At 36.5% G+C, this 142,976-nt stretch overlaps 13 protein-coding genes and 1 long non-coding RNA gene across 25 annotated transcripts; 5 read left to right on the top strand and 9 right to left on the bottom strand.

Annotated features, from left to right (window-relative positions):
- Nucleotides 1-1,206: 1,206 nt before the first annotated feature.
- On the bottom strand, nucleotides 1,207-25,299 carry ccdc71 (coiled-coil domain containing 71). The gene is made up of 2 exons (XM_051910021.1): nucleotides 25,175-25,299; nucleotides 1,207-3,892 (listed from the first exon to the last, which is right to left on the bottom strand). Exon 2 carries the CDS (start codon nucleotides 3,849-3,851, stop codon nucleotides 2,814-2,816), a length of 1,038 nt encoding a protein of 345 aa, XP_051765981.1. The 5' UTR covers nucleotides 3,852-3,892; nucleotides 25,175-25,299; the 3' UTR covers nucleotides 1,207-2,813.
- Nucleotides 25,300-31,416: 6,117 nt separating this feature from the next.
- Nucleotides 31,417-36,942, bottom strand: kctd6a (potassium channel tetramerization domain containing 6a). Its single transcript, XM_051909971.1, is given in 4 exon segments — nucleotides 31,417-33,355; nucleotides 33,358-33,595; nucleotides 36,170-36,282; nucleotides 36,631-36,942. Coding segments are annotated over 3 exon segments (711 nt in total). The 5' UTR covers nucleotides 36,197-36,282; nucleotides 36,631-36,942; the 3' UTR covers nucleotides 31,417-32,909.
- Nucleotides 36,943-37,173: 231 nt separating this feature from the next.
- pdhb (pyruvate dehydrogenase E1 subunit beta) lies at nucleotides 37,174-43,979 on the bottom strand. The gene is made up of 10 exons (XM_051909970.1): nucleotides 43,871-43,979; nucleotides 43,724-43,783; nucleotides 42,347-42,454; nucleotides 41,717-41,779; nucleotides 41,592-41,627; nucleotides 41,227-41,512; nucleotides 41,041-41,151; nucleotides 38,390-38,481; nucleotides 37,931-38,072; nucleotides 37,174-37,645 (listed from the first exon to the last, which is right to left on the bottom strand). Exons 1-10 carry the CDS (start codon nucleotides 43,904-43,906, stop codon nucleotides 37,500-37,502), a joined length of 1,080 nt encoding a protein of 359 aa, XP_051765930.1. The 5' UTR covers nucleotides 43,907-43,979; the 3' UTR covers nucleotides 37,174-37,499.
- An 869-nt stretch (nucleotides 43,980-44,848) lies between these two features.
- pxk (PX domain containing serine/threonine kinase) lies at nucleotides 44,849-63,808 on the bottom strand. Of its 5 annotated transcripts, none has more exons than XM_051908506.1 (19): nucleotides 63,516-63,808; nucleotides 61,990-62,040; nucleotides 61,850-61,897; nucleotides 61,527-61,713; nucleotides 61,367-61,444; nucleotides 60,389-60,462; nucleotides 60,014-60,088; nucleotides 55,548-55,652; nucleotides 55,353-55,454; nucleotides 54,832-54,993; nucleotides 54,488-54,605; nucleotides 52,707-52,785; nucleotides 51,940-51,988; nucleotides 51,776-51,853; nucleotides 51,447-51,533; nucleotides 51,301-51,364; nucleotides 49,667-49,720; nucleotides 49,180-49,207; nucleotides 46,179-46,407 (listed from the first exon to the last, which is right to left on the bottom strand). In XM_051908506.1, exons 1-18 carry the CDS (start codon nucleotides 63,627-63,629, stop codon nucleotides 49,191-49,193), a joined length of 1,542 nt encoding a protein of 513 aa, XP_051764466.1. In that variant the 5' UTR covers nucleotides 63,630-63,808; the 3' UTR covers nucleotides 46,179-46,407; nucleotides 49,180-49,190. The 5 variants fall into 5 exon arrangements, with proteins under 5 accessions (XP_051764465.1, XP_051764462.1, XP_051764461.1 ...); XM_051908504.1 differs by having other exon boundaries at nucleotides 49,667-49,723; nucleotides 63,516-63,805; XM_051908505.1 differs by having other exon boundaries at nucleotides 44,849-49,207.
- Nucleotides 63,809-64,791: 983 nt separating this feature from the next.
- LOC127519875 (hydroxyacyl-thioester dehydratase type 2, mitochondrial-like) lies at nucleotides 64,792-65,454 on the bottom strand. Its single transcript, XM_051907545.1, has one exon. The coding sequence runs from the start codon at nucleotides 65,452-65,454 to the stop codon at nucleotides 64,972-64,974; it is 483 nt and encodes a 160-aa protein (XP_051763505.1). The 3' UTR covers nucleotides 64,792-64,971.
- Nucleotides 65,455-65,466: 12 nt separating this feature from the next.
- On the bottom strand, nucleotides 65,467-67,707 carry rpp14 (ribonuclease P/MRP 14 subunit). The gene is made up of 6 exons (XM_051907552.1): nucleotides 67,609-67,707; nucleotides 67,078-67,190; nucleotides 66,885-66,969; nucleotides 66,241-66,317; nucleotides 65,878-65,956; nucleotides 65,467-65,556 (listed from the first exon to the last, which is right to left on the bottom strand). The coding sequence occupies exons 2-6, from the start codon at nucleotides 67,149-67,151 to the stop codon at nucleotides 65,485-65,487; spliced, it is 387 nt and encodes a 128-aa protein (XP_051763512.1). The 5' UTR covers nucleotides 67,152-67,190; nucleotides 67,609-67,707; the 3' UTR covers nucleotides 65,467-65,484.
- A 327-nt stretch (nucleotides 67,708-68,034) lies between these two features.
- On the top strand, nucleotides 68,035-77,564 carry rbck1 (RanBP-type and C3HC4-type zinc finger containing 1). The gene is made up of 13 exons (XM_051907296.1): nucleotides 68,035-68,225; nucleotides 69,247-69,299; nucleotides 69,388-69,532; nucleotides 69,630-69,726; nucleotides 69,806-70,004; nucleotides 70,985-71,076; nucleotides 71,463-71,636; nucleotides 73,344-73,504; nucleotides 74,299-74,410; nucleotides 74,496-74,675; nucleotides 74,764-74,862; nucleotides 76,551-76,694; nucleotides 76,779-77,564. Exons 2-13 carry the CDS (start codon nucleotides 69,263-69,265, stop codon nucleotides 76,857-76,859), a joined length of 1,521 nt encoding a protein of 506 aa, XP_051763256.1. The 5' UTR covers nucleotides 68,035-68,225; nucleotides 69,247-69,262; the 3' UTR covers nucleotides 76,860-77,564.
- Nucleotides 77,417-85,699, bottom strand: tbc1d20 (TBC1 domain family, member 20). The gene is made up of 8 exons (XM_051907352.1): nucleotides 85,277-85,699; nucleotides 84,439-84,624; nucleotides 84,283-84,363; nucleotides 84,007-84,193; nucleotides 82,525-82,626; nucleotides 82,188-82,329; nucleotides 80,460-80,632; nucleotides 77,417-80,385 (listed from the first exon to the last, which is right to left on the bottom strand). Exons 1-8 carry the CDS (start codon nucleotides 85,338-85,340, stop codon nucleotides 80,124-80,126), a joined length of 1,197 nt encoding a protein of 398 aa, XP_051763312.1. The 5' UTR covers nucleotides 85,341-85,699; the 3' UTR covers nucleotides 77,417-80,123.
- A 372-nt stretch (nucleotides 85,700-86,071) lies between these two features.
- On the top strand, nucleotides 86,072-89,142 carry bloc1s1 (biogenesis of lysosomal organelles complex-1, subunit 1). The gene is made up of 4 exons (XM_051907553.1): nucleotides 86,072-86,276; nucleotides 87,009-87,081; nucleotides 88,575-88,707; nucleotides 88,816-89,142. The coding sequence occupies exons 1-4, from the start codon at nucleotides 86,216-86,218 to the stop codon at nucleotides 88,924-88,926; spliced, it is 378 nt and encodes a 125-aa protein (XP_051763513.1). The 5' UTR covers nucleotides 86,072-86,215; the 3' UTR covers nucleotides 88,927-89,142.
- Nucleotides 89,143-89,292: 150 nt separating this feature from the next.
- On the top strand, nucleotides 89,293-94,919 carry rdh5 (retinol dehydrogenase 5 (11-cis/9-cis)). Its single transcript, XM_051907391.1, has 5 exons — nucleotides 89,293-91,538; nucleotides 91,643-91,968; nucleotides 92,041-92,299; nucleotides 94,044-94,207; nucleotides 94,287-94,919. Exons 1-5 carry the CDS (start codon nucleotides 91,522-91,524, stop codon nucleotides 94,505-94,507), a joined length of 987 nt encoding a protein of 328 aa, XP_051763351.1. The 5' UTR covers nucleotides 89,293-91,521; the 3' UTR covers nucleotides 94,508-94,919.
- Nucleotides 94,920-95,195: 276 nt separating this feature from the next.
- On the top strand, nucleotides 95,196-106,359 carry gls2b (glutaminase 2b (liver, mitochondrial)). 6 transcript variants are annotated; one of them, XM_051907251.1, is made up of 18 exons: nucleotides 95,339-95,864; nucleotides 95,988-96,087; nucleotides 96,578-96,699; nucleotides 96,810-96,939; nucleotides 97,013-97,092; nucleotides 97,167-97,330; nucleotides 100,239-100,297; nucleotides 100,720-100,752; nucleotides 100,937-100,995; nucleotides 101,079-101,145; nucleotides 101,238-101,288; nucleotides 101,380-101,556; nucleotides 104,750-104,881; nucleotides 104,980-105,072; nucleotides 105,216-105,277; nucleotides 105,370-105,446; nucleotides 105,540-105,603; nucleotides 105,684-106,359. In XM_051907251.1, exons 1-18 carry the CDS (start codon nucleotides 95,398-95,400, stop codon nucleotides 105,865-105,867), a joined length of 2,121 nt encoding a protein of 706 aa, XP_051763211.1. In that variant the 5' UTR covers nucleotides 95,339-95,397; the 3' UTR covers nucleotides 105,868-106,359. The 6 variants fall into 6 exon arrangements, 5 of the variants coding, with proteins under 5 accessions (XP_051763211.1, XP_051763210.1, XP_051763213.1 ...); XM_051907250.1 differs by having other exon boundaries at nucleotides 95,343-95,864; nucleotides 95,985-96,087; XM_051907253.1 differs by having other exon boundaries at nucleotides 95,349-95,864; nucleotides 95,988-96,323.
- A 2,196-nt stretch (nucleotides 106,360-108,555) lies between these two features.
- LOC127519851 (SLAM family member 5-like) lies at nucleotides 108,556-118,123 on the top strand. Its single transcript, XM_051907514.1, has 4 exons — nucleotides 108,556-108,613; nucleotides 109,292-109,618; nucleotides 117,283-117,594; nucleotides 117,762-118,123. The coding sequence occupies exons 1-4, from the start codon at nucleotides 108,568-108,570 to the stop codon at nucleotides 117,902-117,904; spliced, it is 828 nt and encodes a 275-aa protein (XP_051763474.1). The 5' UTR covers nucleotides 108,556-108,567; the 3' UTR covers nucleotides 117,905-118,123.
- Nucleotides 118,124-123,735: 5,612 nt separating this feature from the next.
- On the bottom strand, nucleotides 123,736-127,034 carry LOC127519807 (CD48 antigen-like). Of its 3 annotated transcripts, none has more exons than XM_051907412.1 (6): nucleotides 126,764-127,034; nucleotides 126,226-126,552; nucleotides 125,081-125,380; nucleotides 124,841-124,954; nucleotides 124,627-124,739; nucleotides 123,736-124,113 (listed from the first exon to the last, which is right to left on the bottom strand). In XM_051907412.1, the coding sequence occupies exons 1-6, from the start codon at nucleotides 126,822-126,824 to the stop codon at nucleotides 124,066-124,068; spliced, it is 963 nt and encodes a 320-aa protein (XP_051763372.1). In that variant the 5' UTR covers nucleotides 126,825-127,034; the 3' UTR covers nucleotides 123,736-124,065. The 3 variants fall into 3 exon arrangements, with proteins under 3 accessions (XP_051763372.1, XP_051763371.1, XP_051763373.1); XM_051907411.1 differs by having other exon boundaries at nucleotides 126,758-127,033; XM_051907413.1 differs by having other exon boundaries at nucleotides 124,627-124,727; nucleotides 126,758-127,030.
- A 12,328-nt stretch (nucleotides 127,035-139,362) lies between these two features.
- Nucleotides 139,363-141,256, bottom strand: LOC127519900 (uncharacterized). Its single transcript, XR_007931949.1, has 3 exons — nucleotides 140,540-141,256; nucleotides 140,058-140,384; nucleotides 139,363-139,839 (listed from the first exon to the last, which is right to left on the bottom strand). It is a non-coding gene; the product is annotated as an uncharacterized LOC127519900 (long non-coding RNA).
- Nucleotides 141,257-142,976: the final 1,720 nt, after the last annotated feature.

The following is a 142,976-nucleotide window of genomic DNA, read 5'->3' as shown; positions in this document are numbered from 1 at the left end:
AACAATAAATCAAGAGAAACTGCTAATTTTGCAGTGGTCTCACATTTTTCCAGAGCTGTATATTCCACATTGTTTGATACTGAGACATAGCAATTCATATTCTCATGCCAAACAACTTGGCCCCAAGAACTATTGGTGTTCACCAAATCATTCCTTTGGCATCTTATATTATTTGCCACAATGTACAACAATAACAATGAAACGTTTGCATTTTTCCATTTCTCAAACCTCTCAAAATATGGCTTTAAAGACCCTACAGTGAATTCTAATTATTGCTTCTCGCAGCTTTATTTTATCTGGCCAGACTGGCATTTCTCCAAATTCACATGCCCAGACCAGAAAAGCCAGGGAAATAGAGGCCACCAAGAGGCCTATGGCAACTTCAAAGAAACTGTGGTCCTCCATGACAGATGGTTGAAATGGTACACAAGGCAACAAATGCCCTACCCATTTCACAAGTTTGTCATTCAAGCCCAACAATTTGAGTTACTGAAATGTTAAACAAAGCCTTAATGGTGTAATGAAGCCGGACTTTTCAAAACGTCGGCTGATTTTGTGAGAAGAATGGTGGTAGGAGCATCATGTTTTAGGGATGCTTCTCTTTTGCAAGGCTGGAAAATGGTTGGAGCAAAGGACAGAAATATGCTGGTGGAAAAACTGCTGCCTTTTACAAAAGCACTGGGAAGGAGATGGTTCAACTCCTAACGTATTTAAATTCCAGCATAGTGTTTGAGATTTATTGTGAAAGAATGATTACAAATTTTTATTTTTTATGAATTCACTAAAATGCAGTAATTTTTGGCACACGAAAGAGTGTGTCTAAACCCCCTGTGGCAGCAATATCAAAACACACCAATGTTAAAACACAAAAACAATTAAATATACTAATAGCAATAATCACAACAAGCAATTCATTAGCCAAGTAACATCTGCTAAGTTCATTAACTAAACATGGTTGCCAAGCAACTTGGCATAGTAATATAAAAAAAATTGTGCAGTCCTCTGGTGTGTATATTAGCTATTTCAAAACTTCTTTGAACATACCAGCTCTTACAGCAGGAACTAATTTTATTTTTTGTTGCCCATAACAATATGTAATCATGTCCAGGCCTGATGTCATTGTGCTGCAAAAAATTACTACTTTTATGTTGTCTGTTCTTTTTTACAAAAAGGACACACTGAGACCCCAGTAATCCACACCAAACATTTCTCAAACATATTTTAATTCACAACTCGATAACAGTAACTAAAGATACAACACTGACATTTACAGCTTTTGAGTGTCACAGATTCAACTGGATGGAAATAAAAACTGAATAACAGGAAAATATATTCTGTTTGTATTTTGCATGTGGATGTAAGATTTTTAACAGGACCCATACATTGGTTAACTTAAATTTCTAACAAATTTTAAACGCTTGCCTCGTGGCACCAATAAACTGCTGCTTTGCCATCATCTACTTTAGCTTGGAAAAAAAAAAAAAAACCAAAGGCCTTAGGCATTGCTCAATGCTAACTCAAATCTCACGCATCTTTTCCTCCTCTTGTGCACAAAAAGCAAATTTCCATCCTGTTGTGCCTTGCTCTATGCACATAAATCATGAACATCTTCAACCAATGAAACCTGGTGAGACAAAAAATTGACATTTATAAAATATCTTGAGCAAGATTTATTGGACAACCTGAATGTATTTTGCCTTTTCCAATAAGATACTACCATTAGTGGTGGATCAAGACCATTGTATTGAAGAGCAGTTTTTAATTTTCAGAATCTGGTTAAACGTGTAGAAGGCAATCAAGATGGCTACTATTCATCAAACAGAAACATGGACCAACCAACTCCTGGATGTATGGAATGAACAATATACATAATTAACTACAGGATTAATGACAACAACATTATCCCATTCAAGTGTTTGAGGTACGTTCAACCAATGGACAGGCAAGTCCACTGCTTGACAGGATGCTGAGAACTCAGAATATGAAGCAATTTTAATTTTTTTGCAATTACTTGTGGTCATGGCACCAACAAAACTTTAAAGAAATTAAATACCAGGGTTGGCACATTTAAATAAAATTGAGAAATTTATGAGAAGTGGATTGCAGAATGAAACAAGTACATCGAGAAGGAAAGAGTACAAAGATTCAGTTATTTTTCACTCTTCTCAAAGAATAAGGCCATTTATTTTGCCCTGAAATTAAATTAATATGCAAAAAGTGCCCCCAAATTGAACATGTTAGAATCTAAACAAAAATATCATATGCAGTCTATGCCGGCAGACTAACATATTACAAAACTGGTGATGTCAAAAAAACCTGGGCAACATTGACATCAACAGGATCGAAGGATGTAGAAAACCATAAAGACCAACTTAGGTTAGGCTATCATTGTCTTTTCAAGCAGTAGCATGTAATAAATCACTCTACAAATTCAGTCTGTTCCCATGATCCAGTAAGACAGCAGTCCATGCCCACAGTATCCAACAAAAGGAGCATTTTGGGAACTGCATAGTCATAAATAAGGGTTTGTTCATCAGTCCAATCCTTCAGAAGTTACATTAAAAAAAAACAAAATAAAAAAAAGGCTGGGATGTGTCAGGGAAACAAAATACTGTGAGAGCAGAAAAAAAAGCATCCCATCTTTGGATTATGATGTCAGTAACTACTTGATGATAATGCAAAATTTGGAGGTAACTGCAATGCTCCCATCCAGAGTTAACCTAGGGTTTGTTTCCAAAAAAAAAAACAACTCTGCAAAACAAGAAAACTCAACAAAAGAGGAAACAAAAAAAAAAAAAAACCCCAGCAAGAGTCTATACAGAGTCAACAAGGGGATGGATCTGTATCACAGGCGACAAGTTAACTTGCAAGATTTTCTGTGCCTTCCTCCTAACCTCCTCGTCTGTGACCGAATCGTCGACTTTTATAACCTTCCACTCGAGACCATTGCCATTCAGTCTAGAAACATCTTGTCCATTGGTGAGTGTCGACTGGGACCAGTTGAAGCTTTGGAAATGAAGTCTCCTCACTGAACCATTGTCTAGACCACTGGTCATCACATCAGGTTTACCTGATACCGTTTCGATTTTCTTATAAATGCTACCATCTTTAAGACCGAACCCATTTTGACAGACTACTGGGGCAGAGTCTCCAATAAGGGCATCGTCTACTTTGAACGGACACGACAAAACACGTTTGTTGTCCAAGGCAACTACGTTTGATGTCTGACTGCCATTTTCCGTGGGAGAGTGCGGAATTCCAGAGCGATCCGGTGGCCGTCCCAGAGCAAAACTGGGTGAGCTTTTCGAATCAGCACCAAAGTGAATTTGCAACCTCGCTGTGTGGCCTCCAGTCAACCCCTTTATGTTTGTTAGCTTGAGGCACTGCTGCGCTTGAACAGAATGTTTATCTAGCATTGCCGATGCAGCATTCTGCTTAAGACGGTCCACCGAGAGATTGGTAAGCAGGATCTTGGGTTGGTTTTGGAGAATGTCCTTTGCTGCTCTACTGAGCATCGAGTAATTCACATCCTTGCTCTTGTTCAAACCTTTCCGTCCTCGCTTCTTGCAAGGTTTCTGCACTTTCTGAACCTTGCTGCCAATCTTGGAAGAGATTGGCTCTGTGGTGCAAGACGTGTATCCGTACACATCTTTGCTCCTCAAAATCACAGGCTTAGCTCCTTCTTTCCTTAGCTCTTGAAGAAAGGACATCATTTGTCTCTCAGTGTTCGACAGATCCTTGGACATGGGGTTAAAGACCCTCAGGGCCTCTTCGAGGGCAGTATGTCCAGCTGGGGCAAATCTGGCCCAGGAATGGACTACCCTCCCCATGCCCTGCTCTTCAAAATTCATGGTGCACCTTCACAGCTGGTATGCATAAGGACTTCAGGTGTCTGTGAATATGAAAAGGATATTAGGGTGATGATTTATAGATGCGCATTTGAATTACAGTTTATAGTAACTAGTATGAAAAACAGCATTTTAAAGGTGAAGTGTAAATTCTGCAACACTAGTACCAAATGGATTAGCAAAATTACATGACTGATTTCAAACGGGTTTCCTAACCGCTGTTGATTCACAAACAAAGCAATGGTTGAGCCAATGTTGTTATGTTGGGCTACTCAAACAAAGTTAACATTCTTCTCTAAATAGAGCAACAAAATGTTTAGAGGTTTCTGCACATAAAAGATAAGGTGTGTTTTATTACAACACTACAAGTCCAACATAACTATCAGCAGGCGTTTCAGACAAACAAGTAGATTGTATCTTTATAGATGTAGTCCTTAATTTAAACTACTCCCTGTAAAACATCCAACTCAGTCTAGACTGATGTAGTTTGGTAAAACAACGTTTTTTTTTTTTATTGTCTGTTTTGGGTCTAAACAGTACCATGGCTCAACTAGATACATCCCGGTTATGCAGTTTGGACATACTGAAAAATGAAAATTTCTTGAATCATTCAACTATTTAATTAATTTATTTAAAAAATAAGGAGCTTGTACAAACAAAATTGTGTGAAATACATTCGAGAACATTTTGGAGACAAACATGTTCAAGTAATATTTATTTTTAGCTTGATGCTGTATCAAGTGCTTCATATCCGATTACATTACTTGGCCACCGTGGCGTTGAGAACCGCACTTAGTTCATTTGGAAAATGGACAATACAATTATAAACAAAGCGTCTGCACTGCTCCAAACAGCACAAGCTGCAAAGTCGCAGCACAGTGCAGCAGGAGTCCGATTTTACTTATCACGTGACTTCAAGTGTAAGGGGAGAGATGACTGACAGGACAAAATTGTTTATCACGGTTTACACATCAGTAAATCAAGCCAGTGACTAAACGGTTCCTGTTAGTAGCAAGGAAATCATGTTTTTATTTGTGATTAATTTATATACAGATAGTGATTAAAGAATAGAGATGATCTTCTCAAGACATAATCATCCGCTTGTAATTGCCAGTTTGTTTCTCGGTATGGCATCTTTAGTAAAGAACACAATGAAATTAACAAGTATTTTTGTCTATCCAGTTATATAAATATAAAAAGAAATTCTTATAACAAAATAAAGATAATGGGCCAAGCACAAAAGAGGCATGAGGAAGAGTTATGCAAGCATAGCAGGGAGCATCAGTCCAATTGCAACAATGAGTAAATAAAGACATTTTTAGTCAAAATGGCTGAAAAATTAAATACAATCACTAATAATATGATTTATTTAATTGCTTATTTTTGACCAATAAGCAATGCTGTTACCATGTTGTGTGGTCAGTGTGAGGTGACAATGGCTACATTTACATGCAACTAAATAATCCGTTAGTAATCGTATTGACGGCTCAATTGGACTGAAAAGCCTTCATGTAAACACCTTAAGTGATCCGATCCAAAAGAAATTTTGATCGGATTGGAAGGGGTGGTTTATTATTTTTCTAATCCGATTGAGAGGACATGTAAACACTTGATCACATTGAAAACTGAAACTGGAAAAGACTGCATGTGCAATGACGTAGAAATGGCGTACTGACATATGACGCACGGAACGAGCTGCAGTTGTTGTCCGAGTCGTGTTATTCTAAAACTCTGTATATTAGTGCAGTGCACATGACAAAAATTCAATTCCGATTTGAAGCTTGTGACAAATGCGCACATCATTTTACATATGAGATTTTACATAACCTTGCACTGTACTTAGCATTCATTTAAACACTACGTTTGGATTCATCAATCGGAATGAATTAATTCTGACTAAAACAAAAGTTGTGCATGCAAACAGCTACTGACACAGAGTTTGGCGTCAATATGCCAAAGTGTAGCAGCAGAGTTACAGCCTATCAACACGAAATCAATAGCTTTTTGCTGGCATGGTCAGAAGATGATTGGAACTGATTTTGGTGAAAATTGAACCAACAGTTCCAAAGAAATTCAGGTTTTCAAAGAAATTCAAAATGGCGAACAGCAATTTCAACCAAAAATATGGCATTTCTGTCAGGACCACTATCGTCAAGTATGATTGATAATTGCATAGATTTTGTATTGGCGGTATGATTCTGTTCTGGGCAAGAACTCCCTGCGCATCCATGCAGCCTAGCATGGATAAGAGCAGGGAGAGCAGCAATAACCCCCCTAGGATAAACAGAACAGAACCAATATATGCAGATATAGTTAGTCAATAATTTAACATGTACACATATTTCAAGAATTAGTCGGATTCAGCGAAATCATAAGGCCAATCCTGACTGAAGAGAGGAGGAGATGGGGATGGAGGAGGGTAATTAGCTCCTGAGAATGCAATATCTGCTGATAATACTGAAGAGCTTATATATGGATGCTGTTATAGGCGTCGTATTCCTATAGGTAGACGTGAGTCACCTGGGAGTCAGCTGATGCGAGCTTGACTGACGCTAACGCTGGATAATTGTTCTCGGTATGACTCAAGGAGTCCATCAAGTCTCATTTCATTAAAGTTTAATCAGAATCTATTAGCATATTTTGAAATTTCATTGTAAATTTCTAGAGATGCCATAAATCGGAGCTGCTTAAAGCAGTTTGTTTTTTTTGTTGTTGTTTTTTTTTATACTTGATTTCTGACAATGTTCTTTTACTCTTACCTCCGTTATGTAGCCCTGCCCCTTTTCAGTGCTGCGTTTGTGTTGTCCTGTCTTCTGGCTTGTATTTCCACAGCATGAAGGTAAGCTCTTATGGATTTATGAATTAACTGCTTGTTTTAAAATCTTACTGGCCTACTGATATTTGTTATGGCACCCGCTTCAAACATTACAATCCTCATGATAACTTTCACTAACTCTACAATAAGTAAATCCATTCCACCGGCTAATTACTCTTCGACACTGATGCCTTAGAAATATACAGAGCTACTGCAAAAAAACCAAAGATCAAACAAAATTCTATAGATAGCGTGTAGTGCTTCTTTGTGTACGGGGTAACCAAGGAAATGCTATATTGCTGCTGCACAATAAGTGCCACCGACTATCAGAGAATGAATTTGCATTTTCATTCAGCCTGTCTGCTGGTTTTGTTTTGTGCAGGTGTCTTATGTTGCATTATTTCTAGGGGTGTGCCATGAGCTATTAAAACGTGACAATATTTCTCATGGAGATGAAAAGCAATCTCGTGATTTCAGCATGACTAAGTTGAGTTTGTAACAAAACCTTTTACAGTGCTTAAATTATATTGTCTTTTACTGCTCAAAAAGTAGAACTGAAGTGACATTCATACACGATTATTAGTGTGGGGCTGTCACAATTCCTCTATCAAATTCAGGTTAAATGAAATGCCGGAAGTGGCGCATTCCACGGACGAAAATCCATGAACCGCATTATTAGATCGTGTGCAAATATTGAAGATTAAGTAGATATTTGAATTAAATGTTCAGCCAATATTAAACAAGGATTTGATCTGCTGTAAAGTGTAACAACAACATTCACCAGGCTGTTGGCCTCTGCAGGCATTTGTTATTATACATAATGCTTTTTATATTGTTGTTCAATAAAACCAAATGCCCCCAAAAAATAAAAAATAAAAATAAATAATAATAAATAATAATAATAATAATAATAATAATAATAATAATAATAATAATATGATGCACCTCTTAATGGAAATAAATACTGTGATGTTATTTTCATCAAGAGGTGCATCACTTTTTGGTCAAGATCTTGTATTGACAATGCAAGAGTCTCCTCCAGCACATCCTAAAGACTTAAGGTCTGGACTCAGAGGTGCTCATTTTATGTGTGAAAATGATTCTTCATGCTCCCTCCCAACAATTCTTTAACAATTTGAGCCTGATGAATCTTGATATTGCCATCCCTTAAATATGGCCATGATGTGTCTTCCTACATGGTTGTTTAAGAAATGAAAAGCTATACACTCCATCAATTAGGGTTAGAAGAACTGTTCCCAAACATATAACATGCTAGAAAAATAACCACTGCAATAATGATCCAATCATAGGCTCTTGCCAATTTAAATCCAAACAGCAACTTTTTTTTGGCCAGGCAGTGTATTGTAAGTCTTTTTAAAAAGGGAAATCACTTCAGTCTATAGTTATTACCACAAACAATATTATCCGATTACTCAATTGTCAAAATAATTCACCAATTACTCGATTACCAAAATAATCGTTAGTGACAGCCCTAGATTAGTTAATTAAGTAAAATGCACTTTAATAGGAAAGGTGCATGACGTAGTGTAAGCTTTGTGAACTGCAAGAGGTTTACACTTTCTGTGTATGTTGAATACAGAAGGTGGTCTGGCGGAAGATATTCGACTTCAGAACTTGTTTAAATATGGATTTTTTTTTAAACAAACGCATCGCTTCGCTTCAGAAGGCCTTTACTAACCCCTCGGAGCTGTGTGGAGCACATATTTATGATGGATGGAAGCACTTTGTTCAGCTCATACTCATGCATCAGGATATTTATTAATATTTCTCCAATTGTCTTCGTTGGAAACAAGAAAGTCATATACACCTAGGACGGCTTGAGGGTGAGTAAAGGTTAGGCTAATTTTCATTTCAAAGTGAACTAATCCTTTAATTTACATGTTACAAACAAGAAAAGAGTCATAAAGCCAATTCACATTGAACAAACAGACGCAGACAAATGGCAACAGACACTTTGTCGGGTTGTGGAATGTCTGAGAAGTAACGTACTGTAATCTGGTGATTGTCCGCATTTTGTTGTCTGTCGGTGCTGTTACTCAATTCTGTTCTTGGTTTAAATGGGTCTTATAAAAATTACAAGACACTCCAAAGCAAAAAGATCACTCAATTTCAAGTGCAGAAGAATCAGATCTGTTTGAATGAGTTCACTCAGACGTTCAAGATGGAAGACCAGAGAAAAATATATTAAGACTGAAGGGCAACTACAACACGGCCTTGTGAGTCCAAATAGCCATCAAGATCTCTTTTATTGCATTTCACTTCTTTAAATCATAACATTGACAAATAAGTACTTTTTTGCTCTTAGGCCACATGTCCACCAAAGCGTTTTTAGCCAGCTGACAACACTAGACGCTCTGCTGAAAACGCCTTCCTGTGAGCGCTTGAGAGCTTCGGCATTGCAGCATTTTTTTTTTTTTTTCCCCAGTTGAGATGCTTTGGTGCTATGATACGGAATATCCGCGGCACTGCTACTTGTAACTGATTTCGCAGATAACTTGTTTTAGACTAAAAATGTCAACACAATGTAGAGTACTTGCCATGTATGTTCGGAGACCGGTAAAAAACGTCAAGCACTCAGCGCTTGAGCGTGAAAAAGATGCTCAGCGCCTCGTTACACTCCTGCCGTTTAAAAAACGCGGCACTCCCATTGAAAACAATTGGAAAAGTAGGTTAGCCGCTGGAAAAAAAAAAAATGCTTTGGTGGACACATGGCCTTAGTGCTAAAAGACTTTCATTGGACCATTTGTTTTACCTCTTACATTTTTACCAAATCAGTAGACATGTAGCAATACACAAAAATTACAGTTCTGAAGTTAAGATTCTGTATGTTTTCAGTACAGCAGGCAGAAAAAAAACTGGTTTACTAAACAGTTATACAGTGGTTTACTGAACAAATTGTCTTAAAAGTCTGTCAATATTGCTGCAACACAAATGCATGTCAAACACATTACAAACTAGTGTTGTCAAACTATAGATATTTCGATATGCATTGATACTGAAATATCTGAAACGATTCCAATACTCCTTTTCTGCAGTGTCAATATACCGATACCAGCTGCGCGATTTAATTTTCTCTCCTCTCTGACGGTTAAGTGACACGCCCGCTTCCTGTCAAGGTGCGTGTCCACTGTCACGGAGCGGTACGAACGTTTTCAGTTCATTCCTATGGAGGTTAGGAACGAACTGAAAACGCTCGCACCGCTTCGCGCCAGTGGACACGCACCGTCACTCGTCTCATTTGCTCAGTTTAGAAGGTGCTTGCCTTGCGCATCATTTTAGTCGTTCCTGCAGGTTTCGCGCGTGCACCACTGATCTATGTAAGTGGCGCTCTCATAAAGCAGGTCTACTCAGTTAAACAGTCAGTTTGGGAATACAGCGCGTGTTGTGTTTCCGTGCACAAGCTCTTAAAGTGATAGCAACCTAATAAACCCGCTGCTGTCTGTCACGTTAACCAAAAAAAAACAAGAGACAAAATTAGGGAAACACTTGCTGATCTTGTAACTTTAATTGTAAGCAGTAATCTGTATTTAATTTTTACAATAAAGACCATCCAGTGTTGTTGTTTCTTTTTACATTTAATTACTTTATTTAATTGCTGTAGTGTTTGTGTAGTGTACTGTTAGACCCACCTGTAACACTTAAAGCCATGTTTATTTCAAAAAAAGAGATAAAAATATCTGTATGGCGGTATGCATGGCAGTTTTCCCTGTGGTATCGAAAATGGTATCAAATATCGATATTTTTCAAGGTATCGTATCGAAGATAGAAATTCCAGTATCGTGACAACACTATTACAAACACACATAGCCATGTAGGATTTTGTTTGAAGCGCTTAATATAAAGCACATCTCATGTTTAAGACAACTTGGATCGTGCACTTATTGGGCAGCAGCTTACTCTGTGTTCTTCATTACTTTTCAGATGTGTTCGCAACAAAATATAATGATATAAACAATATTGTCCCATCCTAGTGGGGGAAACTTGGGAGTTTCCCCCACACAGAAAAGATCTGCACATGCAGTGGATAAAACAACACTATATTCATTTGCTACACCAAACCGAAAGACCTGTCCCATACCGAAAACTGCAGGGTAAAGAGTTCAGACAAGACCAGATTTAATGAATTACAGACAAGAAGCCGTTAACAATGATTGTGAGATGAATCACATCTGAAAGGTCTATTCACACCAAGAGTGATACAAGTATTTGCTGGGCTGAATAAAGACCGGAATCACTCCTGAACATCTTTAGTTGGTCTGTTGACAGAGAAGATGGAGGAGAATCAACACTCAAATAGCTCTACAACAGAAACAGTGACAGGACGCAGATAGAGCAAGATGCTTTGATGCATTCTGATGATATAATTTGGCGTAAAGTACAATGTTGCATAAATCTACATGCACAAACTTATTATACTGTAGAAATATTTTACTGTACAAACAAATTATTTTACTTGTGTCAAAATAATATAACAAAAAGTATGGTTATATAAAGTAATTTTCCCAAAAAATTGAAAAATATTTGAAAAATATTGATTTTAATATTTGAAAAAAGGGTGCCAAGAAAACAGCAGTCTAATTACAAATGACAAAATGGCTGCCACCAAAATGCTGAATTGCCTAGTAGCAGTGACTCAGGGAAAAGGGCGAAAAGTTCATATTAGGGATGCACAGATACGGTTTTTTTTTTTCTTTGGCCGATGCCAATTTTAACAAAATATTATTTGTGGATTCCGATACAGATATGTGTTGCTCGTCATTAACCCCTTTACTCACAAAGATTGCCGACGGCCCCAGATTATTGTTGTTCAACATTCACTGCACGTTAATTTTAGCGGCATCTAGCAGTGAGGTTGTAAACTGCAACCAACGACGCTCACCCCTCCCTTTCGAAGCAAGTCTGGCTGACACAAGACAAAGATGTCGTCACCTGAGACAGCAGAGAGTACGTTAACTTCATTGCTTGACTGGCTTTCTTCTTCTAACAAAGAACGGTCTCTACTTCTAATAAACTAGATGACTACTACTACTACCACTACTACTACTACTTCTTCGTGTGTATTCAACATATGGCTGGGTGATACAGCTAAAAAAATTATCACGATATAATGATTTATATTGATCGGTATCGATAATTATTGAAAAAAATTTAGTAGAAAAAAATGTTTGAATTTAACCAATGCATTTTTAATTAAGGCAAACAAATACTTTTTAAAACAAAGCAAAATAAAATGTAAACAAATCTTTCTTATATTTTATATGAAGATTAAATAAGTGTTAAAGAAACTTAGAGCTGCACAATTCAGTCTATTTTAAATTTTTTAATATATTTGAAGTAATTATTTAAAAAAAAAATCTGTTTGGATGTATGATTCAATGACTCTCTCATAAATACTCTTGTTTCATTACTGGATGAATCCGTGTATTTTAAAGAATCTGTTGAATGAAGATTCAACGTCAAATACATTTTTTAACAGTCACTTGTCGCCACCTGGTGGTGAAACAATGTAATCGAGAAATGCGTCATTTTTAGCGCGTTCAAGTTTCTCTTAAAAGCTGATTTGCTCTATTTTGATCGGTAACATAAACATTAGTGTTTAATCTGAACTATAAACTTTTATCTCAGTACTTCTGTGATAATCTGAATATTTGTAGCACAGAAATAAAAGATACTGTGTGAAAACAGTGTGCAGCTGTTAATACCGACATGACAACCGCTCTCTCAAGACAAACTTTAAAGTCGATCAACTGTAAGACATAAGGAACCATGAAACTGCCACACTGACGAGCTTAAATGTCCTTTTTTTATTCACAATCTCCTCGTCGCCGGCAGGTACAGCACTCATTTTCATGTGTTTCTGTATTCTGATTTCACATGCCAATTGCGCAAGTGAACTCCACAGCAACTTGTTTGCGTGTCACTCGAAGCGCGTCTGTTTGGGACGGAGCGAGCTTGAGAGTTGTTCATGAAACCGAACTTCATGTCTGTTTACATTTTAATGCATTTAAGTGAAACTATATCAAGAATTATATCGAACATTTTTTCGTTATCGATTAAGACGTACCGTCGATAAATATCGATACCGTTTTATCGCCCAGGCCTAATTCAACATAGTAACGATGCAAGCTGCCTCTAAAAACACGAACGACTTAGAAGAAAAACAACATAGTGACTACATGCGCTCTGTAGAGCAGTTTGTCTGTTTAGGGCTGCTGAAGAAACATGCCGGCGCATAACGGCGACTTAACATAAGGGGACCCGCGGTCTATGTAGATAGAAATGGCTCATTCTAAGGTAATAAAAACGCTTCATTATGTAAGGTCTTTATACACCACTGAAAACATAGTTATGTACATTATACTGCATTTCTGTCAATAGATCCTCCCAAATTTTACACATTGCACCTTTAAAACATCATACTCTTACTTGATCTGGACAAATTAAGTATCATTAGAAAGATTTAAGAGTCCAGCTTAGAGCTGCATGATAAAATTAAAATTAGAACCACAATGTTTTTGTTGGAGATCGTGATTCTCCCACGATTCTGAAGAAAAAAAAAAAAAAAAACACTAGACAACTAAACAAAATGGCATTCAATTTACTAGAGGTTCTGATGTTTATTAAATGTTTATTGCTTCCATCCATTTAAAGATTAATTTGTATGAAATAATTTTAAAAAATGAATGTGAATGAAGGAGTCAATGTCTAATTCATAAAGACTTGTTTCGTTATTGGATGAATCAGCATTTGTGAATTAATCTCTTGAATGAATGATTCAATGATTTTTTTTTTTTTTAAACAGTTACTTGTCGCCACCTCCTGGCTAAAGAGATAAATGACAATACATACAAGTGTCAAAACACTTTCAAAAAGTGATTCTCTATTTTGATCACTACTGTAGACATATTTATACCCAAATTATAAACTTTTATCCCAGTCCCCCATATGTAACACAAAAATAACAGACTATTAGTGAGGCTGCTTCATACGAATGTTGCAGTGTGATGATCGATGTTTCAAAGGTTAACCAAAGTCCCTGAAGTCTATGGTTTAAAGCCTGTTTCACATCACAAGCGTCAACAGAGCGTGAACAACGTGTCGCTACTCATGTTAATGAATGAGAGCGTTCACACTGGAAGAATGACGACCGACCCTCTCTTTCATTAACATGGGCAGCGACAAAACAAAACACACGTTGTTCACACTCCGCTGTCGCTTGCGATGTGAAACGGGCATAATAGACACAGCGGAATCATTGTCATTTAGGAATAAGATCGCATGGGTGTTTGAATTGAGGTCGCAATCTTTTAACGATTAACCATGCAGCTCTACTCTAGCTTCAATATCTGACCATTGTTTATGATAAAACTAGGTTGCAGTGACATTAATTTCTTAATTTATATCAGGAGTGCAAAATAATCAATCTGTAATGTTTGATATTTTGAATAGAATAATTCAGTTAATTCATATTCTCTAACGTCTGCTCCGGTTTATTTGTGTTGACAAAGATGCACTAGACAACGTCCATTAGGGCTCTTAGTCCAAAAGTGCTCAAATTTGGATAAATACTGATTTATTCTCACATGTTTGCAAGATATTTAGTCATACAGAATACCATTTCTATTAATTTCCCACCAAATTATGCAACCCGAAGAGCTGAAAGAGTGTTCAGAGCGCGCTCTGTCTCTCCTGTTCGGGTTTTGCACAAGTTATGACTCAGTGACACGCTCATTTGATCTAGAGCTGTCAATCATCCTACGTGGCATAATTCCTGCCCTTCTGCATGACGCTGTCCTGTACACTTCCTTGTTCTGAGCTCCGTGAAAAACAAACCCAAAAAAACATTTCTACATGTGAAACAAGAAGCTAATAAACACACGATTACAATAGTATATGGTTTGTGTTTGATTTTTTTGTGATTTAGGGTATTTTCATAGGAATAAAGAATGTTTACAGTATACACGCTAAGCAGGTGTAGCGATTAGCTCCATATAAAATGCTAAATATAACATTTCAACATCATATGACTAAAATCAACATTAGATCGCGATCGGAAGTTAATACAAACACTCGATGGTGGTTTAAAGTGAGTTGGGTAAAAGCGTAATAATATTAATCTTTTAAATTGTGTTATGTAGCTTGATGCTAATTGTAGCTCTAATGCACCTGTAGCGCCAGAAGCTATTCTAATTCATAATTTAATTTGTTAAAAGAACTCACATAAGGTCCCAAGAATATGCTTTTTTTGTATTCTATAAAGACTTCAGATGATAGGTGGATTAATTTATAGTGGGATCAATGTGGTGTTGATGGGCAAGCCATGTAATGCCAGAATAAAGTCTAAGAATGGCTGAATACAAACAAAAGAATAATGATAAAAGAATAATGAAGATTAAGTATCATTCACGGCAGAGGTGTGAAAGGTTTGTCGAGGGAGAACAATAGAACATGAATGGAGCAGTTCACCTCACCAGACATTAGACAATCGACTGCAAGTAGGTGTTTTACAGGGCAATAAAATATTTTATTAGCATCTTATCAGCCTTCTCTAAAATTACACATGACATGGTCTTAGAAAACGTTTCATAAAATTCATAGTTTTAGAGATATCGTCAATATTATCGATTTGAAAAGAAGCATGAGCAGACTTGCGGCTTTACTTTAATTGATAAAGTTGTTATACCACATACACATTTTTATACATTTTAAAAATACATTCCTAATATTTTATATTTTTGTTTTTATGTTTGAGCTTATATCTCCATATTAATAACAGTCTGAGTAATTCTCTTGAACTGTCTTGAACTGTAAACTGGATTGGATCCATTTAACAGGCCAACCTAAATACAGAATAACAACAGAACAAAGATGCATATGAAATAGCCTACTTTTCAGGTAGATCTAAAAGCAGTTTTTTTTAGGTCCAGAAATAAAGTAAAGTAATCAAATGTAAAATATATTCTTCATTGAACAAATTAAATATTCATTAATCCTAAAAAGTTACGAAAGTTATATAGTCAAGAGTAGTGAATTATTTTTTGTCTTTTGTTGTTTGATTAACATCAAAACAGCAGGAATATTAGGCTGCTGTCACTTTAGGAGCTGCACAAATCCAATATACTGGTACACAAGCATTTTATTTCTCAACTGTTTACATTCATTTAAGACATAACCGACTGTTTACAAGGATACTTGTCAATATAGCATTTTGATTCAATTTTGTGTGAATTAGAAGTGTAAGAGAACTCAAATCAGTATTTGTCTAAAATGTGCACTTTGGATGTGCACACACAAAGCTTCTCACACCACGAGTAGAATTGAGGTTTCTTTCACATCTTCTTGTGCTTAAGTACTAATTCACAAGGCCTAAAAACATGTCCAGAGTGTTGTTCACACTGGCCCCGGGCAGTCCATATTGTCGAGCCCTGCCGTATTTTGTACAGATTTAATTTAATTTGAGAGCATTTAATTATTTTACCTAGAGAAAAACATTGAAATATGCAACAGACATTATACAACTCAGTTAATTAATGAACCATCAAACCATTTTAAATTGATCAACAATCACCCAATCAATATTAGGGCTGGGACAATACATCGATTATCGTTTCGCGATACAATGAATCTGGATCGATTCCGATATTTTGTTCTCTCGAATCGATTGAGCTTAGTTTTAACAGCAGATGGCGCTCTAGGCTAGTTTTTAACCACACACTCAAATGCTCAAAGAATGCTGGACAGCGATCGTACTTTCGGTCGAGTCATCTAAGTGGTAAAATATTAGGTGTGTAACAATATATTGATATAGATCGATACATAGATTATATGTCTAACGATACTATGTATCGATGCACCGCGTAAAAAAATCAATACCTGTAGGCTCTATTTATATATTTAAGAGGCACATTTGTTGTCACACACTCCACATTTTCACGCAATGTCAATCTATGCATTTTCTCCAACGTGTACATTCTGGTTTAAACTACCTTTCAGAGCTTGTGGAAGACGCTCGGGACAGTTGATGGAACTGTCACTGTCCGAATGGGTGCTAAATCTTCACGAAAGTTAATCAGTTGCTTGTGTTTAAAGCATTGCAGAAAGACACAAAAGAACAGCGATTACACATCTCAGATAATGCACAAATAGGTCAGTAAATTGAGTCTTTTTACATATTTTTGTGCTTTAGCAGATAAAGGTCTATGGTTTTACATAAAAGGACTTTATCTTGCTAGAGTTTATTGATGTTTCTAAATCATGTTACTTTCTACCGGGTGTCTGTTAGAACACTGGAAAAGACAGCACTATGAATTGTTCTTCACACGCACAATAACTGAAATTTAAAACTGTTAAAAGAAAAGGCTCAATAAAGTGTTGCATAGGAGAGCTGCACACTTTGACTCTGTGTCACTCTGTATTTAAGCCTTTCATATTATAGTACTTTTGCACAATGAAAGAGTATTAATAGCCTGTCTTGTTCTGTCCTGTCTATCATATGTTATTGCCATTATTATCATTAAAAAGCTGCGCTATACATTGATATTAGGGTCGGGTCGATAGACGATGCCATTGTCCATCACCGAGCTGACAGACATGCCGGGGTCCGGATCCGGTCCTCCAATTGAATATCAAGTGGTTTAGTTCGAATCACGTGGAATCACGATGTTGAGCCGGCATCGTGATTCCACGTGATTCGAACTAAACCACTTGATATTCAAATGGGGGACCAGATCCGGACCCTGGCATGTTTCCATCCAGACTGAGAGACAGAACATTCTGTAGCACCATTTTACTGTTTCTAGTTGAAGCCAGCAGCGCGTCAAAACAGCAGTGCGGATCACACCACAAGCACTCAGGATCGTTTGTGGTAATGATATTTCAGTGCTATATCCTCTAGTAGTTTTATCTAAAGCCAATAGCGCTTCATTCAGGCCCTTCCAGCTCGGTGCGTGTTCTCTCTTTCTCCAGACGCGCGCCACATGTGCTTGTCCACTGGCATGGAGCAGAGCGAGCATTTTTAATTCACTCCAATTAATTAAATCCTCCCCAACCCAATGTCATCGTTCATCTCGATGTTTCACTGTAGACATCGTTTGATGCCAATTGGGTAGACATCGCCCAACCCTAATTGATATACAATGTACAATACAATACAAATATACAAAATAAATGTTTGTTATATATATTTGGTTGCATTTGTGAGTAAATGAAATGTAACTGGTTTTGTAAAATAAGCACATAATATCATGATATCGATATATCGATTAATATACCCCTGAATTGAATCATATCGTAATCATATCACAGAATTTAAGGTATTGGCAAATATCACATCGCTGGCTATGAGAATCGATATTGTATCGTATCAGGATGAACCGTCTGGTTTACATCCCTATTAAATGTACTTGCACCTCGGCACATAATTCTTATACGATGCGAGATTAATGTCAACACAGCTTACTGCGAACACCCTTGTAATTCGCTTCAACCTTTTCGAACTTTATGAATGATTAATTTAGGTTTAGGTGGTGTGTGTAAAGAAATTGGAAGCAAGCAGAGTATGGGTGTTTCTAAAGCAAGCAGTGCCATCTGCTGTTAAAAACTAAGCTCAGAATTGATTCGAGAGAGGATCGCAATACATCAGAAAATATCAGAATCACTCCAGATTCTTTGTATCGTGAATTGAGAATCGATGTACTGTCCCAGCGGTATCAGTGGCCGATACATTGGCGCATCTCTAAGTTCATACCCCATTGGTTGGTCCGTTTTCTTTGCAGTCTGTCCATTTTGAATGTGTTCTGTAAAAACAACTAAATATGTTGGTATACCTGGTGTGAATGAGACCACTCACAAGTGTTGCAAAAATGGTCTCTTTAGACCCCTCTCATTCTCAAAAGTTTATGTAAAGGAAGTTAATGATGTTTCTGGCATGGTTGATCAGATCACAAAATGTTTTGGATCTTGTTTAAACTTGTATGTAGCCTCGTCCACCAGAGAAAGATGTTAATACTAGATGAAAACAACCAATATAGAACACTAGCTCAAAGACATGGTCATTTTCACCTACTCCATTCCATTTTCAAATGTAAATCTTCATCATGGGTGTGAATAGCTTCATATGAATGCATTGTTTCTATTCAAAATGTTGTTTGTGGTGAATAAGTTTGCTGTGAATTGCCTGACAAATCAGGGTTATTGAACTCTGGTCCTGAAGGCCATTGTCCTGTTGGATTTTGCTCCAACACTAATCAAACACACCTGAAAACCCTACCGTAATTAAAGTCTTCAGGATTAGCTGCACAGCTGTATTTGATTAGCGTTGGAACTAAACGCTTCAGGAAAGTAGAAAGTATGCAAACACTTCTAGCAACGCACGCTAGTTGTTGCTTTGTGCATATTTTTGGATTCTGAAATGTGTCAGAACACAGTTAGTAGTTCAAGTACATCCTGCTATTCCAGCAATACCACTAGGAGTGCTACAACAGACATTAGCACTAAGAGTGCTTTTTATAGTCATTTCTCTCTTTCGGGTTTATTACTGTCAGGGTGGAACTGAATAAAAAGGAACATGCTAAGCAAGTTGAAATTGATGTTTATAACTAGTTATGTGAAAAATAAAAATTTGATAAGGTAAATCTATCGGCTCTTATGCCACCACATCAACACAACAGTACTTTTTAGGAGTTCAACCGGGCCACACACTTGCAATGTGTTTAGCCAAACATTCGTGTCTGGCCTTAAAACGTACATAAATTTGCACTTTTTAAAAATGTTGTACACAAACATGAAATATGCTGTTGCATATGCTCATTGCATTGCATACAAGAAATAGCTTATTCCCTTGTGCATTTAAGAATAACTTAAAATATGTGCTATTGTATTGCAGTGCATACAAGACCTGACTTATTCATTTGTGCATTAAAGAATATCACATGAAATATACTGTTTCATTGCATTGCATACAAGATCTAACTTATTCCGTTGTGCATCGAAGAGATTAGAAGTTGTCAAAAGTACCGACTTCCATACCAGGTCAGTACTGAAATTTTAAAAATGTGATGCTTTGAGCACTGTTGAGCGGATTCGTAAACACCTCTGATTGGCCATTGTGTTGACGTGCTCTTTGGATATGTCTGAGATTGGCTTTAATGATCACCTCTTCAAAAATGTAAAATGACGCTCTTCACCGAGCACTTACAAAGATACAAATGAGAGCATTTGAAAGCAGGCAGTCCACTAATAGATGCCTGCTTTCAAACGCTTTCAAATTCAAACACTTCCGTGTGTTTTCAAACGCTCCTGTGCATTAATCATTGTAGCCAATCACAGACATATCCGATGAGCGCGTCAGCACAATGGCCAATCAGAGGTGTTTACGAATCCGCTCAACAGCGCTCAAAGCATCACATTTTTTAAATTTCACTACCGATTGGTACCGAAGTCGGTACTTTTGACAACTCTAGAAGAGATAACACATAACATATGTGCTTTTGCATTGCATACAAGAACTAACTCCATTGCGCATTGAAGAGATAACGCATGACAAATGTGCTACTGCAATGCATTGCATATTGAAAATTAACACTGGAACCTATACATTGTAGAACACATCGTATTTGATGTTTACACTTTTACCCAGAAGTAGGGCTGGGCGATACGGCAAAAAAATAAAATCGATTTTTTTCAGAACGATTGACCAATTCACGATTTCGTTTTTTTTTTTTTTTTTTTTTACTGTTTAACTAGTCAACTTAAAAACTTAACTACAATATGATTTAAGTAACATTCACTTTATTAACAATCTGGTTTAAAAAAAGTTCCATTCCAAGTGCACCACACATGAAGTGATCAACATGGTGTAAATGTAAAACTGTTTGTAAATATCTTTGCAGAAATATGCCTGAAATATGAAGGCAAATGTTGTACAAACTTATCTGAAACACATCCTATATACTCAAATATAAAATAAGAAAATGCTAAATATTTCTTAGCCAAAAAGTAATAGCAATAAATAACACCAGTAATAGGCTATTATTAACAGCAAATGCTTTGTAAAAACAGAAAACAGCAGCTTTCAGCCTGTCACCATCATGCAAACATGAAACATCAAACAGGTTTTTGCCTTCCATTGTGCCATTTGTCCTATTGTTTTTATGCTTGGCGGACATGTTTAGGTGTTGCACTTGTGTCTCGCGTCTTTTGCAGCATCTCACCCATGAAACGGCATTCTAAAAACACGGCAGTCAAGTAAAAAAAAAAAAAAAAAAAAAAAAAGCTCAACTCGCATTTAATAACTTTGCCTTTTTTCTCTCATTCCACTGCCTGCATCTCATTTTTATAACGCAATAATGCATTTCTGAATGAACAGCCGCTTAAGAATAGTGATGTGTTCTACGCTCATAGAACGTCACACGAGAGCGGTTAATCAGGCGCGCCGGCGCCATCATGAGGTCGGATAATTTTCTTCTCCTAATACAGTTACCATTGCTGTACTGTCAACATGTCCAATTGTAACGCTTGCTAACATTTTTATTCAAAATCGTGATTTCTCGATTTAAAAAAATAAATTAAATCGAGGCAAAACATTAAATTCGAATTAATCGAGAGAAAAAAAAACGCCCAGCCCTGCCCAGAAGTAATTTATAAAAGGTTTGCTAACCAGCAAAAGACCTCAAAAACAAATAGAATACTGTCCAGCAGATATTTTCATAAAATTTATGAACAAATTAATATATTAAGCATGTACAAAAATTCACGCCATTTAAAGATATTAAATAGATGTTTGTATACAATAATTGGAATGAAATGCTACATCACACACTTTAACATGTCGATGTGATGTACACATGCATATTGGGATATATTGTTCCCTGAAAGCGCATTTACATTGCCAAGACATTTATTTGATGTGTGTTTTCATCTACAGTAAATGTCATTTTAAAACATATTATCATCTGCAACATCTCTAAAACAATGGGTTTTTTTTTTGTTTTGGATGTTAGGAGCTGTTCACACAGGATGCCCTCAGAAGAGCAGTGGAACTGAAAAGAAAGTAAATATAAAGGCTTTATAAAGTTGCAATGTAATGGAAGTAGCGAAAAACATCTTACATTTTGTGATGTGAATCTGAGTGAAACAAATTACCGGAAAAAAAAAAAAAAAAAATAGGTCAGGGAAGTGAGCTTGTGGTTGATAAGAAAAGGGCCGGGTTTAAGTGGACTAAATGATTAAAGAAGTTCAGCATACGTCACTACAGAGATGTTTGTAGCTTATCAGAAAACCGAAAAAAAATGAAACATATTCATGGATGAATCATTCACAATAAGATCAACAACATGCATTTAGAAATTATATAGTGTGTAGAGTTAAAAGTACAGACTTTGGTACCTAGTCGGTACTTAAATTTTAAAAATGTGACACTGAGTGCTGTTGAGCGGATTCGTAAACACCTCTGATTCGCCATTGTGTTCACGCACTCATCAGATATGTCTGTGATTAGCTTTAATGATCAACGCTTCAAAAACGTTGTAAATAGTCAATGACGCTCTTCACCTAGCGCTTACACGGATACACAGGCATCCTGCTTTCAAATTCAAACACTTCCATGTGCTTTCAAATGCTCCCGTGCATTGATCACTGTAGCCAATCACAGACATATCCAATGAGCGCGTGAACAATAGCCAATCAGACGCGTTTACGAATCCGCACAACAGCGATCAAAGCATCACATTTTTAAATGGTACTGAAGTCGTTACTTTCGACAACTCCAATAGTGTGAATTTTTTATTTCATGTAATATTCACTGCAGTATAAACAGTATGCTTACCCCACCCCCAAATGGGATCAGTCCTTTGTTTTAAACTGACAGTGATTCGCCATGCTGCTTAAAACCCAAAGTATACTTCGGCCATCCACGTTCTACGGCAGTCCACGCACTGTGCACACGATGAAATTTTCATCATCAGGAGGGTCTGTGGACATCCGCGCACACCATCCATGTGCAACTCAATTTTTGTGTCCACACAGACATTGCAGTACAACGGCGCATGTGTGAATGATTTGAGCGCTTGCACAGAATTCCACTAGATAGTGCGCACGTGTCTTTCTACGGTTATGACCAAGAAGTAGGGCTGCCCCCAACTCAAGATTTTTCTAGTCGACTAGTAATCATTCATTTACGCCATTAGTCGACTAATCACACAGTTACATTAATTACTTAAATATACTGGGGGGCGGAATATATTCCTCGCTCTCTCAAGAGCACGCATAAAGCTTGCCTCAAAGCACTGACAAAAGTAATGATAATGAATGTGTCGGAAACAATAGCAACAGCCAAAGTTTATATAAGTTTATTATTATAAAATAACATTTTAATTGTTAATTAATAGAACTAATGTTTTCTGAGTCAGTGTCAGCTGCAAAGATGAAGTTCCGCAGTAACGCGCCTATAGAGAGAGAAATGTACCTGTCATACGGATTACATAATCAGAGTATCTGTTTTTGCTTCAAATTGGTTTGTTTAAAAGTAGACGTTTCAAGCTTTCTATAGACATTTCTCATGTCTGTGAGGCAAGTAGCCTATACACTAAGTTTCTGTTCATGTATGTGACACACTGCTGTTCAGGGAGACTAAGACGGCAGAAAGTGCATCCTGTTTGTTTTCTTTATTTTACAAAAGCACAACGTTTTGTTGTTATTGTGAGTGTACACAAATAAAAGTAGACCCTTTACAGTTCGGAATGATGCATTACTCTTATCTGTATGACAAAAAAAAATGACAGAGAATTAAAGGTTGGAAAAAATTCAAGTGACCATGTCGGCGCCTCAATGTCGTGCAATAATGAAGCGCGCTATACTTTAGCTCTGTCTTCCACACTCCGCTCGAAAACTTGGATATATAATAGCGCACATTTATCTAGGTTAACATTAGAGTTAGCAGCCATGTAAAGTTGCTACTACTTACATGTTTCAAATGATAAGCCATATTTGAGGTCGATGTATGATAGGCGAATGTTTGGATTACTGTAGTTACCACAAGGGCCCGCTGTTAATGATCGTGACTTTGCCACTTCCTATGGAGTTTTTTTTCCCCCTGCAACTAACTGACTAATAAAATCTTGGTCGACTAAGCCTCTTCTAGTCGACTAAAGCTAGTGTTATACTTTCCGTGTGCACGTGAGGGTCCACTAGGTTCCACATGGCGTAAAAATCGTCATCTGAGGGTGTACGCGGAGGCTCTTTGCGGACATCCGCGTGCCTCCCACTTTTTGTGACCACCTAAAAAAGCAACAGCGCATTCGCTGGAAAAACATGGACGTCGAATTTGAAGAGAGGCTGGGTGAAGAAGTCCATCACTACCCGCACCTCTACAATCCATCGTTAAAACAATGTAAAGACAGCCAGAAGTGCAATAATGAAGTGCAATAATCCATGTTTGCTTATCGATCTACTGCGCATGTGTGGAACACGTCCGCCAAGCAGACCCCAGCATACACTTTCAGTAGTATAAATACAAGTATATACTTGTATATACTCCATCCGAACTGGAGTATAATCGAGGCTTAACTTTTAGTCGACTATTAGGGGGCAGCCCTACCAAGAAGTATACTTTTAAAGATGTTTATTCAGAACAATTACAACACAATTCTATGCTGTGCTCTTTAACAAACGTCTTGGCAACGTATGTGATGCTGTTATGAATGTTTGTGCCGAAACATTAAAAAAGTAACTGTAAATTTGTAGTTTTATAAAATGTACAAAATATATTTTACTTAGTAGAAAGGTAAACGCCTACAGGTCCCACAAATTATAACAACTTACACAGTTTAACTGAAAAAACAGAGTATTCCTTTCCTTTTATGACTTATTTGTTATTAGATCTATAGTTTACATCTATGTCTGTATTTAAATTCACAACACATGCATGAATACAGACACATCTTTCTAGTAGCTAGAGCGCACAGCGCCCCTAAACTGCGATACTTCACTAGGTTTGACGTAACCAAGCGCATACAAAAATACACAGATCCGGTCTTTACTCGCTATATTTATCTTCCTTAGCAGCCAAAGCGTTAAAACAGATCGAATGATATGTTAGAGGCGAAGTGATACAGCGAAACCCGGGGTTTGTAGCAGTAAACGTCAATAATTTAGAATTACATTCAATAACATTTCAAATGGCGATGCAACACACAATAGAGGAACCTTCAGCTGGCGAAAAAGGGAGATAAACATTCGTTTAATACTCACCGGTTGACTATTACCTAGCAATTATGCTGAATAAAAACGTCTCACAAACAACAGACGTTTTTCAGCCCCACTTTGGGTGTCTACTTGTGAAAAACTAATACGCAAAAATCCTGGCTAAATGTAGTTGAGCATATGCCATATACGGAGTCTTTATGGCGAACATGCTTGAAGTAAATGTCATACTGTTGTTATACCACGCTTCCTCCTCCAAATAAATAGATAATTTTTAAATAAGGAGTCTTACCTTTTACCGAGTCCCTTCTGAGAGCATTGAAACGAGAGCTGCCGAGCTCTCTGCCATGAAACAAAAATGGCTCTCGAGCTTCAGAGGGTGAGAGTTTCGGAGTGGCTGACTGGAAGAAGGGGCGGAGCCAATCGCGAAAATAGCTAGCTAAGGTTAAAAAATTGTTTATATTAAGTGCAAAAGAAAAAAATCATGTTGTTGTATACAATGGTGAAGGAATATTTATAAAATATATGAGGAAAAAAAAACTGACTACGGACCTCTGATTTATTTAACATTTCACAGTATTAATAATAATGCAGTCCTAGAGGTTTTTAGTTTACCAGTGGGGGATGGGTGAGCAGGAGCCCATCCCCCCCAAAATGGAAAATAGCTAGCTAAGGTTAAAAATTGTTTAAGTGCAAAAGAATAAGTTCATGTTGTTATAGACAATGGTGAAGGAATATGTAAAACTTGACTATGGACCACTGATTGATTGATTTTTTTTATTTATTTTTTTTTTTTTTATCACAAACAGTCCTAGAGGATTAGTTTAGCAGTGGGAGCAGGACCCTTCCCCAAAAATGGGCCTGAAGAACATGCAATAATGATGGGAATTTTAGAATTTACAGCTTCGTTCTTCAAAAAATAAAAATTTTTTCGTAATCCTTTACTCCGATTTCACAGAGATGTGGCTGTATGACATCATCTTAACATGGTGGCTCTCAAACTTCCCAGAGTACATCATAATGAACCCTTTTCGCAAACATTTTTAGAGACCTATGTGTAAAACATGACAAATGATCCTCTCTGATAATATCTGTAGACAACAAATGCTAGCATTGTGTATCATTGCTTATCTTCAGAAATTTGGTTGCTAGGAGATGTTTTTTTTTAATCGATAATGAACAGCAAGCAACACTAATGGCAGAATTGCCATATTATTTACGCTTATGCATAAATTTGTGGTTGGAAGGTGGAGATAGTCTATATTATAAACATAAAATTACACAACTACCAATGTTTGTTTCATACTGGTCACATTTAGCATGTAGCATGTTTCTAACTGGATATGTTTTTATCACTTAAGCAATTATATTGCTCATCCAAATGGCTTTATTAGATGATTTAACTACAGTGACCTGGATGTGTGTGAATCCTAAAGGCATGTATAGCACTTTCTCCTAAATATTTCCAATTTTTTCACTTCGGTGTGAAGGGACTTTTACTAAAGCATCCTGATGGCGGCCATTTTATGATTTGGTGGACTAGCCAATTACAGTCAACACAGAAATTAGGACATGTTCTGCAGTGAAGATAATTAGATAATGTACACAAATGAACAAAGAACATAAATGCACAAAAACACATTTAAAAAATGGCTGTTACACATTTGTTTAATATTTCATTACCTTGATATTTCGGAAGAATTGGAGGAATAAACCTTGATGGTGTTGGCTCTGTTGCAAGCAAGAGTTGGCCAATAATGGCAGGAATTTTTTTGTGGTAGGGTGCACTAGTAATGGGAGAAACAAAGCTTTACGAAACTTCGAATCAGTTGAACCAATTGCTTGGCAAAATGATTCACTGTTGTGACACCTGCTGGCCAGAATGATGTAAATGCAACTGTAACTCAACATGCATAAAAACACTTTTCAAATAAATCATACAATACTTTTTAATATTAAGTGTCTGTATAATACGTTGTTTTATTAAATTGTAGGGCTTGTTTTGTTTGTTTTATGGAGAGAGTAATTAATCAGCCCGATAAGAGACTATAACTACAAATCACCCTTTTTATTATACAATGTATTCAATTGATCCAAGATCAGGTAGATGAAAGACACTGGTTCACTGGTTCAAAGAAATTTAAGGTTCACACCATGTCATAATTACTGTAACAATTCTGATCTGTAAAAAGCCTTCACGTTTGTAGAACTTGTAATTAAAATGTGTAAACTCTTAAATTTCTGAGCTACGACTTGTACCATGTGGCCGCTGTACCACCTGACCACTGTAGATTTAAGCAAAGTCCCTTTCAGCCAAGTCATTTCACTTGGCGGCCATCTTTGAAACACCTCTCTCAGGCAGCCATTTCAGTCATGCAAGTGCAGCTCCTATTTCTTTGAAAATTAAACATTAAATTCTCCAAAACTGTTTATTAAGCTTACGATTAACTTTCATATTTGAAATCATGAGTGAAATCTGACAACAACGGTTCAATACATTTTGTTTACAAATGCTCAGATCATAAAAACTGCATTTTTCAGGCTGGACCAGCAAATGCGCATGCACAGTCCTAAGAGAGCATCTCTAAAACTGACTGTTTCTATAGACCTTATGCACCAGAGAAACAAGCGCGCCGCCATCTTTATAATATTGTCTTTGAAATTCCGTTTTCGCGGTAGCTCTGTATATTTGGCATCGCTGTCAAAGAATTAGCTGGTGAAGTAGATTTACTTGTTGTAGAGTTAATGAAAGTTATCATGAGCATTGCTATGTTTAAAGCAGATGTCTTAACAAATGCCAGTAGACCGGGAAGATTTTAAAACGAGCAGTTCATTCATAAATACGTAAGTTCGCTGTGGAAATACAAACCGGAAGTCAAAAGACAACGAGCGAAACGCTGAAAAGGGGCGGAGCTACATAAGCCCTATAGCAACCGGAGCTTTTAACGGCAGTGACAAGACGACCAATCGGCGATTGCCTCTTTCACTTAGAAAGCGGGACGTATTTCGCCATATTGCACGTTGCACTTTCTCCCATTCATAGTAATAGGAGTTCGCCATCTTTGTATATCTAAAGTCTCTGATGTGTGTTCTACTTGACGTGGCATTGTGCAGACCGATCGGTGCAACATCAAAATACCGCTAGAGCCATTCGACAGCATAGCCTACGAAGCTTTATTTATGGAAATTACGACATGGCATGAACACAGCGTCAGCCCCTTGTGGCGAACAACTATAATTTCAAAACGTTTCTAAACAGTTTTATGTAACGAATCTTAATGAAATCACGTGATTTTGGCAGTTTGAAACGCGCCGTTTCAAAAGCGTCGGTCACACTACACTTTTCGTTCCACTGACTTCCATTCAAACGCAAGCTCGTGCGAAAAGTTTCGCATTTCGCTGCGTTCCAAAGTTCAAGTTTGGTGAACTCTGACCTGCGAATTCGCATCATGAAGACGTCCTCAAGATCGATTCGTCACGGCACGACCTCTTGGCTGAATTAAAAGAATAATATTTTTGCAGTAAAGTCGAGTAGGTTGTGTATTTTTACATTTTGAATGTATTACTATATGTTATATGTTGAATTCATGTTTATAAAAAAAGACGCTGTTGACCGTGACGTCATTTCACGACCTTTGCAGCATCCAAAGAAATTTCACACGTTCAAAGTCTAGTGTGACCGCGGCTTTATTCAAATCATGTGGTTTGTTGAGGGAAGCAGGCGATAAAATGGACAAAAATCATGCAGACTTGCATTGAAGGAAGAACTCGGGCCGTATCAAAAGACCAGAATATCTTAGAGGCGTGGTTATGGGCTAATTTGTCTAGTGAGCAACCACCTAACAGCCATCCAGAGCACCTTAGCAACCCCATAATAATATAATAAAACTACATTGCAACACCAAGGCAACCTCCCTAGCATAGTGCCAATGATTTTTACACAAGCAAACACCACTTACCTTTTCTTAAGAATTCAAATTACCACAGCACACAGACACAAGATATTAGACAACACCAAAATAGAACTAGCAACATGCCCCCACACCTGCACATGTTCTCGCGCACACACACACACACACTGGGTTTTCATGTTTTATGGGGATGCTTCATTGACATAATGATTTTTCATTTTTATGTTTTATTTTTTTAAAACATCACTTAGTATGATTTATAAGCCGTTTTCTTCATGGGGACCCAAAAAATGTCGCCCACAAGGACAAAGATTTCAGATATTGCCATCTTTGTGGGGACATTTTGTCCCCATAACGTAGAGTTTACCTGAACCAGACACACACACACACACACATTTGTTTTACTATTTTAGTGAGGACATAACTGCATAGACTTGCATTGATTTTATATCAGGTTATTGTTGTGTATTTGTTGTGTATTGTTATTGTTGTATGTATTGTGGATGTCGTGTATTAATTGTATGGCGAGGCCAAAGACCAATTTTCAGCCAAGGCTGGACAATAAAGTACAACTAAACTAAACTAAAACTAATTATATTTTCTATGGCCTAACCCATCCCCTACCCTTAAATCTACCCATCACAGAAACATGTGCAAAACACTAGTTTTAAATAAAAACACAATTTGGTCGATTTATAAGCCTTTTTAACTAGTGAGTACCAGTAAAATTTCCTCACTAGTCGGTTGTCATAATATTTCACTATATAAGTGAGGACATTTGGCCCTCACAAGTATAGCCAAACCTGCACAAGCGCGCACATGCACACACATATTACTGGTAGAAATCACTTTTAGATGTGTGGCAGCACCACATATCCTGAGTAAATTATAATTAAAACCACAACGACAAATGCTAGCTAACAAAAGCCGTCAGTGCTGATAGGCCACACCCGCCATTCCAGTAATGCTGAATCATGATGCAAAAAACCATAGTATGAGATTTTATGAGCCAGTTACCAGCTTGTTTAGTGGTTATAGTCAACATACTTCAATAACTACTGAAACTGTTGATATGTTTCAATGCTAAAGCTGCAGTGCGCTCAAACAGATGTTTTAAGTTTTTTTTATCTATCATTGGACGGACAAACATGTAGCCCCGCCTTGAACATGCAGCATTGGTCGAGTCAGTGTTGCTATGTAACACCACTCAAACAGGCTGCAATTACATTTGGCGCCACTAGTGGCAAAGAAATACACACTGATTTAAATGCCAAATTCACAAAGAAACAGGATTATGACTAATATACTTCAATGTAAAAATAAATAATAACATATTTACTTAAAAATGAATGATACATATAAACCCGATTCCAAAAAAGTTGGGACACTGTACAAATTGTGAATAAAAAAGGAATGCAATGATGTGGAAGTTTCAAATTTCAATATTTTATTCAGAATACAACATAGATGACATATCAAATGTTTAAACTGAGAAAGTGTATCATTTTAAGGGAAAAATAAGTTGATTTTAAATTTCATGGCATCAACACATCTCAAAAAAGTTGGGACAAGGCCATGTTTACCACTGTGTGGCATCCCCTCTTCTTTTTATAACAATCTGCAAACGTCTGGGGACTGAGGAGACAAGTTGCTCAAGTTTAGGAATAGGAATGTTGTCCCATTCTTGTCTAATACAGGCTTCTAGTTGCTCAACTGTCTTAGGTCTTCTTTGTCGCATCTTCCTCTTTATGATGTGCCAAATGTTTTCTATGGGTGAAAGATCTGGACTGCAGGCTGGCCATTTCAGTACCCGGATCCTTCTTCTACGCAGCCATGATGTTGTAATTGATGCAGTATGTGGTCTGGCATTGTCATGTTGGAAAATGCAAGGTCTTCCCTGAAAGAGACGACGTCTGGATGGGAGCATATGTTGTTCTAGAACTTGGATATACCTTTCAGCATTGACAGGCATCCAGTATGGTTTTCAGGCCTTGACCCTTACGCACAGAGATTGTTCCAGATTCTCTGAATCTTTGGATGATATTATGCACTGTAGATGATAATAACTTCAAACTCTTTGCAATTTTTCTCTGAGAAACTCCTTTCTGATATTGCTTCACTATTTTTCGCCACAGCATTGGGGGAATTGGTGCTACTCTGCCCATCTTGACTTCTGAGAGACACTGCCACTCTGAGAGGCTCTTTTTAAACCCAATCATGTTGCCAATTGACCTAATAAGTTGCAAATTGGTCCTCCAGCTGACAATTAAAAAATTAAAAAATTTAACTTTTCCGGCCTCCTGTCCCAACTTTTTTGGAATGTGTAGCTCTCATAAAATCCAAAATGAGCCAATATTTGGCATGACATTTCAAAATGACTCACTTTCAACATTTGATATGTTATCTATATTCTATTGTGAATAAAATATAAGTTTATGAGATTTGTATATTATTGCATTCCTTTTTTATTCACAATTTGTACAGTGTCCCAACTTTTTTGGAATCGGGTTTGTATATTAGATCTGTTGTTTTCAACACCTTGTAAAAGACTTTTATGTCAACCTCTACACAAAAGTAGGTAAAAGCCACTCGCAACAACCCCTTAAAAAAGCAAAATCAAATATTTCAAAATCAGACGTAATCCGGTTATTTATTAAAGTTACTGCATTTGAAAGAATGGCACCAAAAGCCACGTACATATATTACATTAAAATAATAAATTAAATTTCATTAATAAAACAAAATGTTCTTTCAATAAAATGTTATACAAAGATGTCTACTACCAAACAGAAACACACAATCTATGATCAAACTGCTGTTTTTAATGTGCAGTTCAAAATTATTACAAACATGAAGAAACTCTTTCAATTTCATCTTGGTTTTCAAACCATTTAAAAGATGCTCTCATCTTCAGCGATGCTAGCCTGAGTCTTACATGCATTTTGAGACTAAAATGAATTTTAAATGGGATGTTTACTCCAAGATTTGGCTTGGTCCAGAAGCTGGCCATAAGAGGTATTATTTTGCTTAAAGCTTTGGGGGGAAAAAATACTATGTAACATGCAAGTTACAAATAATTTTTCTGTATCTCAAGGGAGAAAACATGACTGAATACGTAATAGTGTAGATACCACAGAATCATGCAAACAGTTTACAGTTTATAGACTCAATCACAGGACAAAATATCTGCCGGAAATATTATAAATTCAATTGAATACTGAATATTTAACACTGATGCAATATATATTAATTTTTTTTAATTTAAGGGTTGCATAAATAGATTTGAAAACTTGACAATTTAGGAAGGAATTTAGGTTACTTTTGCCTAAATGAGGTATACTGTATTTGTAGAAATGAAAAAAAAAACAAGTTGTTCAGGTTCCTTGTCCATAAACTTCTGAAGTGGGTGGAAAGACACATAAAACACAATAGGACTAGTTCGCATGAACATGTACTACAGAAAACATTTCCATTGTGTTCATTGTTGGTTATCTTAGCTATGAACTGCAGCGGAGATATGGTGTAGAAGTCTGCAATCCGCGACGCAACAGAGTGGGGCGTGGGACAATTTTTGAATTGTCTAGTGTGGATACGAGAGGGAAGGTACTGATATGTGCACTGGAAGTGGGAGAAAGAAATGACTCATGGGCTATATAATATATAATATAATTATCGAATAATAACAGCACGCAGAAGTCTGTAACTGGAGATCTGAAGCGTTGTGTGTGTAGAAATTGGAAAAAAATAGCCTATAGACACAGGAATGAGACAGAATCTAACTGGACTGGGACTGAAAAATTTAGCGTAGACCTCTATCTTCAGGCTTTTGTGGGTGGGAACAGGACAAAACGTGAACGTTTCGGTTGGGAGCGGGATAAAATCTAAGATATTTTTGGCAGAAGTGGGCAGGAGCGGTAAATAATCTTGCGGGAGCGGGATTTAAAAATCCCCGCGCAGACCTCTAATGTGGTGTGTTCAAGTAATTTCGAAATTACCCTAATTTTGAGTCGCAACTAGCATAAAAAAAAATGTTCACGTCTTCATTAAACTCATAATTGCTCAACTACAGTCTCAAAGTTATTGTAATTATGGATCATGACATGAATGCACCATCAATCAGTCCTCAACCTTCTGCGCAACTCTACAGAATGTCCAATGATGTTCTACCGTGTTCTCATTGGCGCGTTCACTCATGTGATGAACTCGCGTGTTGCGAATCGTGAAGCCTTGCTTGGAGATGTACTCCACCAGATGTACGCGAAGGGACACCTCTTGGTGGTAGTCACATGGTCCAAAGGTAAAGGACACTTGAAAGTCTCTGGTGTCCATCATATGTTTATTCCATCTGGTGAAGTTGTTGGAGATGCCTTCAAGCAGTGCATGAACTTTGGTGGTGATGGTGAGTTGGGTGATGATGACTGCCACCGGGTTTGAGTACTTGGACAACTTACGAGTGCTTGACAGTTCTACCACTTGCTCAAAGGTGTCCATTGGGTAGAGAGGTTTATTGTCTCCTAAACACTGGATCAAGGGCTCTATCTGGTAGAAGTCTGCTTCCTTCGGAGGAGCTCTGTTTCTTTGAAGTCACATGGTAGCGTCAGTTTTGAGGTTCGTAAAAAGTTCAAGATGTAACGGAATAGAGGACCGTCTCGATCTATGAAATAGTTGCCCTGGGCATCTCGTGTGGTGGGAAAATCGCCGCGGAACATGGCGCCCAACATAGAGTCTGGATAACGTTGGAGGGTGGACAGCGATGTGGTGTACAAATGGCCGCCAACATTTAGGGTAACCGTATCCATCATCTACAACAAAGAAGAACATAAATAGTAGATGTTCAAAGCATTAAGGATGCATTTTGTACTTTCTGAGAATGTCAAGATGGTACTTGTACTGATACAACAAACAATTAACCATTCCCTGATGAAAACACAAGTTTAGTCCAACATGAAACGCCATGTATATCCATTGAGTTGGTGCTGCACTTGTTGGTGGACCATCAAACTTACGCCATTCTCCAGCAAAACTATTCCCAGCTTGGTTTTTCATAGTAAAGCTGGTTGACCAAGGAAGACTTGTTGGGGTCTAGCCTTGAAAACAACATTTGCTAGTTTCAGCTGCATTGACAAAACCCTTAGGAACATCAATTACTACAGAAACTATTGTATGGTAAACTGAGCTTCAGGAAATATGGATTGTGGTTCAAAACACCACATGAGATGTGTTTGAATTCAACCCAGTTAATCATAACACCTTGATCTCAGACAAAATGGACCACTGGGATAAGACAAAATGGCTGACCCTCAAAGCTTGTTTTCTATTCCTTTTTAAGCCATTGAAGATCTTGTTCTTAAGGTGGTAAGTAACTGTTTAGTATTGCCCTTGCAACTGTCTAGCAACTACCCAGAGCACCCTAGCAACCACTGACCAACAGCTTAGCAACCAGCCTGACCAGCGTTTAGGGTAATTGTGTTCATTATCTACAACAAAAAAAGAACATAAATTGTAGATGTTCAAAGTATTAAAAGATGTATGTTGTACCTGCTGAGAATGTAATATGGTTTTTGTACTGATATGAAAAGACCAACTTAGACCAACACAAACTGCCATGCGGATCTATTGATTTGGTGCTGTTCTTAGTTGGTGGACCATCAAATCCATGCTGGTCCCTAGCAAAATTCCACCCAGCTTAGTAAAGCTGGTTGACCAAGAAGGCTTGCTTGGGTCCAGCCATGAAAACAACATCTGCTGCTTTCAGCTGCATTGACAAAACCCTTAGGATCACTGGTTTCTATGGAAACTATAGTATTGTAAACTGAGCTTCACACCAGTAGTATGGTAAACACCACATGAGATGTGTTTGAATTCAACCCTGTTCCCCATAACACCTTGATCTCAGACAAAATGGACCACTGGGATAAGACAAAATGGCTGAGCCACAAAGCTTGTTTTCTTTTTGAGCCACTGGAGATCCTGTTCTGAAGGTGGTAAGCAACCGTTTAGTAACGCCCTGCCAACTGCCTAGCAACTACCCAGAACACATAGCTAGAGATGGGAGAAACAAAGCTTTTTGAAACTTGAAATAAATTGAACCAATTGCTTCGCAAAATGATTCGCTGTTTCAAAACACTGATCAAAATGCCACATGCTGGTGACCCCTGCTGGTCAGAACAGTGTAAATGCAACAAAAACTTAGCTTAAAAATGCATAAAAACACCTTTTACAAACCAACTGCATATGTATTATTGATGATGTAATCTATTAAATGCAATTAATAAATCATCTAATACCAATGAATATGAAATGGAATTATAATATGTGATATTTTGCTAAATTGTAGGGCTTGTTTTGTTCGTTTTATTGAGAGCTTGTTTAATCAGACTAATAAGAGACTTAAATACTCTTCTTTTTTTTTTTTTTAAAATCACATGACTTTGACCACGCGCTCCTGGTTTGAAACAAATGATTCGCAAAGGTTTCGAAGATTCATAAAGCGTGTTTTACGAAAGCGGCCATCACTAACCATAGCAGCTTAGCAACCAGCTGGAACGTCATAGCAATGCCCTACAAACTACCAACACCCTATCTACACCCTAGCAACCACCCAAAACACTCTTGCAACTGCATAGCGAAGCGCATGAGAAAATATTTTTTCGTAAAAATAATTTCTTGTTTTGCATATTGTTTACATATGTTCAGTAAACAAAGTTGGCATCGCCACCAACACCCTAGCAACACCCTAGTAACAATGCAAAACACTCTACTGCACAGCAAAGCATCTCACACTCTAAAAAATGCTGAAGTATTTTAAGAATTTTAATATTTATTTTATTTTATTGCAGAAGTATTTTAAGTTAATATTTCTTAATAGCAACACATTTTCATGTTCCCTGTTCTAGCACTAATATGCACTCTAAAAAATGCTGGGTTGTTTCAACCCAAATTTGGGTAAAATATGGACAAACCCAGCCGTCCGATTACATTTTTTTTTTTTTTTAAATGAAATTTTTAACCCAACGGTTGGGTTTGTCCATGTTTTACCCAAATTTGTGATGAAACAACCTAGCATTTTTTAGAGTGCATATTAGTGCTAGAACAGGGAACATGAAAATGTGTTGCTATTAAGAAATATTAACTTAAAATACTTCTGTAGGAGTGGGCTTTTACATGGGAGCAGGGAGCAACCGTTTAATAATACCCTAGCAACACCCTAGTAACCACCCAAAACACTCTTGCAACTACAGAAAGAAAATAATTTTTCCGTTTTTCGTACAAAAAATATATATTTTTTTTATTGTTTTGAACATTTTGTTTACATTTATACAGTGAACAATGTTGACGCTGAGAACCGCTGCATTATTCTAATTGTTTATATTTACCATGTGTGCCCAGTCTCCATTCTCCATGTGGCCAATTGTTTCGTCTTCAATGGTGGTGACGAATGACGCTCTCTGCAGTCTTTACAGGGTTTAAACACTTCACCTGCAGTAAACTAAAGAAATTTAAACAATATTTCATAGTTTACACAGCATATTCAAGTGTAATATAAATCACCATGGAAACGTTAATAGTGAAATGAATGACGCATATGAAGGACACCTATAGGGCTTCCCTGCATCCCACAACATATTGTTGCGACGTCACAGAAAGAAACGAGATAAGATATACACCAGCTATGAAAAACAGCGACCTATCAATATTAACGAAATTACGGATAAAATTACCTTATCAATGATGCAGCACGCGTATCATTTATAGCGGCTGCAATAATACCCTATTAAATGATACAAAACAAGTATAATCTACAATCGATAAAAATTATGTGTATAAAAATGCTCACTTATCAGCTTTCCCCGTTGCAAATACGTAAAATTTTAGGATTTACGTCTCTTCTCCTCGTCCGATGTACTTCAGTTGTTTCCTCTCGTCCAAAGCATCAGGAATATGGAGGACAGGAGGTTTAAACCAGGATACTTTGCTTTCCTGTGAGGTTTTTCGTTACTATTCCAAAATACAGGAACATTTTGAAACCCTAAGTGTTCTGAAGCGACTCGTTCTGCTTGAGTAAATGCTGTATAATGACTGTAATGTTTATGTTGTGGAGTCAGAGAACAGGGACATCAATGTGGGATGAGCGGAAATGACACACCCACGACAGAAGCTCCGCCCATCACACATCCCCGCCCTTTCTTTCTCTGTAAAATGTTAGTTCGGTCCATCATCCAAAACACTTCAATCAATCAGCAGATCCAGTCTAAGTTCAATATGGTCCTGGAAAGTGTAATGTACCTAATATTTATGTTTCTTTTTATTTTATATGGCAAGGCCTACATCTTCATAATGTTACTTAAATATTCCACAGAAATAAACCCAAAACTTCATCTAAAATTTGAACAGTTTATTTGTTTATGAGGACTTCACAATCATTCTTACAACCCACTGTGATAAAAGTTTATTTTAGCTTACAGTAGAATTTACAGCATAATACACATGGTTGGTTGTTCATAGCCATAATAAACCTCACTGTCATGACAAAACCTCATTTTAGAGTCAAAACAAGAAAATAATTTTAATATAGTGCCAATGAGGGAAAAGCCATGTAACAGAAAGATGAAAAAGAACATTCTATTCCCCAAACATTGATGCAGAAATGGGAGAGAACATGTAGTATTTAATATTTAATGTGTCCTGAAATGGGGATAAATTATGTTAAACGTTCAAAGTCTTTTTAACGGAGAAGATGATGTCCTTGATTTGTGGTACACTGTTGTCTTCCAAAATCTTGGCGTACGGCATTGGAATATCTACACCCGTGACTCGGACCGCAGGGGCGTCGAGGTAATTGAAGGCAGGACCTTGAATTAAAAAAGAAATAAAAATTAATCTCAGTACTGAGGAGGATGTTCGGATGGACATACTCCTGACTATTTTTGAAAGAACATAATATGTAGTATTTAATTAATTATGCGACATAGTGAGGTCATGTGACAACAATATAGCACACTACTGTTTAAAAATGTTTGTTGCATTCTAAAATATAAAATAAAACAGTATACACTACATTATGTGCAAAACAGTGTGCTAGTACTCCATTTTGAACATAGCAAATGACTTCAAATGAACATTAATGCAATATTTACCCTCCATGATCCTGGCAAGAATCTCCGCCCCGACTCCAAACTGAGGCCAGCCGCCCTCGACAGTGATGAGATGATTGGTTTTTATTATGCTCGTTTCAATGGCTTCTGTGTCGAGAGGCCGGATGGTGCGCATGTTGATCACCTACAGAAGAAAACACAGCCAGTTCAAACTCTTAGTTGCTATTCAATAAGTATACATAAATTAATATTAAATGTGAGCAATTTTTTAAGCAAATGTAAATGTCTTACAAAAATTACACACAAAAATCACTAAAAATATTAGATAATTTCTTTCATTGCAGTTTACATGACTGGCCAAAAAACAAACATTGTTGATTCACTAACTATGAATCAAATGCATTTTAAATCACATTTCCTTAAAAACTGTGTATATAGAACCAGTCAAATGTCTGAAAATGGTGTTTAAAACAATTACAGGCTGAAAAGATGATGTCATACCTCACATTCGATACCCTCCTTGGCCAAGACAGCAGCAGCGTCGAGACACAGACTGACCATTCGGGAATGAGACACCAGAGTGATGTGATTTCCTGCAGCAGACCATCAATATTAATATGCAGAGAGCAACTCAGATCAAAGCAATGATGCAAAATGTGATTAATTGCTGTTCAAGTAAGAGTGATTAACAGTGGCAGTTATAGATTTTTCACAGGATAGAAAAAGATTAATACTATTAGAAATATTAGAGTAAGAAAATCATAATATAAATTACATATTAATAATAGGGCTGTCAATGTTAACGCGTTAACGCATGCGCTTAATTCAAAATCCTTAACGCGTTAATTTATAATTTAACGCATATTTAACGCAAAAAAATAAATAAAATTACGGAAGCATGTGAAATTGCCCCCAAAAATTTTTAGCCCCAGCCGCCACTGTATGGCAGAGAGAATTATTCATTCCAGTGTATGTTTTGCTTTAAAACACGAACTCTGTCATATTGTGTCATTGTATCTGAAGAGCTTGAGCCCTCCCGCATCGCGCTGTTCCTGTCTGAACGCTGTTCGGCCAGATGATATGAAAAGCAAACCAGCTTCTTGCTATGAAAGTTTTGATGGATGAGGAATGCAATCAAAGTAAAGACGATTGCGATGACGTACAGAAGCACGCGTAAGTCCGTTATATTGATGCGCAAACAAATCATGTATGAGCGCTCTCGACACACTGATCGCACACTGTATGCACAGACACATTTCAGTACATTCATGTTGTTTTCACACACATTCAGGATAATGTTTGGATTTGTTCTGTGTGTGTTGCTGTGTACCTTAGTATATATGCAGGTCAAGGCGGTTGGGTTAGTTTTTTTTTGGCATCTCCAAGGGGTCCTGTTCAGTATCGCAACTTGACTTGTCTAAAATGTAAACAAGCTCTTTGCTGTTGCACATACAATACCAAAGTCCCTTTAAGACAAGTCATTTCACTCGGCGGCCATCTTTGAAACGCCTCTCGGGCATTCAAGTGCAGCTCCTATCTCTTTGAATGGGGAAACATCAAATTCTCCAAAGCTGTTTGCCAAGCTTTCGATTAAATTTCATATTTGAAATCACCAATGAAATCTGACAACAACTGTCTCATAAATTTTGTTTCTAAACGCTCAAATCATGACAAAAAAAAAACAAAAAAAACACACAAAAAAAAAAAACTGTATTTTTCAGGCTGGATCAAGCTAATGCGCATGCGCAGTCCTAAATGCACGTCTCGTGCCTCATTTCGGAGATGCACGTCTGACTGTTTCTATAGAAACCGGAGCTTCTAACAGCCGCTGCAGTGACGCGATGACTTTACCAATCTGTGATTGGCTCTTATTTAGAAGATATTGTGCGTTGCACTTTCTCCCATTCAGAACAATACGAGTGACGTGTCGGGTGTTATTCTATAGTCTTTGATTATACACTGTGAATTCTGAAACGTTTTTTTTTTTTGCTGTGATTTTTTTTATGGGTGCTTTGGTGTACATAAATGTATGAATCATATGAAATCATATCATTTGGTTATTTGGTGTCCTTTTTTGGAAAGACATCTAAATTTACCTTGAAAAAAGCTGAAAAATAAAGTTTTGTGAAAATCACACTTCAATCTGATGGTTTAGTTGCTGGATATAGTCAATGATGGCAAAATGGACGTGTTAAACAAGATAAATGGTGTATGCTTAATTTCACGCTAAGTGTGCGATTAATCGCGATTAAAAAAAAATTAATCTATTGATCTAATTAATATTTAACCATTTTAAATATTTCTCTTTTGGTCAACTTTTGTTGTGACAGGGCCATTTATATATAATAATAGTAGTAGTAGTAGTAGTTTTCTATTAATAATATTCAAAAAAATTTAATTTATTAATATAAAATTTTACAATAAATATTAAAATATTTATTGAAAAATTAATGATCAAATATTTCTCTTTTGGTGGACTTTAGTTTTTACAGGTTAATTTGTATAATAATAATAATAATAATAATAATAATAATAATAATACATTTTTATTAATAATATTCAATATTTTATTTTATAATATTAAAATATTCAGTAAATGTTAAAAAGTGACGTTTATTAAAGATTTCTCTTTTGGGCCACTTTAGTTGTGACAGGGTAATTTACATATGACAATAATATTATTATTATTATTCATAATAATAGACATCATAATTATTAGCATAAATAATAATATAAAACATTTATATGAATATTATTCAGTAATATATCATTTTATTATATTAATTTTTCAGTGAATTTAAACATTGACATTCAATACTTTTAGTCCACTAGTTGTGACAGGGCAATGTACATATAATAATAATAATAATAACATTTATATTAATATTATTTAATAAAACTTCATTTTATAATATTAATCATTTCAGTAAATTTTAAAATACTGATACATTTACTAAATATTTCTCTTTTGGTCCACTTTAGTTGTGAAAGTACATGTAATATAATAGTAATAATACGGTTATATTAATATTATTCAATAATCCTATATGTTTTGCTTTTTTACATAAATTCCTCATCCTAAATTTAGAAAAATGCTGAGATGGAATTATTAATTACTAGTGTGTGTTTTTTTTCTTTCATATCAAACCCACCTGGTCTTTCAATCTTTGCTTTCCCAATAGGGATGAGGAAGTCTTTCGACTGAGACTCTTCGGACATCTCAAATGGCACGCCGTACATCAGCTCATTCTCCAAAAACACCACTGAAAGAGACACGACATGACAGTCAGAGCGACATCTACATCCTGAACATCAGCCTCATCCGGTGAGGAACTCACCAGGGTTGTCGTCTCGGATGGCTGATTTCAGAAGGCCCCTGGCGTCCTCGGCACTCCAGGGGCTGACCACCTTCAGTCCGGGACAGTGTCCGTACCAGGCGGCAAAGCACTGGGAATGCTGAGCCGCCACACCGGCCGAAGCGCCGTTGGGTCCACGGAACACGACCGGGACGGGCTGAAAGCCAGCAGACATGTAGTAGGTCTTGGCAGCTGAGTTGATGACCTGGTCGATGGCTTGCATAGAGAAGTTGAAGGTCATGAACTCGCAAATTGGCCTCAAACCCGCCTAGAAAAGGACATAACGAGTTAGTTTGGGAATGTGGCTTTTAGATTCTTCTATAATCGTAGTTTCAGGAAAAACTCACCATGGCAGCACCAACGGCAATGCCAGCAAAGCCCATCTGTATGGATAAAGAAGGGAGTTTCATTAAACACAATATCTAAGAACATACGGAAACGATTTTTTGCACAAATATGTCATTATTCTCACCTCCGTAATGGGTGTGTCAATGATGCGTTTGTCTCCGTACTTCTTCCAAAGGCCTCTGCTAACCTGGAACCCAATACAAGCTAATTTAAGGCCCTGTTTACACCTGATACAAAGATGTGTTTTGTTCGATAGGATCACAAGTAGACGAGGGAGAAACATCCTAGTTTACACTTGGTGTTTTAATCCGTCTCTGTTGTCCACTTTCAACCACTTCTGTCCTGATTTCTTCGAGGGGAGTGTCTATGGGCGGGTAAATGTATGGGCTTTTCCAAATCTTTCGATCTAAAGGATGATCTATATTTACTTCGACAGCTCCTGGAGACAATGGAAAAACATATGGAGAGCAGCAGCTTTCATTTCATTCTACAAGACCACGCCAAACACTGAGTGCTTGTTAGAAATGGGGAATGGTGAGAGAACATTGTGCTTTGTACGTTTTTCGTCTTCAAACCAAACTTGGGTCTTCAACCGACAAAGGGGACCTGTAATGCCCCTTTTACAAGATGTAATATAAGTCTAAACTAAATGAGGCAGATGTGAAAGCACCCTTAATACCAGGTGTAAACCGGGCCTAAGAGATGCTTTGGCACTATCGATAACCAAAATAGCGCAAAAACATTTTCATCTGACCTTATATGCGCCGTCATACTGTGCGACTTCCTCTCCAAGGAGGAAAACCCGTTCATCCCTCTCGAGCTCCTCATCCAAGGCCTGGTTAAGAGCATCTCGGACTGTTACCTGCAAAAATCAAGAGCGTGTTAACACATACAGAACGTTTTCCAACAAAAAATGCAATAATTACACATACATCACATGGTAAAATATGATACCGAATGATTATCGTATTCATTTACTATGAGATTTACATGGTACTCCAATATACTGACATGGTAATAGCATAGAACTTGTACAAAAAAAACATTGTACCACCACGACACATTTAAAAGAAAACATTATAAAATTCCCACAAAACATAATATACCAGTGCGTACGTCAAAAAACATAGTAAATAAACAAAAACACCATGGTTTTCCTATGATACAATTCCAAAAAATAAAATAATGCCATTAAACGTGGCTTTACCATGGTACATACGGAAAAACAACGGTGCAAGAGAAGAATCTTTTAAAAAAAACCAAAATCAATGATTTCTAAATCAGTTGCTTCACTATTAAGATAAAAGAATGACGCAATGTTTCAGGAATGGTGAAAAATATGACCTGACCAGTTTTACTAGTTTTCATTTTCCATGATATGCCATAATATAGGGTCAATAAGGTCAAAATAAATATCAAATAATACACATCTATTTAATTATACTGACAACATTATCTGAAATATCAGTTATTAATTCTAATCATTTATGTTGTAAAATAATTGGCAATATATAAATGTTATTAATATTTTATTAACAATATTTACAGTATGACATACATGTATATTAAATACTAGATTATGAGAAGTATGCCAAATATTTCCATGATAGTTTTAAAATAATTTACAAAATAATCAAGAGTGTATTAGTTACAAAAGGCGTACAGAATGTTTTCAATCAATATAATGCAATATTTATACATATATTAGATGGTAATAGCATAGAATTTTGATATAAAACATGATACTGAATAAATATTGTATCATTTACTATGATATTTACATGGTACTCAAAATTACTGCAAAGAAATGCATGGTAATACCATGTAGCAAAACCAGCATGGTACCATGGTAAACAAATATAGAAAAACTCTGGCATTACCATGGAATATTACTAAATAATGTCCATTAAAACATGGTACATGTTCAAAACACCACGGTATTACCATAGTACATGCCCATAACATGCTATTACCATGGTGTATTTGTTAGTACTCTTGACATGCATATTGTTGAACTCAATGGTGACCGTTATTTGGTTGAGGAAACATACTAATACTCAGCACATTTTAAAGGTTTTGTGTTTACTGTCATACAGCATCTGTTGAAGGTGAGAGCAGCAGCATCACTGACCTGCACCGCAGCCGACGGCGTCCTGTGAAACTCCCTCCGCAAAGCCGCGGAAACGGCATTCTGAGAGACAAACACACAGCCAATATCAGTCTTACCACTCTCTTCTTATTAATATGTTGCTAAGATTTCATATTTCCACACAAATACCTTCCCCGAGCGCAGAAAACACCTCAGAGACGCCATGTTTCACTGTCCTCTGTCTGGAGGCGGAACTGTCATGCCAGCCGCTTCGGCCAATTAGAGAGCGCCTTGTAAAATCAGAACAGGAAACACGATGACAGCGGCCAATCGGTGCAGCTGACTCATGACAACAACGGAAGTTGCCGTCAGACTGTCATTGGGCGTCCAAGGGCAAAAGAAAAATCTTTTTATAGAAAACAAAAATCAATGATTTCTAAATCAGTTGCTTCACTATTTAAAAATGATAAAAAAAAAAACAAAAAAACCCAATAGTCATGTATGTTGAAAGAAGAACTAAACTAAAGCTAAAAAAGAAATAAACAAGTTTTAATAGTTGCCAGATGTCCACAATATGCCATAATAAATGTTGGATAATACACATGTATTAAATTACATTAAAAACAATATTTTAAATATAACGTAAAATTTAAAAATATATATATTTTTAATATAATCAACTAGTACCCATTATTTCTGACATTCAGTAAAAAGCTATATTTCCAATATAATTATAAATCACATCTATGTATATTAAATATATTATGAGGAAAATGTACCTGAAATATTACAATAAACGGTTCATTAATAAACAGTTATGAAATATTAAAAACAAATATAAAATAAAACTATTATTTATAACTCAATAATATTAACTATAATTTCTATGAACTACATTTACAGTATAATTATACACATGAAATTTGTACATATATAGAGGAAAAATCTGAATGTTTGCTAGGTTTACCAAATATCATTAATAAAATAAATATAAAAATATACATAAATTTACATGCATATATATATATATATATATACAGCTGTTAGATTTATTTTTTTTTTTATAATAAAATAACAATTTCTAATATATTATTGACTATATCTATCTATACATAGTAGTTATTTACTAGTTTATAGAATTAGAAGAAGGACTTAAACCACATGAGATCTGTTTCATTGTCTTTACTTCAAAGTTCACAACTAAAAGCACAAGACCATTCTTTTAAAATTTTGTCAATACAAGTTTTTTTATAGAACAGGGAAAACATTTTTTTAACCGTTTGAGGATGTTCACCTCCAGTGCTAACAACGGTTCTGGCAACTGTACAGAGGCAAACATCAGTGGCAAATTTGTTCATTATCAAACACATTGATTCCTCTACTGTTCTCGGACATACATAAGTCTCTTTGTAAACTTTTGAACATTTCTTCTTCTCAAGACCACTGCTAAATATTCAGTGGTAAAGTGCTGTAGCGAAAATGGAAACATTATTAAATTCTTCCCCCAAGATAATAACAAAGCTAAGAATATGTATTACAATATTTAGCTGTAATGTTTTCAGTGTCTGTATGTATCTATGTACAAATGGGTTTACTGTTACAAGAGCAAAAGATGAACTATTGCGCAGTATTGTACATCGTTCTAGATAACAAATGAATCTGGTTTTCAAGAATGAACATGAATTATAGAAGTTACTTTCTCTCAATATATGTGTGCAAAACAAGACATCACTTCCATTTACCACCAGGCTGCAACAACCAATAGGATTAGATGGCGTAAGTGACATCACAATGGCCATTATATAATCATGTCAGTGGTAAATCAAAGCCATTGTTTTTCTGGTACAGCGACTGTGTCATTAAGGGGCATAAATGTATAACGCATCGTTTAAATGTCGCTATTCGTGCAACATGTTGATTGTGATCTTGCAGAACAGGAATACGAATATTACTTTCTTCTGAAAGAAAATAAGAACAATGTAGCTCAATATTTCCGCAGGAAAAAAACGTAGAGAACAAATAACGCTCTCAGCTTTTGTAGGCACAATGGTAAATGTGGCAAATGCTTAAAAAACATCATCCCAAACCCTCCAAAATGAATCATAACCAAAGTTGAATTAAAATGTCAGAATCAAACATCACTCGTTTTATGAACCAATAATAAAATCCAGTTACATTTCCATTCAAAGTAAATGTGCTGCCCGCGTTCTCCACCAACTTGTGTCCTTGCCTTCAGAATTCAGTACTTTAAAATGTAGATGGTAAACTTTTTCGCTCAAATGAGCGCGCATGTACATTTTAGATATGACATCTGGTCCAAACAGAATTGTTTAGGCTACATTGAGCAGCTTAAAAAAAATTCAGGGCTACACTGGAATTAAATGTGAATAAAACAAACATCGAAGAAGTCCAGATACAAACAGTCACTCTTCACTGCTAGACGCAAGTTGCTAAAAGACTTTGAGTGGACAAATTGCACTAAAACAAAGATGAGCATTTTTTTTTTTTTTTTTTTCACAAACGTGGGATGCTGCGATCAACAGTATCTGATTTTTTCAGTTTGCCTTTGTTGAAGGACTGGATGGAGCTGAGGAGGGCGCCCCGGCCCACGCCGTTGACACTGGGAGGTGAGAGGGACGGAGGGACGGGTTCACTCCCAGGAGGAGGAGGGGGAGGAGGAGGAGGAGCAGCAGCGGGGGGAGGAAGAGGAGGTGCTGGAGGTGCTCCTGCGGGAATCAGAAAACAGTCCATCAATATCGGTCACGTTTTAGTAATATACCTACTCAGAATCCTTTGCGGTATGTAAACAGGAAGTTATAAAATACAACAGCCATTCAGAATGATACACTTACCACAAAAGGCAACATTTAAAGTCAACATGAAAGTAATTAGCAACCGATATTGATTTTTTTGATGGCCAATGTCTTAGAAAGCGGAGTGGCCAATGGCCAATATAAACCATATATATCATATTTTTTTCAAATAAAAACAAGTTAACACTAATTTTACATACAGCACACAGTGAAAATGACATTAATATGACAGTTGACAAAAGAATATAGCGCAGCATTGTTTGAAATCAAGCGTTTAAAGTTTGTTGTTTGCGCGTCTCTCCTGTCTGCATTCAATTCGCACAGAGTAACCTGTTTTTATGCAGTCTACAAATACACACTTCGGAAGATCTCACATCTGAATGTGACAAAGTCTGCAAGGTTTGTGAAATTAAATGTTAGTGTTATTAGATATTCAAAGACTTAAATTATATAAATGCGTATTTGCTGAATGCTGACGATAGATAGTGTTTGCCTTTCTATTACTAATAATATAAAAGCAAAAGCTAGAATATGTTTTCATATACCGTTTACTTTCTTTGTTTACCAGATTTATCTACTAACATATTATATAGGACTGTTAAACAGAGATGGAAAAACTAATACGGAGAATGGGAGCATTGTGTGCTAAGGTACTGGCATTCTCAGCGCTGTCAAAATAAAAGTCCTGCTCCTGACACACCGACCGATGCCGATAATTACAAAAAAATCCAGATATCGGCCGATATATCAGTCTTGGTGCTATATCGATTGACCACTATGAAAAAATACTATGAAATAAAATAGCATTATTTATTACATAATTCAAATTTATTTAAATTTATATTTAATAAGCAAAGTTATTTAATAAGATTCAATAAATAATATATTATGATATAAAATGTACTAATAGAAAATAGAATTATAATTATCTATAATTAAATATAAATTATAAATTATAAAATAATATAAAACATATTTAAAATGTATATTTAAATATTTATATGTACAAATATACTGATATAAATATAATTCATTAAAGTATTATTGATAAAAATATAATATAATTAAATACATTTATATTTAATATAAATTTAATAAGTAAATATAATACACTATTTTGTGATAAAAATATAATTTAAAATATAATTATTAAGTAATACTTACAAATATGAGGGTTAGAAAGAAAACTTCCATTTCATATTGACTTTAAATACCTTAAAGCTGATTTGTCGATACTGTGAGTTTACTGACCAATCACCTTCTTGGAAATAAGTGATGGACAGCATGAGTCATGCCTTCTGAACCAATCAGCAAGATGCATGTATCATCAACAACTAGTTGTGCTCAGTTGCAATTGCTTTAAAGGGTCATGAAACCCTAAACTAAATATTCTGAGAATTTAACAGATTGTGTTATGTGTGTTGAACATCATAGAAGACAATGTTACCATCCACTAGTTTTAAATGTGGGAGAAAACTAGTTAAATGTATTCTTTTTTGCACTATTTTCAACTTCCGGGTTGAAAATAGTGTAAAATTCGTACACAAAATTCGTCTTTGTGACAGGATGTGATGTTTTCCTGTATTATGGTACATTGATGACTCATCGGTGTCTCATAATTATTCATGAGACTGCGTGTCCTTGTCCTATGAGAAGATGCCTTGCTTAATTATTCACGACAGCATGCTTGGATTTCCCATGACAGGCGCTTCAAACAGTGAGATTGCATACAGTAGGCTAAGTGAGAGATGCAGTAATGGGTCAAAAACGAGTGTTTGTTTTTGCTTTGTAAGAGTTTCTGCTTCGCACAAGTTCCCTTCAATAGATCCTCAGTCTCCGACACAAACGAGATTCATCCACACTGCGAGTTTAACCGCTCTTCACGTTCCTTTAACCAATTAGACCGATTAGATATTAAAGATCCAACAACGTGTTCATATATATTTTTGATGCAGATCGAAACGGCTGTGCATTTATTTGTGCATTAAAAGATAGCTGTCACAGGATATGTATGTAATTTACAGTGAGCTTACAAAGCATGTGTATATTGTGTTGTTTAATGGTGAATTGCAGCGTGCATTTGTGGGAAGCTTTGATGCTTTTAACTCAATGAAAGCGAAATAAAACTGTCTGAATCAGAAACCATTGTGTTGTCAGTCTCCTGTCTTCCCCCTCCACTCCGCAGCTCACCCCGCCCACTTTTGAAGCATTTTTCAAAACTATGATGAGAACCGACTGCTGCTGAAACAGGGGGTTTCATGACCCTTTAAGACCACTTTTTTTTTTTATTCTTCATTCAATGATCATCTAAAAAAAAAAAATCTTAAAAACAAGTCAGTTTCTAGTCATATCAGTTAACAGTTACTGTTGTCCGTTTCTAATATATGCATATATAAGAAAAAAAAACAACCATCACAATCCACAAAAACAAAATGCTTGTTAGAAAGAATTTACCATCAGAAAAGTCCTAAAAAGCCCAATTTTGTGCCTAAATAGACAATTGCAGATTGTGAACATTTAAAGTTGCATTAACCCTTCTCAGTAGCTGAAAAACTGGCTGGACAGACCTCATTTGCATGCATTTGCATGCATTAATATTGCTGTGGGGAATCAGAATGTACTACTGAGGGAGGGTGAGCTGCAACTTTACAGTGGATATAGATTATTATTATTGAATTACTTTACCCCACACACGTTCAAAATGGCGCATGCTCTAGTTTTGAAGACAGCATATAAGAGAGAGAGAGAGAAAGAGAGAGAGAGAGAGAGAGGCACACACAAGTTACTGATCATATCAGAATGAGACGACACATCGGATGATTATGATCTGGTAAGATGTATGGAGATTGCAACTGATTTCAGAAGGAATTTGATGATTGATCATGGAAATGAGAGAGATTAGGTCATGATTGATCTCTATTTGACAGAAAAAAAACAGGAGATGTTAATGTGCCGGTGAGTTACAATCGAAGACATTTTACCACATCATGCAACAAATTTATAAATACAGAATTACTTGTGATTTATTGGGAAAACTTTGATTGTTTTTAAGGACATATTAACTGTTGAAGGGAAATGTTTGTAGAAAAAAAATGCACAAACCAGGAAAAACAAACTCTTCTGATGAAGTTTACATAATGATGGAGGATGGACAGTTATAAACGGGACGTACCTGGTAGAGGAGTGGGTGAGGACGGGCAGGTTGGAGGTGAACTCGCCCCAGAACCTGCTAGAAGACCATTATGATTTTACTATATTTATACACTGACAGCTGCATCTTAGATCAGGTAGTAATAAAGTTCAACAGAAGGGTACTGGTAGTAAAAAGCCATTCAAAATTAGATTTTCTGTAATAATAATAAACCTTTGAAGATTTACGATGAGCACCAAGGTTGTTAGCGACGGTATTTGCTTTAATAAAAGGATTAGTTCACTTCAGAATTAAACTTTCTTCAGTCAAATAAAAATTAAGGTTTTTGAGGAAAACACTCCAGGATTTTTCTCCATATAGTGGACTTCAACAGGGTTCAACGGGTTGAAGGTCCAAATTGCAGTTTCAGTGCAGCTTCAAAGGGCTCTACACGATCCCAGACGAGGAATAAGGGTCTTATCTAGCGAAACGACCGGTCATTTTCTAAAAAAAAAATACAAATTTGTATACTTTTTAATTTGTATAATCACGTTGGAAAGGTCACACATGACGTAGGCGGAAGTAAATCTTTTTTTCTCCTCCATCTTCAAAATCATCCAACATCGTTGTTTTACCGTTGTTTGTAAAGGCTGTTTGACTTAGTCTTTGAACGTTCGCTTTGACACTGGATCGGTCCTTCCGTCTATGTCACGCGTGACCTTTCCAACGTGATTACGTAATGCGTGGCGCATCACAGAGCAGTGCAAGACGAGCATTTGTGGTTAAAAAGTATATAATTTTTTATTTTTTGCAAAAAACTGCAACTGCAATTTGGACCTTCAACCCATTGTACCCTGGTAAAGCCCACTATATGGAGAAAAATCCTGGAATGTTTTCTTCAAAAACCTTAATTTCTTTTTGAGTAAAGAAAGACATAAACATCTTGGATGACATGGGGGTGAGTAAATTATCAGGAAATTTTAATTCTGAAGTGCACTAATCCTTTAATAGAAGTCTCATATCTTTTTTTCTGCAGAATTGGACTTGATAACTTGCAATTGCGAGTTTATATCTCACAATTGTGAGAAAAGAAGTCAGAATTGCGAGATACAATAATCACAATAATCTTTTACATTTTTTTTATTCCGTGACGGAAACAAGCTTTCATACAAGGCAGTGTCATGTGCACTTAATTATTAAAATTATGTAAATGTTTAGTTACTGGCTGAGTTAGACATCAAGTATACAGTCTTTTATTCAAAACAAAAAAGTATCTGAAAAAGACAAAAGTATGTAATATTGTGATTGATCTTGGAGCATGTTGGTTTGGTTCATGGTTGTAAACTCTTTACTGAAGAGTAAATCAATCTTAAGTGGTCCAAAAAATTGTAAAGTTGGATGCTTGACCATTTTTAATTTTCCTATTTATTTATTTTTTATTTTTTTTATTTGTATTTTACTTTTATTTTAATTGGTTTAACTACAAAAAGAAGAACATTTAATATGACCAAGCAACCTCCACTGGTCCATTTGAGATGGACAAACCCTGAAGGACTTTTCCAAAATCCCTATGGAGAAAGATATTTCCGGAACCCTGAATCCGAAAATGTAAATTTTGGCATTAAATTATAGTAATTTATTAATGAAAGAAAGTTTAATAGTTAATAAAAACTTACCAGAGTTATTATTGTATTTGACAGAGAGATCCTCCTCGTTTTCATATGTCGACTGTCTCGATTTCTGGAACCAGAAAAGAATTAAGTTTAAGATAAGACGGTTCAGTGTGAATCCTAATTATGGTAAAACGTTTAAACTCGTGTACCTTTCTGGCCAAGATCTTCCTCTTCCGCTTCTCCTCCTCTGAGCCGTGGTGCGACTGCGCTCGCGTCAACCTCTTGTGCTGGTGGATCTGAAAACACACAAGGTTTCGGTTAGGTAAACTTAACGGGACTTTCGAAGAAAAGTTGCATGGATTTTCCTGTTGTGTCAGATATCAGGGTTGGTGAAAATGAGGAGAGTATTACATTTTATTCAACTTATCTACATTGAAATGACAGAATTTGTGCTTGCGACACTGTGGCTTAACGTTCCTTAAGCAAACCGAACATGTGTTGCACAAGAGACCAAAAGTGAACAAAGCAGCGCACTAACCGTCCTCTGTTCCTCCACTAGATGCTTCTCCAAGCATTCTTTAGACGATTTCAGAGCCTCTTTTAATTTGGAGCTGATCTGGAGTTCGGAAAGAAGGAACAAATAACCAATTATTTAGTAAAAGCAAACACTGTTTATTTTTTACTTTAGTTTGATTCGTTTACCTTAAACTGGGGTTTCTCCGAGTTATACAGCAGCACATCATTGAATAACCTGTTAGAACGAGAGTCAAACTCAGCAACCGTTTCTGCCTGTCAATATTCACATTTACTGCTCGGTTTTCAACCACATGCTTCAGATTCACAATAACGTGACAGTTTTAAAATAAAGACTTAATATTTTGTACTCATGACAGTGTTATTTTAGTATCATTGAGATACTATTATAGTTTCATTAATATTTTGAAATAGATGTTATGTATTTTACATTTTCATTTAAATTGCCAACTAGCTGAAATAAAAAGTTTTAATATAAAAATATATTTTTATATACAATTTCAGTTTATTGTTTATTTTATTTCAAGTAATGAAATATGCATTTTTATGGTTATAATTTCAGTTATGATAATAATCCTGACTCATGACTCACAAAACTTGTCAAGAACAGGTCTGGGGTCATATTTCACCCCAAAACAACAGAAAAACAATAGTAAATTGTGTTTTGCATTTAGAAATCGAACCCTAATTTTTGCACCATTGCAGTTTGACATTATTTTCATGATATTAAGCAATAAACGGATTAACTCATGACAATTATGCCAATAATTTTTATGTATAAAATAATTTATATTATATTATATTATAAAAACAATAAAAATGTAATATATAAAAATATAATGATAAAACAAAAAATATTAAGTAATTGCAAAATATCTTATTCCTTTTGTGAGATTCACTGCTGAGCACAAGCAGGCCTGAATATCATAACTCACGGTGTTTGTAGGAGCTGGGAAACGGTTGGCATTCCCGTTTTGCAAGCTTCTGTGGACAAGATGGACTGAAGTACTGAGACTGTGGGAAAACGGAAAACAAACGGTTACATATTACATAAAACCATTAACTACAAACTATTGCATAAAACTGTACAACAGCTAATGTTTTTTAGCTTCAACTTATTAAATGAACTACAACTAATTTACTTATTGATTTAGTCTATTATCCATACAACATCCATGCTTTCCACATTCAGACAGTAATCTGATCAGTTCTACTATGTGCCTGCTTGCATGCTCATATATGAAATAGTTTGGATAATTTAATTATGATTACAATAAGAGTCTAGTACATTTTACCATGTTTAATGTGCCCCTATTATGCTATTTTAATGGTTCCTAATTTTGTTTTGGAGGTCTCCTACAACGTTTACATGCATCCAAGGTAAAAAAAACAAAAAAACCTTTTTCTCATAATATACGTTGAAGCATCACCTCTTTTCTCACAGTGTCTGAAATAAAGGATTCGGTCTCTCTAAACCCCTCCTTTCTGAGAACCTACTCTTCTCTGATTGGTCAGGAGGCCTAGTCTGTTGTGATTGGTCTACTCTGCTTTGATTGGTCAGATGGCCCAGTCTGCGTTCAGCCCCGACAAAACGTTGCGAAATGTTTTTTAAATGGAAACGGTGGTGGGTTGATGCAACTGTTCTGATGATGCAAGAGTTGCAACTATGGCAGCTGAGAAGGCCATTCTTTGTGTTCTTTTTGAAGAATTTTTAGAGCCTGATGGTATAAATACGTGTTTAATACTGCAAAATACGCTCGATGTTACAGTCACCGCCCTTGCCGTGCAGAATAAAAGAGAACCTCAATTAAGAAAGCACTTAATTACGATTGTGTATGAAATTTGGTATATAAATAAACTTGCCTTGCAATGAAGCTAAAAATATAAACAACTATATCATCATGTTGATATGCTATATTTTTACGATAAAACTCTTACGACAAACATCTTCAATTGTTGTGTATACCGAGCTGCAGCGGACACATTTGTAAACGACTTTACTTGGACCCATTGTGCGAACTGTCTCTTTAATACCGCGTGGTTTATATACATGTTGCTGCTGATTGGGCTGACATTTTTGACACAGCCACCAAACAAGAGAAAACGTATCTCAAACCCCATTGCACACCGTTTCCAGGAAACATGAAGTTCAACCTGGAAACCGTAGCAAAACGTTGTGCACCGGTTTGAGCTTGGACGTACCCCTGTTGTGATTGGTCTACTCTGCTCTGATTGGTCAGATGGTCCAGTCTGTTGTGATTGGTCTACTCTGTTCTGATTGGTCAGGTGGCCCAGTCTGTTGTGATTGGTCTACTCTGCTCTGATTGGTCAGGTGGCCCAGTCTGTTGTGATTGGTCTACCACTTACAGCACACGTCGGAAACCAAAAACCCATTACCATATCTGAATTTCAGCTCCAGATCTTCCTTAACACTTGATACGAACAGTAACGATGGTGTTGGTTTTACCGTATTAATTCAAGCCCGAGTCCTCATCCTTTGGAAGTGCATGCAACATGGTAAGATTCGATTCTTTGGGAGACAATAACTTATTTATCGTGATCTTTGAAACTTTGCAGACCGTTTACATTCACAAACAGATATATTACACAGTACATGAAAAGCATAATAGGGGCACTTTAAATCCATTTTTTTCTGTGGGCTGATTGGTCATACTCCAAAGAACATTAATAAAGGTGAACAGAAGATCATACTGACCTACAGATGGGAACGGGGCTGGAGGATACTGATCTACGGGCACAGCATCAGGCGGGCGGCCATATGTCATTTCATAAAGCAAGTGTCCAAATGAGTAGACATCTATGCTTTCTGTTGTCTGATAAAAGGAAAAACATCAGCTTTTCATTATCACACATTTTAAATAATGTTTAAATTATTTAATATTAATAAGAAAATAAAAACAATTAATGAGATAAATATTAATAATTAATTATTAATATTAAAACTAACAAATATTTAACAATTTTATTAATCAATGCTTATTCATTTCATTTGTTAATTTGGTTTTAATTTTAAGTATAATATTTATAAAGGTATCTTACATTAATTTTCCTGAACTGTGTTACATAGGGTCGGTAATATGACGGCAGTCCCAGTAATGAATTCTCTATATCCAACAATTTACATGTGTTCTCCTCGATCAGGACATTAGACGCATGGAGATGCCCGTACGGAAAACCCTTGTCATGGAGAAATTTTAGTGCCTGGGATAAAACAGAAATGACATTTTACATTTGGAAATACAGCAGCAAAAGAACAACGTTAAAGTTTGAGGTAAAATAATAGTTAGCAAACTCAAACATACAATACCGTTTAAATGTTTGGGGTCAGTAATATTTTTTTAATGTTTTTGAAAGCAGCTTCTTATGCTCAACAAGGCAGCATTTATTTGATGAAAAATACAGTAAAACAGTAATATTGTGAAATAATATTACAATTTAATACCTTAAACAGGAGGTTTGAGAAATATCAACAAGTGTTGCACAGTATAAAAAAAGGCCTACAAATCAAGTTTTGTAAAACTGGTTATTTTGAACATAAACTGTTTAAAGTCATAACAGACCTCCAGAATCTGTCTTCCGTATGTTCGGATTTGCTGCAGCTCCAAACCCTGGATCTTTTTGGGATTGCAGTATTTCTTCAGGAAGGGCTCTTTGGGCTTCACCTGGAGGATCGACAAAATTCAAGAGTTACAATCTGAAACAAATTAAAAGTTACCATCTGAAAATACATTTCAGTCAAAAAAAAGAAAACAAACCTTGCAAATGTGATCCCTAAGCGTTCCTTTCTCACTGAAAACTCTAATGACTAGTGCAGACGATTCACTGCTAGTGGCGAAACTGACGGGAGAGATGTTTGAATGCTACAGAAAAAATACAAGAGTCAGAAACACGCAAACACTTCATACTAAACTTGTTCTTTAAGTGTTTTTGTCCATGCAAAAGTCACTGACACAATTTTAGGATGTTGCTGGAGTTGCTATTCGGTTGCTAAGATTTTCTGGTCGGTTGCTAGGTATATAGTATATTTTTATTAGACGTATAAGATATGTTTGTAGAAAAGCCTGGAAATTGTATGAATGGAACCCGGAAACAGGAGGCCTCGATGATAAGGACCGCCCGATGGCCCGGGGCCTATGTGAATGACACTCAGGACAGTTGACAGAACTGTCACTTGCCCGATCGGGCCAGTGCTGTAGGGTGTGCGTTATATATCGTCTATGATATCGTAATTGTTAATTTAACGATCTGACATTATAAAGCATGTCCCTCATTTTACAAAAAACAAACAAAAACACACCCATTGAGTGCACGAACACACAACGTAACTTAATCTAGTAGATTAGACTAGTGCACGTGCATATTTAGAGTGCACGATTTCACTGCGTGATTTAAGTTGCGTCCTAAACGACGCACTATACACTATGCACTTATACACTATGTACTTATGCACTATGTACTCATCCATGTAGTGTGTGAATTGTGTAAGGTTTTGTCATTTAACAACGGAGTCCGATACCCCCTTCCCCTTCACTACGTAACTAAAGCTGCGACAGTTGAGTGCATGAAGTGTCCAACATTCCACACTTCGTTTTTTCCGTTAATTTAGTGCATCATCCGGGTATTTAAAGTGCACTTTTTCTTTTTGGAATTTTCAGTGTGAACGCACTACTTGCACTATTTGTACTTAAAAACGTCATAGAATAGTGCATAAGTACGTGAGTTGAGACGCACCTTTAGTCTATTAAAATGCATTTAGAATGACCCCAGAATTCAAGATAAGGGGCAAAAATGCCCCTGTATGTCTTTTCTATTTATATAATTTAATATACTTAACCAATATTACACGAATAGCGCCATTTTTATCCACATATAAGCATAATTACATGTGATATTGATTTTATATAATGTACAGTTTAAAAAAAAAAAGTTTATATTAAGTGACTTACATTATAGACACAAAATCACTTGTTTCGCCAATGAAAATAGTTTCAAACAAAGTCCACAGAACTGTTTTGCATCTCTGAGCAACACTTCCTGAATGAATCAGCCGTTTGAATGAATCGGTTGAATCTCAATGACTCGCTCATTAACAGGGATTTGCTGCCACCTTCTGGCGGGTATTTCAAATAACAGTATGTAACATTTGACATTTTCAACATTTCAAAACATTATTTATGCATCTGTAACTGCTCTTGACTGATAAACTTTGATAAAGTTTAATAGTTTTACATTAGATTGCAATTTCTGCATCTGAAAATCTCCTGTTTAAGCCTACATAAAACCTGAAAACCACTGTTTATTTCATTTGTTTATTCTGTTGTATTTATCTGGGCTATTACTTGTAATTTGATTATTTGTTCCTGTTTTATTACTTACTGTTTACTTGTCTAACAATATTTAAAATTTAAGTGAGTTAATCTAGAAGCTTTTGGTGTCGTAACCTTATTTAGTAAGGTTACATGTATCAAAAACAACAAAAACGAGGCTTATTTTATAGGCCCATTTTCTTTTCTTTTTCTACTTTTTTTTTTTTTTTTTTTAACTTTTTTTATTGTGGGGCCGGTGAAAATTTCCACAGGGCAAGTAAAAATTTAAACCACTGGCCCAACCGGGCCAGTAGAAAAAATCTGTAGCGTTGAGCCCTGCTTTGCCTTCAGGTTACTACGACCCACACTGTATGTTTCACTTCAGCAGTTCTGTGGTAAACAATAAGTGCACAAGCCATCAACAGTCACTAATTCATTCAATGATATTAAGCTTCTCTTTTTGATTTACATGTTATGGAAACTTATATATGGTTTTTAATATATTCTCTTGATGATAAAAAAAAAAAAAGACCAGTTGGTGGCACGCCACTATTAAAAAGAAGAAAGACAGATAAGGAATTAATTGTGGCATGCGAAAGGAGGTTGGGTTAAGATAATGACTTTGTTGACTGGACCAATAAAGTCTGATCTTTGGCACCTGGAACTTCTTGAGATTTTTTTTTGCAAAGGAGAGAAGACTTTCTACAATTTCTTTGATATTCTGGACACTAGAATTCTGGATCTACTGCATGTTTTCCCATAAGCCTCATGATCAGAAATGACCTTGTCATGCATTCCTCATTACTGTGTATCTCAGCTGGATTGCTTTAATCTGCTCATCTGGAATGTAGACATCATGATCAGACGTCCGCCTCCATCTGACTGAAGACTTGCCTTGAAGTAACCATTAAAGGAATAGTTTACCCAAAAATGAAAATTCGGCCATCAATGACTCACTCACATGATGAACAGATCTAATTTAGGATTTTATTCACATGTAAACATTGATCAGCGAACATACATAGAGCACTCATATATGTTAACAGAAGGCCAAGCATGAGAACCAATGAGGTTCATTCTTGCGCATCACGCAAGTACGGTTGAGCTTCCGTTTACCATATCTGATGTGCTCGATGTATGTTTGTTGATCAATGCTTATATGTGAATAAAAGCTTAAATTAAATCTGACATCATATAAAGCGATTGTGTCTGTGACAGTTTTGGGTAAATAGACTTTCAATGGAGGGACAGAAATCTCTCAATCTCTCTTCATTAAAAAGATCTTCATTTGTGTTTCGAAGATGAATGAAAGTCTTTCGGGTTTGGAAGGATATGAGTTTAAGTAATTAATGACAGAATTTTTGGGTGAGCTAACCTTTTAATGAAAACTAAAGCTATTATAAACTTTTCTGTTAATTGAAATATAACTGAAATAAAATAAAATACAAATATTAAGTGAAAAACTTTTTTGCCTTAGAAACTTAACAAAAATACACTTAAGTTGAAGCACTAAAATCACTAACTGAACATAAATCAAAACTAACGCTGCATTCACACGGGGCGTCGGCATCAACGCTTGACAGAGGGCGTGTCTGAAGCTTGAGCTGACGTGACCGTCATAGTACAACAGCCAATCACATTACTTTCCGGTGTTGCATGAACACAATTGGCTAGCGTCTGTGATCTGATTGGCTCAACTTGAAAAGTTGAGACATCTTCAACTTCTGCCGCGAGCAAAGCGAGTGAAGCAACGCGACGGAACCCACAATTCAGTTCGGCAACGCATGACGTCACCCACTCAAAGTAAATGAGAAGCGTTAACGTCGACGCCCCGTGTGAATGCAGCGTAAGGGTACGTTTAAACGACAACAAAGTACTAAAAATGGAACAGTTTTTTCTTCATGTTTTTCGTGTATAGACGACAACATTGTCAAAACTACCCCCGTTCACACGGATCCGAGAAAACGACTAAAACGCTGCATTATTCACGCCAGGCCAGTAGTTGGTGATGTCACTTTGTAAAGAAACACTACATTCCTATAGACTGAACATGTAATAAGCATGAGCATGATGTCACCGTTTTCACAAATTCACGTTTTTGTAGTTTACACAGAGACGAATATGATACTATTTTCAAAAACTTGCACTTTGTAGTCCTTTTTCAAAAGTTCTGGCCTTTAAAAATCTGTACATAGTTGAAAACGGTGTCTTGTAAATGGCCCCTAAAACTGAATTTAAACTAATAAAAACAACAAAAGCACACGCAATTACTAAAAATTAAACTAAAATTAAAAATAAATAGCGAATTCAAATAATTTAATTTATAGAAACTATAATAGTACATAAATAAAACAAATAACACTGTGTCTAACCCGTGTTCGGGTGTCTACACGTGACTTTAATGGAGTCTTTTGTAGAGATGGGCTCTCAGTGATCGGTTTAATCTGGCACTGCGTCTGCTGAAGTTGAGGAAGCAAAAAAAACAAGAGCACATGACAGTGTTCGCACACAAAACAACCAAACATTCAGGGCTGTACACAAAGACAGGCTCTTTTAGTTCATTCAGTGCATCAGCTCTCCTTAACAGCTATGCAATTAAACACAATAAAAGTGAAATTATATATTCCTATTTGTTTTGCATTACAATAATTGCATAAAATATACAAATATTGTATATCAGTCATGAAATGTCTATTGTCAATTGATTACTAAAAGATCATTATACTGCAACAATGGTTTGATGAATAATAAATAATTATTACTATTATATTTATGCTAAATTGTTTTGCAATCTAAATGGTTGTAAATTTGTTTTAGGCTCTAACAACCACCAGAAAACCCTAGCAACACCATAACAACACTCTCACAACAAGTGTGCAACCATATATCAACGCTGGTAACGTTTTAAGACTCACAGAAAATGTTGGAAGCAGCTTCATTGCAGACTGGAGATCTTTGTCTGACAGGAACTTATCAGGACCCAAATCAACCTGTATAATTGGTAAAGAAATATATTACGGTCGGTACAAGGGTCACACAATGCTGTGACTAATTATAGAAGAGAATAAAAACAAATACGTCAAGAGAGATTAGTAAGTTAGTTAAGTTCTTTGTGCAGCCAAACAAAGTGTTGTTGAGTACAACAAACAAGACCTACTGTGCTTTAGGGTTACATAATAATGGGAATTAAACAAGTTGAGGGAACAAAGTACTGGATTAACAGAGCAAGAGTATACAAAAAAAAAAAAAAGTTTCTGATCTGTGTTTGTATGGGTCAAAATGAAACTTACCCAACTTAATACTTGTTTCTCTTTGGGCTGATCTTTGTCTTTGACCAAGAAATACCTCTTTCTCAATCGCCAGCCTATGAAAAGACAGACATTAAGTGATTGAATAAATATCAATAAAAAGAAATATAACCCCAAAATTGAAAAACTGAAAATGATAATAGCAATTTTTTGCATTGTGACATTCATTTGATAACAAATTAGCACATTTTCTGCTTTAAATTTTCATTACCGTAATGTGTAAAAAAAAAAAAAATCCATTCTCAATGCCGCAATACAGTAACAAACAAACATCCAATTTAACAACTACACTTTACACATATATTTTGTAAATTAAACAAAATTAAATTCACATTTTTTGCATTGCAGTAATGACAATGAGATTTTTATTTTACATTACGATAATGACAATTTGCAGGAAAAACCTTAACTATCATGAAATATTGTTATAATGGAAATTCCTATAAATAGGCTTTTTTTGAGCAAAATATAATATCGTATTTTTTCTTTTGGATTTTGTGGTAAAATGACCCGAACACATTTTAATAGGTAAATGTTAAAAATTTGTTAATAAATCTCCCTCTAAAAGAAACCAAACAGCAAGTTTCTTCACAAATGTGTCTTCAGAGGATAAAAAATTTCCCATGAGCCTCTGAAAGTCAGGAACCATCAATGTGTCAAAAGTAAATTGCAGTGCCTGACGCTGGGATCCGAATATAAACAGTGCGCCATCATGAGAAACAAATCAATAAAACTTAAATCATTAACTTTTATAGTTGTGATGCTTCTCAAGGCTGACAATGTTAATCTTTCATGGTCAATGTAAAAGCCAATGCTGACCGATATAAAAAACAAAAAATGTAATGATTAAATAATATATTATATAATACATTAATACTTTATAGTAATATAATATAATATAATACAAAATTGGATGGAAATTGTCAGCATTTGACCGAATAGCTGTACAGATTTACTCACCAATGTCTTTTAACGGCTCAATAACCTCCCATTTTGGATCGGATCTGAAGAACATGGACACCTGCTGTAAGGCTATTTCTGAAAAATAAGGAATGGGGGATTTTTAGAATAATTCTGATGCACAAAATCACATTTTTTAGACCTGGGAGGGGTGCATTACCTGTGTAGTTTGCTGAGTAATTATTAGTGTCAAGAAACTTTTTGACCAGCTCACAGCTGGAGAGGATGTGGTGACGCGTGATGTAGTTCAGATAGGCCTGAAGACCCTTTTGACGCTCTGCAATAAACTCTCGGTCCATGTTTCCTATCAGCTTCTTTGGAGGAAGTGGCAGGTTTAGGCCAGAAATCTATGAAGACAGAGAGATTGACTCATAGTTACTCTTTTGCTGATGAAAGAGTACTTATTTGGAAACAGCAGCCGTCAAACACGTATATGGGAACGGATCCTTTTTCATCACAGGCTTGTTCTAACAGTCCACTTACCAGTAAACTATTATTCAGCATGTCAAAATCGCTGTATCGCCGGATGACCTGAAAAAAAAAAAAAAAAAAAGTCAAGACTAAAATCAGTCATTCTGCACATAACAGATAGATAGATAGATAGATAGATAGATCTAACTCACCGTCCAACTGTTGTCTGTGGAAACGCCCCTTTGGACACGAATTATGTACTCCTGTTAATAGAGAAAAACAATGATGACTGAATCCAAACAAGGAAATATACATTAAAATAAATAAAACAGCAAGACCCTTCTGACAAACTGGTTTAGCTGGTCTTCAGCCCCCCAATCACTGTTTACATCACCAAACTAGTTCAGAGTAGAAACCAAACTAAACAAGTCCATCTTTGTTTTTTTCTTCTTCACAATATTGGGAATTCAAGAGACCAAAGTCACGTTGCCACGGATTTGTGGGTTTCATGGAAGAATTGTGAAGCAATATCAAAACAGGAAGTGAAATGACTAAACGTAACCTAAAGTCTCCAAAAGCCCTGCAGAAACCTCACAGTGACCCTGACGTTTACGGTGAAGTCCAGATGCTTATGCTCATTAATGTTTGACTCTCCTTTAAAAATGTCACCTGATAGTTTCCATAAGACTAAAACAAGAGCAAAGGTGTTCAGTTTCCAGAATGGAACAGTATTTTTTGGTTGACATCCACTCTGTGACTGATTATTTTTACACAACTCCTGTATTAAGATCATCAACATTGTGACTTTCAGATAACAAAACAACAATAAATATATTTAATCAATCAATCATAATGACTGATGATTTAGATGTAGTTGTTAATCTAGTAAAACAAAACAAAACATTAAACAGATTGTAAAGTTTACAGAACCAAAAGTGGTTTACTAGATTGCACTTTCATATGATTGATCATATGTGAAAAGATGAATAAACGAGAAAGGAAATACTCGTGTCTCTCGTGGCTTCGGCTTCACAGCACAAGGAAATTATTTTCAGTACACATGCAAATGACCACTTTTCAATTCCGCCCGTACAACCACAAGTACAGAGCCAGACCGGTTAAAATGTCACATGAGATCTACAGCATAGATGCTATCTGTTTTGAAAATGCTTGTAAATTGTTTACTGTAAATCTAATAAATTTTTTAAAAATAAAAATTACCCTCTTAATCTTGTTTACAAAATAGCAAGCTAATATTTACATATCACAATTCAGCATATTTTATTTTAAATGAAAATCTTTTTAAAGGATTTTAATTTTTCAGAGCTATTTATAACAGCTCATTCAAAGCTGATATTTGTTTACTATATCTTTTAAATCGCTTAAAATAAAAATCCAAATATTTTCTATATGCGGACATTTCTTATTTCTTCATTCATAAATGTTTTTTTAACATTTGACTAAATTTTTACCTTTCACTAAGTTTGCATTAATTGTTCCAGTCTGTACTGACTACAGACATTAAACTACTAGTAAACAAGTCATCTTTGATACTAAATGCGATTAATTTTACATTAAACGATAAATAATCGAGAATCAACAACGTTGAACGTCCAAAAACATCATAATCTACGTTAATCCTGTTCTGCTGGCATTTAAATGCGCATTCACAATCGATGTGAAAGGTTTTAATGATCCAGATCGATCTAATCGAGACCCTCCGGATGGTTCCGTTTACCGTGTGCGACTGTAAACTCTGGCTGGCCTCGATCACGGCGCTCAGCGGCACGGTGTCGTCCAGCGGCGGCTTCCTCCCGGACATCGGCTGCGGCTGCTGCTCCATGAACGCCATCCCGGATCAAAACAACACCAAACAGCCCTGGTTCGACAGGGTTCGGTAGCCGAGAGCCCACCCCTGTCGGTAAAGGGACGTGACGGTTCACTGCGCGACTGTGGTTGTGACAACGTGGGAGAAACGAATCAGAAACTGCCAGTAAAATGTGACGTAGATGTTTTAGCTGAGAGGAGCTTGTCCACTCTGTAGTGCGCACTCCCGAGTGAAAATGAATAACGCCGAATTTTTGTTTTATATTTACCAATATTACATTTTAATCCCGTCTATTTAAAAAGTACAGAATTTAATTAATTATTTACATTTTTATAGTACTTCTGTTGTGTTTTCCTGACAATAAAATGTAAAAGAAATAAAGAAAGTGACTGCCGCCATGTTATAGTAAGTGCACTCAAACAGGAAACCACATAAGGCTGACGGCTAAATTCAATCATATCTTTTCTTTTGAGGCTTGGTATAAAATGAAACTTCTCAAAATAACAAATAAACAATTTTCAACTTAATTTATATGACTGTTGTTATGCATTTTGGCTGGAGTTTGTAACAAGCTTTGCATTTTGCGAAGCTGCTAGCGTTGAGGGTAGGCTAAATGTTGGCAAGGGAAAATCATGTGACCAGTCGTAGAAACATGTGACTCAATATAAACCTGAATGAGTTTTTTTTCAATACTTTTTTATCATATATTTTCTTGGCAAAGCATCCTGATGTGTTTCTCCAATCTTGAACACGCCAGTTGAATTTTTTATTTATATTCATTTTTTATTGATTTGTTTTTATTTGCCCAATGTACAAAGCTGACTCTTTATTATTATTATTATTATTAAACACAAACAAGTTTTCCACTAAACACAATATAAAAAGGGAAAAATTAAAGTATTGAGGACTAAAATAAAGGTTATTTGAAGACCTAATGGTGAAGAACCTGAAGTTACACTGGGAAAAAATGGATGCATTACATAAGATTTTAGTAATCATACATAAGATTATTGTCTGAAAGAAAAGTTTTGCTGGTTAATTTAATGTAATTGTAATACTATAATGTTAATCTTACTGCTTTTAAATTCCTTTTAGAAATAACTATTTGAAAGGATCTGAAAATGATCTCCTTGTTGAGGTTGGACACAGCTAGTTTTTACCCACACCAAAGAACTAAGTCAACAAGTTATTTTCTCACACTGTTTATTTAAACTGCACCTCAGAGAACAAAAAGCAATGAATATTAAATCTTTGAGTAAGTGTCACATTTCAAAAGAACAAAAATAAGCAAGAAAGAACATTCAATTCCTGGCAGCACATTTGGAACATAAACAAAAAACTGAACGGCAGCATCCACTCAAATTCCTCATGATCGCTCTCCATTCTGCGGCATCATGACCATGACCTCTCCCTCCATGACCACTTTGTCTTTGACAGCGCAGGAAACGGAAATAAAAGCAAAGGACATTTTGATCTTTCTAACCTCCGCTTCCGCCACGACCTCCTCTCCGATGTAGAGGGGCGCAGGAAAGCGTATTTCCTGGTAGAGAAACACGCAGCCTTTCCCGGGCAATTTTGTCCCAAGAACTGCTGAGATCAGACCGTTAATCAGCACTCCGTGCACAATGGGGGTCTCAAAAGAGGTCGTTTTGGCATACTCTGGGTCGAGGACGAGAGGATTCGTGTCCCCCGTCAGCTCAGCAAAAAGTGCGACATCTCTGGCGCTGAATGTTTTGCTTAATGAGGCCCGTTCACCGACGTAAAGCGACCTGTGCCCCACTGTGAGTGCTGAGTTGACAACATTGTATATATTTCTGCAGAAAATACTTCTTCTAAGAAAGAATGTCATTTTTCCAAGGTATTTGTTTGTAGGCCCACCTCACGATGCCAACTGGTCTCTAAACTGCAGCTCACGGCTATTCCCAGACAATGCTAACAAAAACGGCGACACCTGCAACAATAAACAAAAAGAAAATTACAGTTGCATTCAACACAGATGTCTGTGACATGGAATTAAATGGGGTTCAGTATCTAAAATGAGATAAACAGCCACTATAGTAACCGCCCATCAGACGCAAATTGCAACGTAAACACAGTTTGGCTGACAGGCTGCCAATAGCCACGTTAAAATTGTGTTGAGTCATTCCTGGCAGAGATACAGTTGATCCACAAGCTCTTTACTGACATCCAGTGCAAATTAAAAGAATGCTGCAGACTCAGGGCTCAAGTAAATGTTCAATCAGCTTCAGATGTAACACTGGGGAAAACGTACCTGTGTGACTCTGAATGCACATGCCTCATTTTGATATGATCCCAGTAACGTTAATGCACTCCACAATTTCACCAGCCCACTGAGATTAAGAAACAACAGAATATTAAGACTGAACATCATTAGATAGACAAAATGGGTGGGACAAATCCATAAGTGTTTATTCACTTCAGAAAAAATATATAGTTCGGTCTGCATTTCAGACACTAATTTCTACAAAATTTTGCAATTAAAATGGTCCCAAACTCGAGCCCTGAGGGACACCCCAAGTTTCTCCATGTTTATAAACAGCTCTGTACTTCAAGTAAACCATGCTCAAACACTTTGGCATAAATATACGAGATTTGTACTAGGAGCATGACTTACCTGTTGTACACTCGTAGTATGGCGGTCAATTCGTTCTCATCAAACTTCAGCAAATCAAATGGAAAAGAAGCTCCAATCTGCCATACAGGAAAAAATGATTATACATCAGGAGCAGTCAGAAAGCAGGAAAAAGTCAAAAGACACTGCTGACTACAGCACATATTTATACAACAAAGAAAATGGTGTATGGATTTTAGTTAGATATATGTTTTATTATACATAAGCAAAACTATTTAATTAGGGGTATAAACTAAATAAATTAGGGTCTCAATATGAAAATAAAAATTCAATGTATTTATTACAGAATTTAAGCAATTTTTTAGTTTTTTTAAAAATATATTTTGGAATCATTTAAAATTAAATGAACAATTCCCAATATATTATGTGTTCACTGAAAAATATTTGTCCTTGCAGTATGCAGTTAAGTTTGTACCTTCAGCATATTTTTGTATGAAAATAATTATGCATTTCAGCAAAATACTCAAACTTAAACTAAATCATATTATTTCATATTTCATTATGCATTGCATTCTTTTATATTAAAAATCAAAACTGCATCATTGTTACTCTTAAATTGTGAACACCATTTACTAGACTTTATAGAAACTATAATCCTACATGGTTAAGACATGCTATGTGCTTACCTCTCCGTACAGGTCTTTAAGTCCACGAATGATCAATTGTTTGAACTCCGCAGAAGAAATATTTCTGTTTCCATTCTCCAAAACCCTAAAAGTAAAGAAAAACAAAGAAAAAATTGAGGGTTCGGACATTTTATGATCTAAAAAGTGCAATAAAAATGACCAGATCAAAACTGACCTGTCCCATGACACTTACAGAGATATCTTCATATAATGATAAACTGAAGCGTTTTTGTAAACATATCGCTCAAATTTTGAGGGCTCCTCCATAACTTGTAGTTTGACACTGAAATCCTTTCAGATGGTCTGCTAGAATAAAGAAAGAAAAAAACTCTTTAAGATCAATTAATTTTCAGTACTGATACTAACTACAAGAATCAATGTGCAATGGCGGAAGTTGTCACAGAGATGTCGGTTTATAGTTGCATATTCAATACCATGCTAAATAAATACGGTAATTATTCAGTAACAAGGTATATGAGAATGCAACATGGTATTACCATCTAATACAATCACTGTATCATAGTACTGCCACAATATTCTTTATAAAGGTGAATTTTTGGGAAAACCAGTTTCTTCCAGCTCACGTGCAAAGTCTGTATTGGCTATAAACTCCAAAAATACTTAAACTACAGAGTTAAAGAGCCTCCAGCCGCTTAATAAAACAATTTACATTTAATTATGCAATTAAACAACTATTAAGAGGTCTAAAAACAGATAAACTTACAGAATTACAGGTTGTGCTTGTCCTTCATTCACAGCATGCGCAGCGCCATGCGCCCTCTCGCCCAAATCTCGCGAGAACACCTTGATAATGTCAACAAAATTAATAAAATAAAATAAAATAAAAAAGTCAGAGACAGACAAGAATTCTAAAAAATATTTTCTATTTTTTCAACGCTGTTTCAACGAAAGAAGCCACATTTACTGCTAACTTTTTGGTTTTGTCTACTTTTGACTACTTTTTTTTTCAGCTACTAATATTGCTCAGTTAATTTCAATTCTTTTTATTTTTCCGCTCGCAATTTTTTTTTTTTTAAAACTATATTTTAATTCATTTCATTATTATTTTATCATATAGCATAAATCTACAACATAAATACTACAGTGAAGTAAATATAACCCAAGAGTGTCTTCCGTATCTGTGTTTTTGATGGAGTTGCGCAACCTCTCGAGACTTTCCTTCAGTGCTGACTGGAACTTCCTGAAGCTGCTTCGTTTCACTTTTCATTTCTCTAAATTTCCAATATTTTGGGAATAGCACGGATGTTTTAATTAACAGTGTCTAGTTTAAAAATACAAGTACAACGCGAAGAGTGTTTTAATACTGTTGTCCTATGGTTGGTAAGTTTTTTTTGGTCATATTTTTTACTGTCGCTGCTGATGAGTTGAACGACCGCCAGTTTTGTTCGCATCGCTGTTTAAGGTTTTTAACTTTTAAATAGAAGGTAAAAAAAAATATAATGCACTTTTTATGTCATTTTATAGATTATAGATTTGTATTTATATTCACTTATTTCTATTATGATTTAGTTATAAATTACACTAACAAAAAGTACCTTGGTGCTGCCATGTTTAAATATGTACGTACGGATATAGTATTCCTGAATTGCCATGGAGTTTAATGTAAATAAATACCATATATGAATATGGTACCACACTGAAACAATGGGTAACATCTTAATTAACTAGTTTATTCAAGTCAAAAATATGATTTAACATCACTGAATCAAGATAAATACATTAATTTATACCAACAAACCTTTTTTTGGTGTTAAATCAGGTAGAAATAGCTCTTTAAGGAAACAGTTGCAGGTTACCACTTTTACAATGCACAGTACTTTTTTGTGATCCAATATCTACAAATATTGCTTGTTTTTTGGACATATACTATAATATATATTTAAATATAATGTAATATAATATAATATAAACATTCATGTTTAGCATTTATTTTATTAATATGTATAAATATTTATTTATATTTTATCTAAAATATTGAAATATATTTATTTAAATATGCTAACTATTTAAAACAATTTTAGCCTAAAACCTGTTATTGCTGTTTTTTTTTTAACATACAAAAATATATATTTGGAAATAATATAATATCTACATTTTCATTTGAATCATTTGAATGTATTCATTCAAATATTTAAGTATATTATAATATATATTTATGTATACATTTCATTTAAAAATACTTTATTTAAAATATGTCAGTATATTTATTTAAATATATGAACTATTTAAAACATTTTTTTTTTACTGTAAACCATGCTATTGCTGTTTTATGGACATATACAATAATATATATTTGGATATAATATAAAAATAATATTTATATATATATTTTTTTAACAAGCTTTCAAGATTAAAGCATGGCTGCCCTAGATGCCTCCAAAAATATAACAGAAGGTGAGTGTTAGTAAATATATTATGCAATAAATGTATCTATCATAAGACATATTATGACACAGCAACATGCCTTACGTTAACATGGCAGCGGAGGACGCCGCACGGCTGCTGAGTGACGCCATTAACTCCAGAGACAAAGATGAAGCGACTAAACACCTGGATCGACTTCTGGATCTGAAACTCCCTGTGTGCGTCAAAATAAATCCCGATGCGTACTCTAAAGACAGCATCAGGTATGCTGTTAGACCGGTTCTATTGCGGTGAGAAGCACTTGTTGCTGAGTATCTGCAACCACATGTGATGGTTTTGTTTGGCTTTGTGTGACGGCAGATTGAGAGTAGGAGTGGCGGACGCCGTGTCAGACACCCACATCCCAATCACAGTGATGGTTCCGGTGTACCTGACGGTATCAGAGCTGAAAGAAAAAGTTAGTGATGGACTTGAGAATGAAAATTCTTGTCTGAAACCGAAACCCAAAATTATAGATATACTAATTTGTCTTTCAGATTAATCGTGACTATGGCTTCCACCCGGCTCTCCAGCGCTGGGTGATCGGGAAGCGTCTCGCCCAAGATAAAGACACCCTGTATCATTATGGAGTCAGAGACCATGACGATTCGGCCTTCCTCTTCATCCTTTCAGCCCAGGCTGCCCATCTGAGCCGTGAACAAGAGAGAAAAGAGAAAGAGGACAGACGGATTGATGGTATCGAGTCTATATTTCTAATAAAAAATAACAGCTTATAAATGAAGAGTTCAGATGCAAAAACCTCTAAGTTTCTTTTAAATAAGCATTTTTACCAGACTCCTATTCATGTTTAGGTTCAGTAATTTCACTTTAGTGGCAATAAAAAGGTTACTATTCAGTTATTGAACTTATTTTCAAAAATGTCACTTTAGTCAATTCTTTGGTATTTAAAGGATTAGTTCACCCAAAAATGAAAATTCTGTCATTAATTACTCACCCTCATGTCGTTCCACACCCGTAAGACCTTCGTTCATCTTCAGAACACAAACAAAAATATTTTTCATAAAATCCGATGGCTCAGTGAGGCCTCCATTGCCAGCAAGATAATTAACACTTTCAGATGCCAAGAAAGGTCTAAAGATATATTTAAAACAGTTCACCCTTAATGTTATGAAGCGGCGAGAATACTTTTTGTGAGCCAAAAAAACAAAATAACGACTTTATTCAACAATATCTAGTGATGGGCGATTTCAAAACACTGCTTCATGAAGCTTTGAAGCTTTACTAATCTTTTGTTTTGAATTAGTGGTTCGGAGCGTGTATTAAATCCTGTCATTGCCACTGTAACGATGGACAAAACATGATAAAAACTTTCAGCTCGGCAATTGAAAGCGGCTCATATGCACACCGTCATTCATCTTGAAATCACATGATTCGATTTGCGTCTTCCGATTGGTTCTTCTGTGGACTTAGAGGCTTTTGCTGACAAAGGAAAGTGGCGTTTAGCAGTTTTTGCCAACAAACCGGTATTTCTGAATGGGCTGATGATGGGATTTAGCGGATTTGAAGCGCAAGTATTTGATGAACGTATACTATGTGCGGAAAGCATTCGCTCAATATCATTATCTCATTGTTGATGGAGGTGGCTTTAGCGGCTTTTGCATCTGAAATCTTCATATCAAACATGTTTACTGAACTGCATGTCTTTCTTAATAAAGTTATAATAGAGAACATTGGCAGCCCACCTCAACGATCACCAGAGCTGCGCGCCAGAGGGGCCGATCTTCCTCCTCTACCTCCTAAAACTCAGGTATCTATCTATCTATCTGTCTATCTTGTCAGAGCTGTACAACTCTGTGATCAGTAGTAAATGCTTCTCCATCTGAAAGCCAGAGGGCGCTCTTGCACAAAAACTCCAAATATGCCCTGCCGCAGAAGTAGATAACGCGTCATTCCAGGAAATCTTTCAGATGGAGCTGCATTTGGAGCCATACTTCATTGACATGCTGCGCATAAAAAAAATAATTGCAGCCTTTGTGATTTCGTAATCGCACTAAGAATCACATTTAAGCGCGATTTCAATGTTTTTTTCTTATCGTGCGATTAATCGTGCAGCCATACTATCTATCTATCTATCTGTCTGTCTATATCATATTAATCATATTAATCTAATCATTTTATTTGGTTTAATACAAGGTTGGATGGTCATGTCCCGGATGCACATTCCTGAATAAACCGACACGTCCAGGTTGCGAGATATGCAGCACGGCGAGACCTGAAAACTATATAGTGCCGGACGTGTACCAGCCGGATGAGGCGGAAACCAGGAGACTCCAGCAGGAGGAACTTGCCAGCCTGCAGTACGAGCAGGTTAGCTGAGGGGACACAACACACTGGACTACAATGAGCTGTTAGATGAAAACCACTCGAAAAACTCCAGGTTTACATCTGTGGAACAAACTCTGAAACTACCTAACCTTATGCCAGCATCTACAATCTCTACAGTATAAAAAGATGAATGGAAAGTGAAAATGAGGAACATTTACTGAGTTTTCATACTCCTTCACTTTTCAAACACTTGTAATACATCTAGGGCCTAATTAAAGGTAGCCAAACTCGTAGTAGCACAAAATTACAATCCAATCACAATTCGTTATCGATTAACTTGCAGTTAGTGAAGGCGGGATAGGCGGAATTGCACTGAATGACACACAACAGAAGCACTCTCTCTGTCGTGCGCGCAATCAGATCTCCTTGCGCCTGTATAGTCAAATACACGCATACACAGATGTCAAAATGTCCATCGTGTGGAGTATCTTGCGTGAATACAGTCGGTTATGGCTTAAGTGGATGTAAACAGGTGGGTAAAAACTGGATGTGTGTCAGTATATTACGTCCATGCATTCAGCAGCCCAATTAAATACATGTCTGTCATTAATGTTAATCAAACAATAAAAGATGTTAAGTAAATGTATACATGTTAAATAAACCTACTGTATCTGAAAAAAAGAGTTTAGGCTATTTAATTTACTATTGTTTTTGTAGTTTGCTATTTTGCTTCTTTGATCTTTTTATATAGCCTAACAAATATAACTTATGAAATTATTTATCATATTATGTTCATATTACCCACCCCCTGCCCATGCGTATATACCAGCTGATATACCATGTAGGCCTAGTCTTGATTTGGGTGGTCAATCTGCATGTGAAAGTTTGAAAGGGTTTTAAATCTAGCTAATCAAGTAAAATGACTCAAAATCAAGTAATTTAAGCATGCCAAAGTCAACTTTAATCATATAAAATGTAATTTCCTAACAGCAAAATTGTGGCCAGTGAAAATGCTGAGTGGCTAGTAATTTTGGAAAAACCACTAGCCAAAGTGACTGGTGAGCAAAAAAGTTAATGTCAAGCCCTGAATACATCAATTTGAAAATGTTTGAGTGGATTATTTTCAGTTTACTCTGCACCACAGATTTAAATGCAGCAATAATTTTTTCTAAGTAAAAAACATTTCTCATTTTGTTGTTGACTAAATGGCCAGAAATTAATGGTCAGAAATTAATGTTTTAATCATTTAAGCAAACCAATGAAGAAAATTGAAGCAAGTTAATTTTATGCAGTCCTGAATAAAAAAAATAAAAAAGAGGATTGCTATTGTATCTTTTTGTGGATCATGTAGATCGGTTGTTTCCCAATTAGGCTTTTATATTTACCGATAGGATAATATGCTATATGGAATTATATTACGACACATTAATAAAAAGTTAAAGAAACTATTTCCGGATTTAAAAATACATATTATTGTTTTTATTAATTAAATACATATATAAAATCTAAATTAAGTGCATTAATTATTTTATTAACTATTAATCACATTTTTAAATTTAAAAAATGTAATTAAATTTTCCGTAGGATAAATGAAAATGTTTTGATTTTTAGAGAATTCCATTAGCATCTTTTAGGATTAGGTCCACATTATGATATTTATTCTAAAAGGAATCTTTTAGCATTTTGACATAAAACATTAAAAAAAAATCCACAAACATAACATGTGGCTGTGTCCATTCATTCACATAGTCTCTGATAGAAGAACGGAAGAAGAATTTCCAAGAACTCCTGGAAACAGATTGCCAGAGTCTGGTGGGGAACACAGATCAGCTGGATTGCGCCATCTGCTTTTGCACCATCATGCCAGGAGAGGGCGCCGTGCTGAGAGAGTGCCTGCATAGCTTCTGCAGGTGATATAAGACTGTTAATTTTTAAAGTAGTGGTTCACTTTAAAATGAAAATTACTCAAGCTATCCTAGGTGTATGTGACTTTCTTCTTTCTGATGAACACAATCTGAGTTATATTAATAAATATCCTGACGCATCTGAGCTTTATAATGGCAGTGAAAGGGTCGTAACAAGTATAAAGCTCAAGAAAGTGCATCCAAAGCAAAACGTACTCCACACGACTCCAGGGGGTTAATAAAGGCCTTCTGAAGCGAAGTGATGCATTTGTGTAAGAAAATATCCATCTTTAACAAGATATGAAGTAAAATATCTAGCTTCCGCCAGACCGCCTGACGTCACGTCAGTTAAGCTTTCTTCATAAGTTGAATAGGGAAGGTGTAGGGCGTAGCGTAAGCATTTTGAACTGCGAGAGGCGTTACACTTTCTTCGTAAGTTGAATACATAAGGCAGTCTGGCAGAAGCTAGATATTTTACTTTATAACTTGTTAAATGTGACCCAGGACCACAAAACCAGTCATAAGGGTGAATTTTTTTAAAATTAAGATTTATACATCATTTGAAAGCTGAATAAATATACTCATTGGTCCCGTTCACTGCCATTATAAAGCTCGGATGCATCAGGATTAATATAACTCCGATTGTGTTCATCAGAAAGAAGAAAGTCATATACACCTAGGATGGCTTGAGGGTGAGTAAATAATGGGGTAATTTTCATTTTAAAGTGAATTAATCCTTTAATGTAAACATGAAAGTACCTCTGAAACAGACTGAAACACAACTTCTGTTAATCTTACAGAGACTGTCTGAAGGAAACTGTTCTGAACTGCATGGATGCCGAGGTGGCGTGTCCCTATAGAGACAACGCTTATTCCTGTAACTGCAAACTTCAAGATCGAGAAATCAAATCAGTAAGTTCATAAATGCAGTATTATTTAACCTTGAATTATTGCGTTTCACTTAATAAACACACCAAACTCCACTGTTTCCCACCAGCTTCTCTCTCAGGACGAGTACCAGAAGTTTCTCGAACTGAGGCTGAACATCGCAGAGTCGCGCAGTGAGAACAGTTACCACTGCAAGACGCCCGACTGCGCCGGCTGGTGCATCTTCGAAGATGACGTGAACGAATTCACGTGTGACATCTGCAGTGAGACCAACTGCATCCTCTGCAAGGTGAACACGATGTTTGTTCATGTTTAGTTCATGCCTGGTTTTGAAGTGCATGTTATGGTGATCTAAAAGACTCTGGGTGTCTTTCAAGGCTATTCACAAGGGAATGAACTGCCAGGAGTACCAGGACGACCTCCGTATACGAGCGCAGAATGACGACGCAGCCCGGCAGACCACGCAGATGCTGGATGTGGGTGGAAATTTCAAACTTTTTTTGTTAATATTTGAAGCTATTGAAGTTATTGAAACAGTGCCCAATAGGGATGGGAATCGTAAAGAATCTGTTCTTTAACTGTTCAACTAATGATTCTTTTAGTAATTTTAAAGGAATATAATTAATGAGAATAAAAAATAAGATCATTTGAATAATAAATAAATGTACAATAATTATTTATTGGTAATAAATTGAAATCAGACTAAATTGGCTGCTCTGTATGTGTATAGTTCGCTAAAAAGAGCTGATTCGCAAAAGCCATTTATTCTGTAACTTTATTCGGTCGTGCTGTGTGTGTGTTTGATTCACTAAAAAGAACTGATTCATGAGAGTCACTTGTTCAGGAATCAGACTACACTGGTTGTGCTGTATGTGTTTAGCTGCATCTGAAATCGCATATTTCCCTACTATATAGTAGGTGGAACACAGAATGCGACTAAGGAAGTATGTCCGAATTCACAGTATTTATAAAAGAGTAAGCAAAAAGTACCCGGATGACCTACTTCTTCCGGCGGGATTCTAAAGTGCGAATACGATGGACACTTTATTATCCCATGATGCCACGGGAGATTTGTGACTGACAGTAACGCGGCACAACTGATAGGCTACTGTTAGGTCACATGATAATGACAGCATGGCAAATGTAGTATGTCCAGATTATATTCATACTACACACATTCAATTTCATACTATATAGAACATACTTTTTTTAGCAGTCTTGAAGTAATTACTTATTCAAAATAAGTACCTACTTAAGAATATGCAATTTCAGACGCAGCCAGTGATTCACTAAAAAGTGATTTGTTTTAGAATAAGACTACATTGATCGCTATATGTGTTTGAGATTCACTGAAAAGAGATGATTCATAAGAATCTCTTGTTCAGGAATCAGACTACTTTGGTTGTACTGTGTATGTTTGATTCTCTAAAAAGGAGCAGCCAGATTCAGAAGAGTCATTTGTTTGGGAAATTAGACTTCATTAGTTGTGCTGTATGTGTTTGATTCATAAGTGTCTCTTGTTCAGGAATCAGACTACATTGGTCGTGCTGTATGTGTTTGATTCACTGAAAAGTGCAGATTCATAAGAGTCTCTTGTTCAGGAATCAGACTACATTGGTTGCGCTATATTTGTTTTTGATTCATCATAAAGACACAATTCATTTAAAGAGTCTCTTGTTTAGGAATAAGACTACATTGATCGTTCTATGTGTGTTTGATTCACTGAAAAGAGCCGATTCATAAGAGTCTCTTGTTTAGGAATCAGACTACATTGGTTGCGCAATATGTCTTTGATTCACTAAAAAGGACACGATTCATTAAAAGAGTCTCTTGTTCAGGAAACAGACTACATTGGTCGCGCTATATGTTTTTGATTCACTGAGAAGAGCAGATTCATAAGAGTCATTTGTTTGGGAATCAGACTACATTAGTTGCGCTGTATGTGTTTGATTCACTAAAAAGAAACGATTCATAAGAGTCATTTGTTTGTTCGGGAATCAGACTACATTGGTTGTACTGTGTATGTGTTTGATTCTCTAAAAGGAGCAGATTCATAAGAGTCATTTGTTTGGGAATCAGACTACATTGGTTGCACTGTATGTTTCTGATTTTTGAAATTAACATTAAAATGTTAATGTTACCTGTCAATCGGTTTCCATTCCAGCAACTCCTGAATAACGGCGAGGCGATGAACTGTCCTAAATGTCAGGTGATCGTCCAGAAGAAAGACGGCTGTGACTGGATCTGTTGTCTGATGTGTAAGACCGAGATCTGCTGGGTGACTAAACAAGCCCGATGGGGACCAAAGGTCAGAGACAAAACTACATGATTCATTCATTCAGTTATTCACAAACATCAGACAGTTAACCTAGATCTGGTTTTGACTCCTCAGGGTGCTGGAGACATATCAGGTGGTTGCAAATGTCGAGTGAACGGAGTCCTCTGCCATCCGCAGTGCCAGAACTGCCACTGAACACTGGCGGCATCGCTGAACGCTGCTCCTTCAACAAGCAAAAACCTGCGCTACAGTAACACAGCACTTACCAAGCTCCTTAAAATAATCCAGGTAAGGTTGATGTGCAACATACAGTTTGTGTTTGTACCTTTAAAACATTCACTCCCTCTAGTCATATCACTGGCACATCAATCAGAATGCATGTACTTTCTAGAAAGAGTTCATGTTCCAAGACTAAAGATTCAGAACATGTTTACAAAAATAAAAGTATCTTTTATAGGAGCTTTTATAGGATAAAAAAAGTGACATTTTTAAAACATGCATTAAACCGTCTTAAATCACTACTATTTTCTGGACACATGATGCTCTGGGACAGTGTGCAATGATATTGTATGAGAAAAGCCTTAATATTGTTGAATCTTGATGTTTGTAAAAGGTGATTTTTGTTTATATTCCAAAGATTTTTTGTTGGAAAATCATAGTAAAATATGCAATATGGCAAGATGAAGGAATAAATCAAACTAATAAAGAAAAAAGGACACACTGAAGATTAAATTGAATACGCAACAAATGCATAAAATGGAGCAGATTGTAATCAAATGAAAAATGAAAAACACAATTGTCATTTTTTGTTGTTTTTTTTTTAACATGTCAAAGCAATATCATTCTGTTCTTTTTTGTTTACAATATTTTATGATTCAATAAAGCTGGTATACAAATAAATGGAGCTAATTCAAATGACTTTTTAAAAATAAACTTCTTAATATAAATTATAATTTACATAAAACGCAGTGCTGAATTTATCCAAATGAACCAATCTCTTTTACACAGACCATTTTACTTTTCTTTTTATTTAAACATATTTAGCAACATGATCAAATGTGAGACATTAACTTGAGTGAACCAGAGACAACTTATAACAATCTCTCAAAGTGCAAAAAATAAGAAAGAAGCATATTCTTTAGTGCAAAATTAATGCAAAATCAAAGCAGTGATTATGTTGTCATAAACAGTAGTATTGTGTGGATGGCAGCATGTTATTTTAATAAATCGTGATTCAAGGTAGTTTTCAACCAAGCAATATAAGAATAATAGAAAATATGCACTTGAATGTTACTTTAAGCTTAGAAGTTGTTGTTTAGTGGAAACGATCAGTTGTGAACAGCATTTAAACAATAAAAACAACAATGTGCCATGATTCAACACTGATCTGGAGTAAATTACAGAAACTACTTTTAAGTTTTTCACGTTCACCATTTACACACTCCAGAATCAAGATATCTCAAGTTTGTGGATCAGCTGAAGTTACTTAGAAGTGGTTTCAATTCCAGCTCAGAGATTCATGAAAACTGCACATTATGTACTAAAATTAGCACTTGTGACAAAAAAAGAAAAAATACTGCAATTAAGGTGATTTGGAGAAGAAAAAACTGAAATGTAGTGGGAAAAAAAGTAACTTCAAAAACATGAATATAAAAAAAAAAAAAAAAAAAAGACTTTTTGTTCACTGCTGTTTTATAATCGTATCTTATCTAAGATATTACGTACACATGAATTAGAGCCCACCCATAAGGGGTCCTGAACCAGTCAAATTAAACCGCCAATTCTACAAACGGGGTTCTAAAAATATTTTGGTCTCATTACAGTATATTAGTTTTGTTGTTGTTGTTTTTAAATAAAACACATGGCAGCTCAATCATGAAACACAAGTTAAGCAAATTTCTGCATAAATAATTTGTAAAGCCATTTTTATTAATTTACATAAGAATGACTTTACAATGTATATCAAAGGTTTTTGTAAGTGAATTTCAATAACCAAAACATTACATTGCTCATAAAAACTAAATGTAAATTGTCCCAAAGAAGATGGTTTTACAAAGGACTTGTACAGCATTCATAAATGCATATTTGCGTAAACTGTTGTATTCAGTTCACTTTGATATTTTACAGAAAAATTGTTTCACAAATGTGAATGTTTTTGTAGATGAATTTCAAAACAAAAACTCCCTTAAACTATGTACAAAAGCATTTTTACGTAAATTGTTGCAGTAAAATCAGTCTGAAAATGTATGTAAAAATTGTTTAACAAACAATTTATACATGAATATTATTTTGTACATGAATTTTAAAACAAAAACTAAAATTATCATTACTAGTTGTTGCATTCAATTCAGTCACAGTTTACTTAAAAAAATATATTATGAGCAGTACACGAATGTAAAATGACCTTAAACTATCGTTATGTACTTGTAAAATCATTCTTATATAATTTTTGCATTGAAGTGAATGCAACAATTTAGCAATTATGCCTTGCTTTTGTTTTAAAAGTTCATGTTCATTGCTCATAAAACATTTTTTATGTAAACTGTAACACTGAATTGAATTCAACAATGTAATGACAGTTTAAGTGAGTTTTTGTTTTGAAAATCACATGCAAAACAACATGTATATTGTATGTAAGACAGTTTTAGTTTGACAGAACTGTCACATTTAAGGGAATGTGACAATTTACATAACTATGATAGTTTGAGAGCATTTTTGTTTTGAAATTCATGTACAAAAACAACAAAAATGTACAGTGTTTGTCAAGTTATTCTTATGTAAATTTTCGCATTTAATTAAATGTGACAATTAGCTTGACAATCGATGTTTTTATAGATGAATTTCAAATGTATATACTTATTACACTTACATATTTTTTAAACAGAACCAAACTAAAACTAGATTATTGCATTCGATTCAAAATTACAATTTCCATAAAAACTGATTTATGATCAGTGTATATGAACTTTGAAAACGAAAACTATAATTACTAAATTGTTGTATACAATTAAATGTGACAATTTACATAAAAATTGTTTTATGAACATTGTACATGAATGCTGTTTTGTACATGAATTTCAATTATTCGTAAAAGCGTTCTTATGTAAAAAGACTCACAAAGAATGTTCCTACAGATGATTTACACAAAAATCCGCTCCGATCGTGTTTCATGAATGAGCTGTGGAGTGTACATACCTCTACTGTACATTTATCTCAACACAAGGACTGCCGCTTGTCTTCAGTGGATCCTGGAAACGTTTTTATCGTTTCACTTTAGACTCTAGGAAAAAAAGCTTGTTCAATTAGAATAACTATAAGCACAATATTTTATTCATTAGTCTGACTTGTTCACAAGTATAAATATTAAAAAAAAAAAAAAAAAAAAAAAGGCAAAATAACAAATATTTAGTCCTTAAATAAAGTCCTCAAATTGAGACACTGTGCTGTTGATTGGCTCCTTCACGGGAAGAGTAAGTCTAGCTTAGGAGCCCATTCCAGGGCAGAGTTTACCACAGCCAAAGCTGCGGCCCCCAGCGCCACAGTCAAACCCATGACCGCCAGCCGCATGAAACGTCGCGCCGTGGGTTGGACGACCGCTACAGTGCTGCGCTGGGCCTCCAGGGTGCGCTGCTGCTGCTCTATCCTTCTCCGCCGGAGCACTGTGTCTGGACGCTGCTGAGTCGACGCCAACTCAAAGTCTTTGAAGGTGGAGACAGCGGTTCTGGACAAAAGAGAATGGTTGGTGAGGCATTTTTGTTGTGAGAAAACCCTTCAGAGCAAGGCAGATAGACTCACTGCTGACTGCGCTCTCTGGCCAGCTCAGATGGAGGAAACTGAACGAACAGATCTCCCGCGCGGCTAATCAGCGTTTCGTACGGTAGGTCCTCTGGGATACGAGACAGGAGATGGTGCATCATGGCCATGTCACACTCACAGTCCAACACCTCCTCCTCTCGATGCAACACGATCTGCAGAAAGAAAACAACCAGCACAATTACACAAGGACGACATTTCTGCAAACACTCGTTTTTCTGCCTGGCGTTTAATGGTAGTTAATAATATAGCCTACTCTAAATAAGTATTTAATTTACTAGAACATTTTTAATGAGAATAACATTTTTTTTTTTAAATTACGTTAATGAAAATGAAATTTTTACAATATCAAATAAGGCATTTTATGATACAGTAATGAGAATAAGAATTTTTTTCATCATGGTAATGACAATGATATTTTTAAATGTTACATATCTATGTTACATTAATGAGAATGTTTTTGCTGCATTATGGTAATGGCGATTTTATTTATTTATTTTTTTTAAATAATAAATATCTAATTGAATGGCATGGTAATGACAAGATTTTTTTTTTGTATTACAGTAATGACAATTCTTTTTTAATTAAATATCCCATTTTATGTTAGGGTAATGACAATGAGATTTTTGGCATCATGGTAATAACATTTTTAAAAAATTAAATAATATCTAATTGTATGGCATGGTAATGACAATGAGACTTTTTTATATTACGGTAATAACAAATATTTTGTAAAATATTAAATAGTATCCCATTTTATGCTATGGTAATGACAATTACATCTTTTTTTAAAATATTAAATAATATCTAATTGTATGGCATGGTAATGACAATGAGATTTTTTTTTGTATTACGGTAATGACAAATATTTTTTAAAATATTAAATAGTATCCCATTTTATGCTATGGTATTGACAATTACATTTTTTGCATTATGGTAATGTTTTTTAACATTATTAATATTATATAATATTAATTATTAATAATATCTAATTGCATTGTGGTAATGACAATTTGATTTTTTATATTAAATAATATCTATATTTATATTATGGTAATGACAAATCTTTTTTTAAATATTAAATATTGTCACATTTTATGTTACAGTAATCACAATGAGATTTTTTAAAATATTAAATAATATCTTGTTGATGTTATGGTAATGACGATGCTTTTTTAAAATATAAAATCATATCTCATTTTATGTTAGGGTATTGAGGAGATTTTTTCTGCCCTTTACAGTCAAGAAAAATGTATATAACATTTTTTTTTACATGACAGTAGGCTATTGACAATTGGGAGGAAAATTTTTAATGAAATAATAATAATTAAAGTTATGTCACAATGCACAAAATTTGAATGGTGCTAAGATATTTTTTTTATTTTTTATTTTAGGGTGAAATTCACTCTATAAATCTATTAGTATTTAATTACCAAACATCAAAACTCCGTGTTTGGATGTTTATGGAGACTGCAGGTTTGGAACAAAGTACTTTATTGTTCAACAGACAAATAGTCACGACATGAGAGAATGCGTCAATTATTTATTCAGACTCGACAACACAGCCTGATTCGGGCCTAAAAATAGCTGCTATTGCAGCGGCAGTAAAACTGCTGACCCACTTCTGCTGAATATCAGAAACCAGAGACTTTCAGAAGATGGTTTTGATGATGACAAAGATGGGAAAAAAAAAAGCAAATGGAAACATACCACAGCAGCAAAGTATATAGGCATCAGGGGATGGCAGGCCAGGAAGAAATCGTACAACCGGACCACATGGCGGAAATCTGACAGCACGTGTCCGAACCAGGTGATGAGCCAGCTGAGGGCAAAAATGGTGCCGACTTCAGCTCTGTTGATAAAATAAAGATGCTTATCTCAAACTACCCAAGTAAATAAAGAACATCCGTAATCATTCTTTCAGGAGATGCTTTTATTTCTACATAATGATGACCAAACAGGAAAAAAAAAAACAATCAAGCCATTGTGTTTTACACAAACATACAAAACAAACATACAAATCAAACAAAAAGGGGCGTATACTCACTGCTGCATGAAGTCATACACTTCAGGGTTGACTCGCTCGATGATGGGCATCAGGTAGTTCAGGATGTGTTTGGTGTTGTCCATAGTGGGGTCCATAAAGTCCCTGTAATGTAAGATAGATGGATGAAAAATATCTACTTAGACATTAAAACAAAAAAGACAATGTTTTGACCTTACAGTACCTGAAGTAACTGAAGAAATTAAATATTCTGTTCCCTTTATTTTCTTCATAAATTAGGGCACATTCAAAAAAAAATTATAAATAAAAAGATGTATATTAATATTTTAAAGTTTAAGTAATAATTAAACAATAATAATAATAATAATAATAATATGTTTTTCACTGAGAAAGAGATTTTTTGTTGGAGGGAAATGAGCTTGATTATCTTTAACATAAATAAAAGATAAATATATAATTGAAAATTTAAATAATGAATATAATTCAATTTTATTTAATAATAATTTGATAATGATAATATATTTTTCACATTACAGTGATGAGAATGAGATTTTTTTTGTCGGAGGGAACTGCCCTTAATTATCTTTAACATAAAAAAAAGAGCATAAATAAAATGTATATGTAAATAAATGTATAAATAATTTAACATTTACATAATAACAAAGATATTTAAATTATATGTAGACTATATTTAAGAATAATTAAACAATATACAGCCAAACCAAAAGTATTCGGACACTAGATATAATTTTTGATATATTTTTACTAGTGGGTGCAGGACACTATAGTTCATTTATGTAAGTGAGGATAGCAAAATAAAGAAAACTGTGACATATTATACCCAAATATTCTTCATACAGTGGACTACCAGTAAAACTGATAAAAATTTGGAACCAAACATTATTCAGACACTTTGACCCGACCATGTTTTGCTTAAGTGTTATCTGACATACAGTAATTAATATGAATTTTTTTCTGACACAGTTTAACTCTTAGATCTTGTCATATTTTGTCACCATTTTTTTTAACTATAGTGAATAAACTGTAATAATGAATGAAATGTTCAAGGTGTCTGAATAAATTTTGGATTGACTGTATCTTTCACATTACAGTTTTGAGAATGATATGTGTGTTGAAGGGAATTGCACGTGATTATATTGAACAATGTCAGAATGCAAAAAAAAAAAAAAAAAGGGAAATAAAAGGCAAATATATATAAGACTTCAGTTGCAAAAGCTTCTAAGTGTCATCTAAAATTTTCTTCTAAAGTGATCATTTTTATCAGGCTCCTATGTTTAGGTTCAGTAATTTCACTTTAATGGCAATCAATAAGTCCTTTTCATTGCCATTAAAGTGAAATAACTGAACATAAACATAGGAGCCTGATAAAAATGATCATTTTAGAAGAAAAATTCTGATGGCACTTAGAGGCTTTATCAATGGAACTCTTCATATAAAACTTTTTGTCTGCGTTTCTGTGGGAAAATGTCCCAGACACCTGTTTCTTTCATGTTCTTGGCTCACCTGAGATGGTGAGTGGAGAGTTTCTCCACCAGGGCAGTGGCGAGTCGTTCCCCGAGCACCAGCAGGAAGGTCACCACGATGTCATGGTAACCCTGATAATAGTGCAGCTGAGGGTTTTTCACGAGCACCCGCAGAATAATATCAATCAGCTCCTCCTGAAGTCCTTCCCGCTGCTCGTCTGGCATCCCTGCGTCCATTAAAGACAGAAAGCAGCTTAAACATGGACAGAGACCAGCTGCAGATCTAGAAGAATCAGAGCAGGTCCGTTCTGCTCACCTGGAGGGAAGCGTCTGAGGGATCTCTGAACGTCCAGAAGCACTTGGTTGAAGTCCTTGTTATTGTCTCGATCGACCGTCTCTGAAGATGAAAACTAGATTTACACCTGCAAAGCTTTCAGAAAGTGAATTCCCTTGGATTTCATGTCGGTCTTACCTAGTTCCTCAGGTATGTTTTCCACAGACACGTTGAGCAGCCTCGGCCACACCTGACGGCGGATCTCATCGGTCAGCAGACCTCCTTCACTGATGGCCATTCGCCTCAGAGCGGCCACGTCCACGGGCGTCATGTTCAGGGCCTGCGTGATCTCCGCCATCTTCCTCCTCCGTCTGGACTCGCCATCTGCCAACATGATCACTGGAGTCAGCACCTGAATACTGCTCTACCTCCTACAGCACTGTGTTATTGTGCTTCAGCAGAGAAGTTTACTAGAAATGAACACATTGACTAAAATCTTCCCCTTTCCCCTTCTTTTGCGCAAGTCCTTTTGTCACAACAGCCGTTCCCAGAGGGACAGTAAGATTAAAAGGCTTGAATGGGAAATATTCTAGTCTGGCAAACAAAATACACTCACTTCCCAAACTTATGAAGCAGTTTGCATTATTAAAACAGATTTTTAAAGTACATAGTCTATTATGCCACACGTTTGGGTGTCTTATTGATTAATATATTCTGAAAATATTTCAACATTGTTATGAATAGGTACTTAAGATATGAAATAATGAGCACAACACCTGTAAATACAAAACATAAGTCACAGGACACTCCCACAGAAAAACCATTAAATATATTTAAAAGATTATGAGCCAGAAATTAATTATTCCCACACCCAAAGAAAATTATATAGATACACACACACACACAATTATCCGTTTCCAAATTCCCCTATTTTATGGCCCATAATATATCGTACCTCTAAAATTTGTTCATCTTTTATCGACAGTTAAAGTGAAGCCCATCATGTCATAGATAAACACACTTCAGTAAAACACACCTTGTTTTCCCAGTCCATTGAGCGAGGAAGAAGCTCCGACACTCCGTGACCTCTTTAGATTCATCCTGTCGCTAATGTCTTGTCCCTTTCCCCGGGTTCACATCCAGCTACATCATTTTGTCTGAATGCAATGCGAACAGCTGATGGGCTTTTACTTTAGCCTGACAGCTAACTTAAAGGCCACATCATCTCATTCAGGCCCGCGTTAGCTGTATAAACGCATGTCAAATGAAAAGCTTCTGTCTTTCCGGTCTGTTTTACTCATCTCAAGGGTTTTAAATCAGTGCGTTCCGCCGAACCGAACCGGGACCTCGGAGTCTCTTTTGTGTCATTTCATGTGAATCGGTTCAGAAGCTCCAGCTGTAGTATCATCTGGTTGATGTTTACGTGAGTGAAGGATTATGGGAGGTGTATTTTCATTATCTCACGAAACAAGGCGGCTTCCTAGCAACCATTCAAAATAAAAGTATAAAATTATACTAATATAAAAACACATACAAATGATAAACTTTAAGATAAACAAATTTTTTCGATGTTTTTACCCTACCCCCTAGAAACTGACTGTAACACACATGGACAGACACGCTCATTAAACAATATTTTTTTTTAAATGACGAACATATTTTATGATTTAAATAAATAAATAAATAAATTTTATTTTATACGTTTTTATCACTCATTCAAGGGTAGTCGAAGCAAGTATTTCAGTCAGGCCTCTATAGTTTTTTTTTTCTTTTTTTTTTTTAAATAGTTTAAAGAACTTTTATTTTGAAATGTAATTTTAAAAATACTCTCATGCATTTTGTCCCTCCGTGCTTTCCGTATGTTTTCAGAGCTGCTTGTCATGTGAGTCCAGTAATTGCCAAAACATTTAGAGAATACTGACTTTATCAAATCAGCATTTTGTTTTTGTATTTTCTATTAAATTAAATAGCAAGAATGCTCTCCCGTTTATTAAAAGAACACCAAGCGAAACAAAACGAAAGGAAAGAGTTACAAGGTATGTGCTTCTTTACCGACTAGCTGCAGTTTACAGGCCCTGTGATATAATTCAAATGTAGGCCTGTTAAATGTATTTAAGAAAAGATGGAGTTAAAATGGGCAATTAATTAATGTTCACTTGATCCGCAAATCCTATCCTGCATTCATTTAGTGGCTTAAATTTGCTTTTATTTTAACGCTTATACTATAGCATGGATGACTATAGATGAGGAAAAAAATGAAAGAGTAAGTAAATATGTAAGTTTATTTAATAACTTTAAATTTAAATACATTTGATAATTTGATTTATATTGCATTAAAATATTTCTATGCAATACAGTAAAAAGTACACATAAATAAATTGCTAATAAGTTGTTACGCATGCAAATTAATAAAATAAAGAAATAAATGATAAAACTTCACTTTGTTAAAAAAGAAATCATACATTAAAGGGATAGTTCCCCCCAAAATTGAAATTTTGTCATCATATACTCTCTCTTTTGTTCCAAACCTGTATGAATATATATAATTTAATATATATATATATGTGAAGTCAGTGAGGTCCATCAACTGTTTGGATGCCAACATTCTTCAAAATATCTTCTTTTGTGTTCCGCAGAAGAAAGAAATTCATACAGGTTTGGAACAACTTAAGGGAGAGTAAATGATGATAGAATTTTCATTTTTGGGTGAACTAGATGTCATGCAATGCTTACTTGCTCATATGATAAAATACTTGTATACTGTACAGAAAGACGAAGACGAGAGGCCATAGCAGCTGCAACATGTTTAACAGAAGCCCTGGTGGATCATCTAAATGTAGGGTGAGTCGGATACATTTTATATGTTTGTTAAGCTGTTATAATGCACGGGATTATACTGCCAGTTCATGTGATCACTGTGGTCATAATCCAAGTCCTTGTGCCGATGATATGAGGAAACTTTGCAAAAGCAGCTTAGAACTGCACGGTCGGATGCAACAGAACATTGTTCTTGCAACAGCTGAATTCATGCAAACGAGGCTGGAATAAAAACGTGTATTAATAGTATGTTCAAGTCCTGAGAAGTCGATTTTACGACATCAGGTGCATTCACGTCACTTTCGTCGGAGCAAGATGGCGGCGTACCTTCTAATAATTAACTACACAATAATACAGCAAGGTTTTTAACTCTACTTCTAGAAAATGAAGGAACAAAGAATGTGCATTAGGTTTTGCTTTTCTACGTTTTTAATTAAAGCCACTGTAAACTCTATCTTTACATATTATATTGTTATTACAATGTTATTATATATGTTATTATGTTATTATATTACAATGCAATTATATTTTGTGCCGGCAATTAGCTTATTTTTTGCTAAATGAAAAAGCCTGAATATGTCACTGCTAAATACCTATCAGTACATGTTTCTCTGACACGCCCCCAACTTGTAAACTCAGGGCTTAAAGAAAATCCAGAGCTTCCCACTTGTATTTATGACTTTGTGATGGTGTTCATGTGCGTTCAACTCGTAAATACTATCTTTCCAACATGACTTGAACATAAATGCTGTGTTTATGCTGTCGTAATTACGAAATGAGAACCAGGGTTGCCAGGGTTGCACAAAACCTGCCGAATTGCTACTCAAAACTAGCCCAAAACTAGCCCAATCGCCCAATTCAGGGGGTCCTCCAATAAAAACCGTGTTCTGGGGGTAAAATCTGTGTTTTTGGAGGGGTTCCCCTGGTAAAATTCTCATTCCAGGGGCTAAATATCATATTATTTGGGGTCACTTCAACCCACGGACATGAAAAATCCGAAACCCGCGGCAACAGTGTTAAAGTATCCCAATTCCGCAGGAAAACCGCAGACTTGGCAACACCGAGTACTAAAGAGATGACAATTAAATGTCATAGTCATGAATGAGAACATGTGACATTCGACCCTGAACTTGTAATTATGTGTTTCTTTAGCAACACTATCAATGAGTCACATGGTACAGCGGTCACAAAGTCGGAGTTGTAACTGCAAGTTCTACGAGGACACAAACACTTTTTTTTAATTATGGTAATCACGATATGGCGTGAACGCACCTAAAAAAGTCTTCCATGTTAAACATTTTGTGTAAAAGTGTAGAGATGTATGAAGCACAGATCACACAAAAGTCTCTTTCAAACCAATCAGCTTTCTGTTGGTCATCGTGGTGAATTTTTGTGAAACTCCCTATCGCGCATGTTCCTATTGGAATGACTTTATTTTGGCTGCTGATTTTCGCCAAACAACGGTAAATGTGTCCGCGCCTTTTAAGACATTGTAATATCTAAGAATCTCTCCCCAGGGTGGCGCAGGCCTACGTCAATCAGCGCAAACTGGACCATGAGGTGAAGACGCTGCAGGTTCAGGCCAGTCAGTTTGCCAAGCAGACGGCCCAGTGGATCAGCATGGTGGAGAACTTCAACCAGGCCTTAAAAGTACACAGGCTTATTCATATAGCGATTCTCATTTTTCATAATTTAGTGTTACAGTCAGTTTCTCTGAAGTGAAATTTGCAGGTTTCATGACCGATTATTCCTTTACAGGAAATCGGAGACGTGGAGAACTGGGCACGAAGTATCGAGATGGACATGCGGACGATTGCTACAGCTCTAGAGTACGTGCATAAAGGCCCAGTTCAGCCCGCGTCCTCGTGAGTGGATGGACTCTGATGGTCCAAAATGGACTGAAACTCTGAAGCTTTTCCTCCATCTGTTGGAGAAACTTGGACACTGTTATTTGAGACATTTGTGTCTCATTTATTCTAGTAAAGAACTGCTGGTAGCTGTTTATGTAGAATTCGGTTCATTTTTATTTTTATTTTATATAATATCAATGTGCTTGCGTAATAAAAAATATCTGTTGTGCTATAACTGCTGCGTTGGAGCATGTTATTGCATTTAAAATCACATTTTACCCTCAAAAGTTTTGGGATTCACCTGTTCAGATTCTCTTCCCTGCTTTCCTCTTCAAACGTACCGTTTTTACTAACATTTGGCAAGCGTTTTCCATTCAGCCTCAGTAATGAACGTATAGTACCAGGGTTACAAACTTGCCCTGTTCTTTTATAGATGTAACAGTGAGCTAAAATAGATTTTATAAGTTTGTGTGGGATTTCACGGTTTGCTAATTTTTGCTTAACCCCTTTTAAGCCAGGCATGCAGTGTGACGCTACATAATCCACATTTCTACAATCAGCCTCATAGGATTAACTTTATTTACGTAAGGAGAAAAGGTAAAACTACAAAACTTTAGAGCAAAGTGTGGCTGTTTTCAGTCCACAACATTCCAGATTTCACATATTTGCCCATTTTTTTCTGTGATTTTTAGCCATATAAAGTTAGAGAGAGAGACCGACAGACACACAAATACATATTTTTAGTCATTTTTTGCAGTTAAATAGTTCTGCTTTTTTTTAGATTAAAATTACAAAATATATTTTAATATTTTAAATTAATTTATATATTGTGTATTAATATTCTTTTTATTTAATTTATATATTATTTTTTTGTATTTTTTTATAAGTACAAATTTTCCATGTCTCGACTGATATGAGGTCATAAAAACATCATGGATAATATCTGAACAAAAATAGAAATTGTTTAAAGCTGTTGCAGACAAAAATGTCACAATGTCACATCAATAGACGCTCCTGTCATTGCTTTAAATTTCCTGTCAACCACCCAAAAACAAATTCAATCATCCTAAAAATAATTTGAATTGGCATGATTCTCCTTAAATGTTCCTCCCAGCCTTGCTATTTAGGGATCACACTTACACAAGCACACAAAAATGGCCAAACAGCAATACACTGAGATTGGAGATTAGAAATTGTGGCCCTGTCTTAGAGGATCAGCTTTAGGGATAAATCTCAGACGCAGACCCACTCCAGATCACTCACCAAACGCGTTCAGGACCTCCAGCTCCAGAGCCAAGAAGGGAAAAGGTAAGTAATTGATTAGTTTAACTGATAGCACAGTTACTTACTTTTTCTTCAGTGGATGTTTTTAACAATCAGATGTGAATTAGCATTCATTTAACGGTGATGTAAGTATTCGTTTAGAGAAAAAGTAAAGTAATTGGCTTTTAAAGTAAAGTAACTTAAAGTAATTCTCTTAAAATTACAGACTTAACATTTTTCCTACAGAACATGTGAAAGATATTCATTTTGAATTATTAATCAGGTTAACTGGAGAAATTATATAATGTCATGATTTATGTCAAAAACAGTCATTTCTATATGGGACTTAAATTTTTTATATGGTATGATTGGTTTAGAAGTTTTAGTTAATAATAACGTGTGTTTTTTTTGTGTCATATCATCTGCGAAATTGTAAAATATTGTGTGCCTTTAATATCAGAAAGCACATTTATAATTGTTATTAACTGATACTTTGATAAAAGCCCTGTTTGCTTGATAATTAATTAGCGTACATTTCTCAAAGCACGATGCGGAGAGAAGCTTAAGTCTTCTCTATGGTTGGTTTTGTCCTGTTGGTTGTGTCATAGCACACAGATGAATCCTCATCCTTTCTCTTTGACAAATAGTCCCTAAAGCTAATAGGTTTTGCATTGTGAGAAGCTTAAAGTGCTTCTGTGGGGCTGGATTTCCCATTTTTTGTACAGAACTGATCTCCGCATTCTCTGAACCTCTACGCTGATCCCAAAGTCTCCTTTTGTTTCATAAGAGCCTTATCTCAAGATTTCTCATGTGCTCTGGAAAACGTATGTTAAGTCACGGGTCAATAGCATTCAATGAGCCTCCAAAAACCATGTTACATCATTTTAAAATAGAAGTCTTACTATTTGTAAATTGTTTTGTGGGATGAATTGAAAGAATGCAGTTTTTGTAGTAGTTAATCAGCTCAAACTGGTTTGTGCAAATGTTTTACCAGATTTACATTCATTGATATATGGTTTTACGCTTATCAAGAAAAGGATGTGGATGTGATGATTCATACAAACAAATTTGCCATATTTTATACTAATAAAATATTCTGAACGTTTTAGAAACATGTAGAATATTTTATTTGAAGTTCCTATATGTTATGTTTACAATACCTTTTTGAACTGTATGTTCTCTGTTTGATTATGGTGCCGATTGTGGTGATTAAAGGAACTGCACCCTGACACTTCCTGCACTAATTAAACCTGCACTGTTGTGTGTTTTTTATCTTTTACGTCACTGGCATTCTACCAAAAAGCAATTGTTTACAAAACATCTTCACAGAATCCCTCAGGAGGCAGAAACGATGTTTGAGTACTTCTGGTAAGAACGTGTCTGACTACAATACTATCAAAACACAAGCAAATAAAATTATAAAGAATATGTTGAATTTCCTATGTATTATGTTTATACTCATGTACTCACAGTAGCGATTGCTCATGGACGTGCGGCTTGGGTGCGTTTGTGGTGTTGTGGGTTCTGGTGTGGTTCTACCGGGACAACCTTGAGATTACCAGGGTCTCAGAGAAGCACGTCTTTGTGACCGGTTGTGACTCTGGTTTCGGACACCTACTGTGTAAACGCCTGGACAAACGTGGTTTCCGCGTCCTAGCCGGGTGTCTCACGGAAAAGGGTGCTGATGATCTGAAGAGGGCGACGGGACCTTTCCTGAAGACCTGCATCTTGGACGTGACCAGCACAACCAGCATTCAGAAGGCTGTGGAATGGACCAAAAAAGAAGTTGGAGATAAAGGTGTGTTTTAGGTGAGACTTTGAAATAAAAGTTTTAGAAACAATTTTGATGTCTTTGTTCCCAACTTTTCAGGACTTTGGGGTTTGGTGAACAACGCCGGACGTTCTCTTCCAATGGGACCATCTGAGTGGATGAAAATTGAAGACTTTGAAAGCACACTCAAAGTCAACATGACTGGCGTGATCGAGACGACCATGAACTTCTTCCCTCTTGTGAAAAAGGCCCGTGGAAGAGTGGTGAACGTGGCGTCAGTGTTGGGTAGAGTGGCAGCTAATGGCGGTGGTTATTGCATCTCGAAGTTCGCTGTGGAGAGCTTCTCCGACTGTCTCAGGTATCACACTTCAAAACCTATTTTTATGCAAATTTTGGGATATCACATAAAGAAACACTATATGGAAAAGCCAAGATGCGCATTCTAAGCTCAACTGAGCTAGAAGATTTTGTGTCCGATAAGAAGAAATGCACATAAACTATGATGGAAACATATTTACTGACCAAATCCCTCAGTGTGCAACAAAAAATAATGTGACAGTGGACAAATTTCAGTGCACAGCACTGAATAATTCTGAAATGTCTGAGCCAGAGTCTGTCATCAAAATTGTTAGGTACATTGGGCTACAATGGGTTTTTCATTACAGGATATTTTGCACCAGTTTTCCATGAAGTAACGATTTTGTTCTCTTGAAATGGTATTTTATTCACAAAAGTTTTATGCGATATTCAATTTTTTGCACATAATCTAAATTTGTACCTTTAGCCAATGAAAGGTCTGAGATAAAGACAAATGGTGTTTTATTAACAAAGTTCGGGAGGAGCACGTTCAGATAATTAACCTAATTAACACGAAAGGAGCGCATTCAGTTAATCAACTCAGTTATGAGGGGCATTTCGTTTCCATGGGGGGCACACATTTTTTATGATCTGACAAACAGACTTTCACCAAAACAATAACATGCCCTATTTATTATTAATGAAATAGATGTTGTATATTAACACCAAAACACAAGATAGTCCTAATTAGACCAAACTGCACTAAAAATTAAACCCTTTTTCATTATGCATATACTTTGCAAACTCGAGGCACAAAAGCGTTTTAATTCCTCGAACAACACAATAATTAAAACGATACATACCAAATAGCAATAAAAATATGTAGCCTACATCTGTAGCTTATTGATGTGTAACAAAGACTTTGAGTGTACTCACCATCAAAATAGTTGAAGGCAGCGGGTCTCTGAGCGATAGTCATTTATAGATATAGCCTAATTATGTTTCAAGTTTCGTTTTGTGTAATAATGCATTAACTATTAATTTTCTGATCATAGGCAGAGGGTGAACCAACTCCAGGGTAAGGAGATGCGATTCCCATTTACAAACACATTTAAATAGATTTCCTTGAAATAGTTTTAAGTTAGGCCTACTTGCCACTGCACAATCTACATATCCCAACATACACTGCTGATAAATTATTTGTTATTAAAGCGTCTACGTTCACAAACCGCTGTTAATTTTAATAGATTACATTCACGGGATTTGGCAGAAAGCGCGCGAAGGGTGTTCACTAATCACTAAAAATCTCATCTTAGTTCATCGTGATCTCAAGACATTCTGTAACAATAAATGAAACTGCATAATGAATCTCTTATTCATAATTGTTTGTTACAGTGTGCAGAACTATCTAATCTACTCACCGTTCAAAACGCCAGAGTTTTTGTTCAGCGCTAATTTAAACCCCTCTGATTGGTCATTGCGTTCAAGAAATCAACAGATATGTTTGTAATTGGCTACATTGCTAAACGCTGCAAAAAAACATTGTAAAGCCTTGTCGTTCTTCAGAGCGCAAACACAGATATGCACTGGATCGTTTGCCAAATATGTTTTGCTGATAATATGGAGAAAACTGATCCTAGACCAGTAGTTACGGGCCAAAATTCCAAGCTTGGAGCCCTTCCCCCGGACAGCACGCCAAATATGTATAACCTTTACTCTATCTAATTATATGTAAGTGTGAACTTGTGAAACTGTTTTATCTTTGACGCCACCACTACTTTCAACTTTTTTTCATTTCATTTCAGAAGGGACATCCAGAATTTTGGTGTCAACGTGTGCATCATTGAACCTGGTTTCTTCAAAACGCAGGTGACCAGCTTGGAGCCCATCGAGAGGGAACTTCATCGCCTCTGGAACCAACTGACCCCCGAAGTGAAGGAGAGTTACGGAGACAAATACTTGGATAAATGTATGTTATTTATACCAACGACTACCATTTTCTCCATTTCTCCAAACATAGTCCATTTAGACACTCTTTGTCTCTCCAGACATCAAGATCCAGAGGTTGATCATGAACGCCATATGCGACTCCGACCTCAGTAAAGTGACCAACTGCATGGAACACGCCCTGCTGGCCGTCCACCCAAGAACACGCTACAGTGCAGGCTGGGATGCCAAGCTCTTGTGGATCCCCTTGTCTTATATGCCCGCTTGTTTTGTAGATATTGCGCTTAAGCTGGTGATGCCAAAGCCAGCAAAAAGTGTCTAGATTTGGTGTGTGATTAAAAGTAATTTTAGGCCAGATACTTTTAACTCTTACCTTTGGTTCCCTTCTGATACACTGGAAGATGCTCTATATATGCTCTAATCTTAAATTATTCCAAACTTTTGACCAGTAGTGTATCTCCACACCAAGCCCTTTATCTTATTTCTCATTGGCGTGTTCTTGCCTAATAAGTGACATTTGCAGTAACTTGCCTTGAAAATGCATCACCAATTTGTGCCTGTTGGTCATCTGCTGTATGTGTTGCTAGAGTGCCACAGTGACTTTGACTTTTGGCATTATATATTTTGTATGAAACTGTCAGAGATTGCTTGACCTGCCACATTATGATTATTTTAACGGAAAATTTGCAGGCAAACTGTATAAACATAATTTAATAAACGTTATAATAATTTTTTTTTCTGTGTATTGTCATCTGTGCACCAATCTCTTCCTAAAAAGAACAGCTTAAATCAGCATGGCTTGTTGGTTCTAGTTAATACATTTTAGGGCTCTGTTTTTTGTTGTTTGTTTTGTTTTTTTCCTACCGTCAGGTGGAGATCATTTAATTTATCATCAAATATTTCTTACAAGCCATGAACATTTATTATTCATTAAACAGTTCGTCCCATGATCATTAAACTGTTATCCCTGAAGAGGCTAAAATCGAGCGCGAGAACATTCAGTTAGTAGATCGTTTAAATCTCTTTGTTCACGTTATCGTTCTTCTGTTGCAAATGTAAAAAACATTAAATAGGCTACATTTACTTCATATCTTATTCATTTATAATATTTGATGACTAATCTTTTTTGTACTGAGTAGCTGTCAGTTGAGTTGAAGTCACGCGACGTTTTTTTTTTTTTTTTTTTTTTTTTTTTTACCTCAGATCGTTTGAATGAAGCGATTGTTGTACATTAAACTATGCTGTCTCAGTATGACATGGGATGAGTTCGCCCCTCGATGTTTTACCAGTGAAAGTCATCCAGTTATCTGTGACAGTGAACTTTCAGGAGACGTCAGTGTTGATAAAGTGCTCCTGGCGCTCACCGGATTTCACGAGCACCTGTTGACGCGACTCAAAACAAACCAGCCGCACGAGACTCTGAGACCGTTATGTGCGACACGGACTAGTTTGAATCCACTATTTACGCTTCAAATTTTAGATTTTATCTGGAAAATGATCTCTTTCAGGACCCTACGAATGCCTAATGTTGGAGTTATTGGCTTACTGGCGAAAGACTTGGCAAAAAGTACCTCAGTGTATCAGAATGTAACGAGGAGGTCGTTCAGTTTAACTTCGCGGATTCAGGCAAGCAGCGAATTCATCGCACCAGCATCCGTGGATGAACCTAAATCGAAAACGTGAGTCACTTTTATAGCTAATGAATAACAATGTGATTATTGTTATTAAATGTTTGATAAAAACAACAGCTAATAAGTACAATTAATAGTATGTGGAGGCCTAATCTTATTTCATTAAAGCAGAATTATGACCAATAAAAGTATATTCTCTGGACTGGAGGACATGCTTTTCTACAATATAACTGAAGGAGCGGAGAAAATTCCTGTAACTCATTTCATTGCTGTAAGTTCTTTCATTGACACATACACACTGTATCATATCCAATAAAGATTTATCTGGATTAAAATCTTTGCAGTAGCAGTTGTTGAAGTCTGCTAACTGAACAACATCTCTGTATATGGGCAACAGCTGGGAGTTGCCTCACACATTGACTCAGTTGCATGTTATGGGCTCAGTTACTATCAAGCCACTTACATGTTCCCTCTGAAATCTGATTCGGTCATGGGAGGGCTGAGGAGGTAAAACACACACACACGTTTATCTAGACTTTGTGGAACTGCTGACATGGGTCGTGTAATAATTTATACACAAGGTCACTAAACACCCCCGGTATAGTATAAATGACATTTGATTAACTTTGTTTATTGTATATTTAGAGTAATTTTTATAAACATTACTGTTTAAATAAAGTTTGCATGTCAAATTCAAGGCATTACACAAAGTAAACAGAATTGTTGAGAAAAGACAGAACAGTATTTTCCCTATCTAACAGGCAGTGAAAAGCACCGGCCTTCTGACCTCTGACCCCAGATTGCACGACTGCATGGAAAAGATTCGCAAAGCTATCCAGGAATCAGCCGGTGAAGTCATGATGGACCGTGAGCTGTTCCGAAAGTGAGTACATTATCTTTTCCGCGAAAGCCAGACAAAAAATATCTGTGAAAAAAAGAGGAATATTTAGCCAGACAAAGTTCTAGTTGTGAACATTTCCAACATCGTGACAGGTGTGTGGGTGGAAACATAGTTCTGCTGAGTCTCGCTTTCAGACGGAAGTTTATCATTCCCGAATTTGAGGCATTTGCAGGCGTCATCAATCATATATACTACTCATCAAAACTGCAACATGATGGACAGGTAGGAACTGTATTTTTAGTCCTTTTAGTATTCACTTATTTGTATAGACGAACTCACTAAAAATCTTTTCCAGGTTGCAAAATACATTCCCCATCTAACCAAGTTTAGTCCTGATCTTTGGGGCGTCTCTCTCTGCACAGTAGATGGCCAAAGGTAAACAGATAAAGCTGCCTCAACTTCTCTATAATATGAAGCGATGATTTTCAAATCACCTCTTTGAATTTCAGGCACTCAGTGGGAGACACGAAGCTGCCGTTCTGCTTGCAGTCGTGCGTGAAGCCGCTGGAATACGCCATCGCTGTACATGAGCACGGCACGGAGCGAGTGCACCACTACGTGGGGAAGGAGCCCAGCGGATTCAAATTCAACAAACTCTCCCTGGATGAAGAAGGTGGGTGAAGACATGTCATAGATTATCATATAAACAACCTACAGATGCTCTTGATGTTGAGCAAAATACAATAGATAGAGGCCTACACATATGGGCTACAGAAAATAGACGAACCCACAAGCAGTGTTGGATGTAATGCATTACTAAGTAATTAATTAATGTAATTTACTTACTTTTCCCTTGAAAAAGTAAAGTAAGGGATTACTTTTAATTTTTCTGTAATTTGATCATTTAAAATGTTAAAATGCATGTTTTAATATAACTAGAGTTGTCAAAAGTACTGACTTAAGTACCAGTGTAACGGATGTAGGGCAGTAAGAGCTGTGTATGTAAACCTCACTCCCCTGATCTCAAGTGGCGCTCTAGCGACTGACGCTAGACTGCGGTCCTTAGCCTCCTTGTTAGAGTGCAGACGGGCCCGGGATCGCGTCCCGCTTGGAGTGGGCGGTGCGAACTGGAGGGGCTACGGCAAGTTGGTACTGAAATTTTAAAAATGTGACACTTTGAGCGCTGTTGAGTGGATTCGTAAACACCTCTGATTGGCCAGTGTGTTCACGCGCTCATCAGATATGTTTGTGATTGGCTACAATGATCAACGCTTCAAAAACGGTGTAAATAGTCATCAATGACGCTCTTCATTGCTTACACAGATACACACGGGAGCATTTGAAAGCAGGCGTCTATTGCGGACCGGTCCACTGATAGATGGCTGCTTTCAAATGTTCCCGCTTTCAAAACGCTTCCAAATTCAAACATTTCCATGTGCTTTCAAACCAGGTGTGCCTCATACGTCCTAATAAGTGAAGCTGCGGGCTCTTTGATCGCCCCCTGGTGGCTGGATGCAGTACAGGTCATAAACCTCACCCTCTCCATGCAAGCGAACGGGACTTGAGTCAAAACAAAAAAAATCACGCTTCAAATAAAATTTTACGAAAGATGGTTTTGGTCATTTAAGGTAGTTGTTATCACGCTGATATATATTCAGTTGTTCGTTTTTGTGATAAGTTTGATTTTAGCTAGCAATTTGATGCTATAGAAACGGGGCATGTCGTCATGATTGACAGTTGTGATTGACAGCTTCTCTGAGGACTGTCGGAGCTTCGAGGGGAGATTGAAGATATATAACTAACTAATAATTTTCGATTTCTGTGTTATTTCACACCGACAAAATGAGTTGTTCAGCAGTAAACTGTACTAACCGACCTACAGGATCTGACGGATCACTGAACTTTTTTCGGTAACGGTAAATGTGGGCTTTATAAGCGAAATTAATAAATGTTATTAGTTAAGATAACACGCCTAACGTTAGCCATGTCGGGAAAAAGCAGGTGATCGTTATCTGGCAGTTACTAATTATTTTTATGGGTATAAAATAATAATTAGCAGGACAAAACTAATGATAGCCTACTAATTAATTAATTATAGAGCACTGTCTACAGCAATCGATCTCCTGTAAACTTAGTTCAGCTTTATTTAAAATGGCAGGACCGTTTATGACATTTTTTTGTTTCTAGTGGCATATTATATTGAGTTTATCTACTGAATTTGCTGTTTCAAAAATATTATTGCTCTAAAAACAGAATAGCCTATTATTTTATAGGTAGAATTTTAAATTGTGTATAATTTATATAGCCTGTTTAAAATACATCAATGATGACACAGTCGTCTGGGCGTCGCGTCGTCCATCTTTTTTACAGTCTATGTTTCAAACGCTCCCCTGTGTTGATCATTGTAGCCAATCACAGACATATTTGATGAGTGTGTGAATACAAAGGCCAATCAGAGGTGTTTACGAATCTGCTCAACAGCGCTCAAAGCGTCACATTTTTTAAAATTTCAGTACCGACCACTGACTTGGTACCAAAGTTGGTATTTTTGACAATTCTAAATGTAATCATCTCCCTTTAAATACTTTGGTCAGTTCAAGAATAATTTATGTAATTTTATATTATTTATTTGAAAGAAAGAAAAGGATAGTTTCATGTCTGTGTATTGTTCAACTGGTTGAGGTTGATGTAGGATTTAGAAAGTAATTAGCATTAAGTAATGCAATACTTTTTAAAGAGAGTATTTAGTACAGTAATCTAATTACACTGTTGAAGATGTAATTAGTAGTAGTAATGAATTACTTTGGTAACACTTTATAATGAGGTTTCATTAGTTAACATTAGGTAACTTTTTTAGTTAACATGAACTAAGATTGACTACAGCATTTATTAGCTTTAGTTAATGTTAATTTCAATGTTTATTAATACATTATTAAAATCAAATGTTGTATTTGTTAACATTAGTTAATGCACTGTGAACTAATATGAACAAACAACTAACATTAACAAAGATTACTAAATACTGTAACAAATCTATTGCTCATTGTTAGTTCATGTTAGTTAATACATTAAGTAATGTTAACAAATGAACAAATTACTGCCCATAAGAAAGAACTAACAAATGAGATTTCTTTAATATCTTGTTTCTGCTAGTCAGCAATGAGAGTAAATGGAGAGAAATAACTCTTAAAGAATAACTTATAAGCAATAACATTTCTTTTGAAGCATTTTGTTTCTGTGCTATAAATGAATAAATAAATTCACATTAAATTAAAGGGATAGTTCACTCAAAAAAAGAAAATTCTGTCATCATTTACTCCCCCTCAAGTTGTTCCAAACCTGTATGAATTTCTTTGTTCTGCTGAACACAAAGGAAGATATTTGGAAGAATGTTGGTAACCATTCAGATCTCACCCCCCATTGACTACCATAGTAAGAAAAGAAAAAAAATACTATGGCTGTCAATGGGGGGCAAGATCTGCTTGGTTGCAAACTTATTTAAAATCATGACAGAATTTTCATTTTTGGGTGAACTATCCCTTTAAGCAATCTGTGAGCTGATGCTGGTTTTCTGTTCTTAGATAAACCTCACAATCCCATGGTCAACGCTGGAGCGATCGTCATCAGTTCACTTATCAAGGTAAACATAAACCTGCACTTTCACCGTGGAGTTTAGTGTCAGGTAGGTTTGTGTTTGCAGTATTTACTTGTCTGATAATCAACTCTGCTCGCATCTCTAAAACAAACTCTGATATACGCACATGTATTGACATGCGGGCCGGGCCAAGAATTCATTTGAGCTAACAGACCTTTGACCCAGTATTTCAGATCTGTGCAGACAGACACTGTGCATCTGCTACAGTACATGTGTTGTTTTGTGTAGCCTGACCTTGTGAAGCTATAAGCAGGACTATTACTGGTCTGGACTGAATCCAGGCTATTAAAAGTGCCCTTTAGACCAAATGTATGTGATCTGTGCTTCCTAGGTTCTCCAGCACAAGCCAGAATACGCAAAAGTCTCACGCTGGTAAATTTTACTGTTCCTCTTCTCGTTCTCTCCAGCCAGGTGTCAACAAGGCGGAGAAGTTTGACTATGTAAGTTATACATTCCTGTTGGATGCTGACATTTTAAATGTCATTTAAAAAACACTCATGTTGTTCACAACATCTGATAATTTATTTCATTAATGAAACAATATTTATATATCCCAAAAATGAAGCAGATATCAGACTCTTTATTTGCCTGTTTGCTAAAATTTTTGTTGGGTTTCTTTCACAGGTAATGGAGTTTGTGAAGAAAATGACAGGCAGGGAGTATGTGGGCTTCAGCAACGCAACGTATGTCTTTCACTTTGGTGATTTGCACTTGTTTTGCACACAATTTCATTGCTATTGACTTCCGTTTGATTTCGTTTGAACAGATTCCAGTCAGAGAAGGAGACAGGAGACAGAAACTACGCAATAGGATACTACCTGAAAGAGAAGAAGGTTTGTACTTCAGCGAACATTGTTTTATATAAGCAAACTAGCAGGATGTTGTTGAATGTCCACAAATGCAACTGTGATGTCCTTCCTTACAGTGTTTTCCTGATGGGGCGGATATGATCGATGCACTGGACTTTTACTTCCAGGTGATTCTTCGCCTGTTTTAATCAGTTAAATTATATAGACGTTAAATAATCTCTGACAACCCTGACAGAATTTCCTCTCTGTCCCTCACAGTTGTGCTCAATAGAGGTCACGTGCGAGTCCGGCAGCGTGATGGCCGCGACGCTGGCTAACGGAGGCATCTGTCCAATCACAGGAGAGAAGGTTTTGAGCACAGAAGCTGTACGAAACACGCTCAGCCTTATGCACTCCTGCGGGATGTATGACTACTCCGGACAGTTCGCTTTCCACGTGAGTAAATTCATACCTAGTCAGAGTGTAAATGATGTGACTTACAGTCAAGTTGACAGAAAGAATATTTTTTTTATTTAAAAATTGCTTAATTAAAGTTACTTATTAAAAAAAATTCTTATTTAAAAGTAAATTTAAGTGCGCAATCTGTTGAGGTTCAGTTAGCAAGTGTTAACCATTGTTATTTTAGTATAATTTAGATACTTTTATAGTTTTTATTAATATTTAAAGTTCATACAATTTTATATTTTCTGTTTTCATTTCAATTTTAGTTTATTTTTGCCATTTTTATTAGTCAATAAAGTTTTAATGTCTATATTTTTTTTTTCAGTTTTAGTCATTTTAGTATATTAAGTTAAACTAAATGAAAATGAGAAATGTTGCTTTGACAATTAGAAATGTAACAAGTTTAATAGTGTGTTTTATATATATATATATATATATATACACACAAACCCGATTCCAAAAAAGTTGGGACACTGTACAAATTGTGAATAAAAAAGGAATGCAACGATGTGGAAGTTTAAAATTTCAATATTTTATTCAGAATACAACATAGATGACATATCAAATGTTTAAACTGAGAAAATGTATAATTTTAAGGGAAAAATAAGTTGATTTTAAATTTCATGGCATCAACACATCTCAAAAAAGTTGGGACAAGGCCATGTTTACCACTATGTGGCATCCCCTCCAAAAAAGTTGGGACACTGTACAAATTGTGAATAAAAAAGGAATGCAACGATGTGGAAGTTTAAAATTTCAATATTTTATTCAGAATACAACATAGATGACATATCAAATGTTTAAACTGAGAAAATGTATAATTTTAAGGGAAAAATAAGTTGATTTTAAATTTCATGGCATCAACACATCTCAAAAAAGTTGGGACAAGGCCATGTTTACCACTATGTGGCATCCCCTCTTCTTTTTATAACAGTCTGCAAACGTCTGGGACTGAGGAGACAAGTTGCTCAAGTTTAGGAATAGGAATGTTGTCCCATTCTTGTCTAATACAGGCTTCTAGTTGCTCAACTGTCTTAGGTCTTCTTTGTCGCATCTTCCTCTTTATGATGCACCAAATGTTTTCTATGGGTGAAAGATCTGGACTGCAGGCTGGCCATTTCAGTACCCGGATCCTTCTTCTACGCAGCCATGATGTTGTAATTGATGCAGTATGTGGTCTGGCATTGTCATGTTGGAAAATGCAAGGTCTTCCCTGAAAGAGACGACGTCTGGATATTCTAGAACTTGGATATACCTTTCAGCACTGATGGTGCCTTTCCAGATGTGTAAGCTGCCCATGCCACATGCACTCATGCAACCCCATACCATCAGAAATGCAGGCTTCTGAACTGAGCGCTGATAACAACTTGGGTTGTCCTTGTCCTCTTTAGTCCGGATGACATAGCGTCCCAGTTTTCCAAAAAGAACTTCAAATTTTGATTCATCTGACCACAGAACAGTTTTCCACTTTGCCACAGTCCATTTTAAATGAGCCTTGGCCCAGAGAAAACGCCTGCGCTTCTGGATCATGTTTAAATATGGCTTCTTTTTGACCTATAGAGTTTTAGCCGGCAACGGCGAATGGCACGGTGGATTGTGTTCACCGACAATGTTTTCTGGAAGTATTCCTGAGCCCATGTTGTGATTTCCATTACAGCAGCATTCCTGTATGTGATGCAGTGCCGTCTAAGGGCCCGAAGATCACGGGCATCCAGTATGGTTTTCCGGCCTTGACCCTTACGCACAGAGATTGTTCCAGATTCTCTGAATCTTTGGATGATATTATGCACTGTAGATGATGATCACTTGAAACTCTGCAATTTTTCCCTGAGAAACTCCTTTCTGATATTGCTCCACTATTTTTCGCCGCAGCATTGGGGGAATTGGTGGTCCTCTGCCCATCTTGACTTCTGAGAGACACTGCCACTCTGAGAGGCTCTTTTTATACCCAATCATGTTGCCAATTGACCTAATAAGTTGCAAATTGGTCCTCCAGCTGTTACTTATATGTACATTTAACTTTTCCGGCCTCTTATTGTTACCTGTCCCAACTTTTTTGGATTGTGTAGCTCTCATGAAATCCAAAATGAGCCGATATTTGGCATGACATTTCAAAATGTCTCACTTTCAACATTTGATATGTTATCTATATTCTATATTGTGAATAAAATATAAGTTTATGAGATTTGTAAATTATTGCATTCCTTTTTTATTCACAATTTGTACAGTGTCCCAACTTTTTTGGAATAGGGTTTGTATATATATATATATATATATATATATATATATATATATATATATATATATATATATATACAGTATCTCACAGAAGTGAGTACACCCCTCACATTTTTGTAAATATTTTATTAAATCTTTTCATGTGACAACACTGAAGAAATGACACTTTGCTACAATGTAAAGTAGTGAGTGTACAGCTTGTATAACAGTGTAAATTTGCTGTCCCCTCAAAATAACTCAATACACAGCCATTAATGTCTAAACCGCTGGCCACAAAAGTGAGTACACCCCTAAGTGAAAATGTCCAAATTGGGCTCAATTAGCCATTTTCTCTACCTGGTGTCATGTGACTCGTTAGTGTTACAAGGTCTCAGGTGTGAATGGGGAGCAGGTGTGTTAAATTTGGTGTTATCGCTCTCACTCTCTCATACTGGTCACTGGAAGTTCAACATGGCACCTCATGGCATAGAACTCTCTGAGGATCTGAAAAAAAGAATTGTTGCTCTACATAAAGATGGCGTAGGCTATAAGAAGGTATATATATATATATATATATATATATATATAAACATCTAAACAATACGACATTAAAGACTTTTCTAATAGCTTGTAGTAGAATATTGTTGATTTTTTTGTAATGTTTTTGTAATCATTTGTGTTGTAGTAACACTTGCCATATCTCTTTACATCTCAGTACATGCAAAGTCCCATTCATAGAAAGTCTGTTCACTCGGCTGCCATATTTATGCCTTGGCCAGATATTTTGGGCGTCCATGACCAAGTCCTACGTACCTACGTAATGGGGAAATCCTGAAATCTCAAAAAAGGCTCTTTTATTTATAAGGCGGGACTTATTCCACTATATTGCCAGTTGCACTTTCTCCCATTAATAAGTAATATGAGTGTATATCTATATCTTTGTATATCTAAAGTTTTTAATATGTGTCAGGTTGGATTACCTGCAAAGTCTGGTGTGTCAGGTGCAGTTCTTCTGGTGGTGCCGAACGTGATGGGCATCATGTGTTGGTCGCCCCCTGTGGACAAAATCGGAAACAGCGTCCGTGGAATCCACTTCTGTCAGGTGTTTCTGTCATCGTCCTGTTGGTTTATCACCCTCTGTTTAATTCCAGACCATAAATTTTGTATAAATAACTAATTTTGTAACCCTTCTTTAATTAGGAACTGGTGTCTTTGTTCAACTTCCACAATTACGACAATCTGAGGCACTTTTTGAAGAAGCAGGACCCTCGCAGACAGTCTGGTGACGACAGGGTAAACCTTACATTTGAACATACCAAACAAATGAACTAAACTACAACATTAAACACCAAAAGATTGTGAGAATGTCCAACATTAAGCTATTTTTTAGTCGGGTTATTAGATCCAGTAATGAACGCACCAAATCTGTGTTGTAGAACAAGTCGGTGGTGAATCTGATGTTCGCAGCCCACAGTGGCGATGTCTCAGCTCTGAGAAGGTCATTTTATACATTTCACAATGTCTTCGCTTCGCCTCAAAATTTGAGTGCTACTGAAATGTATATTACTAGTCTCTCTTTTCCTCCATCAGGTTTTCCCTTTCATCCATGAATATGGAGTTAAAGGACTATGACTCTCGTACTCCTCTCCACGTAGCTGCTGCAGAAGGTAAAATCATTTTCTGTAAACATTTAAGCATCTTTTAGTGCCAAATATGGTTTATTTAATTATTCAATTTGGCTTGTGTCTGTTCTGTTTTAGGTCACGCGGATGTTGTGCTATTTCTGACGCAGGCCTGCAAAGTCAACCCTTTCGTGAAAGATCGGTAAAGATCCTTGTTTTTTTTATACGTTTACCTTCCGCTACATCCATTTAGTCATAATTAACCTCATATCTGTAATTCAGGTGGGGAAATATTCCTCGGGACGACGCCATGCAGTTCAGCCACAAGGATGTGGTGAAGATCTTGCAGGAATATGAGCAGAGCTGCAGTCCACAAACATCTCAGACTGACGCAGAAGACCGTAGTCGTCAATCCAAATATTCTTCTCTGGAGGGTGTGGATGTTACAAACTTAAGGACTATATAGATCATGTCACCAGAAATTGTGCAAGATAAGGGCACATTATGAAAATTGTCTGTTTACAGAGATAAAAATGCTCACTGTTTTTTGTAATGTTTTTTTGTACATAATTTGTGTTAGGCTATATGCATGTTTAATGTATGTTTTATGTGGAAATGTACTAATGCACAATGTACAGTGTTTGTGAATAAACAAAACCAACCATGCCGACAGATTATTATCTTTACACATCTTTACATATGTTAGAATAATTTTACTTTCATTTTTTACTTTTCATTGCAGTGTCATTTAAAATGTGTCATGATTTTTTGCAACTATTTTCAAATAAATTAACCAACATGTATATTTTCCCTGAAATGTTAAATGTATAATTTCAGAAGAAATGAACCCACGTGCTGTAATCCTTGCAATGCAACAACTTGCAAACTGTAAAACACATGTTCCAACTCTGTAACCCAGAACATCTAAACGACCGAATAAAAACCATGTTAAAAACCACTCAGAACACCTTAGTAGTTGTATGGCAACACCCTGGCATTAGTGCGTCAACACCACATAGTTAATATGCCTGTATTTTAGTGAGCCAAGATTGATCTGATTCAACCTAGACAGATATTAGGTATACATGTAACTGTAAATAAAACTTGCACTATAGCACATTCACATGCTTCTGCCTCAGAGATTAGATGGAAGTTGTGGCTACCAGACATTGTAAAAGAGGTGTCAAAACAAAAAGCATATAAACTTACCTGAATCTTTACTATATTTTGAGGATAGTATTTGCAGTTTCTATTTATCCATGAACACTCTTATCAACTCCCTGGTAACTAATAATAATAATCTTTATTTTATATAGCGCCTTTAAAAGTTACATCTCAAAGCGCTTTACAAGCATAAAAATAAAATAAGCATCATACAAATAACAAAGAAATCACATAAAAGACATCCTGAAAAAAAGGGTTTTAAGAGCAGATTTAAAAACACTAAAGGATTCAGCCTGTCTGATCTCAATGGAAAGAGAATTCGAAAGTTTTAGTGCACAACAAGAGAAAGCCTGGTTACCCATTGTTACAGTACAGAAGGGTCGGAGACAGGAGATCACAGATAAGGATGTTTATTAGACACCGAGCAGAGTAAACAGTCGTGCAGGTGAATATAAGGTGAACTTCTGAGTGAATGGTGGTTTGTAGATTAATGATACTGTCCTTTGTGTTTGTAGAGGTGAAGATCCTGGATGACGGTGGAGATGAACAACGCTGGAGACAGGAGACAGGAGACACTCACACACAGACTGGGAACACAGGAGGAGACTTGGAAACGCTGGAGACAGGTAAGTCGATCGCTGGGAGTCCTTGAGGTAAGCATGTAGGTAAGTCTAGATGTGAACGAGACCAGACAGTGACTGAGTGAGTGTGAGTGTCTCTTATACTGGTGCTGATTGGCGTGCTGATGAGGTGCAGGTGTGTGTGCTCAGTACTCAGGAGATGGAGTACGCTGTGATTGGAGGGTGTTGAAGCCTGGCGTGTCTGTGACACCCATAGAGAGTAAACGAGTAGGAGGAACAACTAAAAGACCAGAATCCGAGGAGTGGAGATCACACCTTGGAGTGCAGACAGTTAAAAGTTGTGAAAAGTAATGTGGCGCCAAACCACATAAGGCCTTGTAGGCCAGCATGAAAATTTTAAAAATCAATCAGAAACCTGAGCAATGACTCTAAAACTGGAGAGATGTGCTCACTTGTCTTGTCACAATTTATTTAAGGTAGACCAATTAATGTAAGGTAGATTTAGAAACCCCAGCAAGAAGAGCATTACAGTAATCGATGCGTGAAAAAACAAAAGTGTTGATCAATTTTTTAGCAACAGAGAAAGATAACTGGGGAACAGTCTTGCAATGTTTCTGAGATGAAAAATAAATTTTTAACTGTATTCTGGACATAAGGATAAAATGTTACATTTGAAAAAACCTGGTAATAAGCCATTTAAATTGCACTGACTTACTGCCATCTGGTGTAATGATATGACCTGCAGAAAGGGACACCGAACAAATCTTTTTGATAAACAGACTCAAAAGATTTGTCATTGAAATGAATCAAACTGCTCGGTAGCTACTACAATAAAGTAATCAGTGGATCCTGTAAGTACTAGACAGAGCTTAGATGTCTCTAACTGTTTGCATGAAGTGCAAAGTTGTCTTGTGGACGGAAGGTGTAAGAGAGGGTTGTAACCACAATGCTGGTTATATTCTTTGGCCTTTGCACGCACTTACAAACCTCTCACGAATCAACCTCTGCCTAAAATACAATGCAATGTTGTTGTGCTTAACAACAAAAAAATATGCCTAAAGCCTTTTTTAAAATCTCTTTGGTATGCCAAATATTAGGTATTTCTTTCACAACCTAGGAATAATTTAAATTAATCAGACTAAACTGAATTGTATTTTTACAACATGAGAAAGAGATGTTAAAAAGAGCATCCGTAACCTGATGAGATGGACATGTAAACATATAGGCTATTGGTGCATCAAACTATATTTAAACAACCAAGACACAAAAACCAATGTGTTTTGGACTTCGGAACGGAACTGAAGTCATTTTGTTCAACTCTGACTGATACTTCCTCAAAACAGTATGAGCAGCCATTGGCTGAATCTTCATCATGTGCTGTTTCTGAACTGAAACCACAGTAACACAGTCACTTTTCTAAGATGCTCACATACATGTGCCTAATTTTGCTCTTCATTTGTGTGAAAGGTAAGATGTTTAGGTAACACTTTACAATAAGTTTCATTAGTTAACTACATTAGTTAACATGAACTAATAATGAACTGCACATATACAGCATTTATTAATGTTTGTTAATGTTAATTTCAACATTTACTAATACATTACTAAAATCTTGTTAACATTAGTTAATGCCCTGTGAACTAACATGAACAAACAATGAACAACTGTATTTTTATTAACTAACGTTAACAAAGATTAGCAAATACAGTAACAAATGTATTGCTCATGGTTAGTTTATGTTAGTTAATACATTAACTAATGTTTAACTAATGAACCTTATTGTAAAGTGTTACCGATGTTTATTACTTATTTCTTTGATGAATGTGTTTTTGCAGTTGGTTGTTGAGATTTTTTAATCTTTTCAGAGGTTTTCTAGAGTCATTGAGTGAACACCAGTGGCTGTCTCCAGCTCAAATAATCCGATATTAATTTGTCAATTTGAGTGATTTGTGTCAAAACACATATTATTGCATATTGGTAATTTTAAGTTCTAAAATAAAACTTGAATCATTATAAATGAGATAATGGGCCAGTAATGAACAGTGGAAACATTCAAAGAAATCACATCCTGTCATCACTGCGTGCTAAAGTGTTACATTGTATATATGCTCAGTAATATTATTATTGCATATGAATGTGTTTCAGGTGTGTCTGTTGTTGAGACAGATGAAGTAAAGTCAGTATCAGTGACGGAGGGAGATTCGGTCACTTTAAACACTGACATTAAAGTACAGAAAGATGATCTGATATTGTGGAACTTTGGACTTCGAGAAGCTCGTATAGCTGAGATCTATAAGCAGACGACTGATATTCAAAACAGTTATGAGACATTTGGAGACAGACTCCAGATGGACAGTCAAACTGGATCTCTGACCATCAGAAACATCAGAACTGATCACTCTGGACTTTATAAACTACAGATCGGCAGAAGCAAAGAAACATCATACAGGAGATTCAATGTTACTGTCTATGGTGAGTTAAATATTCTCACACAGTTTGCTTTGTCTTGTTTACTTGTGATATTTTTTAGAATTTTTCCCGATTTTCCCCCATTGGGTAATATGTTGCTGTATGCAAAATTATTTGTATTTATATTTATACAATTTATTCTTTATTCTTATTTCATTTATTATTTATTTTTTAATAATATATATTCCTTTTTATGAATCTTATTATTATCTTTATGAATTCTAGTCACTGATAGCTGTAATTTAATCATCATTAATCTTTATATTCCTTATGTTGCGTTATTATTCTTTTACATGTTATTTGAGTTGGTTACACTTTATTTTTACAGTACGTGTACTTACAGTGTACTTACTCAAGAAACTGGGTAATATAATGTAACTATGGGTTAAGGTTAGGTTTTTTTTAATAATTCCATAGTATGTGTGTCACAGACACGCCAGGCTCTACACTCTCACAGACACAGCGCACGTCATCACCAGAGTACTAATCACTTACACCTGCAGCTCATCAGCACCCTCATCACCAGCAGCACAAAAGGCCCACACTCTCACTCAGTCACTGTCCGGTCTCGTTTGCACTTGGTACTCACCAGTCTGCTTACATTAAGGACTCCTCTGACGATACTTACCTGTCTCCTGTGTTCCCTCGACTCCTCGTTGTCTCCTCGTCTCCTGTGAAGTTCATCTGTGTCTGCTCAAGCTTCAAGTCTGCCATCCGTCTGCCCATCCTGCAACACCAAGACAAGTATCAGTATATCAGCCACTCCAGTCAACGTATTAACCTGTCTTCACTCATCTGCACTCTGTTTGATTCTGGTCGCTCAATAAACTTTAATACCTGCATTCCTGTGTCGCTGTCCCCTTCTGTATACGTAACAGAAGACCGGACCAACACCACTGAGCACCAGAATGAGCACCCAGGACCATTTCCAGGAGCTTGTGGATGCCCTGCGCCGAGCACTCACCGGTACACCGCTAGCATCTGCACCAGCAAGCACTTCCGCATCCACCGCCGTTTCTCCTTCACCACCCGCCGTCGCCAGTCCCATGGCTCAACCGGCGCCCTTCTCTGGTTCGGTGGAGGATTGCAACGGATTTCTTTTGCAATGTACGCTGGTCCTGGAGATGCAACCGCACCTGTACCCGAACGATCGCGCTAAGATCGCTTTCATAATCTCTCAACTAGAGGGCAAGGCTCTTCGCTGGGCTGAACCACTGTGGTCGCAGAAAAATCCCATCACACAGTCTCTCTCCAGTTTCATCGCTCACTTCAAAGAAGTTTTTGGAAGACCTGCCTAGGACTCTTCTATCGGTGAGCAATTATACCAACTCAAACAAGGTTCAATGTCCGTTAACGATTATGCCCTCAAGTTCAGAACCCTCGCTGCATCAAGTGGCTGGAATGAGCAAGCCCTCATTACAACCTATCGTCAAGGGCTGGATCCACGCGTGCGGTTGCATCTCGCTGCATACGAGGATTCCATCGGGCTCGAACGGTTTATCCAACTCTCCATCCGCTTCGCCACTCGTATGCAGTCGTGTCTTGAAGAACACCAGGGCCAGCCGTTGTTTCCATCATTACTCCGCCGACCAGAATCCATCAGCCCTCCAGAACCAGCCAACGAACCCATGCAAGTGGAGAATACTCGTCTGTCTTCGGCTGAGCGGCAGAGGCGGCTGACCCAGAATCTATGCCTCTATTGTGTATTATCTGGGCATTACATCTCCGAATGCCCCACTCGCCCAGCTCGTCCTATGGTGAGTGTCATCGTTCCCTCTCTCAATAAGATGAAACCACTCACCACTGTAGTAAACCTTACTGCTGCCGGTTTGTCGCTTCCAGTTAGTGCCCTCCTCGATTCTGGGTCAGCCGGCAACTTCATCTCCGGCGCCCTCTGCCACCAGTTACGCCTCAAGACAACAGCCACGCCGATGACTTACGAGATCCACTCGGTGACTGGAAAACCCCTTAGCCGAAGACAAGTTCGTCTCTGTGCTGGACCCATCCAAATTCAAGTCGGCGTCCTACACGTTGAACAACTCCATCTGCTGGTTCTGGAGGAATCCACCTCTGACGTGATTCTAGGGCGCCCATGGTTGGAGCAGCACAATCCTGTCATCTCCCGGAGAACTGGGGAGATCCTGAAGTGGGGTGACAAGTGTTTCCTGGACTGCTTTCCCAAGTTTCCCGTTCCAAGCCCTCCTCACACGGAGAATCTACCAGTCTGTGCCATGTCCATCGAAAGCCCCCTTGAAAATCGCTCCGTGGAAATTCCCCAATGTTACTCCCACTTCAGTGATGTCTTCTGCCCCAAGAAAGCCTCCACGCTGCCTCCACACCGGCCATGGGACTGTGCCATCGATCTGCTGCCGGGTGAGCCAGTGCCCAAAGGGAAGATCTATTCACTTTCCATCCCGGAGGAGAAGGCCATGGAGGAATACATCCAGGAAGCTCTGTCACAGGGCTACATCCGTCCGTCTACTTCCCCTGCTGCTTCAAGCTTTTTCTTCGTGGCCAAGAAGGACGGAGGCTTGCGGCCCTGCATAGATTACAGAGCCCTCAACAAGATAACCGTTAAATTCCGCTATCCTCTTCCTCTCGTCCCATCCGCTCTCGAACACCTCCGGGGTGCCACTGTGTTCACCAAGTTGGACCTCCGCAGCGCATACAACCTCATCCGGATACGTGAGGGGGACGAGTGGAAGACCGCATTTGTGACCCCTACTGGCCACTATGAATACTTGGTTATGCCGTATGGATTGGTCAACGCCCCCTCCGTATTCCAGGATTTCATCCATGAGGTGCTCCGGGAGTTCCTCCACAAGTCAGTCCTGGTCTACATCGACGACATTCTGATTTACTCCCGGAGCATGGCCGACCATCGCCACCACGTTGCGGAGGTCCTGCAACGCCTGAGGGAGTTCCACCTGTACCTCAAAGCAAAGAAATGTACCTTCCACCAACCCTCAGTGCAGTTCCTTGGTTACAACATCGACCGCAGTGGCATCCGGATGGACGAGAGGAAGGTTTCTGCTATCAAGGACTGGCCCATTCCCACCACCATAAAAGAACTCCAAAGATTCCTGGGCTTTGCCAATTTCTACCGTCGATTCATTCAAGGTTACAGCACCATTGCTATTCCACTCACCAACCTCCTGCGCAGTAAGCCCATGTCTCTGTCCTGGACCCCCGCAGAAACTCAAGCCTTCGAAACCCTCAAGAAAGCCTTCACCACCGCTCCCCTCCTGGTAAACCCGGACCCGAGAAACCCTTCATCGTGGAGGTCGACGCCTCGACCACCGGAGTGGGAGCGGTGTTGTCACAGCAGCAGGGGAATCCAAGTAGACTCCACCCATGTGCCTTCTTCTCCCGCAAACTCAACCCGGCGGAGACAAACTATGACATCGGTAACAGGGAGCTTCTCGCTATCAAGCTTGCCCTGGAAGAGTGGAGACATTGGCTCGAAGGTGCTAAACATCCGTTCACTGTGCTAACTGACCATAAAAACCTGGAGTATCTCCGTGAAGCAAAGAGACTTAACCCCCGCCAAGCACGTTGGGCTCTGTTTTTCACTCGTTTCCACTTCTCTATCTCCTACCGTCCAGGCTCTAAGAACGTGAAAGCAGACGCCCTCTCCCGCCTCCATGGTCCCGATGAACCCTCAGACACTCCTGAACCTATCCTACCTGAGAAGCTCTTTGTAAGTCCCATCGTCTGGTCTGAGGAAACGCTTCCCGAGTCCAATGCCTCCACCAACGCTCCGCCGGGTTGCCCCCCCGGTTTGCTCTACATCACTCGGACACGGCGCACTCCCCTCATCCACGCATCTCACACGTCACTGGGCACTGGCCACCCGGGGGTCAATGAAACCCTCTCGCTGCTGAAAGAGCGCTTCTGGTGGCCGAACATGGCATCAGACGTCAGAAGGTACGTGCAGGGATGCAAGGAATGCGCCATCTCAAAGAGTCCTCGGCACCTTCCCTCCGGCAAACTCCAACCTCTGCCCGTTCCCAACCGCCCTTGGTCACACCTAGAAGTGGATTTTATCACCGACCTCCCAGTTTCGGATAACTGTACCTGCATCCTAGTCATCGTTGACAGATTTTCCAAATCATGTCGCCTGATTCCCTTAAGGGGACTACCCACGGCCATGGAGACTGCTGAGCTAATGTTCAACAATGTCTTTAGATACTATGGAATTCCGGAGGACATCGTGTCAGATAGAGGGCCCCAGTTTATCTCCAGGGTCTGGAAGGCCTTCTTCACCCTCCTAGGTGTGACCGTCAGCCTCTCCTCCGGTTACCACCCCCAGACGAACGGGCAGACGGAGCGGAAGGTTCAAGAGATCGGCCGCTTCCTCCGTACCTTCTGCCACGACCACCAGAACTCTTGGAACCAGTTCCTGGGTTGGGCCGAGTACGCCCAAAACTCCCTGCGACAGCCTACCACCGGACTCACCCCGTTTCAATGCGTACTCGGCTACCAACCCCCACTGTTCCCCTGGTCAGGAGAGCCTTCGGACATACCTGCGGTCGACTACTGGTTCCGAGAGAGCGAGAGGGTCTGGGACTCCGCACACCACCAGCTCCAACGAGCCCTACGCAGGCGCAGGATGACAGCCAACCTTCGGCGATCCAACGCTCCCAATTGCCAGCCGGGACAAAAGGTTTGGCTGTCCACTAGGGACATCAGAATGCGCCTGCCCTGTAGGAAACTGAGTCCCAGATTCATTGGCCCGTTCACCATCCTGCGGCAGATCAACCCGGTCACCTACCAACTCCAGCTCCCACCGGAATACAAAATTCACCCCACATTCCACGTCTCCTTGTTGAAGCCTCACTACCCCTCTGTTTCTGTTTCCACAGAGCCTGGCGCAGTCGAGGAACCCCCCCTTCCTATCATCGTGGATGATGGAGCTGCTTATCTGGTGAAAGAGATCCTGGACTCCCGGCGTCGTGGTGGTCTTCTCGAGTATCTGGTGGACTGGGAAGGTTACGGCCCCGAGGATCGCTCATGGGTCCCCAGGAATGACATACTCGACCCCAACCTACTTGACTCCTTCCATGCTACTCATCCAGAGAGACCAGCACCCCGTGGCAGAGGCCGACCACCACGACGTCGGGGTCCGCGGCCCTCAGGAGCGGGCCGTGGGGGGGGGGGGGGGGGGGTAATGTCACAGACACGCCAGGCTCTACACTCTCACAGACACAGCGCACGTCATCACCAGAGTACTAATCACTTACACCTGCAGCTCATCAGCACCCTCATCACCAGCAGCACAAAAGGCCCACACTCTCACTCAGTCACTGTCCGGTCTCGTTTGCACTTGGTACTCACCAGTCTGCTTACATTAAGGACTCCTCTGACGATACTTACCTGTCTCCTGTGTTCCCTCGACTCCTCGTTGTCTCCTCGTCTCCTGTGAAGTTCATCTGTGTCTGCTCAAGCTTCAAGTCTGCCATCCGTCTGCCCATCCTGCATCACCAAGACAAGTATCAGTTTATCAGCCACTCCAGTCAACGTATTAACCTGTCTTCACTCATCTGCACTCTGTTTGATTCTGGTCACTCAATAAACTTTAATACCTGCATTCCTGTGTCGCTGTCCCCTTCTGTATACGTAACAATGTGCAGAACAGGACTGTAAAATAAAATGCTACTTCTTTCTTTAATAGATTCTACTATGCTCTGATATGTTTGATTATTGCCAAATGTAAGATCTTTGGTGTCTCTTCTTTGCTATAAGATCGAGTGGGTGTATTTTCTATCAGAATTGATTAGGTGATGTACCTTTGTATTAAAATATGTCTGTTTCCACCTCTGCAGACATGAGATAATGCAAGATCTGCAATATTGTCTTAAAGAGCATAAAGGTGTCAAAACCACACCTCGTCTATCTATATTTGTCTATCTTTGCAACCGTAGCATTTGACCGGTCACTTCAACCTAGCCATTACACCAACTATGACATAATGGAAAAGTTTGACCTTTTCTTATCAGATCAAATCACAAGTTTAGGAAGATGCAAGTTTCCTGCATATATATTCTCTGCTCTTATTTTGTTCTTCACATGTGCTTCTTCTACTTTTGCTTCTTCTGCTGCTGCTTCTTTTCTTTCATTCTGCAAATATATTACTTCTTTTGGGTCCTTCTTTCTCTATACTCTGATCTTCATCTGTTAGATACATACAATACTTTGGATTTCATTATAAACTATTGAATAAGATTTGCTATTTCAATTTTCATATTTACTTAATTCATCTGTTGTCTTTATAGTTTTACATTTTTACATTATAATTTTACATTTAAAATGTATTATTCCCTATTCAAATTTGATCTCTGACATAATCATTGCTTGTCTGCATGGATCTCTCTGCATCATATATACAAACCCGATTCCAAAAAAATTGGGACACTGTACAAATCGTGAATAAAAAAGGAATGCAATGATGTGGAAGTTTCAAATTTCAATATTTTATTCAGAATACAACATAGATGACATATCAAATGTTTAAACTGAGAAAATGTATAATTTTAAGGGAAAAATAAGTTGATTTTAAATTTCATCAACACATCTCAAAAAAGTTGGGACAAGGCCATGTTTACCACTATGTGGCATCCCCTCTTCTTTTTATAACAGTCTGCAAACGTCTGGGACTGAGGAGACAAGTTGCTCAAGTTTAGGAATAGGAATGTTGTCCCATTCTTGTCTAATACAGGCTTCTAGTTGCTCAACCTTGGCCCAGAGAAAACGCCTGCGCTTCTGGATCATGTTTAGATATGGCTTCTTTTTTGACCTATAGAGTTTTAGCCGGCAACGGCGAATGGCACAGTGGATTGTGTTCACCGACAATGTTTTCTGGAAGTATTCATGAGCCCATGTTGTGATTTCCATTACAGTAGCATTCCTGTATGTGATGCAGTGCCGTCTAAGGGCCCGAAGATCACGGGCATTCAGTATGGTTTTCCGGCCTTGACCCTTACGCACAGAGATTGTTCCAGATTCTCTGAATCTTTGGATGATATTATGCACTGTAGATGATGATAACTTCAAACTCTTTGCAATTTTTCTCTGAGAAACTCCTTTCTGATATTGCTCCACTATTTTTCGCCGCAGCATTGGGGGAATTGGTGATCCTCTGCTCATCTGGACTTCTGAGAGACACTGCCACTCTGAGAGGCTCTTTTTATACCCAATCATGTTGCCAATTGACCTAATAAGTTGCAAATTGGTCCTCCAGCTGTTCCTTATATGTACATTTAACTTTTCCGGCCTCTTATTGCTACCTGTCCCAACTTTTTTGGATTGTGTAGCTCTCATGAAATCCAAAATGAGCCAATATTTGGCATGACATTTCAAAATGTCTCACTTTCAACATTTGATATGTTATCTATATTCTATTGTGAATAAAATATAAGTTTATGAGATTTGTAAATTATTGCATTCCTTTTTTATTCACAATTTGTACAGTGTCCCAACTTTTTTGGAATCGGGTTTGTATACAGTATACGTATATATGTATTCCTGTGTAGTGTGTAAAATCTCCTGAGTTTGCAAACTATAGAAAAATCCTCTCACACTTCCTACCAGAGATTCTCCACTTATGCATGCAAGTTATTTGTTATTTATTGATGTCCTTATGGATGTCCTTTATCCTTCTTTTCCAGCTCATCTCCCCATTCCTGTCATCATCAGTAACTCTTTAAACTGTTCATCATCATCATCATCATCAGGATCATCAGTGTCCAGATGTTCATTGCTGTGTTCAGCTGTGAATGTGAGTCATGTGACTCTCTCCTGGTACAAAGGAAACAGTTTATTGTCCAGCATCAGTGTGTCTGATCTCAGCATCAGTCTCTCTCTACCTCTGGAGGTGGAATATCAGGATAAAAACACCTACAGCTGTGTGATCAACAATCCCATCAGAAACCAGACTCAACATCTGGACAACATCAGTCAACACTGTCACACATGTGCAGGTATGTCAATGGTAATGTAAGTGTTAACTGACATTATGTATATTACAAGGTACGTTTAACCTGTAATATGTATCCAAAGAGGCATTTATAGTTTTTTGTGTCAGACTGACACGAACTGATGAAATGATGAAGATTTCTCACATAATAGTGGTCTTTTCTTTCCCCAGACTTATACCTTCTTTCTGAGGGTGTGATTCCTTCACTGATTTATGCTCTGGTGGGAATGTCTGCTGTTGCTGTACTTGTTTATTACGCCAGATCCAGACAAAGAAAGTTGAGCAATTGTCTACTTTATGTGAATGAGAGGTGAAAACATCCATTTCATCTCTGAATAAATTGTAAAATTAGGCTAAATGCATTTTACACCAAAAACAAAAGATGCAGGGCAATGGAACACCGGAGCAGCACGAAGAACACTTTCGGTGTGAATAACAACTATTCACATGACACATAATAGCCTAATAGCCTATAATCTTTTTTTCTAAATGATTGTATTTATGTCTGTCCTGCAGCACAAACCACATCCCTGTAAGTTACACCTACTACAACAAATTAAACCTTCTGCAAAGAAACAAGTGGATGTCATTGACTAAAACAATGTTTTGAAGTAAATTATTACATATTTGAATTGAAATTTTATGGAATGTTTATATTGCAACTTATGTAACTTATATTGCTTTCGAATCTTATGAAGTATGAAATAACAGCTATTAGTAAAGCGTAAAATAAATTATAAAATCAAATTAATATAGACTCATGGTAAATATAGCTAAAAAGCTACCCCAAACCCTAAACCTTACCCTTCCATAAAATTAAAATGAACTGTAGAGGTTCATGATTAAAATACTTTAAAAATTGAGGAAAATAAACAAGATGACTTACGGTGTCTGATGATCTGTTATACGATCTGTATGCCTTATCATTAGGTGGCAAAAGTGAAGCTTAAAAAGCAGGAAAGTGAAGTAGAAGAATAGCAGAAAGTGTAAAGAGTACCTGAAAACCATTCTTTAGTAAAAGTACAGATACCTTACAGCTAATACTACTCCATTACAAGTTACAAGTCACCAATTCCAGTAAGACTTGAGTAAAAGTCTTAAAGTATCTGATTTTAACAGTACTCAAGTATTTTACTCATGCTGAATGTGGCTCAGAGATGCACTAGTCCTCGACACCTAAGAGACATGCAGTGAAAATAAGAAACAATTAATTTGTGAGGAGAGCAATCATGTTTATTTTCTAAAATCACACAAAAACTGAACACCTCAATATTGCAATAAATCAAGGTCGTCACAACAGCGTCTTAAACATCTACAAACTCTCAAGTCTCAGTTAAGCTCAAGTGCACAAAAAGGCCATTAGTAAACCAATATCCTTCAACATTGTCTTGTCAAAATAGCGGATGAATAAAATAATGTTAATTAAAATTAAATAGTCAAAGTCTACTTGCACTAGATATGCTGGTTTCGGCCTCATCCGGCTGCAGTCATGACCTCATCTCTAAAACCAAACACCTGCGATTCAGCAACTATCAACTTATGCACTCGCATTCACGTAAAGTAGCCTTTTTTGACAAATTTTGGTGAGTAAAAGCAAAACGCACAAGATATAGTACCTTCAGTGCCCTTAGATGGCAGTATTGCTTCCTTATAGCAGAAACAAACTGCTGCAAGAATAATAAATAATAATAATATGTTTATTTTTTATAGCGCCTTTCAAGAACCCAAGGTCGCTTCACAAAATTAATACAATCAATTGACAAAAAAAATATAACAGACAGTCAGAAGGGAACATTCAGAAGAACAGAAGTTGACAACAAATAATTACAGATAATTAACATGAGAGGTCAAGCAATCAGATGATAAACATCACTAAGCTATATGTCAAGAGAGTGGTTGTGTAACATACAAACAGAAAAAAGGGAGACAGAGAAACAGGAAGGAAAGATAATTATTTACAGAGCAAAGTGAATAGATGAGTTTTAAGTTGAGACTTAAAAGTATGAAGAGAGGAGGTAGCACGAAGATTATGGGGCAGATTATTCCATAGCTTAGGGCCTATAATACTGAAAGCCCTACCACCCACAGTAGAGAGTTTATACTTGGGCATGACAAGCAAGTTATCATTGCTAGATCTGAGGGTCCGGGCAGGAACATAAGGTTGCACTAACTCGGCATGGTATTGAGGTGCGAGGCCATGACAGGCCTTATAAACTAAGACTAAGAGTTTAAACTGGATACGATTGACCACAGGAAGCCAGTGAAGTTGGTAAAGGATGGGAGTGATATGCGCAGATTTTTTGTTATATGTAAGGGCTCGAGTTTTGTACCATTTGAAGGCGTTTAATTGCTTTGGCAGGTAGGCCGCTATATAAGGAGTTACAATAGTCCAATCTGGAGGTTATAAAAGCATGGATAACAGTTTCTGCAGCTCTAGAATTAAGTGAGGGACGTATACGAACAATGTTTTGCAATTGGTCTAAGCATGATTTAACAATCTGACCAAAATGTGAATCAAAACGTAGAGTCGAATTCCACACAGTTGTTGATGGCCTAACCTGGACACCATTGATATCAATAAAAATGTGCTGGGAAAAGCTCTGTGATTTAGGACCAACCAGCAGGATTTCAGTTTTATCAGCATTAAGTTGTAAAAAGTTATCAGACATCCAGGTTTTAAGTTCCTGAAGACAAGAAATAACAGAAAGGGGTGGACAGACTGAGTTGGGTTTAACTGTAAAATAAATTTGAATATTATCAGCTTAACTATGAAAATTGAGACCATGACGTCTGATGATCTGACCCAGTGGCAGCACATAAATGAGAAACAAAAGGGGACCAGGTACACCACGGGAAATAGTGACGGTACAAGATCTATTCTTACCTATCCTAACAAACTGCTGTCTATCCGATAGATATAAAGAAGTATAGAATGGCAAACAGTATCAAATGCTGCACTGAGATCAAGGAGAACAAGGATACTATGGACACCTGAATCATTTACCACTTTTAAAAGTGCTGTTTCTGTGCTGTGGGAGAAGAATAAGTTAGGTGCCATGCAAAATGTAATGTGTAATTGCATTACTCATCACAAGTATTGGAGTAAAAAGTACATTTACTTAGTAAAACTACAAAGTAGCCGAAAAGATAGGTCTACTTAAGTAAAGTAACTAATTACATTTACTCAAATACTATACACCACGGAAGAATAGCTGTACTAGTGATGATGGCTGCGTCCGAAATCGCATACTTCCCTACTACATAGTGGGTGAAAAACAGTATGTGACAAAAGAAGTACTGTATGTACTCATAAAAGAGTAGGCAAAAACCTACTACTGACCTACTAGCTATTTCTGGCAAGATTCTGAAGTGTGCATACAACTTTACTATCCCATGAGGCCACAGGAGAGGATTTATGAATGACTGTGAAGCGACACAACTGACCTTGATATGGAGCATGATGGATGTAATACGTCCAAATTACATTCATACTACACACAATTATACTATAGTGAACGTACTTTTTTAGTGTAAGTGAAATAATTACTTATTCAAAATAATACCTAAGAGAGTATGCGATTTCGGACAAATTTGAACCAACTGAACAAAATTACAAATAGATTCAGACAACAATCGATTTTGCAAACGGTTTTGGCCAATTTACTGAAAAGAACTGACTCATAAATCATTAATGATTGGATGGAGACACTTTCTTCAGCTCATACTCGTGAACCCTGTTCACTGCCATTATAAAGCTTGGATGTGTCAGGATATTTATTAATATAACTCTGATTATGTTCATCTGAAAGAAGAAAGTCATATGGACCTAGGATGGCTTGAGGGTGAGTAAAGCTTGGGCTAATTTTCATTTGAAAGTGAACTAATCCTTTAAGGCCCAAAAAAGCATACCCATTCATCATAAAAGTAATCCATACGGCTCCAGGGGGTTAATAAAGGCCTTCTGAAGCGAAGCAATTTTGTTAGAAAAATATCCATATTTATATCTTTTTGGGTTTAAAAAAAAGAAAAAAGAAGGTACCATTCACTCCCTTTATAAAGCTTGGAAGAGCCAGGATATTTTTTTAAATGTAACTCCCAACTGTGTCTGGCTGAAAGAAGAAAGTCATATACACCTAGGATGGCTTGAGAGTGAGTAAATTATGGGATCATTTTTATTTTTGGATGAACTATCCCTTTAACTTTGGAAATTACTGCCATATATAGACAGTGTCTGCAAATACTGCAGTGCATGGGCACTAAGTGGGATTCTTAAATTCTGACTCTTTGCATAATAGGCCTATATAAAACTCAGTAGCTGGATGATTATGTAGCCTATTATATGTTTTTTTTTTTTCAGTTTGTTTGTATACTCAGAATTCTATTTGTGTATATGGTGTCTGCGTTAAAAAACAGCGTATGCAACCATATTGTTATTTGAGGACTCTGCATCGTTAAATATTGCTGTATTTAATTCAGATTTCATATCTGGAAAACAAAAGTGTACTGAGTTGACATTCCAACAATAAGATTGTTTTTTTTTTTCCAACGGCAAACTTGAAGAAAGTTTATTGAAAGAATAGGCCTACTGCAACACGGTGTATTTTTTATACACCCGAGACGGCAGATCTGACGCGCCAGTGGACGTCATTCTGTTATGCGGCCACTAGGTGGCAATAACATTAGTAAAATAGTTTCCACTTTCGTTTCACGTGTAAATAATACACTACAAACAATTATTCTAAAGCTGCTGTATTTAAGACGTCAAAACGTGCAGTCTGTGAAGTTAGGTATAATCTCCCAGATTTCTCCAATCAAAGATAACAACACTCACTTAGGGTCGTTAAGCTCAAATGCTTGTAATATGAACATCTAACAGAAGTGAACACCAGAAACATTAATCCACAGACACCGCAGAGACCACACCCTTTTTCTTGGAAAAACAGCAGTTGAAAGAATTCAGTGTTGTTAGAGAAATATTCTTTAATCTCATCAAAAAATAAAAGAAAAAAAGAATGTAATGTTGCAGCATACTTGTACAACTAAATTGTGCCAATTAAAAAGGGAAAAGTATCACCATGGTTTTAAAATACTACAGATATAAAAATGCCATGCCAGATTTCAAGCCTTCATGTGAAATTATATGGTATGAAGATGAAGGGACGTGTAAAGACTTGCAGTGTTGTATTACAAGACAGGCAGGAAAAAGGTTGGGGTGGGGTAAGCTTGCTGCTTACCGTAAGAAACATTAGCTCGAGCAACCCCGAGAAGCACAACAACCATTGGTTATTAACGTGTACAGACAGAGAATGTGCATTTAAAGCAGTCTAATGCATGAACATGCAGTTTTTTTTTTTAACGTGAGAGCAATGCATTTAAGGTAATGTAGAATGTGAACTAAAATGTGAAGGTTTTTTTCCCCCAAGTTTCCTGAAAGATAATTTGGTAACACTTTATAATAAGGTTCCATTTGTTAACATTATTTAAATACATTAGTTAACATTAGGGGTGGGGGGAAAATCGATTCACAATGAATCGCAATTATATCTTATACCAATTCGAACTAGATTATAATTATTTCCTTTGATTCGATACGTTTCTCAACTTGACATGCACATAGCCTAAGTGATCGAATTAGCCGTTCCAATAAAGGACATGCACAGCTCATCAATCTTTCCACACTCTGACACACCACTGTACATTTCCTTCATTTTGTGTTGAACTGATCATTTCATTTATTTTTCTTTTATATTTTCAGTTTAATTTAATTTGAGTTAAAATAAATAAAATAGCTAAAATTCAAAGCTTAGAATCAAATCTATCAAATCATGTATATACTGAATTGAATGCAGTTCAAATTTGAGAATCAATTTTTAATCGATTCGTGACCCTCAAGTATCGATTTGAATCGAATTGTGAGATACCAAAAGATTTTCACTAGTTAACATAAACTAATAATGAAAAATACACTTCTAAAGCCTTTAATAATCTTAGCTAATGTTAATTTAAACATTTATTAATACATTATTAAAATCAAAAGTAGTACCAGTTAAAATTAAAATGGACATGACCTAACATGACTTAACCATGAACAATGTATTTTTATTAACTAATGTTAATAAAAATACTTAATTAATTAAATACTTAATACTTAAGTAAGTAATTTTATTCAATAGGTTAAAAAACAGCTTTCAACAAAAACAAAAACATTTAGAAAACATAAAATAGCATTTTGTGGTTCTATGTATCACTTAAGCTTTTCAGCAAGCTTTAGCTTGTTTCTGTGCTTACTATGACTCTCACATGCAAATGTGTCTTTGGTCCTCACAGGTCTATTTGGATATGTAAAAGACATCAACAGTCAGTTTCAGCTGAGTTCTTCTGTGTTCCTCTCCTGTTTTAGGCAAATAGGTCCAAAATAAAAACAAGTCCAGCTGCATAGCTGACATTCTGAATTTTGCTCAAATTTTGCTCAGTCTCATGTGACAACGCTGGAGTATATCGTTTCTGGTATCTCCTTAGCTTTCTGCAAGACAACACAAATCAAAGGTGAGAAATTACAAGGATTGTTGAAATCTCAGCTAAAAGCACGCCAGGAGAAAATTTGTCACTACCAGACGTCAGAATTCCAAGAAATACACAGAGAAGGCAAATCAGAGCATGTGGTGGAAATATCCCTGAATACAGGTTCAAGACAGATCTTTTATATCACCCTTTTTTAAGAAATAGAGATTATTATATATTGTTGAAATAGGGATATTTTCTATGTTATACCACTTAAATGGGTCTAACATAGGACTTGGAATATCACATAATCAATTTTTTTAATGATAATTTTATGGTGCTTTTTGTCATTTCAGAGCTTTACTGCCCCTATTCTCATTCACTTTAATTCTAATAAAAAGAATGACCTGGAAATTATGTCCCACTAAAGAAAAAAAAAGTCATACAGTTTGGAACAACATAAAGGGTGAATAAATGATCAATTTTGGTTAGATGTGACGATGGACATGCTGATGGCGGATCATGAACATCTTACCTTTTTTTGATCATTTTTTCTACAAAATCCTGTTTCAGCATATTGTACCTCTTCCTCTTCTGTCTGGACTGGTTCCACTGTATGAGCACATGGTTCAAACCCTAAAGAGTTTCCTCAAGGGTAAGGGTGAGTCATGAACATCAGTTAAAAAAACTTAATGCAAAGGTATTAATAGATTTCTACTTTCTTAACAGAAGCTAAAAAAACAGCTTACCTTTTTCATCTATTCTTTTGCGCTTCCTGTTGAGAAAGTACATCACTCCCACGAGTATAACCAAAAGTACAGTAGGAATGAATGCAGCAAGGAATATAGTCAATGCAGTCAAGTCTAAACAATACAAAGAATAGTTATAGAATAGCAATGATGCCATTCGAACAGAAGGAAAAATATATTTAATTCATACATGATGAAACAGAGTTGTTCAGTACTAGAAATGTATGACTGCAAATGTACCTGCACATGTGTGACAGAGTTGAGTGACATTGAGATGTTGAGTCTGGTTACTGATGGGATTGTTGATCACACAGCTGTAGGTGTTTTTATCCTGATATTCCACCTCCAGAGGTAGAGAGAGTCTGATGCTGAGATCAGACACACTGATGCTGGACAATAAACTGTTTCCTTTGAACCAGGAGAGAGTCACATGACTCACATTCACAGCTGAACACAACAATGAACAATTGGACTCTGATGATCTTGATGATGATGAACAGTTTGAAGAGTTACTGGTGATGTTAAGTACAGGCAGGTGAGCTGGAAAACATAAAAGGTTTTCCTTTATGAGAGTAAATCAGTCAATAACAAATAACTTGATGCATCAATTGTGTTTATAGCAGGGGTCGACAACCTTTTTGTCATGAAGTGCGATTTTTAAGTTTCCTAATTAATCACTGTGCCATAAATGTATCAATACACATAACCACATTTTAAAAGTATATAATGGCTTAATTAAACGATTAACACATTTTACAGCATTACTTGATTAATCACAAACTTGCTTATTTGATTTGTAAGCTAACACAGAAATAGTGCACAACATTAAACATTTCGGACGCAATTTTCCTTAAAATGTGTTGTAAATTTGCCAAAATCCTACAAGTTTGTTTTTTCTCAGGTTTAAGTTAGACTTAACTTTTTCCCTAAAAGCTAACCGCTACAAATACAGTAGAACAAACTGTAAACTGTCAGTCAAACGGTCTTAACTTGTGTGATAGTCTACATCTGTAGTCTTAATCCGTGTCGTGTTTTCAGCGGCTCGTGATGCGCAGTGCTCGCGCTCGTTTATCAGAGCTGCGCGCTTTCATTGACTTACGCGGTTTAATTCTCACACTTTATTAGTATTTATAGTTCCTCCGTTAATAAAACAAGCTGTGTTATTATGAGGAATTATTACATCAAAATGTTGATCTGCAGGTACGAGGTACTTTATAGCCTAACCTCTCTCGCTTTTGCGCATGTGCCATGATTAGCCTACCCCTCCGTGCACCAATATTAGCTGCCGACTCCTGGTGTATTTCATGAGAGGATGAATAGCCAATATTGAAAATATATCACAAGTAAACAAGACAAAGCAAACTGTGTGAGAATATTTAACTCACCATAGACAGTAACATTGAATCTCTTGTATGATGTTTCTTTGCTTCTGCCGATCTGTAGTTTATAAAGTCCAGAGTGATCAGTTCTGATGTTTCTGATGGTCAGAGATCCAGTTTGACTGTCCATCTGGAGTCTGTCTCCAAATGTCTCATAACTGTTTTGAATATCAGTCGTCTGCTTATAGATCTCAGCTATACGAGCTTCTCGAAGTCCAAAGTTCCACAATATCAGATCATCTTTCTGTACTTTAATGTCAGTGTTTAAAGTGACCGAATCTCCCTCCGTCACTGATACTGACTTTACTTCATCTGTCTCAACAACAGACACACCTGAAACACATTCAGAAACATATCTAGATTCTCGTTATAATTTACAAGCAGACATATTCTCATAAACAAAAGCCGAATTACAAAAGCTCTAATATAGCTTAAGCATTAGACATATAAACCCATAAACTGGACAATTAGAAAAATTAATTTAACATTAACATGAAAAACAAACCGACAAACACAATAGAAAAACGCCAGTACATACATTCACCTTTCAAAACCATAAGGAACAAAAAAAAGAATGCTGTTTTGCCAATAGTATTTCTCAACATTTCGCCGAGCAGACAGTTAAACTCCTCATGATGACGAAAACGAATTGATACACGAAAGACACAAATTCTACATTGATCCGAATCTAATCCATATCGAGTTACAAGATTAAGCCCAATTCCTTTAAATCCTCCATTATTAACACTGAGCTGGAATAACAGACCGACAGTGGGTGAAGCACTAGATGATATGAAAACCCTACGCTGGAGTCACGCCCGTTTGACTGAAACAAGTTCTGCGGTGTAGCTACTTAGAGCAATAGATATTTTTATTTTTTATTTTCTGTTTTGTTCATCAACATTTGAAATATTCATATTATTAATAATAATAATGCATCATATGTTTCTTTTTCTGTATTATTTAAAAAACAATATTTTCACTTTCTCAAGGTAGGCTATAAGCTCCCAGTAACTAACCTAGCATACACTTGCGATTTTGCCAACTTTAAGCAGATACACTAAGTCGCCTACTACATTCTTTAAGAAAAATAGTCACAAAAATTCACCTAAATTGTATTTTTCAATTTCAAAGGCTGTAGGTTATTCGGAAACCTTTTGTTTTTCAACTAAAAAACCTACCTGGGTCAGCAGCAGCCCTGATGTCTGTGTAACTCATCAAACAATGTCATCACACCAATACAGTGGTGCTATAACACTATTAAAAGTTAGTACTGTAACCATATAATGAAAGTTGACAAAATCTCGATTTTTTTTTTTTTTTTTTGAGCAACTGAGATGGTGTAGAGCACACTACAATCTCCATGTATTGTAGGAGGCATGCAGCAGCCAGGAAGCCCAATGCTTTTTTCTGTCTTGCTAATGTGTTTTACTTTAGAATGTAATGTCTAGGTTTATTTGAAGCTTATATATGGCAGTATTAAGGTCAGGCCATCAGAAGCACCTCATCCACCTACACTGGTACCGCACATGAACACGCCACCACGCATCCAACTCTCAAACTCATTGTTCTGCACAACTTGCACGTTCCACTGGTACAAACCACACTTTTGGTACACAACTTATAGGTACAGTACCTGACCTAGATTATAATAAGTGATTACATTTATTGAGGTGATTAAACTGGTTAAACTCTAGTTGCACATATATTCTTTTAATTGTTCAGATCATTTTTTGGAATTTATTTGCTTATTCTACAAAATGATACATAACTCTTGCATGTTTGCGGTTAAAGCATGAAGTGCAGAGCAAACTTCATGATTGTAATGATAAGCCATGTTACAGTCTAATGATCACTGCGGTTTTCAGCTCTTCTCTGAACCTGAAGCCCCTTCCTCTTCTTTTCCTCTCTGCTACAAAAACCCAAAGCAAACTGAGGCCTCTGATCTGACTCAACCATCAGAGATCTCTGTGATCTCTTTGTGATGTTCGTAGAAGATAAAGATTTAGAAATTCTCACATCTCAGGCCTAAAAGTCCCTATCAGTGCAGTGCAACTCACAATAGATGATTCTGATAAATATTAAAACAATAATCGACAGTGTACATTACAAAAATGATCAGATCAGCACAACCATAAATCTATTTAGGTCACAGTGGCTGAAGCATTTATGAAACAGTGTCTAGCATCACGTTCAGAGTGACCACCACTTCCTGTAGAGATGCAGGGGAGAACAAAAAGGTCAAAACCAAAAAGCAGTGTGTGCATACAGTCATCCTTTTTCACATGAATTAATCCCCCTTATGTGTTAACTTCAACTTTTGCCATTTACGGTCACCAAAAGTTGTGATTGCACTTGACAAAATGTGTGTAGCTAGTATTTTAAAATGCAAATGAAATTATTCAATGAAAACTTTCACCAGGTTTTGGATATTATTCATAAAAAAACAAACTCAATTCACTCAAAGTAGAGTTGGCAATGTGATGAAAGAATAAAAATGGTGTCTGATGGAGTGGTTAAAAAAGCAAATAACATATAAAGTGTATTAATAATTGTACCACATCGTGGTCACATGGTCACCACTGATGTCAAGTAAAGCTGTTTTTGTTAAGATGAAGTTTACTGAAAGCAGAGCTGTATACTGTAAACATGTTGTGCTGACAGAGTGTTTTATAAGCAGTTCTGAATCACATGACTCGCTAGTGATGCTTGTTGTACAGGCTGTTAAATGTAACACTGAATCAGTGTTGGAGTTAATGAGATAATTAAATGATTAATTAAGTGATGATTGAGCATTATTGAAAATAGTTGCTGTTAACAAGCAGAATCACTGAAGGAAAGAGAAACAACAAGAACAGAAAAAAATTGAAACACAAGAACTACAACTGACTTCAGCCTCAGCGGAAATCAACTGAAGATAAAAGAAAACATTGCATCTCTCAAGATCAGAGGAGGATTGAACAACTCCACATACATTACTAGCTTCACTTATTACTAACCAGCCTGACTTTATTTCTGTCAGTCGTCTACAGAAGCTCTTATTGAGAAATAACAGAGGTTTAGATGTAGTGTGATTAGATAGTGATTAGTGATTAGATAGTGATTAGATGTAGATAGTGATTAGTGTTTGCTTTAGTTGGGCTTTTGACCCTTGACTTTTTAACATGAATTTTTATGGCGAGAACAGCAAGAGAACATTGATGATGTCGAATTGATGACAGATGATGTCGGCTTGTTGTTGATGATACAGTTATCATATAGTGGCCTTATTTGCTGATCTCATGAGAATCATTGACTATAGTAACCTTGTGACTCTACAGCAGGAGATCCAGATAAACTGAATGATTCTTAAAACGTGTACAAAAGTTTCATTCTCTGGTTTAATAACACATTACACAATAAGGAATTAAATAAAACATTACTTTTTAAAATCTCAGAATTGTTTGTTGTTTACGGACAAAAATGCTAATAATCTCAGATGGATCTAAAAATGTGCTAAATTTGGTAAAACCCCCAGTTCACACTTTTTTCACACTTTGGGTTCTGGTAGGCCACCGTTTCCTGTAGATCAGGGAGATAGTGTTCTATACAGTTCTATTAGATTTATGCTGAGCAATCTAATGTAATGTTTAAGTACTGAACTCCACTGCTGTTGCAAGATTTGATCTTTTTCCTTTCAAAATTTCCCTTGTTTCCATTTGTTTTAAAGTCATCACTATGATTTAGACTGACCAAACTTGCTTAAACAGACAGTAGGGAAAGAGCTTCCGTGTTTTACCACTTCATGTTTTGCCTACCTTATTAGTCGAGTCATGGTTGCCAAGTTACAGCTCCCAGATGGCCAGTGATATCTGATATCTTTGACAACTGTGTTTTGTTTGCATACAGTGTGATATATCAGTCACACAAAACACGAAGGATGGGGGTAATTTTTCATTCTGGGTTACATGGGCAACAGACCCTCAGCATCTGCCAGTGTTTCCACACTCATTTACCATTTCTAATGATAAACTTCATCAGTAACCGAAAGCATCCATTACACACAGAGGATGTTGGCCTGGTTAATGGGAGTCTATGGGAGGAGCCCAATGTTTATACTGTAACTTGTTCTGCCTCCAGTAAGTGTGGTCTGAATAACATCTTCAACATGATCTGTAGGGTTTGGTTTGAGGAGCTTAGAATTAGGGAATGTTTGTATATAAAAAGTGGGATTCCCTGATGTTTCCAACGTTCAGTACCAGACAGTACGTTGTGTAAGCATTACCAGAGAATATTATGTAATTGAAGAGGTGTTTAGTCTTCAAATTTAGCTTGTAAATCATTTACCAGTTCCTCATTTTAAGACCTCCTCCTTTCCTTTCAAATGTTCACTTCCTTGTTCTCTAACGGATCTGTCTGTTAGAGATGACATTAATAATGCTGAATCAAAACTGAAACAATATTAGGGAAACACGTGAGGTAGAGGAGAAACTACAGATATGTACTTGCGCATCAATAGAAGTTTCATATTTTTATCTTGGTCTGTCACCGTTTCACTTACCAAACCGCATCCTGTGTCAGAGGTCTCAAGGCAGACCATGTGAAATGACAGAGTGCTTTAAAAAGACCCAGCTTCCTGTGACAGTAAAGTGAAGTCTACCATGTTTGTCCTTTCCTCTACAAATATTGACTTCAGGTCTCTGTTCAAAGAAAGCACACCTACAACTGAGGGAACAATGCAGTATGTTAAACCACAGAGTGCAGATTCCCAGCAAAGACTATCACATTCAAAAAGGATCTACAAAGGATCCATTTCTTTTTCTACCCTCCCCCTCCCTTCCAGTCTTCCGTGTATTGCTTATCTTCTAAACACAGGGGAAGATGGAGCTGGGGGAATTTCCATGGAAAAAAAAAGTGCAGCTGCTTCATCTGAAATTACAGTGTGCAGCCTAGGGGTTCTAACTCAAGCCATACAACCTCAAACGTAGAAGAAACACATAAAGAACAGAAATGCTGAATTTAAAGGGATAGTTCATCTAAAAATGAATTTTGTCACCCTCATGTCATTCCAAACCTTTATCATTTTCTTTCTTCTGCTGAACAAAAGAAAATTACTTTGAAGAATGTTGGTCACCAAACAGTTTTGGCCCCCTTTGACTTCCACTGTATGGAAACAAACAAACAAACAAACAAACAATAAAACACTAGGCCAAGTTCTTTCTTCATTTTGGTTCCACAGAGGAAAGAACATCATACAGGTTTGGAACAACATGCTGGTAAGTAAATGATGACAGAACTTTAATTTTTGAACGAGCTATCACTTTAACATACTCAAGCAATCTTGACTATTTCTAAAAACTTATTTCTTTAAATAGTATATCCAACCATATTTACGGTCAGCAATTTAAAATAGTTTGTATAAACGCAAAAAAGCTGTTAATTTCACGTCTTAAAAGTCCACTCAGTAAATATTTTACGTTGCTCTGACACCCAGTCGCGTCTTGCTTTCAAAACCTTAAAGAGTTTGTTTTCCTCATTATCAAACCGCATCATCAGTAGAAAAGCTCGCTATCCGTTACTGAGGCGTTGCCTCAGATCAAACCATTTTACAAAAGGTAAATCATAATACTAATGTATGTAATGTAGAAGCTGTTTACATGTACACCATATGTCACAAGACGGAAGATTTTTACTGTTTCGCGTATCGTAAGTTAACCTAAGGGGCTGCCCTATCTTGGAACCCGGGAAAACGCTCTTTATTTTCCCGCCGTCCTTATAAACACCCCCGCGTTCTCTTTGGTACGCCTTGTCAAGAGGAGCCTGCAGCGGATTAACGTTCTTTATTTTAAACATTTCCGCCACCTTGCGGTTGTTAGATGTTATTTCTTCATAGTGATGACCAGGACAAGAAATGTAGAAAAAAATCTGCAAAATTAAAGTTTTATTATTTATTTATTAATGAATTAAAACCGTTTTCATGATTATTTCCATAAGTACATTTTTACATTAGGTATAAAAAATAACTAGCTAATATCTTTCAACCATCATTAAAATGGCTGCCTGTTTCATCACACATATTTTCTGTTTCATCAGGACAGGGTTTCGTGAGTTGATGCTAAAAGTTTGATGCTAATGAACCATTTTCATTAGCAGAGAGAGAGAGAGAGAGAGAGAGAGAGAGAGAGAGAGAGAGAGAGAGAAAAGAACTGTATAGCCAGATTTGGCCTAAAATGTAAGGTAATCAATAATAACTATAAAAGCCACCCTCACTATCGTGCTGTTGTACTGAATATCAGTAAGTCTGTAACCTCATTATTGTGTGAATAGCAAACTGGTCAGCAAATGGAATCACGCAGCCTATCCCATCCCATATTATCAAAAGGACACTCATTAGAGGGCTCATTAATGACAAATATAAATAAAAAAAACATTTTTAAATATGCAGTTTTAAAATGTCTTCAAAATCACAATTTACAGGACGTTTAACTTGGAATTTGTTGCACCAAAAGGAATATTTGAGCACGTGACAACCAATATAGACCGAGACAGACTCAAAGAAAACTTTAGAAAAAGTGCAAAACAAAAGCTAAAATAAAAGTGCTGAAATGGCACTGACCCCTAAACTTTAAGTTTAAGCTTATACAAAATCCAAGGAAACAAAAACTAGAGCCAACGGGTGACCTTAATACTGTTTCAGAATATTTGATCAGAATGAAGAGAACACAAGTTCAGACAAGATTGATGGATGTTAAAATAATGCTATTATGATCATGTTGTGCTGAATATAGGGTAAGTAAATTATTACAGAACTTTCATTTTTGGGTGAACTATCACTTTAATCAATCCTCATTAGCAGCAGACAATATACCCCCTTGTCTTTGTTTCTTGTAAATCCAGTAGGAAAATATTCCAACTGCCAGAACTGGAATCACACCTGAACACAGCGGTGAACAAGTGGACAATGATGATCTTCCTGTTGATGAACATTTTGTGTAGACCCTTATGTTAAGAGTGGGCAAGGAAGTTGTAAAAACGAATATAAAAAAATTACACCCGTAAGACCTTCGTTGATTTTCGGAACACAAATTAAGATATTTTTGTTTAAATCCGATGGCTCCGTGAGGCCTACATGGAGCAATGACATTTCCTCTCTCAAGATCCATAAAGGTACTAAAAACATATCAGTTCATGTGAGTACAGTGGTTCAATATTAATATTATAAAGCGACGAGAATATTTTTGGTGCGCCAAAAAAACAAAACAAAATTTAGTGATGGCCGATTTCAAAACACTGCTTCAGGAAGCTTCGGAGCATAATGAATCAGCGTCTCGAATCATGATTCGGATCGCGTGTCAAACCGCCAAACTGCTGAAATCACGTGACTTTGGCGCTCCGAGCTGCGGATTCGACACGCTCCGGATTCATTACGCTCCGAAGATTCCTGAAGCAGTGTTTTGAAATTGGCCATCACTAAATAATTCGTTTTTTTTTGGCGCACCAAAAATATTCTCGTCGCTTTATAATATTAATATTGAACCACTGTACTCACATGAACTGATTTAAATATGTTTTTAGTACCTTTATGGATCTTGAGAGAGGAAATGTCATTGCTCCCTATGTAGACCTCACGGAGCCATCGGATTTAAACAAAAATATCTCAATTTGTGTTCCGAAGAAGAACGAAGGTCTTACGGGTGTGGAACGGCATGAGGGTGAGTAATAAATTACAGAATTTTCATTTTTGGGTGAACTAACCCTTTAAGTCCAGAGTCTGTTGTTCTGATGCTTTTGATGGTCAGAGATCCAGTTTTAAAGTTCAACCATAGTCTGTCTTTGAAAATCTCAGAATACAGAATTAGCATTAATAATAGAATAAATGTCAGCAATGAGGGTTTTGATCCAAACGTCCATATTATGTTATGATTTATTTCAGTAACAGTGTCTAGAGTGACAGATTCTCCCTCCTTTGTGAATACTGACGTTTTTAAAGAGGTGGAAAGTCCAGGGGTCAGAAAGTAAAAGTCCTGCCATATTTTTATTCCACCCACTGAAGCAGCGTTACAGTTAATGAGATAATTAAGTGATTAATTGAGTGATGATTGACCATTATTGAAGATACCTGATGTTAACAAGCAGAATCACTGAAGGAGAAAGTCACAATTTTTAAGACACCATCATGGAGATCAGGATTTGCTTTAGTTGCTTTAGTTTACTTAAGTGGGTGGAGTAAAAATATGGCAGGACTTTTACTTTCTGATCCCTGGACTTTCCACCTCTGCGTTTTTACATCTGTATCAACACCTGAAACACAGAGAGGAATGACAGATGGACAGTTTACTGTTCATTATTGTCCAGATAAACTGCAAAATATCAAAACAATGCTAGAAACAACCCACATAGCAAGCAATCTTGGCCCGAATGTGGCCTCAAGCTGTCACTCCTGTCATCAATGGCATGTATCCTGTCAGCCAGAGCTGGGCCATGTGTGGCAGTGATGGCACAGCATGGGTCACGGCAAACAACATGAGGGATGATTGTTGGTGGGAGGAGAGTGGCACCCAGATCAATCCAGTGATCATCTGCTCCAAATCAGGATTGTGACCTTGGGCCAATTAAGTGCACTTTAATGCAGTTGATTTGACTGATTTACAAATTACTTCATTTGAAATGATAATGTTTCATCTGTTATGACTTGGCATTTCAAAGATTAATTTTAAACAATACTACAGTTTAAAATATTGAATTTATTAAAATTTCTGTGATCATTTAACCATAATTATGCAATATTTCATTCATTTTGTTTATCATGGGACATAATTTTTATTAATATGCAGTCATACAATACACCATATTTTATTACTGTGCTGTAATTCAAATCTTCGGGATGTGATGTTTTGGGTAAGGAACTGGTGTAGAGTGAGATTTAAAAGTTGAATGTGAATATTTATGACCGTCTAATGCAGTTCAATTTAGCTTAAAAATCAGCAAAGAAGAAGCTGTTGTTTGTGCATGTGAATCCACCTGTGATGTTGCTGTTGAACTCACTCAGAAAATGATCTGTCTTTAAATCTCAGAGCTATCTCTCTCAAGTTATGACAGGAACAGATCCAAATTCAAACTTTTATTCAGGAATATTTATCTCCATTCTTTACTACTGATCGTAAAAAAACAAACAAACAAAAAAAAAAACCATCAAATGACTGGCAGCAGTGGCTGCCAAATAAAAACCGTAAAATTAAAGTAAAATATCCTAATTTAAATAAAGTGAAAAAAACTTTAACAGAAATTTTCCTTAAATGTTTTACAGAAAACACTGTTATTTTACATGTATTTCCTGAATTAATTCAAATGACTGGCAGCAACAGAACATTAAACACTTAACAGATCTCTCAAGACAAAGGGTTTCTGTATCATCTGTTTTGTGAGGTTATCATTGTGCTGAAGAGTAGAGCCTGTGCTTCAGTCAGTGATGAGCTGAGAAACACTGATGTTATGCTGCATGTTGCTTTATTTCAGAGGCAGTAACTGTAGTTGCTAATGCAGTGACATATAGTTACATTAATTCATGCATGTGTGCTCTTTCTTGTGAACTGCAAGATATTCACATTTTACAGTGAATGTTTGTTAGACATGACAGTCATTGACCTTTTTTACGATTTTTTTTCAGTATAGATAAGGCTTAGGCTTGGCTCAGTTTTGGGGTTTCTGGTTTACTTAAGGCTGGAGAATCAGTACCAACACTAAAACCTATTCAGTCCCAGTGCAGGGCCAGTAATGGGTTAGTAATTGGCTGAGACTCGGGCCAGTTATGGCCCATGTGTGGCCCTTGATTTTAATCCAGATCTGTGCCACTCCACGGCCGTCATTCTTTACAGCATGTGGGCCGAGGGAAAAGGGGCTGTGTGAACTGCCAGAAAAACATTGCTATGTGGGAATAAGTTAGAAGCGTTGTTTTATTGTGATTTAATTAAAACATCACAAACAAGAATAAAAATCTTAAAGGAAAGTTGGGATTATAAAACATCTTAAAAATCTGAATGAAAAGATTCTTCTAAAATTGCAAAAGACGAAATAATGAACATAAAGGTAATTACCATCGAACAAACCGGAGCAGACAGAGCAACAGAAATTAGTGATCCATGATCTTCGCCCAAACTTCTGAAATTATGAAACTACTTTTGGTCGGCTTAAATTTGTGACACCACGGACATAAAATTAAACAAAAAGTGAATGAGCTTTTGTAGTTAAATCAGTTGCAAAGGGCCAAAAGAAAAATAGCTCATCATTATTTCATCAAAAGTTGTAGGCCTATTTATTTATTAAGCGGAATAATGCAAATCCTGATGGCCAATCAGCATCCTCGCGACCCTAGCACAAAATGTTGAGAAAAATGGATGGATTCCAATGCTGAAAGGAAAAAACACAGTAAAATAGTAATGTTTTCTCATGAGATCAAGCTGGCTATTTTGGATGGGTGTCGCTTTGCGTATATCTCATGATGTCAGCTACGGTTTATTTTGCGATAATGGCTGGTTTACTGTACACTGTTAAAAATAAATGTATTTTTACATGTAATGGTCTGTATTTTTTTTACAGAATTGTCCTGTTTTTTTATTATACAATGAAATACCTGTTGTTTTACAGATATTTTTCCACTATTAGATTTCATAGAATTCCTTGTTTTTTGGTATTACATCAAATTTATGTTTTTTTTTTAAAGGAAATTTTCTGTATTTTTACAGAACAATGTTTAATTTTACATAAAATGTTGATTTATATTTTACAGATTTTAATACAAAAATACAAAATACAAAAAAGGAAACTAACGCTGTAAAGAATTATTGTGATTTTAACGTTAAAAGACTGTAAAAATGCTATGGTAAAAAACTGTTAATTGATAACAGAAAGTTTCTGTACCAAGGCAGTAACCAAGGCAGGGGGGAGACTCATTTTGGAACTATTTGCAAATAATATTTGCATTAATTTGCATTAAATATATTGTTAGTCCCAAGATTGTTCACGTTAGTGAACTTTTATGATTTAATTAATAATATTAATAGCTTTTCACTAATCTCACGAATCCCTTCAGTTTCATCACAAACCCCAGACTGGGAAACCCTGACGTAATGTAATATTTAATGCACTTCATGTTGTTGATAACAAAGAATATACTTTCTTTTTCTTTGTATTTTTATATCAATATGTTACAAGATTATTCTACTCACATCAATGTGATAAACAAGTTAGGTCAAAAGTAATCCAAAAGTAGTCAGAATATATTACCCTAAATATGTCATGTAATAGATTACATTACTAACTACAATTTTTGTCATGTACTTTGTAATCAGTAACCTGCTGCCATAAAATCGCTTGTTTTACAGTGCACATTATATTTTATACATTGTAACAGGTAGAATTGTGTGCTTCTGCTAAAATAAGAGTGCGCGGTTTATCTTTCAAACAGGTGTGAGTGGATGATGCGTTCTGTAAAAAAAATTCCATCACACACCTGGAGTCACACACCTGGAGCAGTGGGCAGCTATTATTGTGGTGGCACCCGGGGAGCGATTGGGGGTTAGGTGTCTTGTTCAAGGGCACCTCAGTTATTTCCTGCCGGTGTCCTGACATTTCATACCTGTCAGATTGTCCTACCCGGGCTTACTGCGTGTGCGTACAATAATATTACATCATTATGTCATGATAAATAACACAGAATTACTGTATTTGCGTTGTTGAAATCGAAGGTGTAGGGTTGGGGTAGGCTCCCATCATGCATTGCTGCATGAATAAATTATGCAGCTGAATTGTCCTGTAATTTTCGTAGATTGTTCATGTTTGCTTTTATTTTTCTGTTGTTTTGTTGTGACAGTAGCTTGTTTTGTGATGTTCAGAGTTGATGTTTGTCAGTATTTTGTATTTATTTATTGTCACCGTTCTTGAGAATCATATGCTGATTCTTGATGTCTGTGTGTGTCTAAACGCAAACGCTTCTGTGCATAATGTATTTTTCTTAAATTATTTTCTTTTCTTGTTCATACTGCTGTTGGATCTCAAGCTGTAAAATCACAGGGCTACAATCATTAATACTAAAGCTAAACATCAAGCATACAGTCAGAGATTCAGGCTCTAAATGACATCAGGCCATTGCATGATGATAATATCATCAAAACATATTGCGACCAGATCATATTTTCTCTGGCCATAACAACTAAAAACTAATAATAAAAGGTAAAGAGTCAAGAGCCCAACTAAAGCAAACGCTGACCTCTTTCATGGTGACTTGAAATGAACCATTCCATAAAACATTAATTAACACCTTTTTTCTCTCTTTCCTTCAATGATTCTGCTTATTAACATCAGGTGTCACCACTAATTGTCAATCATCACTCAATCATCAATCAATTATCTCATTAACTTTGACACCGCTTCAGTGTTACTTTTTAACACCCGGCAAGATGGACTCATATGTACACTTTGAGTGTTAATTTAACACTGGGGGTTTTGCTGTGTACTGTTTCATTGGGAGGTAGCAAAATCTGACAGGGTAGCACAAATTGTCAGAACACCTGTATTGAGAATCAAACCCACAACCTTCGGGTTACCAGTCTGACTGTCTAACCATTAGGCCACAACTGCCTCATCAAAACAAAAATGTAATCTTGAGAAAAAGTGCAAAAAACAACTAAAAGTGCTGTATAAAAAGTGCTGAAATACAAATAACATCCAAACTTTAAGCAATTAGCAATCCTCCCCCCACCCCAGCGGGTGACTTAAATACTGGTTTCTGAATAGAAGTAAAACAATACACGTGCAGGCAAGACATCAGCTTATGATGTCAATATGATCCTGTTAAACTATTTTCCTTTCCAAGATTTGTTCCATGTTGCTGCATGTCCCTGTGGTAGACTTTCCCCTACACACCTGACTTAAATTAAACTAGGTGTCACCTATAAATTTATACTCTACTAAGCATACTACAATATCGGTTCGAGTCAGTCAACATCTAAACCTGTTTGAGCACTATCACTTGAGAATAAGATCTTTAGTGCTCCACTAAACACTATCACTTGAGTATAGAAGAAAGATTCTTTAGTGTCTAGTCTGCTGCGCAAACAAACAAACAAACAAAAAAACAAACAGACACCAGACAATGCCATAGAATATGCTTTAATCACAGCCGGAGGACCTCGTATCAATCACAGACAATCCCACCAGCAAAAAGAATACAACTGCTTATGGCAAAGCATTATACAATATGATTGTTTCAAACCCTTCTGTTACTAGGTAAAAGCACATTTAGATCTGCCCAAATGTGTTTATTAGTTTGTTGGTTACTCAATATCATGGGGCTATTATATTTATATAGTTCTCTAGCTGTCCCTAAGTTTCATTTCCCCTTTTGTTTTATTCAGATATGATTCAAACACACACTGACTTTGGCCCAAGGTTTGGGGACATTTAGGTTTCAAAAGCATATAAATATTAATCCTACAAGGAAGAGTAATGTTAGTTATGATTAATTAAAAATTCCATCGCATCAATTACCAAAGAAAAAAAGAAAAAGAAAAAAATATATCACTGATGATCTTTCTGATGAACAGTTTCTGGACTTGTTCTTGGGAGTGGTGGTGTACAAGAAACCTGTAAAACACAATAGTATAAAAAAAAAATTGTAATGCTTACTTTAATGTCCAAAACATAAATGCTGCTAATAACAGAACATTCACCTTGATGGCCACAAAGCAAGTACACAGAACTAAAAAAAATTCTACAACCATTATGATTTTTTTTTTTTTTTTTTTTAAAAACCCTTCATGTTATTTAATATTAGAACACACATCCAGAATACCAACACTCACCATAAACAGTCACGTTAAATGTCGTTGACTCCGCTCTTCTGGTAGGAAGGACTTTATTTACATGATAAAGTCCGGAGTCTGTGATTCTGATGTTCCTGATGGTCAGAGATCCAGTTTTATAGTCCACCTGTAGTCTGTCTCCAAAAACCTCAGAATCAATATAATTTTTATGAGCGTTAATGGGAGAATAAATGTGAGCAATTGGGAGGTGTTTTGATTCAAACGTCCACATTATATGATCATGTCCCTCTACTGTAGTATCAGTGTTTAGAGTGACAGAATCTCCCTCAGTCCCGGATACTGACTTCAATTCATATGCACAAACACCTGAAACACAGTCGGTAATGATAGATTAACAGAGATGAACAGTTGCTACCTATCTACTATCTTGGTATTATAAAACATTTCAAAAATTCAAATAAAAAAGATTCTTGTTCTACCACAGCAGCAAAAGGTGAAATCATGAACGTAAATCTAATTACCATTGAAGAGCCGTAAGAAAAGACAGAGCAACAAACATGAGTGACGCATATTCTTGCACAAAAGTCAAAGTGTGTCTGAATGCGTCCCACAGTACAAACCACGTTCCTTAAAATAACAGCCCCATCAGAGCCCCTCCCTTTCGAAATGCTTTTTCTACTTCACTTTTTCTTTGCTTTTAACCCCTGCACTTGTTTTTTCCCACTGAGAAAAAAATGACCCACTTGATATTTGCTCTTCTCCAATGTAGAAATGACCGAGTCTAAAATTTGTGCCAACTTTTTTTTATTATATTTTTTTTTCCATGACTGAAGCAACAAAAAATGCATCATATTTTACTAGAATTTAAACATTACAGTATATGAACTACTCTTGAAGTCTGAAAAAAATACACATAACAATGAGCAATGCTATAAGAATGTAGAAAAATGGTGTCATATAAGATAAAGTCGGGAAAAAAACTAGCAGTGTGTGAATGTGTGTTTATATGTCTGTGGGTGTTTGTGTGTGTTTATATGTACTTGGTTGATTTGATAAATATATGATTGTGTGCAATGAAAAACTAAATGAAAATTTATAGTCACTTTGAAGACAAATAAAATTATATTAATAATAAATAAACATTAATGTTCATAAAACATTAACAATGGAATCTGTAGTTCTGTATTTTAGCTTTGAAATACTTGCACAAATTTCACAACCTGGCTGGCACACAACTGAAAACTTTTTATGCATTTTGGCAATTCATTTACATGATGATGGAATATAATGGCAGAGCCATTCCAGAATTCCCCCTTTAAATAAGAGCTCAACCTAGGAAAATTGAGGTGTATGTCATTGTTGGGGAAGGTTACTTAAAAATACTTAAAAGTTACTTTAAAAGTAATACATTACAATATTGCGTTATTCCCTAAAAAAGTAACTAATTGGGTTAGTTACTTTTTTTTGAAAAGTAATGCGTTACATTACTTTTGCATTACTTTTTCTCACCTGGGCTGGGCTTGCTTGTTTGTTTTAAAACAACAACAAAATTGTTTTTCTATTTTTGGTAAATGTTAAGGCCCTTTCACACCAAAAGTGAAATTTTTGTAATTTAATATAGTTAATTATTACAGGTTTGTATAAAATTCTGAGATTGAATTTCACTGTTTTTATTCATTCTGACGAATACTGAATGTTTTTGTGCAAGTGAGATGAGTAAATGCATGTTCACATTTAGTCTAGAACTACAATAACCATCATGCTCACAGCGCACACAACACCTCTGACCTTTATTTCTCTCAACATGGGGACAGGAGAGCTGTCAGTCAATAAATGTGAAAAAAGTAACTTGTGTTACTTATTTGAAAAAGTAACTTGTATATTTTGTTGTAAATTGAAAAAGTAATGTGTTACTTTATTTACTTGAAAAAGTAATCTGATTACATAACCTAAGTTACTTGTAATGCATTACCCCCAACACTGGTGTCTGTTACTGGGAAAACAAGCTGGATCAAACAAAATTACAAGTTTCAATGTGTGCAAAACAAATGAAAGAATTCAACTACTTCAAGCGAAATAAAACATGTTTATTCTATTGAATGCATTTATGTGGATTCAGCAGCACTCAGGAAATAATCAATGCTGAAATGTGGCAAATTACAAAACGAACAAACAAACAAACAAAACCCCTGAAACTTGTTTGCCAACTGCATGAGCTCATATAGCTATATTCAAGTCTAGATCATTTCTAACTCATAGACATTTTCTCGGTAACACTTTACAATAAGGTTTATTAGTTAAACATTAGTTAATGTATTAACTAACATGAACTAACCATGAGTAATACATTTGTTACTGTATTTACTAATCTCTGTTAACGTTAGTAAATGAAAACACAGCTGTTCATTGTTTGTTCAAGTTAGTTCACAGTGCATTAACTAATGTTAACAAGATTTTAATAATGTATTAGTAAATGTTGAAATTAACATTAACAAAGAATAATAAATGCTGTATAAGTGCAGTTCATTATTAGTTCATGTTAACTAATGTAGTTAACTAATGTAACTAATGAACCTATTGTAAAGTGTTACCATTTTCTCTTACCGCTTTATGTATACTGCAGTTTGAATTATTGGACACTCTGAAAAATTGAGGCAGCAACCTGCATGCATTTTTGAATAAATTCAACCAGAGGTAGTATTTAGTAAGTGGTATGAACTTATTTTTTGATCAACATGTTATTTATATTAAGTTATTATAACTTTTTTTTTTTTTTTTACTTTCAGATGTGGTGTAAATGTTAAGTTAAACCATGCCCCTGCAAATCATTTTATAATGGTGACTCAATTATTACATTTAAGTTCATGTAACTACACCTTTTACTCCCAAATAGTACAGATTGTTAAGAGAAACCAACAAAAATATTATTGCCTGTGATTTTGCCAAGTAAGACATGTT

The sequence above is a fragment of the Ctenopharyngodon idella genome, chromosome 10 (genome assembly GCF_019924925.1).
Source record: "Ctenopharyngodon idella isolate HZGC_01 chromosome 10, HZGC01, whole genome shotgun sequence".
NCBI lineage: Eukaryota > Metazoa > Chordata > Actinopteri > Cypriniformes > Xenocyprididae > Ctenopharyngodon > Ctenopharyngodon idella.
The sequence above is the reverse complement of the archived record's forward strand: the minus strand, read 5'-3'. Positions and strand labels throughout refer to the sequence as shown.

Coding starts and splice junctions, on each gene's coding strand:
- LOC127519851 (XM_051907514.1), top strand. CDS start 108,568: ATGCTCACATACATGTGCCTAATTTTGCTCTTCATTTGTGTGAAAG. Junction 108,614..109,291: donor GCTCTTCATTTGTGTGAAAG/GTAAGATGTTTA, acceptor AATGTGTTTCAG/GTGTGTCTGTTGTTGAGACA. Junction 109,619..117,282: donor ATTCAATGTTACTGTCTATG/GTGAGTTAAATA, acceptor CTTCTTTTCCAG/CTCATCTCCCCATTCCTGTC.
- LOC127519807 (XM_051907411.1), bottom strand. CDS start 126,824: ATGTTGAGAAATACTATTGGCAAAACAGCATTCTTTTTTTTGTTCCTT. Junction 125,381..126,225: donor ATTCAATGTTACTGTCTATG/GTGAGTTAAATA, acceptor TATGTTTTCCAG/CTCACCTGCCTGTACTTAAC. Junction 124,740..124,840: donor CAAAAGAATAGATGAAAAAG/GTAAGCTGTTTT, acceptor CTTACCCTTGAG/GAAACTCTTTAGGGTTTGAA.
- LOC127519875 (XM_051907545.1), bottom strand. CDS start 65,454: ATGACATTCTTTCTTAGAAGAAGTATTTTCTGCAGAAATATATACAAT.
- pxk (XM_051908501.1), bottom strand. CDS start 63,629: ATGGCGTTCATGGAGCAGCAGCCGCAGCCGATGTCCGGGAGGAAGCCG. Junction 62,041..63,515: donor AGAGTTTACAGTCGCACACG/GTAAACGGAACC, acceptor CTCTATTAACAG/GAGTACATAATTCGTGTCCA. Junction 51,989..52,706: donor TCCCAGCTCCTACAAACACC/GTGAGTTATGAT, acceptor TCGTTCTAACAG/GTTATTCAATGATGTGCTGC.
- gls2b (XM_051907250.1), top strand. CDS start 95,398: ATGAAGCGATTGTTGTACATTAAACTATGCTGTCTCAGTATGACATGG. Junction 101,146..101,237: donor ACTACCTGAAAGAGAAGAAG/GTTTGTACTTCA, acceptor CCTTCCTTACAG/TGTTTTCCTGATGGGGCGGA. Junction 105,278..105,369: donor GATGTCTCAGCTCTGAGAAG/GTCATTTTATAC, acceptor TTCCTCCATCAG/GTTTTCCCTTTCATCCATGA.
- rpp14 (XM_051907552.1), bottom strand. CDS start 67,151: ATGGAGGAGCCCTCAAAATTTGAGCGATATGTTTACAAAAACGCTTCA. Junction 66,970..67,077: donor CATTATATGAAGATATCTCT/GTAAGTGTCATG, acceptor CTTTACTTTTAG/GGTTTTGGAGAATGGAAACA. Junction 66,318..66,884: donor TTAAAGACCTGTACGGAGAG/GTAAGCACATAG, acceptor CCTGTATGGCAG/ATTGGAGCTTCTTTTCCATT.
- tbc1d20 (XM_051907352.1), bottom strand. CDS start 85,340: ATGAATCTAAAGAGGTCACGGAGTGTCGGAGCTTCTTCCTCGCTCAAT. Junction 84,625..85,276: donor CAATGGACTGGGAAAACAAG/GTGTGTTTTACT, acceptor TCATGTTGGCAG/ATGGCGAGTCCAGACGGAGG. Junction 80,386..80,459: donor GCCAGAGAGCGCAGTCAGCA/GTGAGTCTATCT, acceptor TCTTTTGTCCAG/AACCGCTGTCTCCACCTTCA.
- rbck1 (XM_051907296.1), top strand. CDS start 69,263: ATGGCTGCCCTAGATGCCTCCAAAAATATAACAGAAG. Junction 69,533..69,629: donor TACTCTAAAGACAGCATCAG/GTATGCTGTTAG, acceptor GTGTGACGGCAG/ATTGAGAGTAGGAGTGGCGG. Junction 74,676..74,763: donor CCAACTGCATCCTCTGCAAG/GTGAACACGATG, acceptor GTGTCTTTCAAG/GCTATTCACAAGGGAATGAA.
- ccdc71 (XM_051910021.1), bottom strand. CDS start 3,851: ATGAATTTTGAAGAGCAGGGCATGGGGAGGGTAGTCCATTCCTGGGCC.
- rdh5 (XM_051907391.1), top strand. Junction 92,300..94,043: donor AGCTTCTCCGACTGTCTCAG/GTATCACACTTC, acceptor ATTTCATTTCAG/AAGGGACATCCAGAATTTTG. Junction 94,208..94,286: donor AGACAAATACTTGGATAAAT/GTATGTTATTTA, acceptor TTGTCTCTCCAG/ACATCAAGATCCAGAGGTTG.
- bloc1s1 (XM_051907553.1), top strand. CDS start 86,216: ATGCTCTCCCGTTTATTAAAAGAACACCAAGCGAAACAAAACGAAAGG. Junction 86,277..87,008: donor CGAAAGGAAAGAGTTACAAG/GTATGTGCTTCT, acceptor TATACTGTACAG/AAAGACGAAGACGAGAGGCC. Junction 87,082..88,574: donor GTGGATCATCTAAATGTAGG/GTGAGTCGGATA, acceptor ATCTCTCCCCAG/GGTGGCGCAGGCCTACGTCA.
- pdhb (XM_051909970.1), bottom strand. CDS start 43,906: ATGGCGTCTCTGAGGTGTTTTCTGCGCTCGGGGAAG. Junction 38,073..38,389: donor AGGAGGGTATCGAATGTGAG/GTATGACATCAT, acceptor TTTCTTCTGTAG/GTGATCAACATGCGCACCAT. Junction 37,646..37,930: donor TCTTGCCAGGATCATGGAGG/GTAAATATTGCA, acceptor TTTTAATTCAAG/GTCCTGCCTTCAATTACCTC.